The 132461-nt window shown below is 48.5% G+C and overlaps 3 protein-coding genes across 3 annotated transcripts; 1 reads left to right on the top strand and 2 right to left on the bottom strand.

The window, feature by feature from the left end:
- Positions 1–519: 519 nt before the first annotated feature.
- NMNAT2 (nicotinamide nucleotide adenylyltransferase 2) lies at positions 520–29880 on the top strand. Its single transcript, XM_054165647.1, has 11 exons — positions 520–701; positions 20666–20754; positions 21457–21524; positions 22161–22239; positions 22655–22784; positions 23455–23535; positions 23651–23695; positions 25095–25171; positions 26125–26226; positions 26466–26533; positions 26665–29880. The coding sequence occupies exons 1-11, from the start codon at positions 617–619 to the stop codon at positions 26765–26767; spliced, it is 927 nt and encodes a 308-aa protein (XP_054021622.1). The 5' UTR covers positions 520–616; the 3' UTR covers positions 26768–29880.
- Positions 29881–31444: 1564 nt separating this feature from the next.
- LAMC2 (laminin subunit gamma 2) lies at positions 31445–52316 on the bottom strand. Its single transcript, XM_009909129.2, has 23 exons — positions 52235–52316; positions 48140–48328; positions 45791–45920; positions 44222–44320; positions 43908–44044; positions 43082–43204; positions 42776–42965; positions 42323–42435; positions 41210–41428; positions 40299–40478; positions 39555–39788; positions 39217–39353; positions 38726–38879; positions 38397–38602; positions 38052–38131; positions 36652–36789; positions 34866–35010; positions 34468–34617; positions 33860–33974; positions 33574–33773; positions 32234–32392; positions 32046–32145; positions 31445–31840 (listed from the first exon to the last, which is right to left on the bottom strand). Exons 1-23 carry the CDS (start codon positions 52314–52316, stop codon positions 31590–31592), a joined length of 3531 nt encoding a protein of 1176 aa, XP_009907431.2. The 3' UTR covers positions 31445–31589.
- A 5723-nt stretch (positions 52317–58039) lies between these two features.
- Positions 58040–132032, bottom strand: LAMC1 (laminin subunit gamma 1). The gene is made up of 28 exons (XM_054165641.1): positions 131498–132032; positions 85512–85816; positions 83502–83632; positions 81950–82116; positions 80671–80859; positions 78277–78394; positions 78082–78180; positions 77841–77977; positions 76879–77001; positions 76602–76791; positions 75776–75888; positions 74409–74630; positions 74126–74314; positions 71236–71481; positions 70761–70914; positions 70163–70305; positions 69224–69402; positions 68909–69065; positions 67562–67767; positions 67059–67138; positions 66154–66291; positions 65822–65966; positions 65087–65236; positions 63743–63857; positions 62740–62939; positions 62353–62511; positions 61204–61303; positions 58040–60643 (listed from the first exon to the last, which is right to left on the bottom strand). The coding sequence occupies exons 1-28, from the start codon at positions 131892–131894 to the stop codon at positions 60387–60389; spliced, it is 4809 nt and encodes a 1602-aa protein (XP_054021616.1). The 5' UTR covers positions 131895–132032; the 3' UTR covers positions 58040–60386.
- Positions 132033–132461: the final 429 nt, after the last annotated feature.

The following is a 132461-nucleotide window of genomic DNA, read 5'->3' as shown; positions in this document are numbered from 1 at the left end:
CACTATAGTTCCGTGAAAGGAGGTTGGAGCAAGGTGAGGGTTGGCCTCCTCTCCCTGCTAACAAGTAATAGGACAAGAAGAAATGGCTTCAAGTTTAGGTTGGACATGAGAAACAATTTCTTCCCAAAAGGGTTGTCAAGCCATGGAAGAGGCTGCCCAGGGCAGTGGTGGAGTCCCCATCCCTGGAGGGGTTTTAAAAGCCGTGTAGACGTGGTGCTGAGGGGCATGGTTTAGTGGTGACTTGGCAGTGATGGTTAATGGCTGGACTCGGACTTGATGCCTTTAAATGTCTCTCCCAACCGAAACAGCCCTGTGACTCCGGGACTGTGTCACGTTCACAGGGATCTGCAGTGTTCCGGCACTACCGGCTGCCAGTGCCATCCTGCCTGGCCATCCTCTTGTGCCCGTGGGCCGAGCCTGGCAGGGGGAGGCGGCCCCAGCCCCGCTCCCGCTCCCGCAGCCGCGGCGCCGCCTCCGCTCCCGCCCCGGCCCCGCTCCCTCCTCCCTGCTCCCTCCCTCCCTCCCGCCGCCGCCGCCGCCGCAGCCGCACCGAGACACAAAAAGCGGCTGGGGCCGGGCTGGGCTGGGCAGGGCCGGGCAGGGCCGTGCCGGCACCATGACGGAGACCACCAAGACTCACGTTATCCTGCTGGCCTGCGGCAGCTTCAATCCTATCACCAGGGGCCACATCCAGATGTTCGGTCAGTCCTGGCGGTGGGGCGGGGCTGCACTCCGCGGGGAGAAGGGGAATGTTTAGGGTGCATTTGGAGCGAGGCGGGGGGGGGGGGGTGGTGGTGGTGGATGTCGAGGCAGCTCCTGGGGGGATGTTTGGTGTACTGGAAGGGGATGGTCGGCGCTGAGTCCTAGGGGGTGTGTGTGGCCTTGGGGTGTATTGAGGAGTGGGGTGTCAGCCCCGCTCCCGAGGGTGGGGGTGTGAATCATCTCCGCTCCTCGGGGATAGTGGATGGCGGGAGTCAGCCCTGTTCCCGGGAGATACTGGGGAGGTGCCATCCCTGCTTCTGGGAGGTACTGATGGGGGGAAGGGGTCAGAGCCTCTCCCTGGGGGTACTGGGGGGGCGTCAGCCCCGCTCCCGTGGCTCCGGGGCCGCCCCGGCCGGGCGCTGTCCGCGGCGGCGGTGCTGAAGGCGCGGCGGGCGGAGGCCAATCCGGGCCTCGGTCCCCGGGCACAGCGGCAGGGCTGGCGTCCAGCTTTGGGTTATGCTTCCCTTGAGATAGCGGGGACTCCGCCGGCCATACATACTCTCTGCACTCACCTCCTCACCATCCCACAGCCCACACACACCCCCAGGGTTGGTCCTGGCACAGGTTCCTGGCAAGTGTTTGTACACTGCCTCCTGCCCGTGGGGTCTGGGAGGCTGCAGTTGCTGCAGCACTTTCGTATCCTCTCTAACTGGGGAGGGAGGGACTGAGCTAAGCTGCTGAAGCCAGGTATGGCCGAACTGAGCAAAAACATTCTGTAAGTCAAAATATTAGAATGCCCAACCTTTAGATTGATAATGGGTCAAAGGAATTGGCACTGTTTGTGTGAGATGATTGATATTGTTGAGCATCCCTAAGCTGTTTCAAATGATGGGGATGCTGGAATCACTGCTAGAGCCTGCTCAGGCAAGAGAAGAGGGAGGGAGAGATGGGTGGAGGAAGGGCAGTCTCTGTCAAAGGCAGTCTGACATGCCATAAATACTGGCAGGTTGGGTAAAGCTTGAAATGCCTGGAGATCCTTGCACAAACAGCCACTTACCTGGAGCATGGGAGTCCTTGGAGGGTTGAAGCATCTACTGCAGACCACCAAATAAAATGGGAGTAGGAAGATCAGCTCCTCTAACATCCCTTCTTGAAGTGCAGCGAGCGGAACTATCCTCGTTGTCTGATCGGAGATTTCAGACAGGGGAGCAGATGCTAAGGGTCTCATGCTACAGCTGGAGATGCACCCCTGGGGATTCTGAAAGCTGTACATGAGTTTCTAAGCACAAAAATAATTTAAATCAGCTTGGGGTATTTATGCATCAGGCCTTGTTTTCATGGACCATAATGAGTCGGGCAGCAGGCTAGAAAATGATGATTTTCTAAATGCAAATGATCATGTTATTCCATTTCATAAATGCCAATAAAATGTAGTCCTAGGCACCAACAGACCTGAAACTTGGAAAAATCCTATTCCTTAAGCAACAGAAATTGTGAACAACAAGAAACAAAACGAAAAATGGAGCTGGGGCTGTTCAGCCTGGAAAAAAGAAGGCTCCAGGGACACCTTATAGCAGCTTTCCAGTGCATAAAAGGGGCCTGCGAGAAAGCTGGGAAGGGACTTTTTGCAAGGGCTTGCTGTGACAGGGCAAGAGGGAATGGATTGAAGCATGATCAGGGTAGATTTAGACTGGACTTTACAAATAAATTCTACATGAGGGTAGTGAGATGCTGGAACAGGTTGCACAGGGAGGTTGTGGATGACCCCTTAGTGGAGGTGTTCAAGGCCAGGTTGGATAAGGCCTTGAACAAACTGGTCCTGTGGAGAATGACGCTGCCCATGGCAGTGGGGTTGATCTTTAAGGTCCCTTCTAACCCAAAGCATTCAATGAATCTATGAGTCTATTTAAAAATCAAACCAATCTGCCAATGAAATTACGGGGACTCGTTTGATAGAAGCAGCTACTGAGAAAGCGGATTTTTGGAATCCACATTATTTAGTCCTAGGTGAGATCTTGATCAAGAAAAGTAGTACTAAAAATGTCAAGGTGGCCCATATTCGGTGGACTAAAAACCAGTAACAGGATTTATTATGGAGAATGAGGATTACTGAGATATGGGTATGAGGTGGGTGTGTTTAGTAGACTCCTGATGAGATATTTTTTTCTCCTCAGTACTGCTCAGTGTCTTTATCAATGACCTGGAGGAAAATATATAATCCCTGCTGGTAAAAAGTGCCAAATAACCCCAAAGTGGACAGAATAGCAATTAATGCTGGTAATGAGTCTGTTGTGGTTGTTTGATAAAAAGAGCTTGTTCAAACAGCGATGGCAAATGCAAAGTCATATGTCCAGCAAGGAGGAACACACGTCGAGTATAAACAACCGGGAAATGTCTTCTGCCAAGCAGCGACTGTGTCAAGGACTGAGGAGTGATTGTATGCAGCCCACTGAATACAAACCCTCTGTGCTGCTGTAAATAAAGCAGCAAGTGCAGTCCTGATAGATAGAAGCAGGGGGGATGTCAAGCAGCAGAAGAAAGGTTCTACTATGTTCATACACAGCGTTAACACAGCCCTTCTTGGAGGAACAGTAACAAGAGTTGCATTAGCTCCAGAAGCCAGACTTTGTGGCAAGACTCTAGACAGGCTCACTCTAGATCCATCCTTACAGAAACGACTTGAGCATTACATATCTGCCTGAGGGAATGATGTGTGGTATTTGATGGAAAGGGGCTCCTTTATTCAGCAGAGGAAGGAATAGTGAGATGCCAGAAGCAGGCTTAGATACCACACAGCTTCAGACTAGAAATACGGTGTGTGGGTCTGAGAGAAGGTAAGCAATGAGCCCCTCATTACAAAGACATTGAGGTGCTGGAGCAGGTCCAAAGAAGGGGTTGTTTAGTCTAGAGAAAAGGCTGAGGGGAGACCTAGAGGTTGCAGCCAGGTGGGGGTAGGTCTCTTTTCCTAAGTAACAAGTTGATAGGAAAAGAGGAAATGGCCTCAGGTTGTGCCAGGGAGATTTAGGTTGGACATTAATAATAATATGTTCCCATAAAGGGTTGTCAAGCCCTGGAAGAGGTGGAGAGTCCATCCCTGGAGGGATTGAAAAAGCCATGTAAATGTGGTGCTAAGGGATGTGGGTTAGTGGTGACCTGGCAGTACAGGGTTAATGGTTGGACACAGTGATCTTCAAAATATCTCTTCCAATCAAAACGATTCTGTGATTCTTTAAGTAGTAGGGAAAAGTACTTGAGTATTTGATGGATTCTCCATTCCCTGAAGGCTATAAATCAAGACTCAGACATAGTTCAGGAAGCTCAAATTGGATGTCTGGAAGTGGACATTTTCCATGCACATGTCCTGTGGAGATCCGGGAATACAGGTCCTGAGATACCCGATAGGGGCGAATGAGACTTCCACAAAGAAAGGACACAGAATTTACCTTCTAAATCCCTGCTCATTTTTGCTTGAGGAACTCTCCCTCCCAACTCTAAAAGAATAATCATCTAAAGCCATAGGAATCTCAACCAAAATCTGTGTTACTCGTTTAGCTCTGTGCTATACAAGTCCAACCAAAACAGTACTCCAGCCTGTAAATGTTGCCTTTCAAACAGCTGAATTTGTGCAAAAATATTGTCTTTCTCTTCCAGACAAATATTTGGGCTTCGTGAGCCTGATAGGAGGATTTTTTTTGCTGAACACAGAGAGATACAATTTATCTATTTAACACATGGCACTAATTAAGCCAACAGAAAGTATAAGATCTGCACTGGTATATGCCAACCATCATCTTTCTAAGTATGGATCTTACCATGTTTTATTCAGGCCAAAAGCCAACCTTTTCCCATAGGATTTTTTTCCTGAATATGAGATGGATTAATTATTTGGAAGTCTCTTCTAGTGGGGAGAAAGGTTCCCACCCTGTTTGTTTTTTCCAACAGTCATGTAAGATTAAGAGTCAGTGTCATTGTTATCCTTGGCTTCCCAGAAAGCTAGGATCCTTGCTACAACCCTAGAACTGCAACTGCAACACACCACTGACACTGACATCAGTGAGGAACTGGACTTACTGCAGCAGGGTTTCCTCCATCCTCTGCCAGATGCAAGGGTGGGTCACTGGGCCTCAGCAAATGAAGCTGTTCCATGTCTGCATACAAAAAAAAAGAATTAATATACAGAATAAGTTAATTATTAACAAAAGACATATAATAAAAACATAGGTGAGATACAGTTGCTGTACAGCCATCTAAACCAAGGAGTTGAGGCAAACACCCACATAGTCCTGAAAACACTCTGAGTTATTTGTGGTATCAGATGTGCTTTGAGCTGTATGTATGTTCTGAGTCACAATTTTGAGTTGTATTTTCTAGCTGTGTGTGGCTATGAGAGACAGTTTAGGATGCCAGTGTCAGGGGGAGGACAGAAGGGAAGAGGACAGAGGTTGTTTCTGAAGCTTGACATAAACATTGGTAAGCTCCAGACTGAAATAAAGGTTCATTTGTACCCTAAAGAGGGACAGGAACAGCAGATGCCAAGCAAAAAGTCTTAATAACTGTAGAAAACTGAGATGACACAAAACCCTACCACTCTTCAGGGCCAGGGAGCCCAGCTGATTACCATGGCTGGCACACACCCAAAATCAAACCACTTGAGGTTCTTGCTGACACATGGAGAAACACTGAGATGTTTAGAGGCTTAACACTTCTTCACTGCAGCCAGCTCAGGTGGGGAACCACTGAGATGTCCCCACGCTGGCTTCAGCATCTCAGTGCAAACTGCTAGGGTCACACGGAAAGACACATTACTGTTGGCAGAGAGATTTGCTGCCTAAAGGACATCTCCCTCCATCTTGGCTTCACCACAGTTCAGCTACAGCTTCCTGCCTGTGTAAAAAATGCCACCCAAAGGACAAAAGCCAAGCAACTAATGTCAAAAGCAAAACCTAATCCACACAGCCCTGCTAATGCACCAAAGCCTGTGCTGCTGCTCCTCCAGCTGAAGAACTTCTGCTTGCTTTGACAATTACCTCCTCTCTCCACCTTGCCCCAGCTCAGGAAACTCCAGCACAACCATGTCCTCCTGCTGCCTGAGGTTCCAAGCATGAAAACCAAAGGGCAGCCCTGCAGTACAAGGTAGAAACTATTTTTAAGTAAAACAAACAAACAAACAAAACAACCATGCAGTTAATTTTAAAGGTGGTGTTGGGAGAAATAGCAGGGTTAAAGACATCACTGTGCAAGGTCAGAGGCTCCAGGGTTTGTGTGGTTCTCCCTCTTGGTGTTTCAAGATATGAGAAGGGGCCAACAAAGAGGCCAACAAACTGCCAGAGCTGGAAGCAAGATGCTGAGTGACCTTCTTTGTAGTTCTGCAGGGGAAAAGGCTTGTGCTGTCCCGTGGGTATGTGACAATAGGAGTGTTGTTCTGATGACTTCTGCAAACTGAAACATGAGGAATTTGGTGGGGGAAGATGTTATCAGGTCTGTCAAGATACATTGTTTCAATATTGATTTCTTTTTCTACTTTAGCCATTTTTCTTAAATTGTAGAAGAAGAGGTCTCTCTGTAAATGCCCACGTTCTCCACTTTGGCACCTAAGACATTTTTTTCTTGGCTTTCTAAAGCTGTGAAATTCCTCAGCCCATCTTTGCATGTGCAAATATCTGGCACCAGGAAATGGCCTTGCTCACCCAACACATATTTTTTTCTGCCCAGCTCTGAGAGCAGCCTAACACAGCTTCATCTCCTATCAAACCCAACCCCTTTTGACACATTTCCACCCTCCTTTCCAGCTCTGGAATTAGCAGATTAGAGATTAGGGATCTCCATGCCTTTGCAGAAAATATCCTCAACTCACCTTCACCTCTCCGAGCTGCATGATGCCCATGAGGTCTAGCAATATGGAGGCTGGGGGCTGTGGGGATGCTGGGCTCAGAGGCAGCAGTTTGGTTGCCTCCTAAGGAAAGGGTAGGGACTCTGCCAGAGGCACTTGGACTTTTTTGCAGCTATTTTTGGGGCACTTTCAAGCAAATAGGTGATTTTAATCAAATCTGTCATGTCTGTCTGTATCCAGGGTGTCATCTTCTGAGTGCTGGTTTATGGAATGATGGGCTGCTCCAGGTCTGCTTGTGTGGGAGAAATGGGTTTCATGATGTCATTCAGTTGTGGCCACCTTCTAGGGAGTCTCGGTACCTTAGATGTTTTAAACCTGTTTGGCCATAGGATTTTCCACCTACTGTATTTCAAACAGTGCTAGGATCGTGGAATTGTGCAGGACAACAGCTTGTAGAATTCTGAAAGCCAGGAAATCTCTACCATCTTCCCTTTCCTCAGCCTTTTTGTCTAACTAGAATTAAACTGTCCCTATATCCTACATGCATCTGTTATTGAAGGGAATTTATATCCTAACCAATAGCCGGGTAAAAAACATTTCTGATGGACAACAGGACTCTGCCATCAAAAATAAAACTCTCTATTACATGGCTTCCTAAGAAAATATGAGCAACTAAAGCTCCCAGCAGGCTGATCTTTGATTACTCCACGTAACCCTTGTAAAGGAGCAGCACTGGGGTCTGCTGCATCACCTAAACAGGGTCTTGGGATGAAGCAACAGAGTGCTACCTGGTCTAGTGGAAGGTGTCCCTGCCCATGGCAGGGTTGTTGGAACTAGGTGATCTGTAAGGTCCCTTCCAACCCAAGCCACTCTATGATTCTGCAGGTAAAGAGGAAAGAAGAGGCAGGAGCTGAGGCTTTTGCTACTGGTGGGTTGTTTTAATGTCCTGAATTCCAAGACTCACTTTTTCTTATATTGTTTTTTCTGTTGAGATGACTGAACTGCAGGGCAGTTTAACAAGAGCATCATTGCTTGGGATGGAGCTGGGAGAAATGTTGTAAGCAGAGTGGCAGTTCACCCTTTCCCCCTTTGCTTAAATGTGACTGTATCTGCAAATGACTAGAAGCAAAATTCACCCCCACCTCACCCCATCCAGCAAAAGCTCGTCAGGAGCTCAAGAAAGGCTTTGCTGCCTGCAACATGAGTAAGAAGTCAAAGCCTCTTCAGGGCTGCCTTGCATTTCCATTCCATCTCTGGGCTGAAATCTGAATGCATAATTAGTGAGAGCGATCGATGGAGCAAGAGGTGGGTAATCGGACTCCGGGAGGGCAGCATGGATTCAGCCTTGGCTTAGCTCCCCTTGAGATGCACAGGCAGAGCAGCAGCAGGAGGGATCCAATCTGGGGCAAAACCAGGAGAGATACCCTGGGTGGCTGATTGGACATGGGGAGTTATAGCATCTGTGCTCACCTCTCAGCAGCTTTTTAAGTCAGTGCTGGTTGGGCTCTGCAACACCACAGAGGGGGTTCCACTGACATTCAGGCTGCTGAAATTACAGCAAACAGCCCAAATCTTTCATGAGTAGGAAGGGTCTTAAAGGGCAAGACATGCCCAGCCTGGCCAGGTGCTCCTGGCTTATAGCAGTGGCAGATGGCAAAACCAGTCAGCCCAGCCTTGTGCAGTGGTGGGTGAGTCACCCGCACGCCTCCACTCCCAGCATTTCCCCAAAACATGCTGAAACTGCAGTTTCTTGGCTGCTGTGCTGTGAGGACAGAGCAGTACCAGCAGGACTGCAGCACCCATGGGTGCCAGTATATCAGTTAATGTCGTGTTCCCATCACTGCACACCAAACATTCTTTCTCAGGGCTGTTATCACCAGCTTCCTGCATCTCAAGCATCTTATCTCCACTTTATGACCCTCAGAGAGGAGGAGTTTTCCCAAGCACCGGATTAAACTCCATCAATAACTACTCAGGGAGTCTTTTAAAATATTTATAAAGCTCTTAAATATTTAGCAGTATTTATTACGGTTTGTGAGACATTGCATTGTCTCTACGACAATGCCACCCTTCAAAATATGCCACGTACCTGCTCTTACTCCCAGTGACTATAAACAAACCTGGCAGTGAGAAATCCAGCCCTACAACCTCATTCAAGAAAGAAACAGGGGCCCTGCTGCTATTTCAAAACTCTGCTCTCGCTAAGATGCTCACACCTGCCACATTGTCTTCACCAATGCTTTCTAACAGCAGCCCATGCAAATCTGAGGGTATCAACTAGCTGAATGCCAAAGCCCAGCAGCAGCAGCTCACATCCCTCCTGTGACCTTGGGCGAGTCATTTAATCTCTCCCAATTGGCGCAATGTAGGGGGACTCACATCTCAGCTTTCCCTGCCAGGCTGCTGTAGGTTTGTGTCAGGTACTGCAGCAATGGGGAATATAGGTAGGCTGAGCTTTGTGAATTCCAGCAGCAAACAGAATCACAGAATTGTTTAGGTTGGAAGGGACCATAAAGATCATCTCATACCAATCACTCGCCACAGACAGGGATAGCTCTTACCAGGCCAGGTTGCTCAGAACCCTGTCCAACCTGGTGTTGAATACATCCAGGAATGGGACATCCACAATGTCTCTGGGTAACCCGTGCCACTGTCTCACCACCCTCACAGACAACCTATGATACCTAGTATCTAAGCTAAATCTACCCTCTTTCAGCTTAAAGCCATTACCTCTTGTTTTATCACTACATGCCCTTGTAAAAAGTCCTTCCCCAGTTGTCTTGTAGACCTTACTTTTGCATGCTTTTGCCCTCAAAACCCCTTCTGTCAGCAAAGCAAGGAGGCTGGGAGGAGATCAGGAAGAAGGCACAGAGATGTGTTGGAGATGAGGCTGAGACTACACACCACCACTTGTGGCCAGGGCACAAGGGGCAAGCAGAAACAGTCCAGCTGTGTTGAATATGCAGCACAAGTAACCCTAACCTTAACCCTAACCTTAGCCTTAGCACGAACCCTAAGCCCCACCTGGGACCAGGGAGCCCAAAGCAGATACAGAAACTCCTGACAACCTCCAAGCCAGAAAAGATGGAGATAAAGCCAGAGCACCTCTGGCTTTTGAGATGAACCTGTCCTCTCTGGCATTTATAACCCCTGAATCCAAGTGCTCCTGTGATGCCACCTGTGCACAGCCAAGTAGGGCTGGATTTTGGGTGTGCCTTTCTTGGAGAAAGCCAGACAAAGTCTGCAGCGTCCATCACAACCCTGAAACCCAACCAGGTTCAGAGCACAGCTCTTGTTCCCTGAAGCAGCATTGCTTGCACATGTTGATGATGTGCAGTCATCCCTGGAGAGGACAACCTATGTTAGGAGCATGATTTTTTCCTCTGCCTTTCCAACATCTCCTAGTTTCCTTCAGTAAGCCTGAGTTTCAGGACATAGCTTGGTCATACCAGCAGAAATCTGTCACATCTGTATTCTGGAAACGGAAAAAACTACAGTCTTTAGAAATATGTATTTTCAAGAGCTGCTATGGGCCTTGCCCCAGGAAATGAACTGAGATAAGTCTGGTTTGAAGCTGGAGTAGGAGGCAAACACAGAGGAGCTCCCCATGGGATTGGTGAAGAGCCTGTCTGTGAGCCAGGCAAGGAAGAACTTGCCCAGCCTTCGCTCTACAAATATTTCTATTTTCATTGAAAATCCAGCAGCCCCTAACTGAGCTTAAGCCTTCCCTGAGGACATCATGTTCTGTGAGGGCTTATTGTCAAGGGAAGTAGGAAAATCCAGTTTTCCCAGTAAGATCTCGTGAGCTGGGCTGCGGGTGCTGGCAGGCATGGCTTTGCTTTCTAGTCCCTTTGTGCAAGGACATAACTGATGTTTCTCTGGTGAGGAAAATGGGGTCTGGGAATAGATCTGCAAAGACAGAGGGTTTCACTGAGCCGTGGAGCTGGGTGAGACACCGCTGCACTAATGGGAACATGACATCCTTTTGCTGTCACTGCCGTGGCTGCCTCTGCTACCCCATGCCATCACCAGCATCCCTCTGCCCTTCCTGCATCTCTGTAGACAGGATGCTTTCTGCCTGGACAGTCTTGGTTCAGCCAATGCAGATCTCTGCCAGTGTCAGCATCTTCAGATGCTTTGCCAACAAAACCAAGTCATGGGGCAGACTCACAATGTGGAGGTCAGCCCCATGCAGAGGCAGCCCAAGACCAGCAAGGAGCCACCAGGCAAATGTTCCCCATCTCTGCTCCATGGGAAATCAGGGATTGTAAAGCCTCCTCTCCTGGTAGGGTTGTGATCCTACTGTGCGTCAGCCCAGAGGAGCAGCACTGTGTGTACGGAGCTCTGCCTTTGATGTGCTACAACGGCTTGGGAGTGAAAACAAACACAGCACTTGGTGGAGAAAGTAGGGCAGTGGAAAAGAAGCCTGGAAATCCCCTGGGTGGCTTTTTCCCTCTCCACATTCAAAGAAAAAGGCACTGGATGACACTGATTTCCCAGCCTTTGGCTGACTGAGATGGGGACCAAGACCTCCCCAGGCATGAACACTGAGGTGCCTGTCCTATTTTGAACATGCCACTTGCATCCTAATAGAAGCAAAATAATAGACCATAGAATCACAGAATGTATTGGGTTGGAAGGGATCCTCGAAGGTCATCTTGTCCAACCCCCCTGCAGTGATCAGGGACACATGCTACTAGATCAGATTACTCAGAGCCCCATCACATTTGACCTTGAATGTCTTCAGGGGTGGGGCTTCTGCCATATCTCTGAGAAACCTGTTCCAGTATTTGACTGCCCTCGTCATGAAGAGCCTCTTCTTTGTGAAGAGCTTCCTTTATCCTGAAAAACTTCCTACTGCAGCAGGATAATGAAAATGCCAGTCTCTGCTGCTACCTATGTCCTGTCTGATTCTATCCATGGGCCCAGGGTGATAAAAATCAAAACAGTGCAGTTGGGACTGTGTGAACACCCTCCTCTTTTCTTGCCAGATAGTTTGGTTTTGTTGCTGATATTGAGACTCTTGTCAAAGCTCAGATACAGCTGCAGAATACCAGCTCGGGGTCAGATGCACCCCACAAACGTATGTCTCTTTACACTGAAAGGGAAAACCTCATTGCCATGAGTTTGCTGCAGCATGCAAAGCCCTTTCTGACTCTCGTAGCAGCAGCTAATGCACCAGCCAGGGAAAGGTGTACAACATCTCAGTTTTCACTTCTCAATACCATGCATACAAACAGTCCTCTTACCTAGAGATGTTTAATCCTTCTCTGAGGGTTTCTAAGCAGGGTGTTTTGGTGCTGAGATCCAAACACATTCTTCTTCATGTGAAGCCATGTTCTGAATCCATTTTTGTCTGCTAAGAGTTGCTCTTACCAGGTTAGATGTTACCCTCACCTCATCAGCCTCAAGACCTTTAAGAAGCCCAGGCAGTAGCTCTGAATGTCAAATACCACATGAAGAGTGGTTCGCCCTGGCAGGACTTAGCTGCCTGTACTTCAGCTGAGACCCAGCAAGGTGCTGAGCATGTTCCTTCTCTCCTTGTGATACCAGGATGGAGACCTCTGGACAATAAATTATATTGCTTCTCCTTAGAAGTAGTGAGTGACAACACTGTGCTCACCCCCTGCCTAACACAAAAGCAGATCCAGTTCCTGCCTGCAGGAACTTTTGCTGCCTTCAACTCAAGAAGCATCTCTCACCTGATATGCATTGCCTGCTGTATACCACATGCTGTAATGGGGAAAAGTGCTTCAGCCTGGGTTGCTTTGCCAGACACTTCCTCAGATGTTTGTTCTCAATATCTGGGAGCTGGAAGGTTTCTTCCAGGGCTCCTATGTGCCTTCTTACATTCACCACCTCTTGCAATATTCCAGTACTGAAAAGAGAGAGGAAAACAGAATGTCTTCAGTTTAAATTCCAATGATATCAAATAGGCTATTCCTCCATGACTTCACCTAAGAGACCCAGCTCACCTGAGACCAGCCAGGTCCTCTGCCAAGGCCCCATCTTGCTGAGTCTCCACGCTCTGCTGCTTCTAGGTCAGCCTACTGTAACTCAGAATTCAACCTTTTGTTTGTTTGGTTGGGTTTTTTTTATTGCTTTAAATGTCTAATTTCACTTTTCTGCCATGAAGACACGAGTGGTCAACAGATGGTGATAGCAGGAATCTCATTAATCATCACTCAGGCAGCTCTCAAATTTGGATACTGGTGGAGGAGGCCTTGGTGGGCTGGGAAGTGGAAGGTCAAGTGGTGCAGCATCTCTTCTCTGGGGCTTTTCACAGCTTTCCACCATGAGCCTTAAGATATTTGGTGGCTAAGTGCTTTGTTGTGCACATGAAAAGCCATCAAAACAAACATGCAGCAAGGACTGAAGCCATTGAGAGTAGAAGTCCCTTCCAACTTTGTTACTTCTACAATGCTCAGGTGCTGTATGGACTGATGAGCAATTTACTCAGAGATGAAAATCATTAAGCATTTAAGGGGGCTTAATGGAATTTTTTGTACCAATCAAAAGCCTGCTGGCAATCTGACTGAGATCATCTAAGAGGCATTGAGCCTGAGGTGGGACAGGCTGTGGGATACATGGGGATCACAGAATCATAGAATTGTTTGAGTTGGGAAAGACCTCTAATATCATCAAGTCCAACCATCAACCCAGCACCACCATGGCCATTAAACCATGTCCAAGTGCCATGTCCATGTATTTCTTGAGCATCTCCAGGGATGGTGACTCCACCACTTTCTGGACAGCCTGTTCCAATGCCTGACCACTCTTTCAGGAAAGAAATTTTTCCTATCTCCAACCTGGTACAATTTCAGGTAATTTCTTCTCATTCTGTCACCTGATACTAGGAAGAAGAGACCAACCCCCTCCTCACTGCACTCTCCTTTCACATAGTTGTAGAGACCAATGTGATCTCCTTAGAAACAGTCAATCTCATGATGAAGAACCACTTTCTGCCCTCCCTCCTGCTTCTTTCCAGAAGAGAAACCTCCCTTGAAGAGCAACCAGGACTTCCAGTAGAAATATCCTCTTGTCCCTCCAGGAAGATCAGAGAATGGAGATGCCAGTGGCTTCCCCAGCTCAAGGTGTGGCTGTAGGTGATGACGCTGGTGAAGTGGGTGAAAACACTGACTGGGGCAAAGAAAGTGGCTCTGGGGCAGGCCTGGGGAAACTGGGCTCTGAGATGAGGACATCTCCAATGAATACATCCATTGTTTGGCTCTCAGAGTTATATATATACTAAATCTTTATATATACACATGGACACCACTCAATTAGACTGAGAATATCTTCTGGCTCCTTGCCTGGGTTGGACTCAAGGTAGGAAGCAACATTTTAGTCCTTCAAGTGCTGCTAGCTCCAGAATAAAACAAAGAGTGCTGGCATATCTGAGCCATAGTCCTCTGCAGGAGAAGGTACTTTAGACAGTGGGAAGTGCCTCACTTGCCCTCAGCACTGCATGGCTGTGTCTCACCTCCTATCCAAGAGTATCAGATGCCAAATTGCTCAAATGGAGATCAGACACCCAGGAAAATGTTCCACCTTCTCCACAGAAAAAGGTAGAAAGGAGGACTGTGGGAACTACCAACCTGGCAGCCTCCCCTCTACCTGGGAAGATGATGGAATGGATACCCCTAGCAGCTCTGCTAAGGCTCATGGAGGTGATTCAAGACAGTCAGCATGGATTTATCAAGGGCAAAACCTGCCTGACCAACGTAGTAGCCTTCTGTAATGTAGTGACTACATCAATGAACAAGGGAAGAGCTATGGATGTCATCTGTCTGGAGTTCTGTAATGCCTTTGACTCAGTTCCCTACAACATCCTTCTCTCTAAACTGGAGCGCAATGGATTGAATGGGTGGACTGTCAGGTGGTTAATTAATTGTTTGGATGGTTGCATCCAGAGTAGTAGTCATTGGCTTGCTATCCAGATAGAGGCTGGTGAAAAGGGGTGTCCCTCAGGGGTCCATACTGGGACCAGTGCTGTTTAATATCTTCATCAATGACTGAGGAATCAAGTGCACCCTCAGAAAGTTTGCAGATGATACCAAGCTGAATGAACAAAAAGAAGGAGATTTAGATTAGATATGAGGAAGAAATTCTTTGTTATGAGAGTGTTGAGACACTGGCCCAGGTTGCCCAGAGGGTTGGTAGGTGCTCCATCTCTGGAACCGTTCCGGATCAGGTTGTTTGGGGCTCTAAGAAACCTGCTCTAGTTGAAGATGTTCCTGCTCACTGTAGGGTAGTTGGACTTAGAAGATTCCTTCTCACCCAAACCCTTCTGTGATTCTATGATCACTCATGGCTGAGCACTCTCCTCTAGCTCAGATCACAAGGAAGAGCAATTGCAGAACTTTCTTGCCCCCTTGCTACCTCCTGTGTGTTTGGGGGGGGGCTGCCACAGAGGGTGAATAGCCTGCAGCTGCAATCCCCCATGGGGAGAAGAGCACAAATCAGAGCTGGCCACCAGCATTCCTCTGTTAAAAAAACATATGTAGGAGGAGAGAGGAAGTCTTAGGGGTGCAGATGAAGCAGGTACCAAGGCAAAGGAAATAGAATTTGAAATTACACCTTGAAAAATTGAGCCCGAGGAAGATTTGATTTCATTAACGTCAATTTGGGTGGTGGAGCAGAGCCAGCGGAGCTGAAACGCTGCGATTCAATATACTCTGTGAGACTTGCCAAAAAGAAATGTCTCTCAAATAAGCACTGATTTCCTGCTGGGGAAGCAGGGGGGCGCTTCTTCATTCCTTCTGGGCAAAATCATCACTTACACATTTGTGGCCCTGGGCTGTATCGTCTAATTGGTCTTTCCTCACCAGCCTCTCACAGGAATTATATAATGGTTGAAGGGACCTCTGGAGATCATCGAGTCCAACCCCCTGCCAAAGCAGGGTCACCTAGGGCAGGGTCACACAGGAATGCATCCAGGTAGGTTTTAAAAGTCTCCAGAGAAAGGAGCCTCCACAACCTCTCTGGGCAGCCTGGACCAGTGATACATCACCCTTACCACCAAGAAATTTCTCATCATGTTTAGGTGGATCCTCCTGTGTTCCAGCCGGGGAGGTGGTGGAGTCACCATCATTGGCGGTGTTCAGGAGGGGACTTGATAGGGTGCTCGGTGCCATGGTTTAGTTGATTAGGTGGTGTTGGATTGGTTGATAGGTTGGATGCAATGATCTTGAAGGTCTCTTCCAACCTGGTCTATTCTATTCTATTCTATTCTATTCATTGCTCCTTGCCCTATTACTGGACACCACCAAAAAAGGACTGGCACCTTCATCTTCACACCCACCCCTCAGATATTTATAGACATTGATAAGATCCCCACTCAGCCTTCCCTTCTCCAGACTAAACAGCCCCAGGTCTCTCAGTCTTTCTTCATAGTAGAAGTCCCTTAACTATCCTCATAGCTCTCCATTAGACTCTCCAGTAGATCCCTGGCTCTCCTGAACTGGAAAGCCCCAAACTGGATACAGTATTCCAGGCGTGGTCTCACCAGGGTAGAGTAGAGATGGAGGAGAACAACCCTTGACCTGCTAGACAGGCAAAAATATTTGAAGTTCATTTATAGAGGTGAGCAAAGCTGGGCTGAGGCAGCAAGAAGGTGTCACCAGTGCTTGGAAGGAAGGATCTGTGTGTCACCCTTGTCCCTTCCTTCCAAGCACAAGGCTAAGGTCAACCACCAGCCCCTGCAGAGGTGCTGTGCCAGGAGGCATAGAGCTGGGGAACCATACATGAAAGCTCTCTACCACATAAGCATGCTGCCAGTGGACTAGTGCATGTCTTGTCAGGGTCCATCACTGGTAGGTTATTTGTGTCATGAACCTGGTCCCAACAAGCAATGTATTTTGCATGGAAAACAAGACACATTTTGTAAAAATAGGTCTTTCCTGACAGCATGGACCTGGGGGTTTGGAGGAAGCACTGTGTTATCAAAGCAGCTGCAGCAGTTCAAAGTGATGACCCAACAAACCCAGCACCCTGTTTCCAGAAACTCAGAGTGATCAGGGCCATGTTTGGACATGGAACTTGTCAGCTTAGCTTCATGCTGTGCACAGCTCTGCTTCTTCAGCTTGGAAGACCAAGGACAGCAGAAGACCTAAAGGTAGAAGGAGGTGCAAGGACAGAAAGAAACGCAAGGACAGGAGGAGTCTCACCTTCTTTGCCCCTTTGGTGCCAGCCATTACCTCCACCCCATCTCCCTGCCCTTGCTGCCCAGCTCCTAGTTGCTCCTGACATGGAGCCCCATTGCTGACCACCCATCATTTCAAGATGCTGAGACCCACACCTCTTCCTGCACATGCCAGGAGCACATGCCTTGGCAGGAAGCACTGCAGCCTCAGCCCAAGGCAGGAACTGAACTACCAAGATCCCCAGGACATCTTAAAAGAGCTAAAGGGGTTTTGCCTTGCCTTGTGCAGAGGATGGGGCTGAAGGCTGCCTGAGCTAACTCATTTTGACAGGCTTGACTACAGCTGCCTGTTACCTTCCCCATGTAGCCACTGCAGAATGCACCATGCTAAGAAGATTCTATCTGAAAAAGACAAACAATGAAGCTTTAAATGGAGTATCATGATTACAGTATGGACACAAACTAATGCCACAATCTCGTGCCATGCTGCAGCCACAGTGCCACCTGCCTCAAGTGTTCTGCCACCATCCTGGCAATGAGGGTGGCTGCTTCCACCATGGTTCTGGCACAGTTCCTTTCCAAATGGGATTTGAGATGCTCCTGAGGACCAGGGAAGTGATCTTACCCCTGTGCTGGGCACTGGTGAGGCCACACCTTGAATACTGGGTTCAGGTTTGGGCCCCTCACACCAAGAAGAGCATTGAGGTGCTGGATGTGTTTGTTTGATATTCAGTGGCATTTTTTTTGCTTGGAAATTTCCTTCTTGTTTTAACTTGCATTTTAAATTGCATGATGATATAAAGGTACTCACTGGTCCACTGATCTTGGCTCCTTTGCACACCCAAAGCCGCAGCTTTCATGCAACAGGGAGGCTCTGCTTTGGCTTTTCCAAACATTAAGCCTGGATTATGTCCCTGCATGGAGGCAACTGCTCTCTGTGTTTCAGTGCACTTCCAAGGCAGGCAGGATAGCCTTCCTGTCATAGAATCATAGAGTCATTTTGGTTGGAAAAGACCTTCAAGATCATCAAGTCCAACCATTGACTTAACACTACCATGACCATTTAACCATATCCCTAGGTGCCATATCTACATGCTTCTTGAGCACCTCCAGGGATAAGTGACTCTACCTCTGCCTCCCTGGGCAGCCTGTCCTAATATCTGACCACTCCTGCAGGAAAGAAATTGTTCCTAACATCCAACCTAAACCTTCCCTGGGGCAACTTGAGGCCATTTCTTCTTGTCCTATGAACCTCCTTGGTTTCTAGGCTGAGCCAGATATATTTCCTCACTCCTTTTAATTCCTCTTTTGACATCATGGCTCAGTGTTTACTTTTTTTGCTATAAAAGTCTCTTGATGCCATTTTCTGTAACATATCCTATGCAGTCTTTTTGTTTCTCAATCTAGAAGAGTCTCAGGATACAATTTCTGTGAAAGATGCCTGAAAGAGCAGAATCAGGAGGAAAAAAAATTACTCTTTTTTTCCCCCCTCTCCTTGATAGATTAACCTTGAAGTCATCTATGAGAAAACCAGTAGTGTCAATAAAAATAAGAGCACTGGAAAGAAAGAAGTGCTGCTGGTACCCCCCAGTTCCTCTTTATAAAATGCAGAATGGAGAAGAAAGGATTTTTTTGAACACTTGGCTTCCTGGACAAGTGGTTACAAAGGGTTGTTGTGGTGGGCTGTATTGAGAACCCCACCACCCATGGAGTTTTTTTGCTTTAATTTATGATGCTGATTCAACCTCAGATGTCTTTCTTCATGTGAAAAAAAAAAATCCCAAGAACCCTGGCTTTTTCTACATGATGATCCCCCACAGAGTGCTTCACTGAGTACCTCTTGCAGCACAGATAAACACAATCAGGGCTATATTTGCTCCCCTTGCCATTCCAGTGAGACCCACTGATGGATGGAGATGTTATCACATGATTTCCAGAAAATACAAAAAAAATACAAAAAATGTAGCAAATACAAAAAATGTAGTTCAAAGCAGACTGTTGGTGTTAACCCCTTTGGGCTCAGTATGTAGTCAACAGCATCCTGGCCTGCAGCGTGGCCTGATGTGATTGTAGTGATTGTCCCGATGTACTCAGCACTGCTGAGGCTGCAACTCGAATACTGCTTTCAGTTTTGGGACCCTCACTTCCAAAAGGACATGGAAGTGCAGGAGTGTTTCTAGAGAAGGGCAATGAAGCTGGTGAGTGGTCTATAGAACAAGTCCTATGAGGAGCAGCTGAGGGAACTGGGGTTATTTAGCCTGGAGAAAAGAAGGTTGAGGGGAGACCTTCTGGCTCTCTACAACTCCCTGAAAGAAGGTTGGAGCAAAGTGAGGGTTGGTCTCCCTAGTTACAAGTCGTAGGGCAAAAAGAAACGGCCTCAAGTTGCACCAGGGGAGGTTTAGGTTAGACATTGAGAAACTATTTCTTCCCCCAAAAAGTTTGTCAAGCCCTGGAAGAGGCTGCCCAGGGCAGTGATGGAGTCCCATTCCTGGAAGGGTTTCACAGTCCTGTAGGTGTGGTGCTGAGGGATATGGTTTAGTAGTGACCTGGCAGTGCTGGGTTAATGGTTGGACTTGATGATCTCCAAGGTCTCTTCCAACCAAAACTATTCTACAGTCCTCTGATTCTGTTTGAGCTAAGGGAAGGAAGCTTAAGCTTACATACATCTAATCCAGGCAATTGAATTTTACTTCAAGCACTGATCAAATGATTTAAGCCCATTTCTCTCTCTCTTGGGGCTGGCACGCCCAAGGCATAAAGCTGGGAAGGAAGCCAGGGAAGGATTTCAGGTGAGATCTGAGGAATAGGTTTTATTGAGGCTGGCAAACCTCCCCCAGGCTCTCATGGCAACCTGGGGCTGCTCAGTGCCCTTGGGGGTTAAAAATGATCTTGGCAATTATAGTTCCATAATTGACTTTTAACTGACCCAATAGCTGAATATTCCCTAGCAGAAATTTCTACGTTTGGAGGAAAAGAAGAGCTGGCCTCATCACTCTCGTTGTAAAGAATTTCTTCCTTCTCTACAGTCTGCATCTCCCTCTTTTAGTTCAAACCATCACCCCCTGTCCTGTCACAACAGACCCTGCTAAAAATTCCATCCCCAGCTTTCTTAGGGGTCCCTTTAAATGCTGAAAGACCACAAGAAGATCTTCCCAGAGCCTTCAAGAGAAGCATCATGGCACAAAAGTGTGTGCTCTGGGGCAGGAGAGGTTGGTCAAACATGGTGTGGGAGTCCACCAGAGTTTAGCAGCTCTTTGCCAGCATTTTGATCCTTGAACATCACCCTTTGGGAATACCAGCTGGAGAGTGCATATCAGGCTGGAGGGACTCTGGCAAGTTTCTTGGCTTGGTGGGACAAAGGTATCTTATGGTGGGAGGGAGAGGTGTTAAGAGTGATGCAGCTGCTGAGGGACTAGCTGGGGCATGGGTGGTGAGTGCCACAGGAAAAGGACCTGGGGAAAGCACCACAGACAACATCACTGCCGTATATATAATAGGATGTGTTGCGGGGAGCAGTGAGAACTTGAGGGAGAAAGTGTTGAAGGTGAGGGAGCTGTGGCAGGCACCATGCCATGACTGACCTTGCCATTGCTGGAGGTTCTTCCAGGGCTGCCAGAAGAGCCCATCTCTGCCAAGCAACTCTCATCGGTGGTGCAGGCTCTTGGATGCCCCTCTGATGCCCTGGAGAGGGAGTTGAAGGTGATTTGGGGTCTGAATGTGATTTAGCTTTTGCTACAGAACTGCCTTCTTCACCAACCCTCATTCCCACAAGAGGTCTCTGGGAAGGTCCATGCTCAACATCGCCAAGGATGGTGCCAAAAGAGAAGGGCATTAAAGACAAAGCCAGCCTGGGTAACCAGGACTGCTCAAGTCAGGATGAGCTTCTCTATAGGTGTTGGGCAAATCTGGGGGGGCAGCAGCAGAGTATTATGGGGCTTAGTGTGTCCAACTGAACCCTTCTATGCTCTTTTGCTTGTGCTCTCCTCCAGAGCGAGCCCGGGATTACCTGCACAAGACCGGACGCTTCATCGTCATCGGCGGCATTGTCTCGCCTGTGCATGACTCCTATGGGAAGACGGTAGGCTTGTCCCTATCTTCCCTGCCTGCCACCTCTGTGCAATGGTACCTCTGAAGCCAGTGGGAAGCACTGGGCACTGCTGCTGCACCCGTGGTCCTTTCATGGATCTCCTCCACTCAAGGCAGCCTTAAACCATGAGAAAGCCTTCTAGAGAACAGAGAGGATGAAATCATTTAGTCTTTAGATAAAAACTGCAGCAACACCCTGCAAACACCCAAAGTCCTGAACTGCAAAGAGAAAGAGTCTCACCCAAAATGGTGGTGGTCATCTCCTCGTGCTGGGTTTTGGGGTGGGATTTTTTAATGATTTCAAAGACAATTTTAGTGTGGGAATGGTGACTATGCAAACAGGGACCTTTAAAAGCACTTCCTGGGGCAAAGGGAAAATCCAAATTAGGAGAGGAAAGAGTTTCCTCCTCTCCTGAAAGCTGGAGAAGTTTCATCAAGACATCACCATCCCCAGTTCTGGCCCCACTGTAGCACAGGGCTGAGCATGGTGGTGCTGGGCAAATCTCACTGAACAGAGTGTGATGGGGGCTGAAGCAAGTGCCCCAGCAAACTGGAGCTTAAACGCATTTTTGTGGCCAGTCCTTCTGATCTGTCCCATCTGAGAACTCTGCCCCAGGAAGGTTTGCAAGCCCTGACTGGCCAGGACACGATGCTTGCCTCTCATAACCATTCCTCCATTACCCTTCTCTTGCAGGGTCTAGTCTCCAGCCGGCACCGCCTGACCATGTGCCAACTGGCCGTCCAGTCCTCTGACTGGATCAGGTGAGTGGCAGAGCTTACACTCACCACAGCACCAGCAGCCCCCAGCAGCTTCCCCTTCCCCAGCACAGTTGTGGCAGTCTTGCATACAAATTGGATATGCTGCCAGCTGCTAGAGCTCCAGCCAAGGAAAACCAAAGGCTTTCCTCTCTTTGTCCAGCTGGGGGCCTGTAAGGAGGGTTCCACTTCAAGGCTTCATGGGGGCTTGCAAACCCCTGCTGCATCTGTGGCGTCTGGACAAAGCCCCAAGTCGCCCAGCCCACCCCAGCCTTGTGCTGTGGCACTTTCCCTTTCTACACCTGCAGCATCACCCCATGGCCATGTGGCAGCTGAGGTGGGACCAGAAGCATTTCTGGGCTGCCCTCAGGAAAGAGAGTTGTAACACATGTAGTGACATTCAAGTCAAAGGAAAGCTGGTTAGCTGGGTACCAGGAATGGAAAGGTGCCCAGACATATGTTCAGGTCCCCAAAGCTATTAGGAAGAGCAGGATGGAAGGACATGGTCCATGACAGAGCTATGGGAGAGGCAGTGTCTGCTCAGGGCACTGCACTCAGGGTCAGTTTGGAGGAGGTAGCATGGCCAGAAGGTCCAGCTGCTGACCATCAGCCTACACTGTTACCTTGCTGTGCTCCTTGCAGGGTGGATCCCTGGGAGTGCTACCAGGACACCTGGCAGACCACCTGCAGCGTGCTGGAGCACCACCGTGACCTGATGAAGGTGAGGCAGCCCCTGTGCCTGTTCCTGTGTCTTTCTTTGCTGTATATTTCTGTGTATATATATAGTGAATACTGTATATATTGTGTATACATACCCTGCATTTTCCCATTGCTTATAAAATACAGCATTTCCTTTGCTTTTCCGGCTGAGTTAGCTGTGGTTTTTTTATTCCTTCTTAGTGGGGGAGGGAAAGCTGGGCCTTCTCTCTCAACCCACAACAGTGCCCTCACTCTCCTAGCCCCAGGTCCACCCAAAGAGGCTGGATGGGATTGGGGATCCTCTAGTGAGCTTGGACTTACCTGTCACTAAAGATGACCTTCAGCCTGGAGGCTCAATGTGATGGTCATAACAGCTGTGGGAGTTTAGGCAGCTGGGGTGAAGGCACTGTCCCTGTTACAGCTCTCCCTCCTTGCAGAGAGTGACTGGCTGCATCCTCTCCAACGTCAACACGCCCTCCATCACCCCCGTGATCGGCCAGCCCCAGAACGAGTCCTCGCAGACCATCTACCAGAACAACAACAATGTCTCCAACAAGCCCACTGCGGGTAGGTGGCAGTGGGGTAGGGAAGAGGGGGATGATCATCCTCACCTCTCAGCCAGGGCTGCCGAGAGTTAGGCACAGCGTTTCGTCAGCTTATTTTGGGGTCAGGTCACTCATCAGGCTCCACGCACCAAGTCCAGGGTGGGGTGGAGATGTGATGGAGAAGTTAGAGTCCAGCACAGCAAGGGCAGCCAAGAACAGCTTAAAATGGCTGTCTAGTCCCACTGGACTTTGGCTGGATGATATCCAGGTAGCAAGATCAGCCAAGAAAAAGGGTACCTGGTATCCACCGGGCGTCTGCAAGGGATGGACTTGCTGGGTCCTCCACAAGCTGGTGGGATATAGGACATTGAGCTATTAGCTGGAAAGAAGAGGGATCATTGCTTAAATCCCATAAAACAAAACGTCTTGTGATGTTTCTAGTGATTTTAGCTGTCCAGCTGGTCCCTTCAAGACACAGTGTAGCACTCGTGGGAGTTAAGCCCTCAAATGGATGTGGTGGGGAGATGCTGCGAGCACTTCCTGCACATGGGTGTAGAAGTATCTCATGGGACCAGGCTGGCTGAAGCATCCATGTGGGTCAGTCTGACAGGCATTGTCATCTCTCTGCTTAGTTTTCATTTTTAATGGTTGGACTTGATGATCTTAATTCTCTGATTCTTCTTCACCTTTAGCAAAGATCCTGGGGAAGGTGGGAGAAAGCCTGAGCCGGATCTGCTGTGTTCGCCCACCCATGGAGCGCTTCACCTTCGTGGGTATGTAGAAGAAAGATCCAGCATCACCTTTGCTTTAGCTCCAGCTCCTAGATTTCTTCACAGCCCACTATCCTAGGCTGGGGACAAGCATCTCTCTTTTGCTTCCCTTCTCCAGATGAAAATGCCAACTTGGGGACAGTGATGAGATACGAGGAGATTGGTGAGTACCCAGCTCTGCTCCATGTCACTCCATCTCCTCTGGATCAGCACTGTGCAGCTCAGGAGTAGCTTCACAAGAAGTCCAGTGGCAAGTGAAGGATGCTGGATCATCTCACCCTGGTGCCAGCTGTTGGGAATCAGGGGTGAAACAGGAGCAGTGTTCAACTAGCCTGAGCCCCTTTCCATTGGCAGACAAGCAGCCTGAAGTAAGGGAGCAAGCAGCAGGGACCCAGCTCCCAGTGCTGGCGTGGACCTGCCATGGCATTATGCTTTGAAAGTCACCCCAAGTGCCATCAAACATGACCTCCCGTGGTGGTGTTACCTGCATCCTCTCATCACCTGCAGACCCATCAGGCTGAGCTCAGCATTACCATACATCACCCAGAGCTCTGCATGGGGAGCTTGTCAGTTGTTTTGAAACCCATCTCATGGACTGGCTCACATGTAGCCTGGAAAACACCCATCTTGGCACCGGTAGCATGCGGAGCCCAATGGCTCTGGCCAACTTAGAAATGCCAACCAGAGAGGCACCTTCCTGTGCAGTTGCATCTTCCCACTCATGTGGGTGAGTTTATGGCTTTCTTCTGGTGGTTGTGGAAATAAATTAATCTTTATGGTCCTGTCAGAGCAGAAAGTTTCTCCCTGTAGCATGACTATGGAGCAGCAAAGCCAGCTCTCACAGCAAGCTGTCAGCAAGCAGCAGTCCCGGCTTGGGGAGAGAAGGATGAGCAAGGAAAACTTCTGGTGCTTCACCGTTAGCTTTGCTAAAGCAAACCCAGCCATGCCCAGAGCTCTGAGCAGTCCCCTGGAATCTCCTGGTGCCCCACAGCTGGAGTCCCTACAGCAGATCACAAAGCAATTTGTGGGTGCTCGCAGCATGGAGAAGTGACTCCTGCCCCGAGGGATGCCCCATCTCCAGGGCTGGAGCACAGCCCCACTTTGACTGTGTGCAGCAATACTAACAACAACCCAGTAGTACAGGAGAGGAGCTGACACAGAGTAGGCTGGGAGGTATTTGATGTTTGGAACCAGTAGGAATGCAAGAAGGACCACAGGAACTTAGAATCATAGAATTGTTTTAGCTGGAAAAGACCTCCAAGCCCATTGAGTCCAACCTTCAACCTAAGACCAACATGGCCATTAAACCATGTCCAAGTGCCTTGTCCACACATTTCTTGTTCACCTCCAGGGATGGTGACGCCACCACCTCCCTGGGCAGCCTGTTCCAATGCCTGATCACTCTTGCAGGAAAGAAATTCTAGCGTGCCTTGTTTTGGCAAAGTCTGATGAAGATCTCCCTGAGCAGGAGAGTGGAATGGGGAGTGGGAGGGGAGGGGGCCAGTGGTGCCTGCTCAGCCTGTTTGCTCCCACCTTTGACCTTCTCTACTTCTTTCCTTCAGAGCTTCGCATCTTACTGCTCTGTGGCAGTGACCTACTGGAGTCCTTCTGCATCCCTGGTCTCTGGAATGAGGCAGATGTGAGTCACCACTGCTGTGCAACCCTCCATGCCCCTCTTCCCCACGCTCCCTTCCTCCTTCTCTTCTTCCCATACCCATCTCTTTTGAGAGCCACTCAGGTCCTGTGAGATGGCAGGTGCCCTCCACCCCCACCTTCTCTTCCATCCCAACTCTGACCCATACGTCTTCTACACATGGTCAGCCTGCAGGACAGTGTCTTCTGCTCGAGAGTCACCAACTGTGTCTCCTGTAAACCCAAACCCTGCTCCCACCCACCACTCATGCAGAGGACAGCACCCAGGATTCAGGCAAGCTTTCCAAAAGCTATACTCTCACTACTCACCGCTTTGAAGGAGTATCAAGCAGCTGCCAGTCCCAGCAGCTCGAGGCATGGAGACAGGAAATAGGAGGTTTGCAGAAGTTGGCCTGATATTAGAAATGAGACACTTCACAGCCCAATGGACAGCTTTCACCACAGAAAATTCTAGCTCTAGCTCTTGTGGATGAGTCAGTTTTGGCCTGAGATGGGTGAGACCATGGGAGCCATTCCCATGTGGTGGCAAATTTGGCCACCAGCCTCGGCACAAACTCAGGTAGGACAACTCTGGTCTTCTAAGATGATACTTCTGTCAGGAGAAACACATCCATCTTGCTCATAAAGTCTTCCAGCAAGGCAGAGGTCATGTATTCTTTGGGCAACTTCTGCTGCTGCTACCCTCTTTCTATTATCACAAGCCCTTCCTAAACCTTAACTTCAACATCTACTAGTAGGATTTATTTCATCCACCACAGACCACTCACTACACCTTGATAAATCCAAGTTTCTGCCAAAGACCATCCAGATTACCTCTGATTCACTTTCTAACTCCAATCCTGACCCTGGCCTAGGTTTCAATGGGCAGGGGGTTGACAGACAGAGGCAGGTTTTGCATGGCATGGTCATAAAGGTCTCTCCCTTTTGGGTTGCTCCTAGATGGAGGTGATCGTTGGGGAATTTGGGATTGTGGTGGTTCCCCGAGATGGAGCAGACCCTGAGCGGATCATGAACCACTCCTCCATACTTCGCAAGTACAAAGTAAGTGGCTGCATGCCTGGCCAGGGAAGGCTGAAGAGGGACCCACAGCCTCTCTTGACCCAGAGGTGCACTTCGACCCAGGCACAAAATGTCTTGAGGCCAGATGCTCTCAGCTGCTAGGTGGAATGGGGCCACCATGCAGCAGCTCCCTCAGGCCACTAGGGCAGGCAGTGCTGGCAGAGCAGATGTCTACCTCTGGGCCAGCCCTTCAGTCCTCTCTCCCTCTTTCCTCTCTGCAGAACAACATCCTGGTGGTGAAGGACGACTCGAACCACCCCATGTCGGTTGTCAGCTCCACCAAAAGCAGGTGAGTCATGCAGGAGGATTCCTGCTATATGATGGGGAGAGGGGTGCCCCTGGGCAGCTCCTCCATTTGTGGGGACAACAAGGTGCCACCCAAGCAGGCTCTGAACCCTTTTTCTTCCCCTGCACCCTCAGACTGGCTCTGCAGCATGGGGATGGACATGTTGTGGATTACCTCTGCCAGCCCGTCATTGACTACATCCTCAAGAGCCAGCTCTACATCAACGCCTCTGGCTAAGTGCTGGAGGTCCTGCAGCAAGACAGCCCTCGTGTCCCACCTGCCTACAGCTCTCCATCACTCTTTTCTCTCTCTCAGTCCATGTCTCCATCTCTCTCTCCACCCCATGGCCTCCTGCCCGTGTTTTCCTCTTACCCCCAGCGCCAACGCTCCATCATGCAGCAATGTCCAGGGAACCACGGCACGGCCCCGAGGGGAATGGTTTGGTCTCTTCTTTGGGAGGAACCACTCTCCCCATCGTATGCTGGGAGGGTGGTGGGACCAGCAGAAAAGTGATGTGCTCAGTGCACTTGACGGGAGGCAGCTCCAGCACTCCCCTCCCAGCATGTCACTGGGCTATAGCCCACCCTGATCTGTCCTCCCAGCATGCTCAGTGCAGGGCCCTCCTCTTCTGCATCATCTTGTGGTACTTAAGCTCAATAAGTCTAGGTGGACTTTTTTTTTTTTCCTGGAATAGGTTTAGTGTGAGCCCTTTGGACCTCTCAACTTGATGACCAAACAAGTCCTGGTTGGCAGCAGGCAGTTGTTACCCAGCTGACTTGGTGCCCCATGTCAGGTGAACCTCCTCAAGCCATCAGTAGGACAACCTAGAGAGCAAAATCCCCTCCTGGCCCTGAAAAATGATAGAGAAGGCATTTCTGAAGGGGAGCAGAGGCCTTGGCAGGCATTGCTGCCAACACATTACTACAGGGGGTGTTATGTCTAACCTTTCCTTGGCTGAAAGTGAACCCAACTCACCCCAAGCACCCTCTAGGCAAGCAGAGTTGGGGTGGTGCTCTACTCTGACCCAGCATTGGAGGGAGAAACCCATAGCACCTAGAAAGGGACCTGACACTCATGAAGCCAAGAAAAGAAGGAGGAAGAAGCAGGTGGTAACCCAAAGCCTCTGGGTGAGAATTTACCCCAAGCCTGGCTGTGCTTTATGGGGGCTGGGTCCCTCCCTTTCCTCTAGCCTCCAGACCTCCATCTCTATCTGTAAACTTCCCATTTCTCCCTCAACTCCTTGAAGAGTCCATCTGATGCATGATACTTCCCCCCTCCAAAACCAGATGTGGCTGCATTGTACATCCCTGGGAACATGCCAGGCTCCTGCTCTCCTGCCTGTGACGTGCCCCAGATGCTGGTGATGAAGTCTAGTGGAGATGCTCACTTTATAAAAGCAGGGCAGCTACCATGGAGCTGAAAAGAAAAAAAAAGTATTCAGGTCTTGTGAAGAGGAGGGGTGCTGAAGCTCCTGCTGAGCTTCCCCAGATGGCAAGGACCCTGCACAGCCCCTGGAAAGGTCACCACCATGAGAAGGAAGGTACAGTCCTGCTTTACTCCTTGCCTTCTCCTCTCCTTAACCTCGTAGTGCTTTGGCTAGAGCCCTGCTGGCTGTAGCTCCTGGGCATGTGCTCACTTCTCACAAGTTTGGATAACTAGACTCAGACTAGCTCACACCATCATCCCCACTCCCATTGCCCATGCTGGCTTTGTTGCTTTCCTAGCGTGGTGCTGATCCCCAGAAAGGGACAGTGTTGAGCTGAGACACCTGAAGGCTGGGAGTCCTCCTTGGGTGTTTCAAGGAAAGATTTGAAATTACCTTTTTTTTCCCCCTTAAACACCTCTGAAGGGTCACAAGCTGCTCTCATGGAAGCTCCAAAGATAAGACATTGTGCTAAATCTGGTGACCAGCTGGATGCTGGCATCTCTGTAGCAGCAGGCAGCTTTGGACAAAATAAGGTGGCCTGCAGTCACAGGTAGCAGGCAGGGTTCAGTCACGGGTAGCAGGCAGGGTTTTATGAGCAGTTAGCTAACAACTTCACAATAAGGGCACAGCCTTTCCCAGAACACAAAACAAGAGACAGAATCGATGTGACTTGCCCAAAGGCCAGAAGAGGTCTTTCCTTGCCAAGGATTGTTTGGGAACTCCAGCTGAATCCCTCAGTGCCAGCTCTGGTAGCTCCAGGTGGTTGGTATCCCATGGGATGAAGAGATACAGAGACAGGAAAGCAGAGAGTGGTGAGAGCATGTGGGGCTCAGAGTGCAGGAATGCCTCTTCTCCAGGGAGGTCTTAAGCTAGTTTGAGCTGTTTGCCAATACCCTACTGAGTTCCCTTAGCTAATGCACTGGGCAGGTGCCTGTGGTGGGACATCTCATCTGTAAGATACCCAAGGTACATAAGCCAGTAGCTAGACTCCTCTCCACCCATTATTTTCATGCATTCATTTTTTCAGCCTCTCCTTCCTCTCCACCTGAACACAGAAGTTGTTTCAGACAGCAGCCTCCTCTCCTTGCTGGCCATCACCCATGTTTCTTAGCTCCATGCTGGAGGAGAAAAAGCAATGTTAGGAACCAGTCTCCAAAACACACAGAAACACAGAGAGGGAGTTTAAACTGCTGGGGGAGTGATGCCTCTGTGAAGGAGGAGGAAGGGCAGTGGCCTTAGCTGAGGAAAAGACACAGGGAAATAAAACAAAGGAGATGGAGAAGGCAGACAAGTGGTGCGTCCAAAAGCCACCTCAGACCCTCACTCCTTCAGGTAACATGAGATGGGACACAGGGGAAGCCAGCTGGCTTCCTATTCCACCCTCATCATGGCTAGGACAGCATGCCTTAGAGACGTTATTGTGGTACAGATGATGAGTACGTTCTGCCTTGCCTGCACCTTGGTGTATCTGCTGAGTAACACTCCCAGTGTTGAGGGGTAAGATAGGGAGGTGTAGGAGGTTGTTCCACTCTGGGACTGCTTTGGAAAATGTCTTTGGGTGGACATGGCTAAAAAACCCAATAAATCATCCCTGAAGATCCACGTGACCGCCGGGGAAGGTGAGGACTGGGGTTTGCAGGGTGCAGGGGAGGGCGGGGAAGAAGCTCATGGGTTTTGATCTTTGAACCTCCACTTTTAAATGGTGCAGTTTGCTGAAAAAGACATGAACTTCCAACACCTTTGGGGAGAAAAATAAAATAAAAGGGGGGGTGGTGGGGAGGGAAAGGGGTTGAAGATACCATGCCACCAGTTTCACCTTTGTCAGAAGTTTTGGAGCCTAACTTTGTTTGTTGGGGTTTTTATTTTGTTTTGTTTTCTTCTGCTGCTATATGAAGAAAAATGGTCATTGACAAGAAAGAAAAAAAAAAACAACAAACCTTTATCAGCAAAATGTTTAAATTATGTAATAAACAAACCAAAACAAAACCATGTTACTGGTGTCATTTCAAAACAGCCCCGAGCCTGAGTCATAGAATCATTATGGTTGGAAAAGACCTTTAGGATCATTGAGTCCAACCATAACCCAACAACCATGACCACTAAACTCTATCCTGAAGCAAGTCAGTCCAAAGAGCACAAGTGGCTGCGTGGCTGGGACAACCCATGGCCAAAGCTATCTCAAGCAGGGAGCCAGAGATTATAAACCAGTAGGCAAGATCCAGCCATAGAAACATCCATTATTTATTGACCTTCTCCTTTTCCAAAAGCCCAACTCATAAAAAACCAAGTCCATAGTACCTGTCCCTGTGCTGTACAAAGGGAGAAGGAAGAGGTGCCAGAGGCCAAGATGCATCTCACTTAAATAAAAGATAGGGCAGACATATTAACCCATATGTCCTTATCAAGCCAAAGCATGGGTGCTGCTTTATCACAAAATCACAGCTAACAAGGAGTGACTGTGTCCCCCACAATGTCCTTCTCCATCCAGACCTCTTCTTTCACCACCACCCAGGTCAGGGGCCTTCAGCCTAGCTGACATCCAGCATCTCCTGGCTTGTTTTAACCTGAAATGGCACCTAAGGGAAGTTTGGAACAGTGTCAGAAGGGAACTGGACCCACAGGAAAGCCACAAGTGGATGATGGGAACACTGTGATCTTCAGCTCCTTCAAGCTCTGCTCAAACGTATGGTGAGAAACCCTGTGGACAATTACTTGAGCCTCTGAGAAACATCCAGCACCACATAGGAAGGAATGAGGGGAAAATGGACAGCACCAAATGAGATCATCAATATCTTCACATGGACCAAAACAGGACACTGGCATTCTGTCAGGATGGGACATGAGAGCTTGTGGCTCTTGGACAATCTCATGGACATGAGAGTTGTGGCTGCAGATCCCTGGAGAAATGCCTTGTTCCTGTGACAAGTGCTGGAGGGTCCTGGGTGCTTGCGTAGAAGGGATACCACCTTGATTTCCCCAGCTCTGGAACATCCAAGAAGCTGCCCAGTACCTAACCAAGTGGCCTTGGAAGGAAAGGTTGTATAAGGAGATGGGGTAGGGAGGCTTGTGCTTCTCTCAGGAGGATCTTTGAGAAGAAAGCCATCTCTCAGGGGCTCTGGGACTCAAAAAGAAGGGTGGGAGAAAGAAAGAGAATGCTCTTCTCCTTGCTGAGGGGAACAGGTAGAAGAAAGAATTTCCACTTGAGGAGTCCCAGCAGTTCTCTCCTCCTCTGCTAATCTGCATGCCAGACCAGGAGGGGAGATTCACAGGAGATGGAGAAACTCTCAGTCATGAACTTTGCCTTTGAACCATGCAAACCCCTAAGGTCAACACGAGGCAACCCCCACCTGCCCCTCAGAAATGCTGTAGGAGTGGGAAGTTCTGTAGTCAACATCACCTTCACACAACTAGGCATCTTCCTCCTGTGACCAAGGGACAGACCACTTGGATAAATGAGGCAGTCTCCAGGGCCAGCATAAGGATGTGGCCTTCAGCCACCACACCAAGCTTGAGGGTAAGGATCACTTCAACACAATCAGACACAGCTGGTCCTGCCAGGTTTAGAGAGAGCAGCTGGGCCAGCTTCTCCTGCCTTCAGAGCCTGGCAGGTGCTGCAGCCATTCCACAGCTCTCTCATGGCAACTCAATGGCTTTCGTGTTGTAACAGCCTGGAGGAAGACTCTTCTGGATCTCCTCCAGGTTCTTAATATCTGCCAGGATCTCGTCAATGCTGCTCTCCAGCGTCCGCACCCGGGCCTTCTGCAGCGCAGCTGTCTGTTCCAGCTCCAACATCTCATCCTTCAGCTGGTTGGTTCTGGTTTTGGCTTTGCTGAAATTCATCTCAAGCTGCTTCAGGCCATCCTCATCCACAGCACCAGGCTGGTCTGTTGCACAGGAGGAAAGCAAGGAAGAGGGAATGATTCATGGAGTCTGAGCACCAGATTTTTCTAGATACTTCTCTGTCCTGCTGCCCAGGCCTCTTACAGGCACCACCTGAGGCAGCTTCTCACACAACTCCCAGCATCCCTGTCTAGACCCAAGTGAGGACCTGTGTCCATCAATGCCCTACAATAGTGGTGCAAAACCTACTCATAAGACGCAGCAGCTCTTCCAGGGCACTCAATGTCTCCTGCACGACCAACCCTGCCTGGGCAGCCTTGGTGTGGACCACCTGAGCTTCCTGAGCTGTCTGAAGAAGGCAAGATGGCAGCTGTAAGGTCAAGTCTGGCCCAAAAGTCAACAGGGAAGGGGTCAATGCAAGGGAGATGGGGACCCACCTCCTGTATCCCAGCAGCATCTGCCTCAACCTCTGAGAGCTTCCTCTCAAATTCGCCATCCACTTCCTTGGCTTCACGCTGCAGAGTGGCCACTGCCTTCTCCAGGGCAAGGACACCATCAGCTGTCTTGTTGGCTTCCACCCTCAGCCGTGTAATCTCCTGGGGAAGGCAAAGGCACTTTCAGATGGGCAGAGCACAGCCAAAATCATTCTGGGTGCACCAAGGTGTGGAGCTGGTGGAAACTGGTTCTTTCTACAGGGACTACAGGGACAGGCTCTCCTGAGTCCTTCATGTTCCCCTGCCAGTTGCTCCACAGTTGTTTCTAGGACCATGGCTCAACCCCACCTGCACACATCAGCAAGTCCCTGGGAATTTACAACACACATTTAGGAGTCAAACCTACCAACACCAACCCTGGGAGCTTACAAGCCTGCCAGTGACTCCAGATGTAGAAGTAGAAAACACCACCTTGATCTCCAAAAGCTGGCTATAGTGAGATGCCACAGATACCTCATGGGACAGATGTGCAGAGATCCACACACCCCCCTCTCATCTACAGCCAACTCTGGTATCTGCAGGGTCCACTGTAGACAAATACCAGCTTAAAAGTCAACACATCAGATCTGAAAGTCATAGAACTATAGAACTGTTTTGAATGGAAGAGACCTTTAAAATGATGAAGTCTGACCGTTAACCCAGCACTGCCAGGTCACCACTAAACCATGTCCCTCAGCACCACATCTACACAGCTTTTCAGTCCCTCCGGGGACAGGGACTCTACCACTGCCCTGGGCAGCCTGTTCCAGGGCTTGACAACCCCCTCATGAAAGAAATTGTTCCTCAGTGTCTAACCTAACCCTCCCCTGGCAACTTGAGGCCATTTTGTCTTGTCCTATCTCTTATTACTTGGGAGAAGAAACAACCCCCAGCTGGTTCCAACCTTTTGGGGAGTTGCAGAAAGCAATGAGGTCTCCCCTCTTTTCCAGACTAAACAACCCCAGGTTCTTCAGCTGCTCTGCACAAGACCTGTTCTCCAGACTTTCACCAGCTTTGTTGCCCTTCTCTGGACAAGCTCCAGCACTTCAATGTCCTTCCTGGAGTGAGGGGCCCAAAACTGAACCCAGTATTCGAGGTGTGGCCTGACCAGTGCTGAGCACATGAAGACCATTCTAGTCCTGCAGGTCACACTATTGTTGGTGCAAGCCAGGATGCTGTTGGCTTTGTTGGTCAAGTCAATGCATCGTGCCCACCATGAAGCTATCAACCATCTCCTCTCCTTCCATAGCTTTCTCTTTCAAACCCCTTTCTGCAACAGCACCAGCACCAGAGTCTGTCCTCACCTGCTGGATCCCCATGGTGATCGACTTTGCTTCCTCTGCTGTGCTGCTGGCTGCCTTGGATTGAGAAGCAGCACTGCCCAGAATCCCTTCAGCTCGGTCTGTCTTCTCCCTGGCACTTGCCACCATACTGCTGATAATCTGTAGCCTCATCATAGCATCTTCTGCCTCTCTTCTTTTATCATCTGCCTGCAGGTTAAACTCTGGAAGAAGCACAAGTGGAAATGAAGCCACACCAGCTTTATGAGATCCCACGAGGGAGGGGAAGGAAGGGTTTCTAGAACATTACCCCTGAGGCTCTTCAAGATCTGTTCCACCTCATAGAAGGTGGCATTGCCAGCACTCACAGCTTGCAGGGCTGTGCTCCTGGCAAGGTTGGCTCGGGACAGCAGCTGTGTCAACATCTGTAACAAGCCAAAGGCACACAACAGGCAGATGAAGGGCACAGTATAAGAGCATCAGACAGTCCCAGAGCTGCCCACAAGGAACTGTGCTGGGAGAGAAGACCCAGAAGCCCAAATGCCTGTTGCAGCCCCTGAATCAAAGACACCCCATCCTGGTCTGTCAGCATTGGTTTGTGCTGGTGCTCCTCAACCAGCTCCAGCCATCTTGAGTCATCTAAGCTCTGATCTTTCCAGGAACCTCATATGGAGGAGACATGCAGGTAAGACCCTTCAGCAGCAGCTATGCACAACATGGTGAGGTCTGCCAGCAGCTCTAGATGATCAGCCCCAAGCAGAGGAAAGGGACTATCCTGTATCAGGTTGAGCAGAGCTACATCCCCTTTGGTGAAGAAGTTAGGACAGCACATTGTGGTGCTGGTGCCATGGGCATCCCACCAAGGCTCCAGCTCATGCTGAAGGTGACTCAAGTCATAGTCCCCAGCCAACCACTTACCGCTCTCTCGCCCTCTCCCCTCTGCAGCAGCTGCTTGATGTCCTCCTCCCAGCGCCCCGTGCGGCTCTTCAGTTGCCTGTACTGTGCCATGTAGGTGTCCACCGTGCTCAGGAGAGTACTGACATCCTGCTTCAGCTGGGTGGCCTCCCCCTGAAACACAGAGATGAGATGATTGCCTGGGAGTCCCAGCATCTCCCCAGTGTTTACTGGGAACAACCATGGCAAGCAGCAGTATGGTGGCACAGGCAGCTACAGGGGCAAAAGGGTGGGAAGATGCATATCCAATGGCTCTCCAGTGGGGATGGACACCTGGGAAGGGCTGAGCTGCTAGCAAAGTAGCAGGGAGGGCACAGGGGAGAACAGGAGATCTCCTGGTCCAGTAGTCATGAAGTCCTCACCTCAAAGGATCCAATGCTGGTCTTCATCAGGTGGGACAGGGAGCTGAGGAGTTCCCGGCTGCCCTGATAAGCCTTGTCTGCTTCAGGGGCCATCCCATCAGCTTCAGCCTTCAGGCCTCCAGCCAGTGACTTCAGCTCCTCATACCTGCACAGACAGGAGGATGAAAAGCGTCACCCAGCCAAGCTGCCAACCCCCTACCACAGCACATGTCCAACACTAACTTGTTCACTCTCTCCAAGGCCTCATGCAAGCTGATCAGGCAGGGAAAGCTAACCACCAACATCCTCACATCTCACCCCCAGGGACAACCCTGGGGTGTCCCCTGGCTCTTTGCTCCTGGTCCAGAAACCAAAGGTATTTCACACCAGCTGAACCCTCCCAGGCTCCATGGTAGCTCTGTTAATTCCTATCCTACCATTGGATGTTTCCTCTTGCACATCCCTGTTTAGCTTCTCCATTTTGTCCAGGCTTGCTGCTCACACCTCACCAAGTAGTGTGCAAAGGCCCAGCACCATCGTGGGGCCTGAGGTGACACCAGTCCAACCAAGAAAGCCATCCAGGCAACAAGGGGTTAAATCCTGCTTTGGGCTAAATCCAACTCAGGTGTGCAACCACACCTAGAAGTTGGTCCCAGCAGCCTGTTAACACACATGGTGTTAAACCCCTTCCCTGTCTGCAGGCAGGTCCCCAGGAGCATCAGTGGGAAGCAGATGCTCCACAGAGCTGGCAATCATAGAATCATAGAATTGTTTCATTTGGAAAACACCCCTAAGGTCATTGAGTCCAGTCATCAATGCTCCATCTCCATTGCTCAGATCTGCTAGTGACCAAAATCCAGACAAGCCCCTGCTTGCTCTGTCACCAGCTGCTTATCTCTGTGTCCTGAAGGGTCAAACCCCAAAATATGCCCTAGCCCAGACAATGAGCTAAGCACCTGTGAATGTGCTAAGCTGGGACCATTCCTGGGGTCCAGATGGTCAAAGCAAATGTGTAGCATGTGTGATTAACTTTGTAACACAGCTGTGGACTCTGTGTGTCCCTGGCCATGTTTGGATATGACCCATCCCATAGGTCCAATGAACAGGGTTCTGTGTTACCAAAAGGCATTAATTGTCTGGGGACAGTATTTCAGCCAGATGAGAAGTTAGGCAACTTGCCTTGTTCTCACCCAGCAAGCAACAAGAGCCAAATGCTGCCCGAGTAGCAGCTGAAGAACTTGTCCTAACAGGCAGCAGCTACACCCAGGCCTTGCATCTGGAACGAGGCAGAAAGGAGAAAAGCTCCAAGAGAACTGAATCCCAGAGGAGGCTACAATCTGGCAACAGAGCACACAAGAGAGGCCCCCTAGCCCTCTCCGAGCCAAGGACTGCTCGAGTTGTAGCCACAGCATCTGGGAAGACACCAGACAGACGAGCAAGTTGTGAGTCCCTGGCTCCTCTGCCACAGAATCCCATTTGCTGGGAAACCACAATCACAGAACCTTTATTTCCAACTTGAATCGCTGTATTGGAAATGTTAGGTCTGTGCTTAAATCATTTAACTGTCTTTATATGTGGAATGCAACACCCACAACCGAGCAACTGCAGCTGAGAACACGCTGTGTGAAGGAGCTCCGGCGCTGTTTGAAGGTAACACTGCCCAAGGCATCAAATTATTAAAATAGGTTCAAATACACATTTTGTTATGCTCTGTCACCCAACCTGGGAGGCAGGGAAGGGGGCATGGACACTTGGCCACACCCTGCCGCCCTCCCAAACGCCCCCGCGACAGGCAGCCTGCACTCACGTCTGGAGCAGCCCTCGCAGGGAGCCGGCAGCAGCCTCCTCTCGGCCAGCCGCTGCACGCACCAGCTCCAGCGCCTGCTGCGTGTCCTCCCACGCCCTCGTCGCAGCTTGGTCAATGGTGCCGGCAGCTTGTGAGTGGCTGCAAAACACAGAGAGGGGTTGTGAGAAAAGTTTCCCACCTGAGCTGTCTGCTTTACTTTCGGATTTAGTGATTCTGGATCACAGAATCAGAATCATAGAACTGTTTAGGCTAGGAAAAGCCTGTAAGATTGAGTCCAACCTTTAACCCGGTGCTACCAGGACAACACTAAACCACATCCCTCAGCGTCATATTTATACAGCTTTTAAACCCCTCCAGGGATGGGGACTCCATCACCACCCTGTTTCAAGGCTTGACAACACTTTTGAGAGAAGAAATTGTTTCTCATGTCCAACCTAAACCTCTCCTGGTGCAACCTGTGGTAGTTTCTTGTCCTGTCACTTGCTACTAGGGAGAAGGGAGCTGCACTCACCTGGCTCCAATCTCTCTTTAGGGAACTGTAGAGGGCTAGAAGGTCTCTCCTCAGCCTCCTTTTCTCTGAGCTAAACAACCCTGGTTCCCTCAGCTGCTCCTCACAAGATTTGTGCTCTAGATACCTCACCAGCTTTCTTCCCATTCTTGGATGCTCTCCAGCACCTCAATGTCCTTCTTAGAATGAATAGCCTAAAAATGAACCCACTGTCAAAGGGTGAGCAAGGTGCACTGGTACTGGTGCATTGGTGAGCTCCAGTACTCAAGGTGCAGCCCCACAGGTGCTGACTATAGGGAGACTATTGCTGGCCTGGTCCTGCAGGTCACGCTATTGCTGATACACACCAGGATGCTGGTGGCCTTCTTGTCTACCTGGGCACATGCTGGGTCATATTCAGCTAGGTGTTGATCAACACCCCTAGGTCATTTTCCATTGTGAAGCTTTCCAGTCAATCTGTCCTACGCCTTAAGCATTCCTGGGGTTGTTGTAACCCAAATGCAAGACTCAGACTGAACTCTCTCAGAGCATGCAGCATGTTGGAGAAGGGGACACATATTTGGCTTGTCCTTCCTGCACGTGCAATAGGAAGAGGAGCACCAGAGGGGAGGCAGATACAGCAGTTCCAACTGGACATCCACGAGAAATTCTGACCCCAAGGATACTTCTACAACACATCCAACACCACCTTCAAAGGTAACCAAGGACAGCTCTCTAGGGCAGTGAAGCCAGCCCAGCAGCTACATCTTGCTCTGCTTCAGGGCTGGCACAGGGGTTCTGGCAGCTTCAGCCTGGTGACTGGGGCAAACACCCACAGAAAGGACCTTCTAGGTATCTAGCCGGATCTCAGTCTCCCTCCCATCTCTCTCAGGTGACAATGGGAGCGACTCACCTGTTGGCCAGTCTCAGAGCCTCCTGGGCCAGCGTCAAGAACTGATTGGGGCCTCCAGGAAGGTTTGAAACAGGAACGGACTAAGGAGGAAGGAGGCAAGGGGGTGAGTGTTCTTCCCTGCTCTCCATCCAATTCATCAGCAAAAGATGCAATCATAGCACAACCTAGCCCCTCAAAGACCCCTGCCAGCACCTCTCCATGTCCCAGTCCTGCAGAAAGGACCACCAGAACATCTTGGCACTCACAAAATGCAGCAACAGGGGTACATTAAATTCTTGCTTTCTCCATGGAAGTTTCTTCAGCCCTGGGCCAGACTAGGGGCACGTTGCATGAAGATGCTCTTACCACCCGATGCAGGGCAGCTCCGCTGCGGTCCAGGTCCAGCTTGGCTCTCTCCAGCAGCCGCCGGGTCTCCTGCACCTGCCTCTCATACTGGCTTCCCAGAGACCGCAGCCTGCCCACTGTTGCCTTGACCTCGTCCAAGCGGCTCTGAGAGCTGGACCCTTGTCCCTTCATCCTGGCCACACGGCTTTCCAGAGACCTGTCAGAGGCTGGTGAGAAGGAAGGAGGAATGCTAGAGAGAAATTCATCACTGAGCAGAAAGGCACAAGCAGCAAAGCCTTTCCCTGATACAGCACAGATAGCCCCATCTAAAGGCAGCAAATGAGTGGTACCTTGTAGGCTCAGGGCTTCCCCAAGGATCGTCCTCAGCATCTCCTCAGCCAGCTGCATCCTCCGCTCCAGCTCCTGACTCTCAGTCCCACCGCCAGCTTGCACCTCTGAGAACAGTAGCTCCAGCTCTGACAGCTGCTGCTGGTACAGGTCCACCTGCAATCACAGTAGACCAGGCCATCAGTCTCTGCTCAAGCTCCTCTTCTCCAAGCTGAACAAGCCCAGTTTGCTCAGCTGCTCCTCACCAGACCTGTTCTCCAGACCCTTCACTAGCTTTGTTACCCTTCTCTGGACACACTCCAGCACCTCAGTGTCCTGTAGTAAGATGCCTAAAACTAAACACAATACTCAAGGTGTGGATTTGCCAGTGTGCAGTCCAGGGGGGCAATCCCTGCCCTGCTGCTTCTGGCCACCCTATTGTTGATGCTTGAGGGTAAGTGTTTCTCTGCAACCCTTGCCTTTCAGTGGTCCCAGGGCTGCCACAGATACTCACCTGGGCTTTCACCTGGTCATAGCAAGCAGGGCACTCGCTCTCTTCACAGTTGGGGCCCTCAAAACCAGGCTTGCAGATGCAGCTCCCATCACTCCTGCATTTCAGGGGCTCAGCACCCAGCGAGTTGCATTCACAGGCTGCGGGTTGGAGTGCCACAGGGTCAGACGAGCCTGTTCCCACTTCAGGTCTCAGCACATCCATCCATGCTCTCCTGCTTTTCTCCCACTGTTTAAGCCCTGTGCACCCACTTTCCAGTCTCAGTTTTCGCAGCTTCCCCCTTCCCATCAAGCCACTCTGCACTGCCCCTCCCCAGCTCAGAGAGAGTGCCCAGCTCTCACCTCGGCACTTGTGGGCAGGGTCAGGGGCCAGGGGGTTCCCGAAGAAGCCATCCTTGCAGCGATCGCAGTGGAAGCCGGCGGTGTTGTAGATGCACTTGAGGCACTCTCCCGTCCGCCGGTCGCAGTTGCCCACGGCGTTGGGCTCCACGTTGCCGTTGCAGCGGCACGGCTGGCAGGGCTGGGAAGCCACCGGGTCTCCAAAATAGCCATCAGCACAGTACTCACAGCTGGCTCCTGGGATGAGGGAGGAGGAGCAGCAGCTCACGTTCTTGCCCCGCAGAAACAAGAACATCAGCTCCATCAAGGTTAGCACAGCAACAGCTGCACTCTGCTCACCACCACAGCCAAGGCAGCACCCACCAGGCAGGTTCTCAGAAGCTTGGTGCAACAACTGACTTTGGGCAAGTTCTTTCCTACCTTTTTTTTTTTTTTGGGGGGGGGGGAGTGTTTTGGGTTTTTTTTACCCCTGTTTTTCTGTTCCCTCCCCTCTGTACCTATCCTTTTCCCCTCCATAGTATCTGGTGAGATAAGAACCTTCCCTGGGACAGGGTCATGTGTGCTCAGCACAGCCCTTGAGGCCAAAACACCGTGTTACAGGTGGGAGCAGTGGTGCTGTAGGCTGAGAACACAGGATGATCCCCTCAGCCTCAAGCATCCTGACCCACTGGTGCCTTTATCTCCCCATACAGTGGGCAGAAGCTCTGGAGATAAGCAGAGCAGAAGCAATGTGTAGAAGGGCATTACCAGTAGCTCCAGGAGGACAGTGGTCACAGATGACCTCCTCACCACCAGGCATCACCAAGCAGCCCTGGCCATTGCTGCAGGGACATGGTCTGCAGCTGTAGGGCTGCTGGGGGTCTCGGTAGGAGCCAAAGGGGCAGCTGACAATGTTGCCCACGTTTTCATCTCCTGAGTAGCATTCACCTGAAGAAGAAAGGAAAGGGCTTAGTTTGCTCTCACCCCTGGTAGGACATGCTCCACCAGTCCACCTCCTGGACATCCTTTGCTGGTGGCTGTGCTACCCACTGCAGCACAAGCACCTATGGTCCAGCATCCTCCACTGGAGCCTTTGAGATGCCCACACCTGTCCATACATACTCTGCTTATCTGCCTGTTGGTCCTTCCCACATGGTGAAGGACTAAGTAACAAGTGATGGGACAAGAGGAAACAGCCTCAAGTTGCACCAGGGGAAGTTTAAGTTGGACATTAGGAATAATTTCTTCTCCAAAAAGGTTGTCAAGGCCTGGAAATGGCTACTCCAGGCAGTGGTGGAGTCCCCACCCCTGCAGGGTTTTCAAAGCCATGTAGATGTGGTGCTGAGGGATATGGTTTAGTGGTGACCTGGCAGTGCCGCATGAAGGGTTGGACTTGATGATCTTAAAGGACTCTTCCAACTAAAACGATTCCATGAATCCATGATTCTGTCCATGCAGACAGAACCTGACTGGGTCCAAATCATCTTCCCTCTGCTTCTGACCACAGTGCTCTGGGCGGTTCTGTCCATGATGTTCCTCCACCCTCCAGTCCCCCAGGTCAGTGATATTGCCCCATTCAGTGCCCCCCACAGCTGCCTGTAGCTCATTTCTTGGGACACAGCCAGCCACCCTGCAATCCCACACCCCTTCAAACACAGCATGGTGGTGGCTTCTCTTACCAGTGTCAGGATCACAAATTCCTCCCCCTTGGCACCTGCACAGCACACAGGTGCTGAAGGGCCCCATGCTGGGGACATCTCTGTGGTAGCCAGGGGCACACCTCTCACAGAACTGGCCCCTGTAGCCCGCCGGGCACTCGCAGTGTTCCACCCAGGGAGCAGGGACTCCAGCCACAGGCTGCGCTGACACCAGGGTGACATTGTCGATGTAGCCAGTGCCTGCAGAGAGATACAGCCAGTCACCTGTGGGGACCAGCAGCTCCATCCCCAACACCCCTGTACCCAGGACTTCCAGTGCCTGCATGTTTCACCACAACACCCGGGGCAGACAGACTGGAGCTGAAGCTTTCCTGTCCCCACTTTTGCCATTCTGTTCAATTTGTTCATTATTTAATTTTGCCCATTTTAGAGCACTTTAGAAAAATCAAATGTATCCTGGGCTGCATCAAAAGAGTGACTAGCAGGTCACAGGAGAGGATTCTTCCCCTCTACTCTGCTCTTGTGAGACCCCATCTGGAGTAGAGCATCCAACTCTGGAGTCCCCAGCACAAGAAGGACATGGATCTGTTGGAGAGGGTCCAGAGGAAGGCTGCAAAGATGATTAGAAAGCTGCAGCACCTCCCCTATGGGGACAGGCTGTGAGAGTTGGGGCTATTCAGCTTCAAGAAGAAAAGGCTCTGAGGAGACCTTAATGTGTCCTTCCATTACCTGAAGGCAGCTACACTGGGGAGGGACTTTTTATAAGGGCTTGTAGTGACAGGATGGGGCAATGGTTTGAAACTAGAGAAGGGTGCATTTAGATTAGACATTAGGAAGAAGTTCTTTGCTGTGAGGGTGATGAGACACTGGAATGAGTTGCCCAGAGAAGTTGTGGATGCCTCATCCCTGAAAGAGTTTAAGCCCTGGCTGGATGTGTCTTTGAGTGATCTGGTCTAGTAGGAGGTGTCCCTGCCCACAGCAGGGGGGATAGAACTAGATGATCTTTAAGGTCCCTTCCAACTCAAACTATTCTAAGACTTGTTAATACCTTCCAGCAAAGGTGTCTCCATCTGAAGACTTGGCTAGCAATGAGGAGAAGCCAACCTTGGGCTTGCAGGCTCTCCCTCCACTTACTGTACTCCCCAAAGGTGGCTCTGACCCAGAGAGCTGTCAGATTTCCCAGCAGCCTGCGATATTCAAAGCGATTCAGCCTTGGGATCCACTTGCTGCTCGGGTGCTCATCCAACCTGGGGGAGAAGTGGAACCAGTTTCAAGAAGATGAGGTGTCTCACCCAGAAAATGCAGCAGCTCTCACCCATCTTCCTCCTGAGCTCAAGGCTCTGGGAAACAGCTTCCACCCATGTGTCTGACCCCCAGCAAAGTACCCAGCTCAACCTCATGCCAGCTCTTCTACTGCCCCTCTCACAAAGCAAACTCCTCATCCGGGAGGGAAGGACCTGAGATGCATCCAACCCAAGCCAGGCAACCCTTTGGGATCCTGAGGGATCAGAGCTGAATCCAGGAGCTCCTTGAAGTCACAGTCTTTCATACTCACCCTTCCCCAAATGCACTAACACCCCTCTTTACCTGAATGTGTAGGTATGGCTGACACCACAGGGCAGGATCTTCCCCTGGGGCAGGAAGGGAGCTGTGACTCTCAGGCCATCTCCTTCCAGGACCACATCATGTGGAGATGGCTCGCGTCCCCCTCGGTCCAGACGGTAATCGAAGGAGAGTGTCTGGCCGTAACTCAGCTGCTGGTTCCCAAGGAATTTTGCTGCAAAGGGAAGGAAGGGAGAAAATTCAAGGCTTAAAATGATGCTTTCCTCCTAAAGGTTGGGTTTATGGTATCAGGTCATGTAAAGGAGACATGATTGCCAATCCCACACCTACCAGGTGCGACGAAATATATGGGCTCCGATCTCCTTGCCACTATGAAGGCATCCTGATGGCGTGGGGACCACTGGAGGTGGGCTGGGGAGCCACTTTCATGGACACCTCGCCATCCTTCAGCACCTGGAGCACAAACCAGGAGCAGTCAGGGGGACAGTGAAGGTGTTTCCAGGACTAAAGCAACTTCCTCAAGTTGTCTGTTATCAAATTCCTTCAGCTTCCTACCCCTTGACCTCCAAGGGGGCAGCACAGATGGCCCTGTGCTGAAACAAGCCAGCCTGGGCATAAAGGTTTTCTCCCAACTGGGAGAAATACATGATGAAGCTTCCCTCAACCTTTATACCCTACTTCTACCTATGATGAAGCCCTCCCACTCATCAAAAGGATTCCCAGCAGAGCTTCAAAACAGGAGATTCCTCCAGTATGTCAAAGAGAAGGGAGGGCAAACTCTGCCCTACTGAAGCCACATCTGGAGTACTGGGTCCAGTTCTGGGCTCTCAAGGTCAAGAGACACAGGGAAGTACTGAAGAGAGACCAGCAGAGGCTATAAAGATGCTGAGGGGCCTGGAGCATCTCTGTGAGGAGGAAAGGCTGAGAGACCTGGGGCTCTTTAGCCTGGAGAAGAGCAGCCTGAGAGGGGAGCTGATCAATGTTGATCAATAGCTACAGGCTGGGGGGCAAGAGAATGGGACCAAACGCTTCAGTGGTGCCCAGTGACAAGACAAGGGGCAATGGGCACAAACTGGAACCCAGGAGGTTCCACTTAAACACCTGCAGGAGCCACAGGGAATGTCCTGCTGTAAGAGATGTCTTGCGTGGGCTTCACCTTGCTGGAAGGTGGAGGTGATGTTGTAGACACTGTAGTTGTCTGCACTGACACACACAGTGGAGTGCCCGTAGCAGAAGCACGGGGAGCATCCCGCAGGGTTTCCGACGTCCAAGTTGTAGAAGTTTCGCTTGCACCTGGAAACACAAGGAGGTGACAACAGCCAAGTCCATTTTCTCCTCTTCCTGATCAACACAACCAGCTCTCTAGTGACAGCCATGCAACATAGTCATGGTCCAAGGTCACTCAAAGGCTGGGATGTGCAAGTCAGGGAGATGGAGCACAATGATTTGGACAGTCCTCCTCACACCCACCTCTCACAGCGCTCTCCGGTGGTGCTCTCCTTGCAGACACAGAGGCCGGAGAAGCAGCCCCCGATGCTGCCAGCTGGGTCACACTCACACTGCTGGCTCCTGCAAGGGCACAGTGAGAAGCTCTATCTGGATTTCCAGCTCAGCTTTGGAGTCCCCAGGAGTCATACAAGACCTTGAGAACCTCCCAGCTACCAATCCCATACCAGAAGAAGAAAAATAATCGGCAGAGCCATGTCTCCAAGCGATCCAGCTGCAGCAGAATGGATGCCAGGTTCAGACAGCATCCAATGCTAGCCCCCCAGGATACCCCAGAGCACCAGACCCAGAAGCAAAGTGAACCTCTGCTCAGATTAATAAACCTTGACTGAGTTTAACAGACCTTGGCTGAGCTCCAACAGGCAGCAGTAGTACTGGAAGGCTCAGGCAGGTTTGGCAGTATGGCTGCAGGCAGCCACCCGTTGCCTCCACCCCCTGTCTCCCAGGGGCCCCAACAGGGAGCAGCAGCAGGGTGAAGGCCACCAGGATCCTGGCTTGTATCAGCAATAGTGCAGCCAGCAGTAGTAGTGAAGTGATTGTCCCCATGGTTTGGGCCCTCACTTAAGAAGGTGCTAGACCATGTCCAGAAAAGGGTAATGAAGCTGGCAAAGGGTCTGGAGAACAGGTCAGGTGAGGAGCAGCTGAGGGAACCAGGGTTATTTAATCTAGAGAAGAGAAGGTGGAGGGGAGACTTCTATCTCTACAAGTCCCTTGAAAGAGGTTGCAGTGTGGTGTCAGTCAACCTCTTCTCCCAGGTAACAAATAATAAGACAAGAGGAAATGGCCTCAGGTTGCACCAGGGGAAGATTAAGTTGAACATGAACAGAACAGAATAGAATAGAGCAGAGCAGAGCAGGTTGGAAAAGACCTTTAGTAAGAAGTTCTTCCCCTAAAAGGTTGTCTAAGTCTGGAACAGACTGCCCAGGGAGTCCCCACCCTGAAGAGATTTCAAAGCCATGTAGATGTGGTGCTGAGGGACATGGTTTAGGGGTGACTTGGCAGTGCTGGGTTAACAGTTTGGTCATGATGATCCAAGAGGTCTCTTCCAACCCTGATAATTCTATGAGTCTATGAAGCAAAGAAGAGGAGGACACAACACTGAGGAAGCCAAACCAGCAGCATTCAGAAGATGTTCAAACAGGGCTTCCTGCAAGGAAAGGAGTTGCTCTTTGTGTGCACATCCTTGCATGGGGGCAGTCCTTGGGAGGGGCACCGACACCAGACAGGCCCACCATGGTTATTCTACATCCCACAGCCTGTCTGTTGCTTGTTTGACTTCATATGGATAATAAAGCCCCAGAGAGATGCTGAGCTCCGATTTTGGCACTGTTGAGTGACAGCAAGTTCTGCAGGCTGGAAGAGAGGGCCAGCCCCTCTCAAGCCCACTCCCGGTAAGGTTAGCTTAAGGCTGCTGGTATGCTGCCATGAGATAATCTGCTTCTGCCCTTGCATGGGCTCTTTACAGCAGCTGAGAGAGCTCTGGAGGCTGGCCCTGTAGCTGTCACTATGCCACTGATAGTCACTAGCACTTACTGCCCGATCCTCTGGCACCCAGCATTGGAGAGGGACTCAAAGCCTGGCTGGCACTGGTCACACTTCTTGCCCATCACTCCAGGTTTGCAGCTGCACCAACCATCTCTGTCACACTGTGGGCTGAGGGAACCTGTGGAAAGAGGGGAAGGAACAGTTGGGATAGGCACCTCCCTGCAATGGTGCCAGCAGGCAACCCAGACTCAGCAACAGGTCCCCCTTGAGATCCTGTCATGGGGCTGAGACACCGAGTCTGGCTGTTAAAGCTGCTCCAGCCTCCTTGTCTGATGCAGGAGACCTGGAAGATGTAAATCCTATCAGGCATTTATCAGATACCCAGGACAAGGTTCCTCTTTTCTACCATAAAGGTCATTGTAAAGGACAAGATGAACTCCAAGACATGCAAATCAAGCAGAGAATTTTTTTCTTCTTTGCCAGACCCTTTCTAGTAGGCATCTGTAGACCTTGATTTTGGTGCCTCTAAGGACCCTATGGGGCTGAAGGCCATGGCAGGAACTTTGATTTCTGACCCCCTGTACAGGCACTAAGGAGAGAAGATGCCAGAGCCACCAGCAGCCATCCTGCTACTGGGTCCTCCTTGTACACCAGTATGGAGGGCGTTCCAGGGGATATTCACCCTCTCACCCCATCAAAGCTATTGCTCTGTCCTGTTGCACCTGCTTATCATGTTCAGTTGGTGATCTTCCTGCATTGGCAGAGACCAACATGCATTTTGGTATCTACAGCACCTCAGTGCAAGATGCATGAGCTACCTGCTTGTGGAGCAACACAAAAATCAAAGGTGAGGCAGCCATCCCATGTACTGTGTACCCACCTCAAGGCCCACAGAAAACACCTCAGAGCTAGACATCCCGTCTCATAGTCCTGCAGCCTGCAGGAAGCTGCCAGAGGAGGTGGAAAGGGTGAAGCCTCCTCCAGTGCTGTAGTACTTTGCTCCACCTCCCTTTCCAAGGCACACCACCATAAACTTGGGAATTACCCTGTTGCTTTTACAAGCCTTTGTGGAGCCTGCCAAGCACTGTGACACCCAGGAAGCATCAGCCTGACTCAAAGCCTGTGAAAGCCACCATTGCCTGCACTGGGGTTTGGCTGTTGTCCTCAAGAAAAGGGTGACAGCTAGGAGAGGCAAGCGTCTCCCCACAGAGCAGGTCCTTGAGGGCATCAGCAGGTTCATGGACACTCATTGAATCCAGGGCAAAGCAGAGCAGGGTCCCTCTCAGCAAGACAGGGACTGTTGACAGAGAAGCTGGAAGGGATGCCATCCGGAGGCAGGCTGGAGGAATAGGCCTATGTGAACTTCAGGAAGTTCAGTAAGATCAAACACAAGGTCCTGCACTTGGGTCATGGCAATCCTGAGTATCAATACAGGACGGGGGGATGGATGGATGGATGGATGGATGGATGGCAGCCCTGTGGAGAAGGACTTGGATATGAACTGGTAGATGTTTTAAATTAAAAGAGGGCAGATTTAAATTGGACATAAGGAAGAAATGCTTATGGTGAGGGTGGTGGGACACTGAAACAGGTCACCCAAAGCACTTATGGATGCTCCTCATCATTGAAAGTGTTCAAGGACACATTGGATGGGGCTTTGATCAACCGTATCCAGCGAAAAATGTCCATGCCCATGGCAGGGGAGTTGGATTCAGTGATCTTTGAAGGTCCTTTCCAGTGCAAACTGTTCTGTGAGCCTGTGATTATTTTAAGGTGCAGGTGGGTCTAGAAGTCTGGATGCAGCCTGGAGCTGCTGCAGAATTAAGAATTCCCAGCCTCAAGCAATGAAGAACCCAGGAGGAGCTCCTGTGACTTACAGTGCAGTAACAAAGTGATAAGCTCTGGCAGCTCCCCAGATAATCCCACCTGGAGCCAAGCTGGCCCCACTCACTCCTCTTGTGATGCTCTGGTCTGGTGTGTAGGGACCTGGAGCCTAGGGTTGTTTTTCCTGCAGAAAAGGAGGCTGAGGGGAGACCTTCTCACTCTCTACAATTCCCTGAGAGATCGGAGTGAGGTGGGGATCAAATGTTAGGAAATGGCCTCAGGCTGCACCAGGGGAGGTTTAGGTTGAACATTAGCAATTTCTTCCCACAAAAGGTTGCCTAGGCCTGGTTGCTTGCCCAGGGCAGTGGTGGAGTCCTCATTCCTGGAGGAATTTCAAAGTCATGTAGATGTGGTGCTGGGGGACCTGGGTCAGTGGTGACCTGGCAATGCTAGGTTAACAGTTTGGCCATGATGTTCTTAAAGGCCTCTTCCAACCAAAACAAATCTGTGATTCTTTAAGCCCCCCTATCCCCCTGACCCAGACCTCTCTCCTCCTGGTTAGCAGCCACCTACCCTGTGGGTGGCAGCGGCAGGGCAGGCAGCAGTCCTGGTCCCGCTGTCGGAAGAAGCCTTCCTTGCAGCGCTCGCAGTGGACACCCTCCGTATTGCCCAGGCAGCCGAGGCAGCGGTACCCGTTCCCCGTCTCCCGCAGCAGGTACCAGTCGAAGATGCACTGCCTGGACATCCCGTTGCAGTCACAGACTAGGGGGAGCAGAGACATGTCAGGTGATGCTTCCAGGTGAGGGCACCAGCTATGAAGCTGTAATCCCACCCTGATGAGCAAGGAGTGAGCACATGCAATGCAAACCTCCCATTCCTGCTCTGCTAACACAAGCCCTGTCTCCATCAGCCACCCCTGTGCCACCAGTGCCCACACCACGCTCCTCATCCTCACACTTTGGAGCAATGACTGCTTTCACTGCTGGCACAGCTCAGGATGGGCAAACCACCCCAAGCCAAGCAAGGTTTTGGCAGGATGACACAGGTCATCTCACCCCACCATCCCCATGAGGAAAAGCTGCAGCTGCCCCTATTGCTATGTGGTGGATGCCAGGAAGGACAGGTGTGAGGTTTTGCATCCCACCACAGCCAGGACAGATGAAACCTTTGGAGAGCAGACTGGCAGGTATCTCACCAGACATGCCTGCTCTAGTACTGTTCTTCATAGACTTACCTAGATCTTCTCTTGAAGCTTCCTCTCATCTATTTGCCAAGCCCCTGGCAGACAGTTCTAGAGTGTTTAAGCCTGAGGACCTTTATTTATGATGAGTTCCTTAGCACCACCGAGGAAAGCAGACATGGTTCAAAGAATGGAGAAATAAACACTCTGAGGGAAAAGCAGGGTCCACAGGGGTGCAGAGCCTGCTGATGAGCTGTTCTAAACCACCCTGATGCTACCATGGGATCCTCAACCTCCCTCCAAGAAACTCTGCTCACTGCTGACCTCCTTGGCACATGAAATACTGTCTCCGACTTCCCACTCCCAGCTTAGGTCACCTCTGACAGCACAGGGACGTGGAGGAAATCCAAAAGCAAGCAGAAACCTGCAGCATGGTTGTTCTTGACACACACAGGGGCTCCTCCTTCCCACTGCTCTTCTGGCACAGCTTAGCCTGAGGATACAAGGTCCCTGTTTCTCTGCATCTGTGCCTCCGGGGAGCAGAAGCCGCCTCTTGTGCTCACCACCCAAGCACGCTTGCAACTGGGCACTGCCCACCTCCCTCACACACCCATCAACACCCACATACCAGACAGAGGCACTCAGAGAGCGCCAGCTGGGCCTGCTGCCAGGAGCAGAGGTGACCTCATGCTCCAACAAACAGGGAGAGACATTTCTCCAGCTCTGGCAGATGCACTTCTCGCCTTGCAGCCTGGCTGCCAAGAGACCAAGGCCCATCTGTAGAAGATCTACTGCCACTCCAGCCTGCTGGGAGAGGACCTATGGGTGCAGAAGTCCTGCCTCTTAGGGTGTCTAGAGCCTCAGTGGATGTCACCAGCATGAAAGGGCAGAGAAAATACAAACAGCCCACCAAGAGCAGCTCTGTGGGACTTTCCCCAGGTATTTGGGCTCAGGACTACTTGGGGTCAGTCCCACCCCTCATTCCCCTACACTAAAGCTGAAATGCCTCAAGCTGGAAGGGATCCATAAGGATCATCAAGTTCTCCATGAGGATCATCTTCAGCTCCACCCACGCATCACCAGTCTACGTAATCTGGAAGCTTTACTGTGCTGCTAAATTACAGGTGTGAGCAGCACTCCCTCAGGGAACAAAAACCTTTCTTCAGGTCTGGCTCTAAAGCTGCAGCATGTTAAGAGCCAACTCTCCACCCTTCCAACCCCAGCATGGATACAGATCCAAAGCCATTTAAGAAGTTGGTGCAGGTTAGTTCCACCACCTCACTGGTGTAGCTGTTCCTGTTGCTGGTCTTCTCCTGGATGCCTGAGAATTCAGGCAGGTTATTTTTTCCCAAGAGTGAGGCACTGCAGTTGCTAACAAGATGGAGCACACAGGAGCTGCTGGAAAATGAGGACCAAGGAAGGACAGGATCATCTTTGTATCTAGGTACACTGAGACTGCCCTGACATCATGGAGTTCTCAGACAGCTGTGGAGGAAAACAAGCTTTGCAAAGGAGAAGCCTTGCAGCTGGATTTCTGCAGTGCTATGTCAGGATGAAGGAGGTCTATGGCATACATCCAGCAGGATATCACTCCTCCAGCTCCTGCCCAGCAGCATAAGGCATGAAAAATCCTTATTTGCTGTACTGAAAAAGTCCCACATCAGAAAGGCTCGGAGAAGAATATAGGCAGCTTCAGACCCACTAGGTTATCTACTGAAATCCACAGAACTGGGAAATGAGGTTGGCCCTGAGTCTGTGAGGAGCAGGAAAACCTGCCTGGAGCTCCAGGGGCTCTGTAAGCATGGGCAGGGAGAAACTACCCACCAGGAGCCAAACCGTCTTCACCTTTTCACCCACACCCGCATTGGCCACATGGTATCCTGGGTGCATTAAGAGTGTGACCAACAGGTTGAGGGAGGTTCTTCTCCCCCTCTGCCCTAGTGAGACCACATCTAGAGAACTGGGTCCAGTTCTGGGCTACCCAGTTCAAGAGACACAGGGAACTAAAATGGAGAGAGTCCAGTGGAGGCTACAAAGATGCTGAAGGGCCTGGAGCATCTCCGTGAGGAGGAAAGGCTGAGAGAACCTGGGCCTGTTGAGCCTGGAGAAGAGCAGCCTGAGAGGGTAATCTGATCAATGCTCAGCAAGAGCTAAAGGGCAGGGTTCAAGAGGATGGGTCCAGACTCTGTTCGGTGACAGGAAAAAGGGCACTGGGCACAAACTGGAATGCAGGAGGTTCCACCTGAACACAAAGGAAAAGTTTCTTGCTGTGAGGGTGGTGGAGCCCTGGAGCAGGCTGCCCAGAGAGGTTGCAGAGTCTCATTCTCTGGAGAGAATCCAAACCCACCTGGACATTGTGATCCTAGGTGCCCCTGCTTTAGCAGGAGGGTTGGACTAGGTGATCTCCAGAGGCCCTTTCCAACCCCCACCGTGGTGGAACTCTGTGCCTCAGAAGGTCTGCTGCAGCGTTGAAGCCTGGCCAGTTACCAACTGTGACTTTTAGGTAGGTGCAGAAATAGGTTTGAGAGTCCAGGGAAAAGCAGCAATTCCCAACATTCTGCCAGGAAGGGGGTGGGAAGAATACACAGCAGTAGTTTCAAATGTGCATGTAATTAAGCCCGCTGTGATAATTATCCAAGCAGCACATCAAGCAAATCAGGTCTTTTTAACAAGAAAACAAACACAAAACACTTAGTCAGCATTTCTTTCCCCTATCACGTTGCACTGCACTTGAAAGAAAACTGAGAAGAGACCAACTCCAAGCCCCAGGGGTGTGTTTCTGACCAAAAAAATACCCTGAAATCACTCAGCATTTACAAAATACTTGTGAAAACCCAGTCTTGGCCAAGCACCCCCATCCCCAGACTATCAGCCAATGCATCCAAAACCTTAATGTCCCTGCACTGCGTCTTCTGCTACAGCTGCAGATCCAAGAGGATCCTCCATGGGTTTTAAGTTTGTGAACCGTGGGAGAGTCTCCGCCTGCAACGGGGTGTGATGGGGCCATGGGCAGCTTGTAAGCCCCACGGACTGGCACAAAACACAAACACAGCACGTGTTACTACAGCAAACCGGATCTGAGATGCTTCCAGTTCTTCCTGAGGCTTTGTGAAAGTTCTGGGTTCAGCCACCTGCTCCCTGGGTAACACTTATCCTCATGCCCAAATCCCACCCAGGTAGAATCATGGAATCATCTAGGCCAGAAAAGACCTTTCAGATGATCAAAGAGCAATAAAGAATCACACAGAAATGAGACATCTAAAGGGGATACCAGAAAAAAACCCAAAGACCTTATGGGATATTTAATCCCAGGGGAAGCATAAGGAGAAGCACCTAAAACCCCAATTTTAATCCCAAAGGCGGGAGGGGAGAGCATCCCAGAAGCACCCAGCTGGCTCCCAGTTACTCTCAGGCACTGGGGCAGGGCTGCAGGTCAGGATCGCACACCAGCATGCAAGAAGGAGCAGCCAACCTTCCCAAAGCCTCACCTTCTCCTCCGTTGGAGCTCAGGGCTGCAGGCAGGAGCAACATCACGAGGGAGCAGAGGGGCAGGAGCCAGCACCCAGCCATTTCTGGAGCCAGGGAGCACACGGAGCTCCCGAGCCGCTGCCTACTGCTTTCTTTCCGGGTGGTTTTTATCTGCTGCTCCACCTGAGTCACTCCCAACAGGAAGAGCGCCTGTGCCGTGGGCTGACTCACCCCAAGCAAGGAGAGCCCAGCCCAGGGAGCACAGACAGAATCATGGAATCATTTAGGTTGGAGAAACCCTCAAGACCATCAAGTCCAACCGTTAACCAGCACTGCCAGGTCACTACTAAACTACGTCCCTCAGCACCACATCTACGCAGCTTTGAAATCTCTCCAGGCATTATGGCCCACCTGCACCACTGACAAAGCACAACACCCCAAAGACCTTCTGCCTGCATCCTTCCAGGGGTTCTAGCTCACAGGAAAGAAGAAAATATAGCTGCAGCCCCTGCAGACACTCCTCCTGCCCATCCTGCTCACCCAGCTCCATCCCAGCTGCTGTCTCTGGGAAGAGCCGGGCTGCCCGGGCATGCAGGCGGCTTCCAGGGAGATAAATGAAACATGATGAGCTCACGGGAAGCATGGGGAGGGTGGGTGGGGGCTGTTTGCTCGCAAGCCAGGGCCAGCCAACCAACCTGCAAGAGCAGGGCTCAAAACCAGCTGGAAGAGGTGACTAGAGGGCCTCACAACCAAAGGCTGCTGGAGATGCAAAAAGACCCCGAGCACAGTTCTGGCATGTGCTTAGGAAAACAAATCTGTTGGGATTTCGTAGCCACAGACTGGTTTGCATGGGAAGGGACCTTTAAAGCACATTTAGTTCAATGCCCCTGCAGTCAGCAGGGACATCTGCAACTAGAGCAGATTTCTCAGAGTCCAAGACAAACTGACCTGAAATGGTTCCTGCAGTGGGGTTTCTACCACCTCTCTGGGCAACCTAGGCCAAAGTCTCCTCAACCTCAGTGTAAAAAATGTCTTCTTTCTCTCTAGTGTCAATCTCCCTCTTTCAGTTTAAGCTGTCACCCCTTATCCTGTCACAACAAAAGTCTGTCCCCAGCTTTCTGACTATCCCCTTTAAGCACTGGAAGACTGCAAGGTCCCATGGAACCTTCTCTTCTCCAAGCTGAACAACCCAAACTTTCTCAGCCTGGCCTCACAGCAAAGAGGCTCCAGCCCTCAGATCACTTCTGTGGTCTCCTCTGGACCCACTCCAACACATAGATGTCCTCAGGAGGGGATTGGACATGGCACTTGGTGCCATGGTTTAGTCATGAGGTCTGTGGTGACAGGTTGGACTTGATGATCTTTGAGGTCTCTTCCAATCTTGGTGATTCTGTGATTCCTTGTGCTGAGGACTGCAGAGCTGGACACAGAATTGCAGAGCAGAGATTTACCAGACGACAATCAGTTTCAATAAATCTCCAGACCTAGAAATAGGGTTGAGGCCAGGGGTCATCACACACATTTGTCCACTTTGGGTCCTGAGACAGAACATGGAGTTGGATGGATCCTTGGCCCTGCCTGGAATGACCACTTCTATGCTAGAAAGATGAGAAGTGAAACAGAAAGTAAAAAGGCTTGTACAGGGGCACTGATGGAGCTGGGCTGCACAGCTCCAGGTCCATTTACATTTCAGTCTCAAGGGCAGCCAACAAACCACACAAGACATAAAGGCAAATCCTATCATGCCCCTCACCTTTGCCTTGGAGGAGAATACAATGCTTCTACAGGGAAAAAGAGAATATGCAGGCAGAAGACCCCCTAGTCCTGAATGTATCAGGATAAGTGAGATTCTGCAGCTCGTTCACCTGACCTTCAAGAGCAGCCCACCAGAGAGGATCACAAGGAAGGACGGGCCCTTGCGCAGCGTCACAGCATCTGCCCTGCTTACTGTCACGGGACACTGCCGCAAGTGGCCTGAGTGCTTCATAAGCACTTTTAGATGGAGTGAAGACATCTAACAAATTTGTCCCCAGCCTAAGACCTTTCAGGTCACCTTCTGCATTCAGGACTGAAACTCAGCCCAGTGATGCTGATTTGCTGCTCATTTCAGAGGTAACAAACTCACAGTGATTAACACTCGAGTCCTCATCTAAGCCTCTTATGCTGCCCAAGAGCCTCCAGACAGTTGTGCACCTGGAGCTGACTCAGAGGGCTTTCCTCCACAGTTCCTGGTGATCTCATGGGTGCAACCAGCCTGAATTCACCACATCTTTGCACCTCCCTTTGCCAGGCTGACCTGCCTCCTCTGAGTCAACTCTCTTATCGACAGGCTGCTTCCTTTTAATCTCACATGATGGAGCTTAATATAGATCTCAGCAAGGAACCCAGCTTCACATACACACTGGTGGCATGTTGGGGTTTGGCACCCAAGGTTGTCTTTCCTAGTTTAAGGGTTTTTTAAGAAGCAAGACAAAACTATTTAAGGTGTTCCCACCGATTTGGCAGGTTTTAGGGTCTACTCATTCCTCTAATGAAACACAATCTCTTCTGGGGTTTCAGGGGTTGGCCTGTTGGAAAGCTGCTCCAGTGAACAGTAAGTTATCCACGGGACAGCAATGTACCCTTGTGGCTAAAAAGGCAAATGGAATCCTAGAGTGCATCAAGAAGAGCGTGTCCAGCAGCTTAAGGGAGGTTCTCCTCCCCTGCTATGCTGACCTGATGAGACCACATCTGGAGTACTGTGTCCAGTTCTGGGCTCCCCAGTTCAGGAGGAACAGAGACAGCCTCTGTTTGACACTGTCTAGTATATGAGGATGACTACAATGAGGAATGGCTGAGAGACCTGGGGCTTTCTGAAGACAATGAGAAGATACATATAAATATCTGAAGGGTGGGTGTCAAGAAGCAGGGGTCAGTCTCTTTTCAGTGGTGCCCTGGATTAGGACAAGGGGCAATGGACACAAACTGGAACACAGGAGGCACCACCTGAGCGTGAGGCAAAAGTTCTTTGCTGTGAGGGCGCGGGAGCACTGGACCAGGCTGCCCAGTCTGGAGTCTCCTTCTCTGGAGATTTTCAAGACCCATCTGGATGTGTTCCTGTGTGACCTGCCCTAGGTGATCCTGCTTTGGCAGGGGGTTGGACTGGATGATGTCCAGAAGTCCCTTCCAACTCCTACTGTTCTATAACTTTGCTCTAAAGGACATCACTTGCTTCAAACACCTCTGCTGCACCCTTCCTACCCACCAACACTGCCCAGCCCAGGAAGCTCATCTCCTCTAGCAGTGCTGTCAGTACAGCAATTCACTTGGACCATGGTCCTTGGATGATTTCTCTCTTGGCAGACCAGCTCTTACCACCAGGAAACTTTCCCCTTGTCTGGCTCCTCTGCACTATCCTTTCTGTCTCAGAGTTACCACCCCGCCTCTTCCTTCCCTTCTGCAAACAAGACACTGACACAGCTCTCTCTCCAGTCACTTCTGCATATTTACTCATGTTACTCTTACCTCGTCATCCTCCACCATCCTTCAAGTTCACCACTGAACACCAACACATATGTGCCACACCAAAATATCTGTTTTCTGGGGCCTTGATATTCTAAACACACCAGATCTGGAACAAACAGATGCCTACCACCCTCCACAGAGAAAATGTTGCCTGTCACTGCAGCAGGACCGTTTAGAAAAGGTCTCATATAAACATGGTTAGCAAAAGTATTACCTTCCAGAGCGAACACAGGTGGAAGAGACGGGAGACATGAAGAGTAATGGTGCTCATCAGCCACTGCAATGAATCAAATTTCTCCACTGGAGAACCCAAATCATAAACCTCCAATGAAAGAGAAGTCCTTCTGAAGATGCCCTGTGCTCATTCTTCAGCTGCTCCACAAGGAAATCATTGCAGTGGTTGGCAAATGTATCAGTCCTTGAGGATGTGGCCATGGCAGAATGAACCACTCCGAAGAGCCTGAATCCACAGAACAATCTGAAGTATGCTGATGGCTGCTGGTGGGAAGTGATAGATGAGTGAAAGCCCTGAAGATATTGACTTAAACAAGGAAGAAAACTCTTTTTGGTGCCTCGTTACAGAAAAGTGACTCTAGACTGTTGCCCATGTTCTCACAGCTCAGCTCATCCCTGGTACCCTCAAACCTCCCTCCACAAGAGACCTTCTGAGCTGCAAGATTCTCCTTTACTCCAGTCCTGAGCTGCTTCTGGGGACAGGGGTTGTTGAGAAGTGGCTTGTCTCAAGCTTTTTTCTGTTTGCTTGTTCACTGGCCTTGCTGCCACCTACCTGCACACACCTGCTCAGCACCAGCCTCTTTGAACCCAAGGAGTTTCTCCTGAGTCTGGCAGCAGACCTTTATCCTGCCACCCGGGACTTCCTCAACGTGGAAAATCAGGAATCCTGCCCTGCCAGTATCACCAAACACACTGTGCAGCCATAAAACCTGGACTTCACTCTCTCCTCAGCCAGATGGGTGCCCTGGGCTCCTCAAAGCAGGCTGAGGGGCAGCACACCAAGATGCCTTCCTTGTGGTGGTTCCCTGGTGCAGCTATTTCAAGATAGAGAACCTGTTCTATCACCCAGGACTGAAAGCACCATGACAGTATTTGTTGATCCTTAACACACACACACAAAAGCACATACAAATACATGTCTCTTCCTTACTCAGCAACATGTGGCATTCCTTCTGGAGATGACTTCTGGGATGTTTTAAGTTTAGAGCTGGCTTTGGTTTCACAGCTGCTTTTGGTGGGTCCAGAGGTGCAGCTGGGATCAGCCCTTGTTCAGGAGCAAACTCACGCCAGCCAAGGCCACTCAGAGCAGGGGAGATTGTTCCATCAGGACATGCAGGAGAGCAGAACACCAGGGTTCACAGGAGAGTTATGCCCTGCCTGGGACATGGTAGGAGAGGTAGTGAGCAAGAAGGGCAGGGCTGGGTAGCAGCAGCACAGCAAGGAAGCGCTGTCATGTCTGGCCTTGCTTTGCCTGTACCAGTAAAAGGGCGAGACAGCCAGCCAGCCATGAGCAAAGGCAGTGCCATCCCTCTGTGTTCCACTGCTTCTACGCCCTGCAGAAGCAAACCTTACAGATGAGATGTCCAATGACAGGAAAAGGGGCACCAGGTGCAAGCGGAAGCAGAAGAGGTTCCACGTGAACATAAGGAAAAACTTTTTCCCTGTGAGGGTGCTGGAACCCTGGAGCAGGCTGCAGAGTCTCCTCCTCTGGAGAGATTCCAAAATCCACCCCCAGGGATGTGTTCCTCTGCGTCCTGTCCTAGGCAATCCTGCTTTGGCAGGAGGATTGGACTGGATGATTTCTAAAGGTCCCTTCCAAACCCTAACATTCTGTGAGGCACATCTCCATCAACACGCACCCCACACCTCCACACCCCCCTCCCCAAGAAGCAACACACCAGAGGCGGCTGAGGTGTGAGGGGTTACAAATATTCAGACTTTATTATAAATAAGAAATACTGTTTTATACATAAAAACTGCAAGTGTTGCATTTTGTTCACCGCCCCAGACAGCAAGACCACAGAATTAAGGCAAAAAAAAAAAAGAAAAGCTGGAGTGAAGGCACATACTGAGGGGGCCACAGTCAGGAATAAGGTGATGAAGGGACTGTCACGTGTCACCCGTGACACCCAGCACTCCACCAGCAGCTGTTGCAGCATCACATTACGTAAAGAAATAACTGGACTTATACACTGAGTAATGGCTGTAATGCAGTAGTGATTAAGAGATTGCTTATAAAGATTTTTTTTCTTTTTCATTTAAAAATAAAATTCTGTTAAAAACAGCTTAAGGAGAGGGGGAAAAAAAAAAGGCAGAGAGGGGAAAGCAGGAAACCTTAAGGCCTGAGGTCAGCCAGGGCATGCACGCATCTTGGCGTCTGCTCTTCTCACAGCCTTGGCAGAGAGGTGACGCGGTTACAGGCAGCCATCTGACCAGAGCAGCCAGCCAAGGCACCCAGCTCAGCAGCCCACAAGTGTGGCTGTGCACAGGTAAGCTCTTCTCCAAGCACTGGACACGTTTGCAGGTGGGGGAAAGCCCAAGCTGGTCAATCACCTCCAAGATAAAGGTACAAGAGTGAGGCAGGGTTTGCTGGGAACACCCCTTGCCCAGCAGTGCCCTTCCCAAGGGCGCACCAAGCCTCCTGCCTCGTGCAGTGGTATCGAGATGTCCCCCAAATCCAGCTCTCTAACCACCTCAACGCTGGTGTCCCAGCAGTGCTACAAGTTCCTCACAGTTCAGCTGCAAAGCCACAGCTCCCACTCTCCACCTACTACAACTTCCCTGGGGGACACAAAACGGGAATGCTACGACCACCATGCATCAGGGCTGGCTTTGGAGGGAGGGCTAGGAAGCAGCCACTCAAGGGGCAAAGTGGTTATTGCTGGTGCCCATAAGAGTGCTGAGGGCATGGGAGAGGGAGAAAGCAGGAGCCCAGGTAGGAGGAACAGCAAGCTCCAAGGGAGTAAGGGGGAGAGAAGGGATGTGCAGTGCCCACGCCCTGATGGCTGCTGGGGAGAGGCAGAGAGAGGAGGGAGGCCAGGCTGTGCCACTCTGGAAATGTGGCTGAGGATATTTACACACACACACGTACACACGAGAGACTTCCTCACACTGTAATCATGATTTAGAAAAAAAAAAAAAGAAAAAAATCACATTCACACAAAAAATATAAATTTGAAATAATTAATAGCACCAGTGTGTGTCAGGTAATAAATTTCTTCCCCGCTACGCAAACGTACAAAGTTGCATAGTGTTTAAGGAGAGATATATATGGGGGGCTGAAGGAAGGGGGGAGGGATGCCAGGCTGGAGGCAAGGAGGAAGCTGCAGAAGATGTCAAGGAGGAAAAGTGAGGGGGCTCCCTCCTGCTCCCACCCAGCACCAGTAAGGAGCCAGGGGCACTAGCTGGGGAGGGAGCCTGCAGGGAGGTGCGGCAGCGGTGAGAGATGCAGACCTGCCACCCCAGGAAGTCCCCGTGCTGCGGTGGCATTATGGTGACTGGGAGAGTGGTAGGCAAGAAGAAAGGAGAGCACTGGCAAACTCCAGCTCTTTCTGCCAGGCAAAAGCTGAGAGCAACACCAAGAGATGTAAAAACACCACTGTCATCCTTCAGAAAAAAAGATGGGGCAAAAGACTCTGCATTCCCCCTTCCTTCCCCATCCAAAGACAGTCAACATGAAGGCCAGTGCATCTGTCAGAGCTCTCTGGATGGCAGATCCCCTCTCCAGCAAGACTTCTGCTCAAACAAATTAACCTGCCCATCAGACATTCACAGCCTAAAAACCAGAGCCTCTGGCAATTCAGTAGCAATACCTACAGATGGGCATGCAGCTCGCAGCTTTCTAACTCCTCGGTCTGGAAGCTGCCTACACACCAGACCCAAAACTTCTCCACAGAGCAGGAGTGGGGAAGATCTATTGCTCTACCAGAAAAGACCGACCACTCTACCAGCATCCCATCCTCCCAAAAAGCTTCTCTCAGAGGCTGTGGGTTTGTTGTTTATTTTTTTCCCCTCAGAGCACTGCATCACAGAAAGCATTTCAGAAAGAGGCTTCACCCATTTTGTCAAAGGCTACCAACTCTGTTGGAGTGGCCACTAGTTAACCATTAAAACAGTAACAATAAGTTCACAGGGTTAGAAGTTGGGAAGAAGGATCTGAATGAGTGCAGCTATACTGGCCATTACAGTAATACTTTGGTAGCCATCCCCTTCCTTCAAAGGGACAGAGAGCTCTGGGACTGAGGATTTTGGAGTGGAGGGGAGAAGAGAGGAGTGAAAGGAGGGTTAGTTTTGCCTTGCCATACCCAGCTCACATGGGTAATTCTGAACCACAGCACAGAGAGTCCAGAGCACCTCTCGTTCCTGTGCTAATCCAAGGGAAACTGTGTCTGAGAGGGGGGCAAAGGTGGAGTGCTCAGGAAGACAATTTATATAAAAAACCCCTTTGATGCCCAGAGACGGAGATTTAATTTGTTTCTCTTAAAAAAAAAAATAAAATAGAACTTTCAACTTATCCTGATTGGAAAAGAAAACAGTGGCTGTGAGCAGCAAGGAGTCAGGGGTCTGAAGAAGGCAACTGTGTGGTAAGGCACTCCATAGTCAAACCACTGCTCCACTGCTCACCAGGGGAGCCTTCCCCACCCCAGAGCACCCTCAAGGTTTCTCAATGGACGGGGTATTAAAACAGCCAGAAGGCAAGGTCTTCTTGATGTCTTCCAGGTTGCTAATGTCCTTCAGGATCTCTTCAATATCCCTGTTGTAGGCCTGTATCGCATCATCCTGTTTCCTGGCTTCTCTCTCGAGGAAAGACACTTTCTGGTCCAGGTCGCTATCTTTCATCTGGTCTTTGGCACTGTTCAGGGTACCCTCAATTTCATTCAGTTTGTTCAAGTCCACTGTCTCCAGTTGTCCTGAAAAGCCAGAAGCAAATAGCAAAGGTCATTAAAAAGCCTTTGATGTTCTAGGTGTGAGTGCTTGCACAGCTAAGCCCACACAAAGACCTCCATCAGGCCATCTCTGCATTAGAAACAAGACCAACCAAACGGGTTATACCTCCTGTGCCTCAAACATGGTCCGCAGCTGGCAGGAAAGTGATTCTGAACATTGCACCAAATGTTTTGAGGCTACCCCAGGAAAGAAAAAGCTCCAAAGTCCTTGCTCAGCAGATACAAATGCCGTTTCTAGAAGCCCAAAGACCCATTTCACAGAATCCCAGCATGTTGAGGGTTGGAGATCTGGAAATAACCTAGAGAGTCACCTAGAGCAGGTTGCCCAGGATCACATCCATGCAGGTTTGGAATCACTAGAGGAGACTCTACACCCACTCTGGGCAGCCTGTTGCAGTGTTCCAGAACCCTCAGAAGAAAGGTTCGCTCCCTTGCACAGCACCAGCAGGGAAGCCATGGCAGCTGCTGGCACCACCACATCAGAGACCACTCAAAGCTGCACAGCACATGAAGGAAGGCCTTACCTAACTGATCCAGCAGGTCATTAATGACAGTGAGCAAGCTGTTCACAGAGTTCTTCGCTTTTCTTGCATTGTCTTCTGCCTCCTGGGCAGCCTGTGAGGCCTGCAGGGTATAAAAAAGGACAGCACACAAAGGTTGTAGGGATTATGAAAACCTTGCCTCTCCTTTTCACCTTCCCTGGCTCACCTCTCCAGGATCACACCCCAGCACTGAGCTCATCATTGATACCCTTCAAATCACCAGGATGGGGAAGCCCTGATAGCTGAACAGGATTTTGCAGGATGAGTCAGAACATGGTCTAAAGGGCTACGTTCAAGAAGCCTACACTAATGCCACCAGAGGAGCTCTTTGGCTTGTCTCATGTTTTCAGTCCCACTTAAAACTTGAAAGATATCGAATCACAGAATTGTTTTGGTTGGAGAAGACCTTTAACATCATGGAGTCCAAACATTTTCTAATTCCACCAAGGCTGGCATTAAACCATGTCCCTCAGCACCACATCTCTGCATCTTTTCAAAACCTCCAGGGATGGGGATTCAACCACCTCCCTGGGGAGCCTGTTCCAGTGTTTGAGAACCCTTTCAGTGAAGATGTTTCTTCTAATGTCCAATTTAAACCCCCCCTGGTGCAACTTGAGCCCATTTCTCCTTGTCCTACCACTTTTAACTAGTGAGAAGAGTTCAACCCCCACCTGGCTCCAACCTCCTTTCAGGGAGTCGTAGAGAACAATGAGATCTCCCCGCAACCTCCTTTTCTCCAGACTGAACAATTTCACTTCCCTCAGCTGCTCCTCACCAGACCTGTTCTCCAGACCCTTCTCCAGCACCTCTATGTTACTCTACAAGCAAGGGGCCCAAAAGTGAACCCAGTATTCAAGGTGCAGCTTCACCAGTGCTAAGTACAGGAGGACAATCACTGCCTTAAGTCCTGCTTGTCACGCTACTGCTGATCCAGGCCAGGATGCTGGTGGGCTTCTTGGCCACCCAGGCACATGCTGGCTCATTTTCAGCCAGCTGCTAATCAACACCCCCAGGTAAACTGAACGCTGGCTGGACCCAGTGCTATCTTTGCAGGAGAAGGAGAACACATTGCCAGCACAGCAGAGAGAAGGCAGCTTCTTGTCACTGCTGCCGCCTGCCAGCGTCACTTACCATGCTTGCCATCATCATATCCTGCTCAGCATCCTCCTGCTTCTGCTTCAGCTCCTTCTCCGCATCCTGCAGTTGCTTCATCATGTCATCCACCTCCTTGGCCAGCCCCGTCACATCAGCAAAAGTCTTGTCAGCCTCAGCTCTGGTAGCAGCAGCACTCTGCAGCAACAAGGGGAACAGGATGGTAAAAGGTGTGAAGCTGCAGAACTTCCTTGGATCTTTTCCATCAAAATGCACCCACTTCCTAGCACGCCACATTCTGCATTCCCTGGTGAGGAACGAGGCAGAAAGCACGCCGGGCTCGGCAGTAAGTACTGGAACAGAGCGGGCTGTGCAGTTACACACCACTGTGTCAGGAGAGGTGGCTTCACAGGGTGCAGGCCTCACCTTCTGAACAGAAGCAGCGATTTTTTCAGCATCATCTGCTTTAGCCTTGGCTTCGCGAGCATCGGCAGCAGCATTGCCCAGAGCCTGCTCCGCCTGGCGTGTCTTACTGTTGGCTTCAGCAATGGTCTGGGTGATGGCAGGAATCTTCTTCAGGGCCTCTTCAGCTGCTGTCTTGTTATCATTCACCCGCTTATCGAAATCTAAGGAAGGGCAAAGCAGAGTCTCATCGCTTACAAGTACAGAATCATTAAGGTTGGAAGAGACCTCCAAGATCATCAAGTCCAACCTTCTACCCAACACCTCCATGACCAATAGACCATGTCCAAAAGTGTCAGATTTACTCATTTTCTGAACACCTCCAGGGATGGTGACCCCACCACCTCCCTGGGCAGCCTGTTCCAATGCTTCCCAATAGCTAATCTAAACCTCCCCTGGTGCAGCTTGAGGCCATTTCCTCTTGTCCTGTCATTAGTTACTTAGGAGAAAAGGCCAACACTGGTCTCACTACAACCTCCTTTCAACCAGCTGTAGAGAACACTTGATCCAAAAAGGTCTTGGGATGCTTCTTTGGCCAAGATACCCAAGACTTCATCACCTTGAGCAACCTGATCTGGTTGCAGATGTCCCTGCTCACTGCAGGGGGTGTGGACAAGGTGGCCTTTAAAGGTCCCTTCTAACCCAAACCATTCTATGATTTATTCTATGACACCAGAGGGACCAAGAGCACACTGGGGTGATGAGGAAAGGTACATGCTTACATCTCTCCCTATTACCTATCTTCTGACACTAATTAAGGAACTTAAACAAAAGGTGATTTCTAGTCACTGAAAACATTTCTATTTTTTAATTTAAAGTTTTAAAAAGAAAAGAAAAAGAGAGCCAAAAGAACCCACTCAGCATTTAGGAACTGGCAATAGCACAGCCCATTTAACCAAGATGCCCTACTGCCAAGTGACTTGTCACACAGGAACTGAAAGATTCACTGCAAGTGCTTTCTCTTTACCTTTCAGGTTGCTGAGAATGGTGTTGGCCTCCTGGAGTGTGCCATTGCCCTTCCGAGCAGCTTCTTCAGCCATAGCTTTCGCTGCATCTGCTCGAGCCAAGAGCTGGTCTGCAGTCTAAGGACACATGGCATGGATCAATGTATTACACAGAATCCCAGCATGGTGGAGATCAGAACGGACCTCTGGAGACCAGCAAATCCAACCCCCCTGCTAAACCAGGAAAACCCACAGAAGGTTGCTGACAATCACAATGTCCAGGTGGGCTTGGAATCTCTTCAGAGAAGGAGACTGCACACCCTCTCTGAGCAGCCTGCACCAAGGCTCCAGCACCCTCACAGGAAATAAGTTGTTCCTCCTGTTCAGGTGGAACCTCCTGGGTTGCAGTTTGTACCCATTGGCCCTTTCCCTGTCGCCGAGCACCACTGAAAAGACTAGTCCCATCTCTTGCCCACCACCTTTTAGCTACTGATCCCCTCTCAGGCTGCTGTTCCCCAGGCTAAACAGCCCCAAGTCTTTCAGCCTTTCCTCCGCACAGAGACGCTGCAGGCTCCTTGACATCTCCATAGCCTCTGCTGGACTCTCACCAGTAGCTGCCTGCCTCTTTTGAACTGGGGAGCCCAGAACTGGAAACAATTACTCCAGATGTGGCTCCCCTAAGGCAGACTAGAAAGAACTGCTGCTGGTCCCACACTTTTTAATGTAGCCCAGGAGACCAATGGCATTCTTGGCCACAAAAGCAGATTGCTAGCTCGTGGTGAACTTAATGTTCACCAGCACTCCCAGGTCCTTCTCCATGGAGCTGCTTTCCAGCAGGTCAATCCTTCATGTGCAGCAGAACAGGGAGTTATTCCTCCTTAAGTGGGAGGAATCATATTCTCACCTTTTGAAGGATGACCATCTGGGGTACCAAAACCCACTGCTCAGTCTGAGGCACCAACATCATACAGAAGAACATTTACCCCTGAGTTGCAATGATGTTAACTACTTTTGGAACACTGTTCTGAACAGAAATAACAGACCTGGGAAACATCACCTGTTCTCCCAGACAACTTTGATGCCTTTGCTTTTACCAGTTTTTGGGATCTCTTTTCCAAGACCACTCTTCAGTATTCTCCTAAGTAACAAAGTAGTGCTAACATAAGACTGAGTCAGACTGAATCTATCTAATCTATCCAGGTACATGTTTTCCTCTGGGTTTGTTTATTGTGTGTGTTAAGAGTGTTTTGGGGTTTTTTTGTGGTTGGTTGGTTTTGTTCTGGGGATTTTTGCTTGGTTGTTTTCCAACACACACACACCCCCCCCCGCCCCCAGGAACGAAAGCCTGAACACAAACCAGAACTGACCTGCTGCTCTGTTTTCCCTTTCTCCAAGAGGTTCTTCACTTCTAGCTCCTTTCCTTTCATGTCTTCTCTCAAGTCCTCATAATCTTTCAACTTCCTGGCAATTAGCTGATCTAACTCCTCTGCTTCTTTCTTGATCTTATTTGCTTCATTCTGCAGGTGGAATACAGAAACAGACATGGATTCCTGAAATTTAAAGGACTTCTGAAGAGGTGACAAAATGCAGTATAGTTTCTAATGCAGACAGGAGCTCTGATGGGCTCCCATCTCTTACAACTATAATTGTAACTTGGTCTTCAAAGCTCTGAATGCCAGGAAGGTCAGCACAACGAGAAACAGAAACTGCAAAGTTCCATATGCCAGAAAATCTACTGCAGTACAGTGAGCACAGGAGAGGGAGCAGTCCTGCAGGCTTCAGAGGGCACTAGGATTTTGCACTCCTCTGTTCAAGCCAAGGTGTTTGACAAACAATACTTCACTTGGCTTTCAGTCCTTCAGATAGTCAGAGGTGTGGCTTTAGGGAGCTTGCATGCAAGTTTGCATGCAAGTCTCCTGCATAAGAGCTGAAATGCACCAGTCAGGATTAAGCCTGGATGGACAAAAATTCTACAGACTGCTTTTATGCAGAGAAACATTATCAGAGCACAGGCAAGGCATGTCAGCAGCCCAGCACTCCACTGGAATGATTGTCCTTACTGATCTTCAGCAAACGCTGTGCACGATGCTTCCCTTGCCTACCTCTAGCCCCGTGGAGTCGACAGTAGGCAGACTGGTGAGGTTAGCATAGATCTGCAAGGCTTTGTTTCCAGCTTCCTCTGCCTCTGCAAGCACCTTGTTAGCCTGCTTCTCTAGGTCTCGAGAGATGTTCCTGGCTTGATTATACCTAGAAGGCCCCAAGGATGCAGTTACACAATTTTCTTTGCCAAACTGAACTTAGAGAGTAGAGAGGTTAAGAAATCAAAAGACAACTCCATAAAGGCCAAAGCAGACAACATTATAGAATGCCTCTTAGTTTTCAGCACTGCTCTGAAAGCCAGGATAAACCCCCAATATTCAGGTGACTGACTCACTTCAGGTTGAGCTCCTCAATGTCATTTGCAGTTTGGTTTTCTCCAGCCAGGGTCTTCAGCAGCAGCTGATACGCTTCTGTGGAAGTATCATTTGCTGCCTTGGCTATGCGAACAATCTCATCAGCTTCTTTTTTGTGTCTGGACAAGATTACAGAAGAGAAAGAATATCACAGACTGGTTTGGGTTGGAAAGGACCTTTAAAGGTCATCTAGTCCAATGCCTCTGCAGTCCAGTGCTCAAAGCCTTACCTAACCTCACCTGAAATGTTTCTACCACCTCTCTGGGCAAGCTGGGCCAATGTTTCACCATCCTCAGTGTCATAAATTTCTTCCTTCTGTTTAGTCTGAATCTCCAGCTTTTCGTTTAAACCCATCACCCCTTGTCCTGTCACAACAAGCCCTGCTGAGATGTCTAGCCCCATCTCTTTCTGACTGGCCCCCTTAAGTCCTGAAGGGCCACCAGAAGGTCTCCCTGAAGCTTTCTGTTCTCAAGGCTGAACAACCACAAATCTCTCAGCCTGGCCTCACAGCAGAGGGGCTCCAACCCTTAGATCATTTTTGTGGCCTCCTAGAGATAATGCCATTAGAATAGTCAGCCAGTGGTTTCAGTTCCAGATATTACTCTCTCTTTTCCCTCCTTCACCCAGGTTTGCGGTTTGAAACCAGCTCTGCAACCAGGGCACCACTCCAGCAGCGCTCACGAGATCAGCTAAAAGGCACTGCTATGGTTGTAGGTGTCCCTACCGGTCTTTGCTCTCAGTGATACATGGCCATGCACCCACAGTGCCAGTTTATTCAGCAAGTGGCCTGTCTTTTGGATCAAGCAAAGTCAGTTTTGCTTGCCCCTTGCAGAGAAGGGCAGGGCCCTCACTTGGGCTGTGAGGAGCACTTCTTGCCACAGCCTACCTTTCAGCCAGCTTACGGGCCTCTTCTGCCAATAGAGTCATGTTGTTAGGGTCCCCAGTTGACTCTGGAGGTGTAATGGACTGGAAAAAACAAAAGAAAAAAAAACCTTAAAGCTGGTTTTTCATCTTTTATTCATCTCTGCTTGAAATATTTATTGTCATGATCTAAATGCTTAGAGACATGTCTAACCTACTTCTGACTTCCATGGATTTTTTTTCCTTAGGCCCATGCAGTTTCCACTGCTGCTTATCCCTTAAAAACAAAGGTGCTGATGTTTATTTAGGAGTTCTTAGGATAGGTTCTTCAGCCAGGAGCTCTGATACAATCTACGGCAGACACTAGTGACCTTCCATTATTTATTTCCCATGACTTTGGGTAAAGATATTTCCATAGGAAATTTTTTATAGGAGAGAGAGAGAACAAGGGGAGAAGCACACCAGAGGGCACAGCAAGGAAAGGCCCTCTCCTCTCCTAACCAGGTGGAACCTCAGCAGCATACTCACCACGTTGTCAGCTGCCATCTTTGCCTTCTCAAGCATATTAGAAGCTAAGCTGATTAGGTCTTCGGTATCCTCCACCCGCACCCGGGCTTGCTCTGCCAGGTTCTCCGTCTCCCGCACTGTGCCCTGAATGTTCCTCAGCCTGTTGAGCTGACTCACTAGTGTGCTATTGATGTCCTTGAGGCGATCCATGAGGTCCTGATCTACATCTGAAACACAAAGTATAAAAGAGAACAAGCAAAATTAATTACAGTGGGAAAAGAAGCTGGAGAAACAGCTTATCACTGCAGGCAACACGGAATGACAGAATGGTCTGGGTTGGAAGTGACCTCCAAATGTGTTGAGGCCATTGGAGGTTGTGACCTCCTAGTCCAACTCCCCCTGCAGTACGCAGGGGCATCCTCAACTAGATCAAGCTGCCCACCGTGGCACAGGGCCACAACTACCTCCCTGGGCAACCCATTCCAGTGTTACACTACCCTCACGGTGCAGAACTTGTTCCTAACATCCAACCTAAATCTTCTCTAGTTTGAAGCCATCATCCCTCGTCCTATCACTGCAGGCCTTTGTAAACAGTCTTTCTCCATCCTTCTTTTAGGTCCCCTTCAGGTACCAGAAGGTTGTTATTAGGTCCCCCTGAAGCCTTCTTTTCTCCAGGCTGAACAAACCCAGCTCCATCAGCCTGTCTTTGTAGCAGAGGTGTTCCAACCCTGTGATTATTTTCATGGCCCTCCTCTGGACCTGCTCCATCAGATCTGTGTCCTTCCTGTACTGAGAGCTCCAGACCTGGATGCATGCTGGTACATGTTGGTAGGTTAATCCCCTCTTGAAAGGGGACCAAAGAAAGCTGTTTCATAAGTCAGTCAGGTGGGCATCAAAGTCATCATCAGAATGTGCACCAAATATGAGGAATGAAAAGCCATTTAACTACTGACAAACCTGCTAGGTGTTGGAACCAACTCTGATGGGAGATTGTGTTCAGAATCATGTTACACCTCTGTCATTGACTTAAAGGCAACAGAGTTCTCAAGAGCACTTTGCGAATTCTCTTTAACTCCTAGAAGGTAGGGAGGGATGAAGGAATAGTGGGGCTGTGTTTTACTCCTAGCCTTGGTTGATGGTGGCAAATCTTTGTTTTGCACATCTAGAGAGCAGTGGGGGAATACAGGCATAAGAGCACAGTCATTGCTGTTTAGATGATCCCATACACATCTCAGCACCATCTAAAGTAGTTGTCTGTTCTGATGCACAGCACAGGCTTGAAACAAAACACCTTGTGCTCAAAGGGAACAAGAACATCAAGCAAAGAGCTCATTTCCCTTCAGCCCACATCTGATCAGGTCAACTCACCTTTGCTCTTTTGTGCTTCATGGAGCAGCTCTGTAACATCTCTTTCTGCTTGCTTCAACCTCTCTTCAAAGGCTTGATCAGTTACGGCATCCTCTCCTGTACCCAGATTTGCTATAAGATTTTCCAGCTCCTGCAGCCTCTCTCGCTGCTCTGCCACCTAAGCAAGAGGGACAGAACACAGCTGTGAGAACACAAAGCACCTTGATGCTTGCTGAAAGCAGAGAGGTTCAGCCAGCCAAGGGTGCTACAGTGGCTGCACAGGTGGGCACATGCTACCATCTCCAGTGGCACCAAGAGAGGAATCTGTGGCCTCACCTTGTCCTTCACTAATCTGTAGCAGGCTGGGCACTCCTGGCAGCCTGGCCACGAGCGGTTGTAGAAATAGTTCTCTTCGCACTGGTCACAGCGGCTGCCCACGAAGCCTTCCTTGCACTCACAGCGACCGTTGTCCCGGCACTGCAGGGAGCGGGACCCCTCGGGATCACAGTCGCAGGCTGCAGGAAGTCACATCTCAGTCAGAAATACCTCACAGACACAAAGGTCCCAAAATCCACACAGCGAGAACACCCTCAATACCCTCAGATGTCTGCCAGATCAATAGGGCACAAACCCATAGCTGAAGCCTCGCTCCTCATAGGGATGCTCCTAGGCACACCAGAGCACTCAGGAGATAATATTGCTGTGTTCACGGTGATGCTACAAAGCATCACTGTCCACAAAGCATTATCATCTTCTACCCCATTTCACTGGAACCAACTGCAGGTAATTCTTCTTGCTCTTTACAAATAGGGTTATCAAGGAGGAATGTTTGGATCATCCTATTTTTCAACCATGTTTAGAAGATCTGTTGCTCCTCAACACACAGTCTGGATATTCAGGCCATTTTCAGAGTAGGTGTGCAGAGATTTAACATTAGGAAACAAGACTGGTGCAAGATTCATAGCAAGTATTTGAGAGTTGGGCTACTGAACCTTTAAAGGTCCCTTCCAACCCAATGCATTCTATGATTCTATTTACACCAAAGCAGGTATGTCATATGTTGGAGGTCTTCCTACCCCCAGTTAAACAGGAGGAAAAGGGGCTAAGCTGTTGTATAGAGATGGAAATTCCACCACACAGCGTGCAGACACAAGTGCCAGCTTCTGCTGTGATGAAAAGCAAGGTGTCAATGTGCCTTCCCAGAGACAGAAGCAAGGGCAAGGCAGGCTGGGCAACATGCTTCCCACCTGCCTTCCTCCAGCCTCCCAGACTTACGTTTACAACCTTCAGAGCCAAAGCCAAAGTGGTTGACCTCACATCTGTCGCAATGCTGGCCAGCCACGCCAGGCTGGCACTCGCACTGCCCAGTTTGTATGTCGCACTGGCCATTGGTGGAGCCCAGAGCATGGCAGTTGCACCTGGAGAAGACAGCCACACATCAAATGTTAACACAGAAGGGAGGAGACACTGCAAGTGCCTCCCTGAAGAAGCCCTAACAAACACAGCTCAATGTTTCCCTCCATTCATCGAAAGTGACTTTTCTCTCTGCACAGCAAGAGGAGGGGAGCCACTGAGACTTTGAACTGTGCAAGGTCACTTGGTGCCTGTACTAAAAAAGGAACACACAAGCTCCTGCTACCAATAATCACACAGTCATGTGGCACTTTTCTATTTAAAACCCTAATATAAAACTATTTATAAGTCAGGCTTTTTGCACAGCCTTCAAAGCCCCCCCCCTTGACTGCTGTTCTTCCCCACCCCCAGCAACATGGAGGCACACAATTATTTTTGACAAACATCACAGTTCTGCACAAAGTGAACACAGACCCCCCTGAGAATCAGGCTTTTTGCCACAAGCCAAGGCAAACGTCACCTCTCACAGCCACGTCCACTCTGGAGGTTGAAGTAGCCGGGCTCACAGGCACTGCAGTCCCTCCCAGTGACATGAGACAGGCACTCACACTGCCCAGTCACTTGATTGCAACTCGTCTGCTGATTCACCGTGCCGTAGGGACTGCAGTGACAAGCTGCAAAGATAAAAAGGATGGGGAAAAAAATCAGAAAGTTAGAAAGTCCCTTGTGTTGGCACTCTGCTAGCCAGTCCCTGAACAGGGCTGGATCCAGAACAGGAGGCAGCACAGCATCACACAATGCTTTTGCTTCAATGGCAGTAAGCACCCACAAACACAAGCACTTTAGCAAGCTACGGCCACCAAACCAGGACAAAGCCATGCATTGCTGCTGATGGGGACAAACAACAGCCTCACATCATGTCCTGACAACGCATCAGGAAGCAGCAGCTCACAGGGACACCACCAGCTTTAAATGCAAGAGGAACTGGCTCTCACCTCGGCACTTGTGGGCAGGGTCGGGGGCCAGGGGGTTCCCGAAGAAGCCTTCCTTGCAGCGGTCACAGTAGAAGCCGGCAGTGTTGTAGATGCACTTGAGGCACTCTCCTGTCTGGCGGTCACAGTTGCCCACAGCGTTGGGATCAATGTTGTCATTGCACTGGCAGAGGCGGCAAGGCCTGACAGCTCCGTTGGCACCCAGCGGGTCTCCGAAATAGGCATCATCACACAGCTCGCATCTCTTGCCTGGGACACGACAAACACACGTGCTGCAGCTAAAAGCCCTCTGCTGCTGTCTCACCCAGACCCCACTGCAGCCCCTTCTGCAAAGGACACTCTCCAGCGTCCTCCTCTTTCATCTTTCTCTTGGGGCCAGAAAGGTGCAAGAAACCAGAAAACCACAGAACTGAGGTTGGAAGAGACATTTGAGACCATCAAGTCCAACCGCTCACCTAGAGCTCACACTTCCACTGTTACTGCTAAGCCACTACTACTAAATCATGTCCCTCAGCACCACATCCATACACCTTCTAAATCCCTCCAGAGAAGGGAAATCCACCACTGCCTTGGGCAGCCTGTGCCAATACTTGAGAACCCTTTCTGTGAAGAAATGTTTCTAATATCCAACCTGAACCTACCCTTGCACAGCTTGAAGACATTTCCTCTTGTCCCATCTGCTGTTGCACACAAGAAGAGACCAACCCTCATCTCGCTGCAACCTCTTTTCAGGCAGTTGTAGAGGGTTAGGAGGTTTCCCTCAGCCTCCTCTTCTGAGTGCAGGACTCAACACATGACTTCATTGAATCTCATAATGTTGGCCTCAGCCCATCAATCCAGCCTGTCCAGATCTCTCTGCAGAGCTCCCCTGCCTTCCAGCAGATTGACATGTCCACCCAACTTGCTGTCATCTGCAAACTTACTGAGGGTGCACTTGAACCCCCTCATCCAGATCATTGATAAAGCTGTTAAAACCACATGCAAACCCCTTCCCTTAAACTTAAGCTGCTTTTTTCACTCAAGCTTTGCATGATGAATTTCAGCTCCTCATTTCCCTCCTATCCCTTTAAGCCAAACCTACTTGCTGCAGTTTGTTGCTAATTTAAAAGTCCAAGCAGGTAGAGCTCTGTGGGGTGTCACTGCTCCACAAAACCTCACTGCCAACAAGATCTGTCAAACCTCCATGGGCAGCCAGTGAAGCATCCAACTCAGTAGCTCCCTATGCTTACTGCAGGTTTCACCTCCCCAGCCAACTACTAGCTCCATTTCTTAAACAATTCTTGCACACATGAACTGTCTTTCCCCTCATTTTCCCTGTCACACACCAAGAAGGCAGCAGGAGACAGGAGGAACTCTTGTGCAATCATAGAGATAGAAGCAAAATGAGCTTGTACGGACACCTGAGGTACAGGGAAACTGGAGCTCTGGACTGAGCAATGACACCCATGGGAACCTCCATGAGGTGCCTCTGTGCATGGTCAAGAGCTTTTCTAAGCATTTCAAGCATTTCTGGGTATTCTGTACTTCGGACTCTGCCATGCCAGGCTGAAAATCAGAAGAGAAGCAAAGGAAGCTGCCTAGCTGTTCACTGGCAGAACAAAAGGCTCTTAATGGCTCAGGTAGAAGCTCAGCCTTCACGGTTTATTGCTAAGAAAATGATCTGAACCTGTTCACATATTTCTCTTTAAAACCACTGAGCATAAATTCAGTTTTTGAGTCACTGCAGTCTTCCTGCTTTTCCTAGGGAGGGCACTGGCCCTCCTCTGCAAGCATCCTGCAGTGCCTCTTTGGCTGGCAAATTGCTTCTTCTAATTTTATTTCAGCCTGACCCACCTTCCTGGCTTTTTTCATTCTGTTCTGTTTTCTGCCCAACACCATGCAACTGACAGAACTCTGTTAGAAGCTATCACAACTCACCTACACAGCACACAGAGCAGGCTGCTTAGATGAAGCCTTTGTTCCCCTTTTGTTCTTAAGGGACAGACACAAAGAACAGCAGCAGCCCTGGAGAGCAGTCAGGCTGAGAGGGACCTGGGGGTGCTGGTCGACGGTAGACTGAACATGAGCCTGCAGTGTGCCCAGGCAGCTAAGAGGGCCAATGGCATCCTGGCCTGCATCAGGAACAGTGTGGCCAGCAGGAGCAGGGAGGTCATTCTGCCCCTGTACACTGCACTGGTTAGGCCGCACCTCGAGTACTGTGTCCAGTTCTGGGCCCCTCAGTTTAGGAAGGATGTTGACTTGCTGGAACGAGTCCAGAGAAGAGCAACAAAGTTGGTGAGGGGTTTGGAACATAAGCCCTACGAGGAGAGGCTGAGGGAGCTGGGGTTGCTTAGCCTGGAGAAGAGGAGACTCAGGGGTGACCTTATTGCTCTCTACAACTATCTGAAGGGAGGTTGTAGACAGACAGATGTTGGTCTCTTCTCCCAGGCAAGCAGTACCAGAACAAGAGGACACAGTCTCAGGCTGCGCCAGGGGAGGTTCAGGCTGGATGTTAGAAAAAAGTTCTATACAGAAAGAGTGATTGCACATTGGAATGGGCTGCCTGGGGAGGTGGTGGAGTCGCCATCACTGGAGGTTTTTAGGAGAAGACTTGACAGGGTGCTTGGTGCTGTGGGTTAGTTGCTTGGGCGGAGTTGGATTGGTGATGGGTTGGACGCGATGATCTTGAAGGTCTCTTCCAACCTGGTTTATTCTATGTATTCTATGTATTCTATGTGATCCCCACACAGGAGAGAAGCTAGGGCTCAGGAAGGCAGAAGGATTTGAACCAGAAGACACAACAGCTTTCAGTGCTGTTTACAGCAGGTCAGAGCCCCAAAACTGGTTTGAGAGAGGTTTCCACAGGCATGTGGGGTATAGAGGCAGGGGGGAAAAGGGTGGTGTAGGAACACACCTGTAGTGCCAGTCTGGCAGCTAGTGCACACAACCTCCCTTGTGCGGGGCACGATGGCACAGCTCGAGCTGCCGGGGCACGGGCAGGGCTGGCAGTCTGAGGCTGTGCCTGCTGTCGCATCTCCGTAGTAGCCATCACTGCACTTCTCACAGTGAGCCCCCGCCGTGTTATCCCTGCAATGGCACACGCCTGCAACAGACAGGAAGATGGGTTTTGCTTCACTGTCCAGCTCCAAAAGAAGAGCAGCCCTCTTGCTGCTCCCTGTTTTATGGTCCCATCTTACCTGTCTCGGGCTCGCAGGTCTCACTGTGCCCATTGCAAGCACAAGGCACACAGGGGCTGTAGGGCCCGAGGCCCGGTGTCTCTCGACGGTACCCAGAGGAGCAGCGCTCACAGAACTGCCCCTCGTATCCTGCTGGACAGGAGCAGCTCTCAACCCAGGGCACAGGCACGCCAGGTCCAGGACGAGCACTTGTGATGGTAACATCATCCAGGTGACCAGCACCTAGAAAGCATCAAGAGAGGGGAAACGCTTTGTAACCACAAAGGCTCTCAGCACCACTCCACCAACCACACATCTGAATGGTCCCAGGGACAGACAAGTGGATGCTTGCAGCTGGTAAAGTGAACCAAGAAGCAAAATCCTTCAGGAAGGTTTAGACAGATGAGAAAAGATGCAACACAGATCAAGAAGGGGATGCACAGGGCAGGGAAGTTGAGAATAACAAGACAGAGAAGGATGCTGGGAACTGCATGTGAGCAAGCGCAGTTAGTTAAGTACGTTACATCTTGCACGTGTGTGGTTTGCATTTCCAATGCAAACACCAAACCCAATTCCTGTCTTTCCAAGGTGGACAAACCATTTTCCCAGCAATTTTAATGCACCATCTCTGACACAGCGTCCGCACATCATGCCTGCGGGTAAACTCCTCAGAGCAAAGCACTGAGCAGAGCCTCAGCTCCCACGTAAGAGCAGTGGCTACAGCACTTAGGGGATGGCTTGTTCCACAGCTTTCCTCCCCTCCATTTCACAGCCCCACATTCCTCTTTGTGAGTCACCTCTGCTGAAAAACACTTGCAGCTTTCCCACCTTTCCCAAATGCAAATTCTACCTTTGCAGTTTTCTGAAAAACTACTTCCTCACACAACAGCACCCAAGGACAAAAGCTGGTTTTGCTCCAAATTTATGTGTGAGTTCTTAAATAACTTCTCATTACAAGGAACTTTAACTCCAGTTCAGCACAGGCAGTGCTTTTGAGACCTTTTCCTTCCCATTTGTCAAGCCAAGGCAGGACCAGGCAACAGGGAGGATGTAACCATTCCAGGTGTGGCAGAAACCGAGGCCGAAATGTACACTCCATGCAATTCTCCTACATGTCATTCTTCAGAACCCTCTGCTACACATTTCTACTGATCTGGAAGACACTGGCTGTCTAATGCAGCAAAACCCCATGTTTAGACGTAAACAATCAGCAGGGGATGGGTGCTCAGCTTCTAAACTTTCAAAAGGCAACACATTTTACCCCATGTCTTCTTCAGGAGGCCTGGGAGAAGCTGTTACACAGAAAGGCTAGGTAAAAAGCGGTCTGCAGAAGCTTTACCAAAGAAGCTGCCACAACTATTTCTGCAACATTCAGCTGAGCGACTTACTTCTCTCACTGTACGTCCCACGGATCTTGATAGAAGTCAAGTTGTGCAGAAGCTTCTGGAACTCAAATGCTGTAAGAACAGGCCTCCACGGGTAGTCTGCAGCCTCATGGAGCCTAGGGAGAAGAGCCATATATTATCAGCAAAGCCTTCAGATGCTAACAGCTGCACCCTTTTAACACACCCTTTCCAGCAGCAACATAGTTCACACACAGTTACACAACGCTGCTGGACAGCGAGCTTCAAATTAACCTGATAAGACCACTCTTCTGAGCTAAAATTCATGCTGCTTGTTTCCTCAAGAGCTCAGAGGCCAGGTGAACCTCGGGGTAGGTCTCAGCTGCTCCCATCACATTGGAACTGTGAGTTCCCAACACAAGAACAACATGAAACTGCTGGAGCAGGTCCAGAGCAGGGCCACAAAGACGATCAGAGTGCTGAGGCACCACCTCTTAAGGCATGGGCTGAGTTGGGTTTGTTCAGCCTGGGGAAATAAAGGCTCTGGCGAAAGCCTTCCATAACCTGACGGGGTCTACAGGAAAGCTGGGGAGGCACTTTTAATAAGGACTTGTAGCGATAGGGTGAGGAAGAATGGATTGAAGCTGGAAGGGCGATTTAAACTGGAAAAGAAATTCTTCACAATGAAGGTGGTGAAACATGGGAACAGGTTGCCCAGGGAGGTCACAAATGCCCCCTCCCTGAAGGTGTTCAAGGCCAAGTTGAACAAGGTCTTGAGCAATCTGTTCTGATGGAAGATATCCCTGCCCATGACATGAGGGCTGGAAGCAGACGATCTTTAAAGTCCTTCCAACCCAAACCATCCTCTCACCTGAAAGTGTAGGTCACCACGTTCTCACTGGGGTAAGGGTTGCCCTGGGCAATGAGCGGCACTGACACTCTCAGCCCAGCCCCTTCCAGCACCAGGTCCTCTGCAGAGAGGCGCGTGTCACGCCTGTCCACGCGGAAGGAAAACGTCAAGTTTTGCCCATAGCTCAAAACCTGGTTGCCCAAGAACTTGCCTGAAAGGGGCAGAAATGGTTGCAGTTAGGCAACAGAACAGACAGGGCACAAGCAGCACAGAAAGCCTCACTTCTCAAATGACCTACGTGGGGCAACAAAATAGATGGGGAAGTAGCTGTCAGAGATCACAGAGATATCCTGGCTCTCCGCACTCCACTGCAGCGAGACTTCAGAGCCATCGCGCTGCTCGGCACGCCACTCGTCCTCTCCTGCAAAAACCAAACGTGCAAGGATTAACACCCTTGGAAGATGCAGCTCCGCACACACCTCTCATGCCAAGCTCTGTGAGCCTGTACACCGGCACTAACACATTTCTGAAAGCAGCTGTGCAAGAAGACATAGACAGTCATCATCACCTTTCCATGTTAAGCCCCTAACTCAAGTGCTGACTTGAACCCTCTGAACTTTGAGCCCTATCACAACTATTTGTTCAAAATCTTCTCTTCTAAAGAGCTTAAGCAGGGATGGGGAAACCTGCAGTTCCCTGCAACTTGATAAGCATTTTGGCCTTTGTACAAACTGTTCTGCAGTGGAATTTTAATTAAAGATATGTTCTTTTCAGACTAGGCAGCATGAGAACATGCAAACAGAGGGAACTATGAAAAAAGACTTTTGCTGAGCTTACAGACTTACATCAGAAACACAACTGCATTTTATTCAGAGGTATATAAACACCAAATCTAAAGTGATTATAATCCTGTCAGAAACTCTCAATTTGGTTTTATAGCTGAGGAAACGCTTCCTTTGCCAGCACTTCTCTCAAGCCCTTTATATTTGCAATTCCCAGTTGCACCTGCATGGCGTACATTAGTGCTGGGTGCCTGAGGCTAGGGCTGTGAATTCATTCCTCCCTAACTGAACAAGTGAGCTGTAGACATGGAAGCTCCCAGGAACTTCAGAATTAACTCAGCACTCCCCAAAGAGAGATCCCAGCTTTGCCTGCTCAAGGTTTGTGGCCTTGCACAGAGAGGAAGGGGAAGATTTTTTTAATGGCTTCTGACTTGTGTCTACAGCTCAATCTGCCATAAAAAGGAAGGTTCCACTTTACCAAACTGGAAGTTGGAGGTGATGCTGTAGATACTGTAGCCAATGGCATTGGTGCAGACTGAAGAGTGTCCAAAACAGAAGCAGGGGGTACAGCCTCTTGGATTGGAAGAATCCAGATGGAAAAACCCAGGTTTGCATCTGAAGATGTGAAGGAAAGAGAACTCATTTCCTTGATGCTCACCCCAGGCCATCGCTTGGATGTTTCTCATTCTTGAAACAAAGCCCTGGGAATTGAAACTCACCTCTCACAGTGGAAGCCTTCAACATTGTCCTTGCATGCACACCGTCCCGTATCAACATTGCATTCCCCTGTGCTGCCAGCCAGATCACAAGAACAGGGCCTGAGAGAGTCAGGGGAGAGGATAAACCATTAAGAGCCACACAGAGAAGTGAAAAAGCACCTAGTTTTAATTCTAGAGAGTAGCAGTCCTCCTTACCTGCACCCAGCTTCAGAGAGAGAGTGGAAGCCTGGCTGGCAGCGGTCACACTTCTCACCCATCACACCGGGCTTGCAGCTGCACTGGCCATAGCTGTCACACTGCGTGCTGAGGGAGCCTATGGGGAGAGCAGGGACAGGCACCTCAGCAGACCCACATGGCTCTCTATCAGCCTGCTTTACACAATGGGCAAGAAACATGGGGAAAGAAAGGTGGAAACACAGCTTACCTAGGGACTGCCTGCCTGTAGCTCACAGGGATTTTTTCCCTTAGGAAAGGGAATCTAGAGATGCTGAATCATTACCTAACCTTCCAAACGACAGACAGCTTTCCAGTCTTTTTGTCAACCTTTTTACATATAAACTTCAAATTGCAATCTCATTATTATTCCTGGTTTGTCCTCAGTGCTACCTTTGCATGGCCCTAAGACCATGCCTGTTTTACCCTGCAGCACACCATGTCTGAGATTTTATTCCCTGGATCCTCTGTGTTCTCCATAATCACCATGTCCTCTTTATCAGGGAATATCCCTGTCTCTCCCTTTCAAGCTTTTATTTACTCCTTGATTCCCAAGTTGAAGCCTAAACCACTTCCTTGGAGCAAGGCTATATGTGCCACTATTATGCCTAACAAACACTTGAGCAAACCCCACATTTTTGGAAGGGTATTTCCCTCAGTACTGCTCTGATCAAGAGGACTTGCACAGAAAGCAACAGGTCTTTAATGTGTGGCAGACAAAATGCTTTCTCCCAAGCACTGACGCAGCCTACAGCCTAGGAATTGCCAGCACTGCAACGGTTAACTACCAGAAGAAAAAGTATTTTAATATACAGAAATAGTTGCTTCTTTCCACTTCAGTCCACAGCAGAAGATTATAACAAAGTGAAGAGTTACAAAATAATTAAGCTGGACAGGACAGAACAACTCAAAAACCTTTACTATATAAAAGCCAAAGTTCAGATCCCCTTTGCAGTTCCAGGAAAAAGCAGTACTTGGTCAAAAAAGAAAAGGCAATTTAAACCTATCCAGGGGTTTCAAATGCACCCAGGGTGCCAGTGTGCCATGGGATACAAGCTGATGGCTAAGTTAAGGCCAAATTTCAGAGTGCTTTATAAAGACCTGAGAAGTCACCTCCCTGTTTCTCAACCGTCTCAGCTGACACCAGCCCTCATCCCTCTTAAAATAAGATGTGACACGAGGATCTGAGAGAGCAAGCACAGAAAGAAAGAGGCCTTTCTTGGTCAAAAAGTCACAACTGTGCAACTCTCTGACCAAATTAGATAGGAGATGTACCCTGGCAGACCTCTTGCTGTCTGCTTATAGGGCATGCTGCAAGCAATTACTTATTCCAGCTACTCTATTTTGGAACCTCACATCTTACTATCTGTTACCCTTTTGTCTCCTTTCCCCCTTCTTTGCTGTGGGCTTGTGTAGTTACAGGATTACTCTATACAGGTCAAGTGGTTCCCTTGACTACAAAAGATTTGTCCTCCTAACAGAATTTTGTCCTTCTAGGGTTTTTTAAATTTATTTTTAATGGGTTTAACTACATATTTTGAGTTTACTTCGATTTTTCTCACCCCCACCCCTTTCTGTGTTTAAGGTTTCACTGGTTTGTATTTATAGTGCTTGGATACTCAGTAGGAGAAACTGATTCAGCTGAAGTTCACTACAATTCTTCAGTATGACCAACCTCCAGAAATATCCCCTCACATCATCTTGTTTAAGAATTTAAATGAGCTCTTCAGTGCTGGGAGCACACAATGGGAAACAAAACAAAACCCAACACACACACACAGATAAAACCTCCCCAAAATCCCCAAACCTACCAAACAAAAAATAACAACAACAACATCTGTTTCAGAAGACATTTTTGAAGGAGCAAATGCTGCAGAGGTGAACCATCTGCCCCTGCCATCCTGACTCCAGTTGTTAGATCCAAGGGTAATTTAAACCAAAGCACAACCCAATAAACATTTCCTACATGGGAGGGGGAAAAGGAAAGAAAAGGTAAACAAAATTATCTGAAAGGAGGTTGAAGCCAGGTGAGGGTTGGTCTCTTCTCATTAGTAACAAGAGACAGGACGAGAGGAAGTGGCCTCAAGTTGCACCAAGGGAGGTTTAGATTAGACATTAGAAGAAACTTCTTCACTGAGAGGTTTCTCAAACACTGGAACAGGCTCCCCAGGGAGGTGGTTGAATCACCACCAGCCTTGGTGGAGTTAGATAATGGTTGGACTGGATGATCTTAGAGGTCCCCTCCAACCAAAAGGATTCTGTGATGATCCTATGTATTTTTCACCCTGTACTTTGCACTTAGCTGTGTAACCAAGAGAAAAGCAAGCTTCTGTGCACAGGAGATTGCAAGCAGAAACAGTTGCTGCTGGTCCTTACCAACAGGGTTGCAGCTGCAGGGCAGACATCCCTCCTCACTGCCCAGACGATAGAAGCTGTCCCTGCACCTCTCGCAGTGGGCACCATCAGTGTTATCCGAGCAGCCTGTGCAGTGCCCCCCATGGCCCGTGGAGCGGTACAGCTCGGGGTCAAAGTAGCACTCCTGTGACCTCCCATTGCAGTCACAAGCTGTGAAGACAAGGGTACCATCATTAGAGAGCATAAGTGGTCACACAAGCCCTGCAGTCACAAGACTCACTACACAGATATAAAACTGTAGAGGAGCTGGAGCAGGAGCCTATAACCATCCTGAGATGTACGCACAGATCACCTGAAGCTTTTGTGCATCAATGAGACAAAAAAGGGGGAAGCAAGGTTTTGTGATAGTTGAACATGGGCAGGTGGAAGTAAAGATACAGCAGTGAAACAGGCTCCTCAAAACCGCTCTCATCCACATCCAGAAGAGAACCAGCATTTTCTAACCTACTTTTTTCCTCTTTAGGCTGCCATTTGCAGCTGAAATGCTGCCCTGCTGATCTCAGTTGTGCAAACAAGCAAGACAAGATAACAGCAAGGCTGATTTCATGCTGTGAGGAGAGTTTCTCCCCTAGATTACAGATCCTCTCTGTCCAAAAAGTAGGAGACATGGGTTTCACTGGCCTGTTGAGGAAAGCCACAAGTCTTGACCAGACAGCTGGGACTGATCAAAACACCCAGGGGTCAGACAGGAAGAAAGCTTTGCTGTCTAAAAAGCTTCCCCATAAAGTAAACTACCAGAAGCTGTGGTCCACGACAGAAACCCAAACAAAATAAACTGGCATTCAGTCACAGAGATGCACGTTTGTGAATCACAGCTATTGCAACAGCCTCTAAATTGGACAAAATATTCAACAAGCAACTATAAAAACCAATAATCCAAATACAAGAGGAAGTCAGTGGATGCTAAATGAACTTTTGGAAGGTCGGTGGTAGTCCAGTATACTAAATGCAGGAAAGCCTGTACATTTTTTGTGGCACATCTCTTTCACAAGGGTCACTCCTATCTTGCTTCAGAAAAGAGATGATCCCCTCTAGGGATCTACCAGAAAGCTCCTACAGGACAGGAGTGAAATGATCAGCAGTCCTGCAAAATCTCTGCTGAAAACCACCAGAACTGTGCTTAACGCTGACTAAGTGCAATCAAGACAAGTTAAAGCCATGGAGGGCCAGCTCCTGGATGCCAGCAGAGGCAGAAGATTCAACCTCTGAGAGGTTTCCCCTCAAGCATGGCCACACATACGCAAGCATTCGTTGGCACTCTCTGCTGTGGCTCTCCTCCAGGGACGGTCATTGAAGAAGGGAAGACACTTTTCACAGTCGACCCCAAAGGTGTTGTGTTTGCAGTTGCAGACCAACTTCCCAACCTCATTCTTCATGCACTCGCTTGCATGCCCGTTACATTTGCATCTGGTTGAGGAGACAGAGAACATGTATTTAAACTTCAGGGATCCAGGTGATTCACAGAGCAAACCCAAAACCTAAGCCCAGATCTGAAAATATGAGGTGAGACAACAGCAATGGTAAATGGTCATAAAACTGAGAAGATATCTGCTGCTGTTCAGCCTGAAGAAGAGGAGGCTCCAGGGAGGCCTTACTGAGATCTTTCAGTATCTAAGGAGGGCCTTACAAGAAACAGAGACACTTTTTACCACGGCCTGTAGTGACAGGACATAGGGCAATGATTTTAAACTGAAAGGACACAGGTTTAGATCAGACATAATGACGGGAAGTTCAATAATGAGAGTGAGGAGACGCTGGAACAGGTTGACCAGAGAAGTGGGATGCCCCACCACTGGAAGTGCTCATGGTCAGGCTGGGTGAAGTTCTGAGTAACCTGCTCTAGTTGCAGATGTCCCTGATGTCTGCGGTGGGTTGGACTTGATGACCTTTAAATGTCCTTTCCAAACAAATAGGTGTAGTATGTTTGCGTTAGGCATTTACAAATGTGAGAACATCAACCAACTCTTTCAGAGTCTGTCACTGAAATAGAGTAAGCTGAGTAGAAGTAGAGAGGTTTATTTGCTTTACGTTAACATACTCTCCACAGTTTCTCTCTCATGAGAGTCTAGAAGGCATGCATGCTGGCGGTGTGTTTGTACCAGTAAGAAATCACATAGCACAAAGGTGACTAATACAGGTGCCCAGGGATCTCCACAGCGTGGTGGTGCAGCCAAGGCAAATCCCCACGCTGTCAAATCCCAGTCTCAGGACAGCTCTCTGTAAACAGTCCAAAAACTGTTCTGGCCTCAGCTCTTGTTTAGGCAAACAGCTTATAATCAACAACTTGAGATTTAAGCTTTCTGCAACGTGTGTTGGCAAAAGACAACCAAGAACAACCATGACATTGTCCAAAGCTTCAGATCTTCCTAGGGGATACTTCCCAAAAATAGATGTGAAGCAGAGATGCTGAGATTTTCTACTGACTAATTCTACAGATATAGAAAAGAAAATTATTAACATGGTAAAAACCACACACAGTGAGGGATAAAAAAAAGTTGACTTTTTTGTCACTCTTTTCACCTTTCACCCTCCCAAACAGCTTCACATTTGGGCTAATGGAGGGGGGGAATATACATATATAATCAAACTCTGTCTGCCCTGCAATTATAACTACAATAGGTTATCCACAGGATTTGCAAGCTTGCTAAGATTCACTCTACTGCATTTTGGGTTTAAGACAGTCAATAACAACTGGAGCTTAGTAGTACCACAAGAGCATAATCAAAATCTTTAAAGCACTCTAGTCACCCTGACCAAAAGCTTTGAATGAGTACAAAGGTTTGTCTACTCACCTACCACCCACAGCAAAATCAGAAATTGCATAGTAGTAAGACTTGAGAACTTTGGGGTCATTGAAGACTTCATCTCCAAATGTGTTCAAACGATTGAGAGTCACCCTAATATCTGTAGCTGTCACCCATTCCTAGAGAAGACAGAAATCCCATCAGATGAGTTCTGTCATTAGAAGTTGGACTCTCAAAGCCATTCATTAATCAGCACATTTCTTCCTCATTGTTTTCCCCTCTGCACCTCAGAAGCTCACATGTCCTGCTCAAGAGGCCTTATACCATATCCTCCTGGTTTTGGTTTGTTTTCTAGACCCTGATCTTCTCTGGATACACTTTCCAGTGCCTCTGCACATCTGGACTGCTCTCAGCTGCGAAGCAGTTGGTAATGTCTCCAGCAAGAAGCTCAGTGGAAGCAATTAAGCAAACACACTAGTTGTACACATCCATCCAACCACAGCTTTCCTGCAAAGCTACATGGCACGAACAGGAAGAGCTTTAGGGCACATTTGTCCACAGACATACACCACACCAGGTGAAGAGACACAGACAGGGGAATAAGACTGCGGAAGCAAAACAGACAGATCTGGCTTGCAGCACAAGAGCTCTTCATAATATTTACACAGCATCTTCACCACAGTACCCTGCCCTCCTTGTCCCCAGATTCCACACCACCTTCAGCCAACAACTGTCATCAGTAACTCCTTGGTTTTGTTACAGTTTTGCAATGTCACTTTCCTTTGCTCATCCCTATGTGCGTATGACTGTGCTGAGCTGCATCACTGCTTACCTAGTACAGTAAGAATCACAGAACCACAGAATTGTTTCAGGTGGAAAACACCTCTAAGATTGAGTCTAGTTATCAACCTAAGACCACCAAGGCCATTAAACCACATCCTAAACTGCCATGTCCCCACATTCCTTGAACTGCTCCTGAGACAGTGACTCCACTACCTCTCTGGGCAGCCTGTTCCAATGACTTACCACTCTAATATCCAACCTAAACCTCCTTTGGCACAATTTCAGGTCATTTCCTCTCATTCTATGACTTCTTACTAAGAAGAGGAGACCAATCCCCACCTCACTCCAACCTCCTTTCAGGTAGCTGTAAATGGCAATGAGGTCTTCCCTCCATGTCAAGTGGCATTGTGAATGCTAACAACAAAAAACCCCAAGATAACACACACTGTGGGTAAAACCAAGCTCCCTGCAGCACATGTGGAGGAGAACAGCTCAGGGTTTCCAATAACCTTTTGTTTGTTTAGAAGAACCTCACATTTCTTGAATTTTTGTGTTCAAAACACCCATGGATGCCTCAAATATTTAACTGAGGTTTTACCTTCCTTATTTCTAAAGCAACAGCAAAATGCCCACAGCTGCTTTCTAAGTAGGCAGAGATTTGCATCCATTCGCTGAAGATCTCATATTTGAAGCATTTTTATAATCACTTTCTCAGTACAGTTTGTAGCCAGGTGGGGGTTGGTCTCTTCTCCCAGGCAACCACCAACAGAACAAGAGGACACAGTCTCAAGCTGCACCAGGGGAGGTTTAGGCTGGATATTAGGAAGAAGTTCTTAATGGAAAGAGTGATTGGCCATTGGAATGTGCTGTCCACGGAGGTGGTGGAGTCCCCACCCCTGGAGGTGTTTAGGAAGAGACTGGATGGGTTGCTCGTTGCCATGGTTTAGCTGATGAGATGGCGTTGGGTGATAGGTTGGACTTGATGACCTCAAAGGTCTCTTCCAACCTGGTCTATTCTATTCTATCTCCATGATATCCAAGGACAAATCATCCCTAATGGAATAATTTTGCTTTTTGTACCATAAACCTAGTCAAGAGTTCACCTCTTCCTTCAAAAGCATCTCTTTGGGTTGTCCATCCCAACTTCCCTGTGCAAGGGCTTTTCAATACGAGTATGGGTCATAGCGCAGCCCACTGTCAGCACAAAGCCAGCATTCACAAGGACTGAACTGACTCAACTCAGACCACCCAGCTGATGTGCTCCTGCTCACGTACCTGTAGCACGGGGCTGTTGTCAAAGTTATAGGCACTGGGACGACCCTCCAGCGTTGAGAAGGCCACGTTGCCCCCGGTGAGGGGGGAGATGTCACTGAACTCATCCGTGCAGAGGGCCTGCTGCTCGTCCTCCCCAGTCCGAATAAAGCCCCGATTGACTTTGCGATAGGTGCTCTCGCAGGAGCCGCTGTAATACTGGTAGGGCACCCAGGGGCCATCTTCCCTGGTGCGTTTGTAGATGGCAAAACTCTCCGGCCGACTGGTGTGGAACTTCAGACGCACATAGGTGATGTCAAAGGCCTTTCCTGTGGATGAGAGAAGAAAGATGTGAGACAGACTCAACTCAGAGAGCTGCACTGCAATTCTCTTTGGAAGAAAGATCTCTTCTCGTGCTCGCCAGCAGGATGAACAGCTCCCAGTAGCACCAGACTTCTCTCTTTCAATCCTGTGAACTATGTCTCCCAGCAAAGACAAAGGAACAGAAGGCAGAAGTTGAGGGCAGGCTAAGTAGACAAATAGACCTACAGACTTCTGTACAACCAAACATCTCACATGCTGCAATTCTCTTCTGCAGACATCACCACAGGTGTCCTTACCCCAACAGATTACATGAGAGCTATGAACAGTTTGCATCTAAGGCTATCTCCAAGTTATCCATACCATTTGATAATATTTTTTTCCCAAATACATATATGGGAGGAATGGGATTACCAGAGAGGCTGTAGAGCCTGGATTGTACCTCTAAATGCTCCCTAAACAGACAATATCCCAAGCTTTCTACTTCTCAGGAAGCCTCTCCTCCAGCACTGAAGTACAGAGCACGCCCTCTTCTACTCATCCCCTGGGAAAGATTAAAAAAAAGTTTAAGTTTCCCAGATCATATGATTAAAGTCACCATGACACTTCTGAGATCCAAGTGTAATAATTTACACATTAATCATATTCTCCCTCCCCTAGGAAAAATGTAAACCCACTTCCCTGCCTAACATCTCCTAACAGGTTTGGGGCAATCAGTGGCTCATTCTTCACACATTCTTCTCCGGGGACTGGAGCATTTAACCCCTAACAGGTAAAACAGCTGCCTGGGGGATTCAAACTCCTGAGGGCAAGAGGGCCATAGCACATTTCCTCTGCCATCCCTGCCAGCAGAGGGACATGTTCCCAGGAGAAGACATACAGCTGTGTGCCAGCTGCTCTTGCTCCACCTCAGCGAGCAGACTCTCTACAACCAGGACACCCTGGAGCACGTACAGAACTTGCTAAAACATGAGGTTTGCATGGCACAAAACCTTGGGTGTTTAGTCCTTGCCAAGCTCTTTCATGCTCCCACCACCTCCAAAAAAAAGGGAAAAAAAAAAATCACTGCTTTCCTCAGAGCCTGCAGCCATCATTGGTCCCTTGCTTGACTGAAAGAAAAGCTGCTAGAAGAGTTTCAGCCATCTGAGAAACAGGTTTTTTCTGCTTATAGAAGTCACATGGATTTAACCTCAACTTGTACAATCTATTAACTCCAGCATGTTAATTTTTAACACGAGGCTTTGCACCTGCTGCAGAGTGGCTCTCTTCTCAAGTTAGAGCAGACCAGATGGCACCAGGTAACAAGAACAGCGTGGCTCTCAAAGTGCACACAAAACCCGACGGCAATGAATCAGGTCATGAACCACAGCTCTCACTCTTGGGCTGCCCACTGGTTAAACTGGGACCAGCATGCATGAGACATCACATCCAGAGCCCAGCCAGAGCAGGGGAGCAACCTCTGTCCTTCCAGGCTGCTAGAAACACCAGAAGTAGCAGGAAAAGCATGGCAAAGGGGCTAGAAATCAGCATATCAGAAAAATAATGAAGTAAAAATCAAGACATAAAGCACCCAAAAAACCTAAAGCAATTTCCATGTCCTAAATAAAGAACAATCTTGTGTTGAAAGCCAACAGCCCAACCTGCCAAGGAGTATTATCTGTGCATGACATGCAAGGCCACTGAAGTATCATGCAGATACACCCCTCCCAATGCTTCCCACAAAATACCCTTTCCTATTTATATCGTGTGAGATGTTACAGATGACCTAAGTGCAAGACTGGAAGCCAGATGTTTAGTCTTTACTGAAGTAGTGGTCAGGATTTGGACTAGGCAACCCAGGGAGGTGGTGGAGTCACCATCCCTGGAGGTGTTCAAGAAATATATGGGGATGGCACTTAAGGATGTGGTTTAATGGCCATGATGGTGTTGGATTGATGGTTGGACTCAATGATCTTAGAGGCAGTTTCCAAATGAAGTGATTCTCTAACAATTCTATGATAACCTGTCTCTTGCTCAGTAGTAACATGCCATTGGCTTGGAGCCAAGATCTTCTTACATGCAGAAGACAAGTGGAAGCAATCACACCATTAATGCCAAACTGTTTCCTTAAGAGCTAGAATATCTAAAGGACCAACACCTAACAGTATAATGCAGCTTCAGTACACCCTCCCCCTTGCCATCAACACAAGAAAAGAATCCTGCTTCCATTTGTTTGTTAGTATTTTTCTTTTGAATCTCAATGTAAGGCAAGAAGAAACATCACATGTACAAATCAGAACCTCCCAGGTTTCCCATTTCTCCTGCCACACAGTCTCCTCTCAAGGACAGAGCTCCTCACTGAAGGCAAAGTATGCTTCAAAGGCGAAAAGTTCCTTCAGGAACTCAAGGTGAGCACACCAGACACAAACCAATAGACCAGGTGTGCACAAGTATCTTTTTCAGGCCCGTGGTAAACAAACCCAAGGGCCTCGAGCAGTCTGGTCTATTAGGAGGTGTCCCTGCCCATGGCAGGGAGTTGGAACTAGATGACCTTTAAGGACCCTTACAATCCATACCATTCTATGATATCCTCCCCATCCGTCTTTTCCAGATAAAGGCAAGGAGCCCTGGAAGCAAATGACTCATTTTTTGGTAAGAAAAACCCTAACAACCATATTGACTTGCAACTTGCCTGCCTGAGAACTTCACCAACTTCACCCTTGGATAGGCAGCAACTGAAAAACCTGCTAAAATTGTTTTGTCACTAATAAAACTGTCATCAGCATAATGAGACAGTTTTCTTTGAGCTGTGTGCTGAAACAAAGCAAAATGTGAGGCTGAAAGTCTGCCCTGGTGGGATTTCTTTAGGCAATTTTCATGACAAATGAGAACAGTGAAGGCATCAGGCAAGAGCACCCACTCCATGAGTCAAGAGGGGTGAGGAACTAAGCCAGAGCCAACAGCATGAAGAACATTCAATTAAACGGCGGCAAATGAACTGTCAAGAGTACCCTGCTACTTTGATTGGGAGCAGTTAGCGTTCTACTAGCAATGCATTCCTCTGGCATTGAGGAAAAATCCATTCAAGCTTCACCAAGATGATTTTGGGGAGGAAACACTTTGAAAGAATCCTGGGAATGAAGAGGGGGCCGGGCATGCACTCTCGCTCCACACAAAACCTTCTGCTCTAGCAGAAAGGCCAGGTCACAGCCTGCACGTCCTGAAAAGGAGCTATTCTTCTCCTCTCTACTACAACTGGCTTATGGTCCCTGCTCCCCAGCAGTCTCTTACAGTTTCCTGAAAAAATTCCAGCTCAGCTAAAGGCACAACACGTGCAAACAGCGCTCTGGGCAGCCAAAACATTTTCCACAGAAATCCCTTGTGCTAAATGGCCAGGGCCCTCCCTTTTTCAGCTTGGGTTTTACACAGCAGGCAAGAGGAAATGCATTCAAAACCCACCAGACCCAACAACCTGGGTGAAAAAGACATTTATTTCAGCTGGCAGAGTAAGTACTTGAGAAATCCTGATAATAGCATTAAAGAGGAATGCAGTTAATGCACAGAGAGGCTGTGTGCTCCCCACGTATCAGCTTGTCCTGGGTAAATACTGCTAGGACAATGGAGTTTACCCAAGACCAGCTGACACAGGGTTGAAATGTGTTTCCCCACTGTTCATACCCAACCTAAAAGCTGTGCTTAGCAGCCTAGCAGCTCACAGGGCTCTTCAAGATTGCAAAGCCTTTTTCTTAACAAAGATAATCTGCCCAGGTTGCTTTCAAGTTTTGCAGGGCCAAATAAACATCTCCTGCTACACTGTGAGAAACGGCAGCAGCAATAACCAGGTGAAAGGCAGCTGGGAACATTTCACTGGGAAGACAAAAAGGCATTGTTCCCCTGTTCCTAGAAACTGCTAATTATTTTGATCTCAGTTTGGCTTAGAAGTGTCTGATAGTGTCAAGTATCAGATAACATTTCCCTCTGTGTACTGAGCAGTGGCAGGTCTGCTCTGCAGGAAGAACTGCAGAGGTCTACTATAAAAGTTCTGTAGTACAAAGACAGTGTGCAGCAATTAGCAACCATGAGCTCAGCACTTGGGCAGTGCAACCTGACACATCTTAGAATCATAGATTTGTTTCAGTTGGAAAAGACCTCCAAGATCAGAGTCCAACCATCATCCCATCACCACCATGACCATTAAGCCATGTCACAAAGGACCATGTCCAGACATTTCTTGAACACCTCCAGGGAGGATGACTCTATCACCTTCCTGGGCAGCCTGGTCAAATGCCTGACCACTCTTTACTGAAAAAGAAATTTTTCCTAATGTCCAAACTAAACCTCCCCTGGCACAGTAAGAGGTCATTTCCTCTCTTCTGTCACCTGATACAAGGGAGAGGAGACCAACCCCCCACCCTCGCTCCAACCTCCTTTCAAGGAAGCTGTAGAGAGCAATGCAGTCTCCCCTCAAGCCTCCTTTTCTCTAGATTAAACAACCCCAGGTCCCTCAGCTGCTCCTCACAAGACCTGTTCTCCAGACCCTTAACCAGCTTTGTTGCCCTTATCTCTCTGTTGCCTCCATAGGTAACTTATTCAGAGATCGAGGGAAGCCACTACTACACAATCTCAACTGTTATTCTCCACAGATCGCTGTTACTAAAACATCAAGGTGCTTTTCCTGAGGCACGAAGCTGTCCAGCAGCAAGTGAGGAAGTGACAGAATACCCAGCTTGTTTTGGTAAGTCAGGGATGTAGGAAACCCCACATGGTACCTTTCTTTAAAGTAGGCAAACACATGTCTGAGCCTTCCAGACAGCACTGCAATTACAGATTGAACCAAGGGGCAAATCTGGGTGCCTGCAGAGGCAGCAGCCTGGAAACATTCAGCATTGTTGTACAGGGGATGCTCCCCCCAACAACCCTCTCACAATATTGGGCTGACCACAGCTACCAGATGTCACCAGCAATTAAAGCCCTTCCTTAGCAGGCTGATCACTCACTCCAGGATCTCAGGGTCCCCCAGGAAATGCCACACACTCAAAACCATAAAGATATGCTGGAAAAATGTAAGCAAATGCTATTTAGATCTTCAGAAACTCCTCCCTTTCCCTCCAAGTAAGGAATATTTCCCCTACACACAAAAGCCCTCCTTGTATTCAGACCCCTGAGAAGGAATGGCTAATTTACATCAGGAAAAGGTCCCGCCAGCTGGCACGCCAACCAGAAGCACTGGATTGTGAGCAGATGCCTGGAAGAGATAAGCCCAGAGACACTTGCTGCTTCCATTATGTGAAGCAAATATGTCCTTGTGGCCAACAGGGCCAATGGTGTCCTGGGGTCCATCAAGGGAAGTGTGTCCAGCAGGTCTAGGGAGGGTCTCCTCCTCCTCTGCTCTGCCCTGGTGAGACCACACCTGCAATACTGTGTCCAGTTTGGGGCTCCCCAGTTCAAGAGAGAGAGATCTGCTGGAGAGAGTCCAATGGACAGTTACAAGGATGATTACGGGACTTGAACATATCTCCTAAGAAAGACTGAGAGACCTGGAGCTGTTAGTCTTGAGAAGGCTGAGAGGGGATCTTATCAACATCTATAAATATCTGAGGTGTATGTGTCAAGATGAAGGTGTCAGGCTCTTTTCAGTAGTAGTAATAGGACAAGGAACAAGAAGTATAAACTAGAGGTTCCACCTCAACATGAGGAGAAACTTCTTTACTGTGAGGGAACAGTACTGGAACAGACTGCCCAGAGAGGCTGTGGAATCTCCTTTGGAGACTTTCAAGATGTATCTGGATGTGTTCCTGTGTGGCCCACCCTAAGTGAACCTGCTTTGGCACAGGGATTGGACTCACTCTCCAGAAGTCCCTTTCCAACTCCTAACATTCTGTGATTCTGTGATTACTGGTCCACTCACATTCCCTGCAAGAAGATGATATTGGGCAAAGAACCAAACCTTTGCAAGTCATGAAATGGTTAAACTTTGTTCTTACTTGACAGGTTTCCCCACCATTCCCACGAAGAAAGGCCAGCTTTCCCAGTTCACTAGGCTAGAATGTGCCCCATGCCATTCCTCTATCTTGTCCTTAACTCACACCTCAACTCTGGCCCTTCTTGAACCATCAACTCTCCCCACCACCTAGCACAATAATGCTGGACCAGCTACAAGCAGACAGACCAACTTTGCTGCTTCAAGACACTCATCTGCTACTCTCTGACAAATTAAAGAGCTGCTGGTGACAGCATGAGGCAGCTTCTCCCACTCTTACATTACCACCACGTGCAAATGGTAGCACAGATACTAGAATCTCACAAGAGCAGTGAATTGCAAAGGATGGAAACACTGATATCAACGGACAGCAGCAAGTTCACAGGATCTTGCTTAAGACTGATCAGCTTCTTCAGCCAGCCAAGCACTCCAAGTCTTCAGCTACTCTCATATTTAGTTCAGCCTCCTATGTTAGAACCCCTCCTAAAGGCTTCCCTCTTGGAGCACAGACACTGCAGGTAAGAGAGGAATATTTAAGGATAATTGAGTTATCCCATCCTGAGGAGCTGGACAAGATTGTACAGCATGCAGATGGGCAACAAAGCAGGACAGTGCTTCTAAGGAGAGAAAGAGAGAAACATCCTGAGCAACTTGCTCTTTTGGAATGAAAATTCCTGTTAAACAACAACAGCCCAACACCTGCAAGACACATAAGCAGCAAGTTATGTCGCTTGCATCACACACGCGTGAAAAAGCCAAACTTGTGACAGAAAGCAAGAAATCATTGTAGTTCCAGAGCAAAATGTCCTTACAGCTACACCCTAGCCTTTCTGGGAAAAATTGTGGAGGAGGAGGAAGTTGAAAGCATGAGTATTGCACAAGCAAATGGAATATCCAGCATCTGAAGAATGAAAATGAAGGATTTCCACTGTCTGATGATCTTCACTGGGGAAATAGCTCCACAGAGGAGCATGGATGACAGCTCTTAAATGCTGAGTAGTGGCCAATAGGGGAACACAACCTAGCAATAAGAAAGCTTAGGTTTATTTTCTTGTCTTCACCTAAAGAGCTTGGAGATTTACACACGTACCTCATGAATGAGAAATGCCTGAATGACCCCATCACAATCCACGTTTCACCAAGCCACAGTTTTTGGCACACAGAGCTCCACCACAGAGGGGCACCTGGGTTTTAAGAAAGCCCAGAGATATAAACATGGGTTGCTTTTTCTGGGCTCCTGTACTAAGACAGGGAAGGAGGAAGGAAACGAGTTTGGGACACGGGGGGAAATGAGCACGGCCTTGAGTGAGCTGGAATGAAGGCGAACTCCCACCACCCCATTAGATCATACATTCTTCCAGCACTCCCAAACAAAGGCACCATTGACTCGCGCGCGTGGGCGGCTCTGGACAGCAAAAGGCTGCCCAGTAAATTACAGCATGATAACCCAACATTGATAAGTCATCGAGGCTGCTTGTTCTACTCATGTTTCCGAAGAGGGGGGAGGAGGAGGAGAAACTCATTTTCCCCCTTCATGGGCTGAAGGCAGCCTGCTAAGAGATGCTGTTTTTTCATTTGCTTGCCCCTAAATCGGTGTAAAAGTCAGAAAACACCACCCAATAATTCAGTCCAGCTTGATGCCTTATTTGTACAGCTTGGATGCAAAGATGTTAAATCCCTTTCCCAAAACAGCCAGCTGTGTTTACTCACCAGGGACTGGAAAGATCCCATATACAACACAGAAGTCCTATCTGCACAGGAAGCCTCAAAGTCCTTTTTCAGCACAAATGAGAAAAGCACGCTTTAAAAAGGCACTTCACACTTGGCGAGTGCCGCCAGATCATGGATGATCAAGGACACTACAGGCCCTTTTGAGGAGGGCTCCATTGCATTTCTGGATTGCAGAGCTCCCTCCTGCCACCAGTGTCGGCACCAAGGTGAATGGGATCCGGGTTACGACAGATCAGGATCCTTGGAAAGTTCATCTGCTTGTACTGAATGCCCAGATGTTCCATGGCCTGTACACAATAGGTACAGGTGAAACTAAGATACTCCTCCAACTGAAGGACTACAGAAAGGTGGGAGTTTACTCTCCCAAAAGTGGGGGTCTACCCAGGAAATAAAAGAATTTAAGAGTATTGATCTGAAGAGTCTAGTTTTTCCAGAAAAAGCAAAAGAAGCTATCTTTGCCTTTTATTACCAGCAGAAGAATGCAGAGCAATTACCAAGAAATCACTGTTTCACAAAACCTCTGCAGGTAGGGGTTGGAAGGGACCTCTGAAGATATCTAGCCCAACCCCCCTGCTAAAGCAGGGTCACCCACAGAAGGTTGCCAGTGATCACAATATCCAGGTGGGTTTGGAATCTCTCCAGAGAAGGAGACTCCTCAACCTCTCTCTGCAACTTGCTCCAGGGCTCCAAAACCCCCACAGCAAAGAAGTTCTTCCTGTTCAGAAGGAACCTCCTGGGTTTCAGTTTGTGCCCACTGTCCTTGTCCTGTCAGTGAGAATCACTGAAAATTGCCTAGCTCCATCCTCTTGTCCCCCACCCCTTAGTTGTTGATCAGATCCCCTCTTAGGCAGCTCTTCTCCAGGCTAAACAGTCGCAGCTCTCTCAACCTTTCCTCCTCATGTAGATGCTCCAGGCCCTTCAGCATCTTTGTAGCCTCTGCTGGACTCTCTCCAGTAGTGCTCTATCTCTCCTGAACTGGAATCACAACAAAGCAGCCTTCACCATTTTCAAATCATTCTTAGAGCATTCAACCGAAAGTGACAACACAATGAGCAAGTTGAGTTACATTTTAATTTCCCCTCAGATATTTTGAGAGTATCAGGTGTAGGAAGGAGTATTCCTGATGTTCAGCTCCAACTATATCTAGTCAGAGGTGAAGATTAGGAGATGGAATTATAGAATTGTTTTGATTGGAGAAGACCTTTAACATCATTGAGTCCAATCATACTCTAACTGTACCAAGGCTGGTGCTAAACCATGTTCCTCAGCACCACATCTCCTCAGCTTTTAAATACCTCCACGAGGGGGATTCAATGACCTTCCTGGGGAGTAAGTTCCAGTGTTTGAGTACCCTTTCAGTGAAGAAGTTTCTTCTAATGTCCAACCTAAACCTCCTCTGGTGCAACATCAGGCTATTTCCTCTTGTCCTATGACTTACTACTAAGAAGAGAGCCACCCCGACCTGGCTCCAGCCTCCTTTCAGGGAGTTTTAGAAAGCCAGAAGGTCTCCCCTCAGCCTCTTTTCCTCTAGGAGAATGACTAGGAAAAAAGACTAAACCTTCTTTTCAGCCTCTCAAAAAGTTTTAACAGCTAAACAACAGCAGGTTTAGATACCACATTGGGCCAAGTGGTAAACACATGACTTCTTGTGAAAGAAAGCAAGTTTGCTAGCCTGTAGCGCAGTAACCTTGCCAACAAATTTAACATCAGGTAATCTAGTGAGGATTACAAACCCATTTATGTAAAGGACAATTAGATCTTACTAACTTGTGATCAAAAGGGGGGGGGGGGGGAGGGAAGGAAAAAAGATAAACAGCATTGTGCCAACGTGGTAGTTAGAGTAGGAGTGCTAACAGGCTTTCCTTAAGTCTGTTTTCCTTCTGCATGGCCTCCCAGGAGCCTCACCCTCTAACTCAATACTCTTTCCCTTGCTCTTAGGACATGTTCTTTCAGCCAGCACATTTCAAGCATACAAAGAGCAATGAGGTGTCCCCTCAGACTCCTTTTCTCCATACTGAACAACCCCAGTTCCCTCAGCAGTCCCTCTTCAGACTTCTTTGCCAGACCCTTCACCAGCTTCATTGCTCTTCTCTGGATACTCTCCAGCAACTCAGTATCTTTGTTGCAGTGAGGGGCCCAAAACTGAACTCTGTGTTTGAGTAAACAAGATGCTTCAGTTGAAGTTCAGCAAATCCAAAGGACCAGAGTCATCCTGGCCAAACGCAGCCTGAAAGCAATTTTGGATGGTGTCTGTGTGCATGGGTGAGAAGCTAAGACACCCTTCACTCCAGCCCCAGCACTCCTGGAGGGGAGTCTCAAGAGCTCACACCAGAGCATTGCCTCTCCTCATAGTTCAATGGCTCCATCCCTCATGATCACCCACGAGTTTCTGTGAAATGCTATTTTGACACCTTTCCCCTGCCTGTTGAAAGGCAGCACTTGTCCTACTCACCCTCTTCCCTTTCCCTGCTCACCCTCCTTCTCCTCCACATATGCTCATAGCCCACAATGGCTCCAATGCCTGGCTTGGCTCCTATCTGAATATCAAAAACACACAGCCTGTGTTGTTGAGCCTAATTAAGAGCAAATTAAGTGACAGGACTCTGCACCAGCATTCTGAGCAGTGACTGCTTCAAGGAGCTCTGGGAGCAAGGCAATCTTCCAGACTGGCTCCCACACTGCTGGCTCTACAGCCACAGAGAGGCCAGAAACGTTCCTGACACAAAACACTGAATTCTCTGGAATTTTGATGGTTTAATCTCCCTCCTGCCCCTGTCCTTCCACCTCCCACTCACCAGCCACAGCTCTTTTTTCAGACACAGGCCCTAATGAACACGGCGGCTATTTGGAAGCAATCCTGTTGCTATTAGCATCCATCACCTGGCCCCGGTGCAGACAGAACAGCTTTCTTTTCTCAAGGATTTAAGGAGTTTCACATTCCTCAGTAAACATTTAAGAAAACTGACTTCCAGCACATCTGAAGCCCAGCGTTTCATGTTGCACAGCTCCTTTCCCCCCTGAGGAATCTCCTGCTCCTCCTGACTGACCGCTGCTAAGGATTTTAAGTAGCAGTCTGAGTGCCTCCATGCTATCTTTTAATGCATTTTCAGTCGATTACAGGCTTATGGAGCAACTGCCATTATTTATGAAGCACAAATTGCAACAATATCCATATGGACCATTTTCAGCCACCCACCCACACAACGGCTTTACTTTCTCAGCCTATTAAGCCAGGGAAGGAATTGGGATAAACAGACTTGACAAATCCATTGCTGGAGCGAGGCCACTTCCAAAACAAAGCTTGCCACTGAGTTATGTTTCAAATATGCTTTGGAAAGCCAGAAGCAAAGCTCTTCCAAATGCTTCTTGAGGCAGAGTGGGAATTGCACTCTGGAGTCACAAGTAACTGCTAGCATGTGCCTTCAGCTCTGCCTCTGGAGAGCAAACTGCACAAATTGCAAATGCTCATGCAAGTTACAAAGGTGTATTAAACACATGACTCAGCAAGTTCATGTTCATCTATGTGCTCTGGCTGGAGATACACAAAGGACAGTAGTGAGGCTGCTGTTGGTCCCTTCTTCCAAGTAAGTGGCAATATGACAAGAGGAAACGGGCTTAAGTTGTGCCAGGGGAGGTTTAGGCTGGAGACTAGGAAAAATTTCTTTCCTGAAAAAGTGGTCAGGCATTGGACCAGGATGGCCAGGGAGCTGCGGGAGTCACTGGCCCTGGAGGTGTTCGAGAGGTGTGCAGACGTGGAACTTCAGGACATAGTTTAGTGGTCGTGTTAGGTGGTTGGACTTGATCTTAAAGGCCTTTTCCAACCCTAATCATGCCATGAACTACTAAACCCTGTGACTATTCCTCCTTAGAAGAAAATACACATACTCAAGAAGTTACCATGGCTCAGCATGACCAGTTTCTTACAGAAGCAACTCTGTAAGATTACTTTGGAACACCACAGAGTATGAAGCATGAAAGTGGATGCTCTCTGCTGACCTTTCAAAGACAATATTCACTCCAGGCTTCTCAAAACTTCCAGCTGCAAAATCTGTAGTACGTGGCTTAATTCACAGACTAAAACTGAGCCAAATCTGCTTTTCATCAGGCTCCAAAACACCTCAATGTATCCATGCCAAACCTAGATTTGGAAAGTTTTCTGTAGATCTAAACTCCTTCCACTTAGGTGGCCTTTGGCTGCCCATCCAGGAGCAGAGAAATTCTGAGAAAGCCAAAAAAAAGAAAAGGAAGAACTGTAAAGGAAGAACTGAAAAGAAGGTACCAACATATAGCTACATAGCTCCTGAAATGGGACAGAACAGCAACTGGGATACCACTGAGACAGTGTGAACAAGTCTCTCACCAAAGCACGTTCTCTTCCAGCAGCTCCAGCACAAATAACAACAAAAAATACTAACATGTTTAGAAGATGTTCCACAGAGACTTTAATTTGTGGAGATTATCTGCTGGTCTTGAAATATGGGCCACAGAGTATGACAAAGTCAGTGCCTGGTTCCCAGTAGCAGGAATGCAACTGAACCCTGGGTGTGTAATTCATGCACCTTCAGGCAGCAGAGAAGCCAGGCAGTTGTGCTGTGAGAAACAGACTGGGTCTGATGGAAAAGGGAACAAAAAAAAGGCAAAGCAATACATTTTATTCCCAGATGGTCAGAGATCATGGTGCTCAAAAACTCAGCTATGCATTTAAGTAACAAACATGTGGATTAGGAACAGCTGCAGAAACACAGAGCACAGACGAGACAAAGCAATGGGAAACCCACATGCTCTTCCAGAAGTAGGTTCAGCCGCCTCTGGACTGCTGCAGAGGACATTTCCAGTGAGGTAATTACAGAAGAGCACCCTTGTGAGCAACCTTCTAGCAACCATCTAAGAAACATCTTGCACATCAGAAGACAAATCTACCCCCAAGCTCCACGTCTAGAGGCATGTGCTATGATGACCCCTGTCACACACAGGTTCTCTGACAGGATGTGAACAGCTCAAGATTCCCTTAGGTAGCAGCACTGCCTAAAAAAGGGTGATTGCACAGAAAATTGGCACTGAATGCCAAACAACGAGTCTTCCTTTGGGCATGCTACACTGCTGTGAAGCCTACATGAATTCTACCAGAAGGGGCTTTTCTCAGGAGATAAGTTAGTAGAAATTCTGAGTAGTGCTGCTAAGGCAGTGGCACTCCTTCAAAAATCTTAAATACCTATCTGACAAAAGGGCCTTTTGTGAAGTTAAAAGACAACTCTCCCAACTCAATTAGTAGCATAAACTACCACACATTAAAACTTCAAGTAATTTGTTCACCATCAGTGTAGCAGCCTATGAAGCAGAAGTCAAAATACTTCTTCCTCCCTCTGCCTTCAGGGTCCCCAGCTTTCTGATCAGCCCCTTAAAATACTGAAAAGTGAGCAGAAGGTCTCCCTGCAGCCTTGTCCAGGCTGAATGACTCTAGTCTAGCCTCACAGCAGAGGGTTTTCCGCCCTTCCATCATTGCTGTGACCTCTTCTGGCCCCACTCCAGCAGTCCTTCTTGTGCTGAAGTCAAACCTAGCATCTGTCCACAGTAAGGAAACACTGTAAACGTGCAGAAGCATTGAGGAAGACCTTCATTCATCAGAAACACAGGTAAAGCAACAGTACCTTCTAACTTCAAACCCACACACCCCTCACACAAAATTTAGTGAAAAACCTTGTTTTACTTGGTTTTAGTTTGAAAATAAGAGTTGCTGAAGAACAAAAGCTCACCAAGGATTTCAATGTTAGCCTGAAACACAAGGTGTTTCCTTACCACATAGCAGCAGATAAGCACAAGACAGGCAGAAAGACAACATCTGTTGATATCTGCTTGGGTGAACGGAGACATTTAAAGCCACTTCACTCAGAATCCTATACAATACTTGATACTGCTAAGACAGGCATGGTGGCACAGAGGAAGCCCTGCGAGTAGAGAAATTAACAATGTATGTCTTCCTATATGCAAGCCTCTTGGAGGAATTTTGGAAGGGAAGTCTTGCATCTTCTGAACTCCTTGACAGGGATGCCTTCAGAGATGCATGTTTGAAACTTGCTTCCCACTTTGGTCAACCTTTTTCGTGATGCTAACAACAACTGTCATGAATGTGGAGAGTTTCCTCCTTCTACCCACTCAAGCATAAGAGCAGTAAAGGGTTCGGAACTATGTGGGACATGACAGGGCACAGGCTACATTCTTAGGCAAGTTCTGCTTCCATAGGACAATGCATTCCAGTAAGAGAAACACAACTGCCTCTTGTTTGCAAAAAGGGAATGAACAGCCAGGCCTTCCTGAGTCACAGTGAAGAATTCCATGAGCCTCTCATGACACTGCCAGAAAAAGAAGCTTTAACATACAAAGTTAGTGGAGCAGTACCAGACAGAACAGCCTCCCTCTGGATGACCAAATGGATGGGTATGACTTTCTTGGATGTCTCACTCCTCCACAGGCCTGGAGAGCAGATTGAGTAAATGGTTACATCGCCAGATCAAGAAGGAATACCTGAAGTACTTCAAACACAAGGACAAGTTGCACTCACCCAGGTTTCCTTTCTCCAAGGTGTGATCATCTTATATTTTACTCTACATTATTTGGACTATAAACATCTTATTTTATCTGAACAAGTAATTCTAGGAAATACACATTCTCTTTGCTTTGAAGTCAGAAAAAAAAAAAAAAAAGTAATTTTTAAGCTCTGGTATTTGAAGAGGGCTACAGAAGAGCTGGAGAGGGACTTTTTACAAAGGCATGGAGTGACAGGACCAGGGGTGAGAGTGTTTCACCACCTCATTGTAAGCTCTACAGTGTAGAGCTTAATTTCACATCTGCAAAGTGATGCAAAAAAATAGCACTGCTATAGAAAATAAGGCTCAGGCCATGATTAGAGACACCAGATTTTACACAGATGACAAGAACATTAAATCAATACCAACATTAATGCAATCGTTTCCAGATCACACTGAACTGCTTTTTCAAGCAGTTATTTGAGCTTGTGATCTAATTGACTCTTTGCAAAGCTAAGGACAGCAGTAAAAAGTTAATTTTCAGTTGATTGAAACCTAGAAACACAGACAACTTTTAAGAGGTGCATTAAAAAGTCCAGCTCTGTGCTGCTGATTTCTGAAATACTGTGATGATGGTGGGAAAGACACCGAGACAAGAAGCTGATTGTACTGACAACTTGATAAGGGGGGGGGATCCTGGAATGGCTGATGTTGCTGAGGAGAAGGAAGCAGTTTTCCCTGTACCTGCAGTTTTCCCTGTATTACTGCAGAGCTTACTTTGGATGAGAACTGGGAAAAGGTCCTTCAGCAGTTAAGACGCATTCACGCTTCACCTCCTACATCTCACTTCAGCTGAAAGAGGGCAATTACCTTCCTTCTCTCTGTCCTCCTTTATCTAGACCACTGAGTCCTGAAGATAAGTAAAATGTGAGCAGAAAAAAACCCACTACAGTTTGAGAGATGGTAGCTAAATGTGGACATACCAAAGGAGATTTTACCAAAGGGCACTGCTACAGAAACAGTAGCTTCACTGACCAGTCACTGCTTCATTTACCTCAGGTGGTAGAGTCAACCACCTAACCAGGTCTGGTTACTGGTTAATTTATGTTGTAGAAAGAGAAGGCAGCTAGGCACAGGGGCTTTTTAAGGCCATTCCCATCTCCTAGGAACATGAAGTACATAAACTATTCACCGCTTCATTTACCAAGTGATCAGATAGTAACAGCCTTCAAATTTAAACCACATTGCCTAACATGAGCATATCCTCCCTCAGAGTCACTGGTTGAAGAGTAATCTATTTCCCTGCAGTTCATGGGAAAACAAAGCCAGGCTGTTCCCAGCCTTTTCATGCACATACCAACAAGCTTTGGAAAGAAGAGGAACTTCAGAGGGTAAAGCTGTGAACATGAACATGTAGAAGAAAATCATTGTGCTGGCTAATTGCAGCCCTATAGTACATTGCAATTCAGAAAACACCTTTTTGATAATCAATTCTTCTCGGGACTCAACTCCTCCTCTCCAAATACAGACCTCACAAACATCTCAAAGTCCCTCTGAGACAAACAATTTAACTGCTAAAAACAAACAAACAAACAAAAATGTACTCACTTATTTGCCAAGCAAAGTTTCCCTAAATGCTAGTATCTCAACAGCAAATAAGCATGAAGTTGCACCAAGTATATCTGCATAGGAAAGCCTCCACATAGTGTTTAAATGAGAACAAAACAAAAAGGCAAAAGCAACAAAACAACCAAAACACCAAAGCTCTGGTTATGAAGCCTTCGAGCTTCTAAGGCCTTGACTGGATGCTCAGCACCAGCATGCAGAAAGCATACAGCTCTGCCTTTTCCCACACTGCTTTTAAAACCCCTTAAAAGCAACTAATTCACCCAGTTCCTACTTCTAAGCTTAACAATGAAGAGCTGCAACAGCTTCCTGGATAATCTCTCTATCCTAATGTCCACTGTGAATCTTGAAACATACTCAAACAAAACATCATTCAGGAGAAAAAGAACCACCTTCAGACTTATGTAAAATAGTCACAGCAAAAGCTTGGAATACAAAGCTGTAGACAAAGGGTTGGGTTAATCCTTGGTCTAATCTATTTTTCTGTCTAAATGCAGGGAAAGGTAAAGCCAGGGTATAAAAGATTCTTCAAAGAATCCCTCTTTCTTCGGTGATTCTGTATGTGTGTCATTGTCAACAGCACAGCTACTACTTCATGCTCAATTCCAAACAAAAATTAAACTCCAGGTTTGTTCCCCAAGACATCCCCACACTCTCTACATCACAGAATGGTAGGGGTTGGAAGGAACCTCTCCAAGCCCCGCCGCCAAGGTAGGTTTGCCTGGAGAAAGTCACACAGAAACACATCCAGACGAGTTTTGAATGCCTGCAGAGATAGAAACTCCACCACCTCTGTGGGCATTCTGTTCCAGTGCTCCATTACCCTTTAAAGAAGTTCCTCCTTATGTTTAGCTGGAACTTCTTAACTTCAGGTTTGTGCCCATTACCCCTTGTCCTGTCACTGGGCACCACTGAAAAGAGACTGGCCCCATCCTCCTGACACCCATGCATTTATGAGATCCACCCTCAGTCTTTTCCAGACAAAAAATCCTCAAGTCCCTCAGCCTTTCCTCATAAGAGAGATGTTCCAGTCCCCTCATCATCTTTGTAGCCCTTTGCTGTACCCTCTCCACCAATTCCCTAAGAATTCTTTCCTTCCTCAAGCTGCATAACATCTTCAGTATCACCATTATTCCAAGTAACTTCCCCAATGCTCAGAAGTGAGGGAAAAACATTAACTCTGGCACTATATTTGAAGTCCTCTGGCACTACAACAGACTGGAAGAGAGGTGATCCACTCACACTGGTACCTGCACAGCTTCAGGGATGCTGGGTTAGATTTTTCTTATTACACATTAAGTGTTTATTGTTGTGGAAACTGATCAGATAAACCACTACAGCTGCTCAGTCCTAGAATCACAGAATGATTTGGGTTGGAAGGGGACCTTAAAGATCATCTAGTCCCAACTCCCCCTGTCATGAACAGGGATATCTTTCATTAGACCAGGGTGCTCAAAGCCCTGTTCAACCTGGTCTTGAACACTTCCAGAGATGGAGCATCCACAAGTTCTCTGGACAACCTGTACAGTGTCTCACTACCCTCAAAGTGAAGAGTTTGTTCCTTGCATCTAATCTCTATCTTCCCTCTTTCAGTTTGAAAAGACAGTCACCATTCTCTCTCACACAAAGGAAAAACACTAAAAAAAAAGAACAAACACATTAATAAAATTCAGGTCTACAGCACATCTAAAGGCAGAAGCACAGAGTGTCCTGCATCCAGCTGAGCGTGCAGGCCTGGGGAAGGGCCGTGCTCCATGAGCAGGACTGCCAAAACCACACAAACCAGATACACCACATCTGCTCCACTGGATCGCTGAGCGCCTGGACAGCACCACCGAGCACAAACTGTCCTAACAGTGTTGTTTTGCCTCCTGTTTACCCCTTAAAACTCACAGCTGCACTGGGAAGCCTCTTCTCCTCATCACAGAAGCCCCACTGGGCCACAAGTTGCAGAACAGCACGTAGAGCAAGTCCAGCTCCTCCACCCCCAGGCATTTGATGCCCACGCAGAGGAGTTCCAAATCAATGGCTGACTCCACCCCACTGAGCTCCGAGGTCCAAAGCTTCCCACGCCAGGGTCCAGGATCCATCCTGGCAGCAAGGGACTACATTTCACAGGCCAACCGTCAAGTGCAATGAATAAAAGCACACCTGTGCTTCAAAAGAGGTCTCTGGGGATTAAATGAAACAGATGTCAGCAGGAAGGACATGCCCCATCCCTCTTCTGCCCACGAGAAGCACCTGCTGTTTCTCTCTGCCTCTTGCTCTAGTTTGCAGGTTTTTGCCAAATATGCAGAGAGCTGCAGCCCTCTCAAGCTGCAGAGGAGGGACGAGGAAACAGCCAGCACTTTAGAAAAAGTAGGCTTCAGGCTTGCACATTCCTGAGATGAGTAGCAGAATGATCAAGAGAAATTTCTATCCCTGCCCACAATATTAATGGGCAACTTCTTTGATGGAGAAGAATTTCCATGGGGTAATGAAGCTGACCTTCTCCCTCCTCGAAAAAAGAATTCATAAATGGAAGATTTTTGTATTTGTTTCAATGCTTAAAATTTATTACAGCATTATCCAACTCAGAAATCAACCCAAAGTGCTTTAACTGTTGAAGCTCTGCTGACTTTACGCTAACAATCTACAGCAGTGGTCCATGTCGAATGAGAAGATTTTTGCACCAGGTGCTCTTGCTGAATAGAATAGACTAGACCAGGTTGGAATGCTACTAGAACCAAATAATGCTACTAGAGCCAAATAATCTCAGCAGTGGTGCCACAGCAATACCAAATTTCATTACAATATTCCCCAAACCATCCTGCAGCAACAGTGTCTACACTACAGCAAAGGATGCTGTTTACTACACCAGCTTTTCCATCTCAAACCTTTTATCTCCAAATGTTTCCCTCCTGTCCTCCAAGTTCTTGAAGTTTAACCCGTGCTGTCAAGCCCTCCTCATTACTCCAGTAACTGCTTAAACTTCATTGTCAATTCCAACCAGCAGAGAGGTCTTGAGAATCACTGAATTCATACAAGGTCTGTCATTGGGGATTAACTAGAAATAGGATTCCTAAGGAAGAGAGACCATTTGACATACCTGTTCTCACTCAATTGTATCTTCCATTACTAAAAGGTACTAAGATGGAATTAGTCCCACCAGTCAGTGGAGATGCTCCCAGTAATACATGGCTGTTAACCACACAGTTAATTCAGACCTCACTGTAAGTGAACAGTTCAAGTGTTTCCCTTCCAGCATGACTGCATACTAAATGCATCCCTGGGGTTTTTATCTGCTAAAGGTCCTGCTGGATAACCTCATCTTCTGCAGCCTTTTGAAATTCCTCACTAACCACATAACCAATTTCATTACTTTAATTTCAGTGGCTGTGTCATCTGAAAACATTACCTCTTCACTTTTTAAAGAGATTAAAAACCACAGGTGCCAACAGAGGCTCTTCAGAAATCCTGTTTCCAAGCTCTGATGAAAACTGACTGCACTTGTTCCCCTCTCTCCCCGCTAAGCAAATCCTGGAGTGTAACAGCTTTCCAAGCCTACACCATATTCTAGCAGGTGCTCTCATAATTTTATGTTTTTTAATACTAGGCATGCACCTCAGATGACAACTTTCTTGCTTCTTTCACTGCAAAGAGGCAAGTTGAGTTTAGAAGCATCACTGCATCAATGTGCCCTATAATCTACTCCTAGTTCAAGATGGCCATGAGCCTCTTACCTCCCCCCTACCCAGAAAACCTGCAGATCACCAAAACTCCCTTGGCTGTAGATGAAGAACATGAACGGGGCTTTTCTTCTTCCATTTTGAAAGACCCTAAGAACACTGGAACAACAATTTCAGAGGCTCAAAACACCTATGAGTAGCTCAACCACCTCACAAACTAAGCTCCCGTGCTAAAACTTTGCCCTTACTTGGAGGTAATGCTGCTGCTTTCTCTGGACCACAGCTGTCCTGGGATGGGTGACTCCATCCAAACCCTGTTAAGTTTATCAGGAGAAACAGTGTCCTCCTTTGGCATCATTGGAATCCAGCAGAATTAACTACTTGAAACTCAGCAGTGAGGACCAGAAAATAGGTTTTACGTCACTTGCTCAAACTAAACAATCATCAAAGTGATCTAACATCATGCTCAGTGGGGCTCCTCTCAAAGTTTCCTGTGCAGAAGTGGTAGAAACCCACTTAACTGATAACATCAATACCAAGATTTCACTGTTCCCATCTATAACCAAAAGATCAATAAAAACAAGGATGCTGCCCTGGAAAGGCAGACTATCACATGGTGAGCCCCCCCCAGCCCCAGATGTTGGAAAGCAGATGAAAACACAAAGAGTTCATTCCCACCCCAACACAGCAGCTCAGTTTGTTCCAAGCTCCTACAAAGCATATGGAATTTTAAGATTCCCAGTCCAGCAGAAATGGTAGGAAGGGCTGCCATACCAGCTCAGGGTGATGCTCCAGAAGACCTGGACCCAAGCAAATACATGAAGCAACCCAGACCTGAGCTTCTTCCTGCACTCCTCCTCTTCTGCCTGGAGGCTAGGAGCACATTTTGTAAGACACTGTTCCCAGACACATCAAGCAGAGCAGATCAAGCACAAGTTTCTATGTATTTACACATTCTGTTTACAGAAGGCTCTGGAATTAATAAGAATGGAATCATTTCATCTGTCTGCAGGGGGTGGAAACAGAGGAGGAAACACTGCAAATTCAGAAATAAGCACCATCTGTTCCTCCTGGCAGCCCCTGCACCCTTCCAGCTCAGATGAGCTCTTTGAAACAGGCTTCAGTGGTGGAGAGGAAAGTTGCCTTCTGCAGCCCCCTCACCTTCACACATGCACAAGCCAGCAGCTTCCACCCAAGAAGCCCTGGCCATGAAAGTGCCATACAAACCCTGTCTGCAAAGGACAAGGGACAGAATCATAGAACTGGTTTGGTTGCAAATGACCTTTAAGATGATTTGAGTTCAACTATTACCTAATTCTACTAAGACTGGTGCTAAACCACATCCCACATCTACACAGCTTTTAAATCTCTCCAGGAATTCTACCACTGCTCTGGGCAGCCTGTTCCAGGGCTTGACAACACTTTTGGGGAACACATTTGCTCCTTATGTCCAACCCAAATCTCACATGATGCAACCTGAGGCTGTTTTCTCTTGTCCTGTCACTAAGAGCCTTGAACAGGCTGCCCAGGGCAGTGGCGGAGTCCCCATCCCCAGAGGGACTTCAAAGCCGGGTAGATGTGGTTCTGAGGGACATGTTTTAAATGCTGGGTTAACATTAGACTCACTCTTAAAGGTCTCTTTCAAACTATTCTATGATTCTGTCGAATCTATCAGTCTTCAGGTTATTGATGTAGAGTAGAATACAAATAACCAGGTTGGAAAAGACCTTCGAGATCACCGAGTCCAACCTATCACCCAACACTATCTAATCAACAAAACCATTTCACCTCATCCAGTCTCTTTTTAAACACCTCCAGGGATGGTGACTCCACCACCTCCCTGGGCAGCACATTCCAATGGCCAATCACTCTTTCTGTGAAGAACAACTTCCTCACATCCAGCCTAAACCTCCCCTGGCACAGTTTGAGACTGTGTCCTATTGTTCTGGTGCTGGTTGCCTGGGGGAAGAGACCAACCCCAACCTGGCTACAACCTCCCTTCAGGTAGCTGTAGACAGCAATAAGGTCACCCCTGAGTCTCCTCTTCTCCAGGCTAAGCAACCCCAGCTCCCTCAGCCTCTCCTCGTAGGGCTTGTGAAGCTGCATCTACCCAGTGGTGCAGTAGGGAATAAGACTACAAAAGGACATGCCAATTTCTATACACACACACACCCCCAGGTGCCTGGCACATGTGGGTAACCTCTCCAGCCTACTTTTCTTGAGGGTTAATTCTACTACAATTTCTGCTGTACAACATTGTGGCAAAACCCAAAAATCAGAGATCAACCTGCTACTAGCAATAGTAAAACAAACACACACACCCCCAAAAAAACAGCCCAGGGAAGATATGGCAGGGAAAGGGCTTTACAATGGTCTGAAGGGGCAATCTCATTTGAGAGTTTGTTCCTACCTACCTTCTTTTACATTCAACCCTTTTAAAATGTCAAAGCTCTACAGACCAACTTGGACTTAAGGCTTTTTTGGTACCACTGTACAACTCAGGGCCTTTCCAAGCCCTGGGGCAGGATGCAATAGCTGTTGCATCACACTAACCCACAAGACAGGTCAACTCTACACATTCTTAATACTGAGTGATGTGAAACTCATCTTGCATGTCAGTTCCCACCAGGAATCAGAAGCATTTCCTTGCTCTAGGGTCCAAACAGCAGTGGCATCTTTCTCTCAGATGTTGGTTTTGGTAACCAAAAGAAAGGTGCAGTGAGTAACTGCATCACTGCAGGCAGAAACAGTATGAGCTGGACTTTGAAGTTTTCAAAACCAGACTGGGCAAGGCCCAGACTAAACTGATCTGAATTCCACACCAATCATGCTCCAAGCAGGATTTTGGACTACAGGACCTTCTGAGGTCCCTTTCATCCTACTGAATGGGATGAAGGTCCAGACTGCAGACAAACTTAGACGTGCCTGACCTCCCGTAACAGTCAATGGTGCCCCAGTCAAAGCAGTCAAGAGACTTTGGAGAGCAATCAATCACAGTACTGCAGACACCATGACAGTCAAGAAAAGAGCTCTGAAGATTCACTGGCCAAAAGCTGCTCCTAAGCTCCACATGGGCACCCACTACTGGGTGGGCACCCAGCCCACGTCAAACAACCAGAGGGTAATATTACACCTGCAGTTCCACGTTTTCCTGCTGCAGCCTTCAATACAGAAGAGACTTCTCAGTACACAAAGGGGTCCAAAAGGAATTAGAAGCACACAGAGAGGTTTCCTCCTTTAGGCTTTCTTTAACAGCATAGATTTGTTCTAGGCTGATTTTTACCCAAATTATCTGAAATGAACAGGACTGCTGCTGAGCACCACAAATGGGAACAGATGCTGCTGTTCTCTGTGCTGGCTCCATGTCATTCAGCTAATCTTTACTGTACAAATTCAAAGCCTCCCCTGCAGAAGGTCTGTGTGTAGCAGGCACAGCAGAAGCAACTGCAGTGCCACTAACCTCAGGCTGGACAGGGAATGGACAAGGTGATGTCTCTGTTTGCATGGAGCTCTCTGCAAGCTTTCTGTAAGGAAGTTATTAAGAAATCAGAAAGCAAAAAGGCTTTCTGTGCGTGAGTTGTATTTCAATAGACTTATTTTAGTGAAGGAATAAAAAAAAATGAAATTCTGTTCCTCCACCTGACTAAAACAGGAGCAGAAGACAATTCAGCTCTGTACCAGTGCCACAGGACAAGAAGCACACAGCGCCCTAATTCTGCCTGAAACCATTCAGAGTCCACAGCCAAGGAAACATTTGGTTACAAGAGACGTACCTATGCCAAAGAAACAGCTGGTTATAAGAGGTGTACCTACCAGAGTCCCACTAGCAGTAGGAAGAGAACTCAGCAATGAGCAGTATTTAAAGCCTTTATTAACAGAGCCAAGGGGAAGAGAGCTCTGTTCCATAGCAACCTCCAAGGTTTTGAAGTTTGTTTCTGTTCTTTTTTTGGGACAGAAACAAACTGTCCCTGACATTTTTTCAGGAACAAAACTGTAATGAATTATCAGAGCTGGAGATCACCACCTTGTCCCTTCCAGAGGCATCATCCTGTGAGGAGGTTGGGCAGAGAGGTGCAAAACATTCCATGCTCACAAACAGAAATTCGGCATCTTCGCTATCAGCTCCTTTTGGATCAAGAACTTAAACCCCTGTCTCTGCAATCCAGGCCTATGCTTTGGAAAAGTAAATACATTAAAATGTTATCAGCCTACAGCATCCAGAGCAACTTCTCTTCCTAAAGCTTTAAAGCCACAAGTGCTCCTGCTGATACACTACTCTAAACAAGAATGCTTATTTTGGCAAGACTTCATTTAGCTGAGAGTACGCTGCTCTTCTCAAGAGGTTAGGAAGGAAGCATCTAGCTGAGAGCCCCCAGAGCTCTCTGTTCTCTTAAGAAAAAAAACCCAACTGGTTTCAGAGCAAGGAGTGCTGCAAATAAGCCACACACATCACCTTCAGAGGAATAAAGAGATCTTCCCTCAAAGCCCACACCACTGCAGTAGGCACAAACATCAAAAGCCCCCTGAGGCTGCTCCTCCTGGCACAAGCCCACGTGGAGCAGCATGAGCACAGCACTCTACAACAGCTTCACAGTGCTGTAGAATGGAGAAGGATATAGGATTTTCTTTCCCAAGACGGAGCAGCCATCCAACTGCAGCTCTGTGACATCACCAACCTCTCCCACACAGCTCAAGAGTATCAGAGGGTCAAAGGCCATTTTGATGTTGAGTTACTAGACAGTCATGGAATCGTTTTGGTCAGAAGAAACCTCTAAGATCACATTCACACAGCTTTGAAATCCTTCCAGGGATGAGGCTTCCACCACTTCCCTGGGCAGCCCCTTCCAAGGACTAACAACCCTTTTAGGGGAAGAAATTGCTCCCATTGCCAAACCTAAGCCTCCCCTGGAACAACTTGAGACATTTTCCTCTCGTCCCAGTGCTTGTTATTTGGAAGAAGAGACAGACCCCCAAGCTGGCTCCAACCTCTTTCCAGGGAGTGGTAGAGAATGTGAAGGTGTCTTCTCAGCCTCCTTTTCTCCAGACCTAAAGGCATCCCGTGCCCCAGCTTCTGCTATGAGCCAAACCCAGACAACCTGCAGGTGGGGTTATGTCAATTACCAATTACTACTAATTAATATCACAGTTTTCTAATCCAGCACAGCATTTTGAAACATTTTAATACACCTCAAAAGCAGAAAGCCTCAAACAGACCCATGATCCACACCTCTGGCAAAACCTCATTTCCAGGGGCTGTGCTGCACTTTGGAGATAAACAGGGTGGGGGAAACATATGAGAAAACTAAGTACCAGTTTGGGGTTTTTGTGGGCTGTGTGTCAAGCAAAAACCTAAGCTACCTAAACACAGGAGAAACCTCTTTGCTGTGAGGGTTCCAGAGCCCTGGAGCAGGCTGCTCAGAGAGGTTGTAAAGTCTCCTTTTCTGCAGAGATTCCAAACTCACCTGGACATTGTGATCCTGGGCAACCTGCTGTGGGTGACCCTGCTTTAGCTGTGGAGCTGGACTGGATGAGCTTCACAGGTCCCTTCCCATCCCACCATGCTGGGATTGTATGAAGAAAAGGGAGGCAGAGGGGGCAATTGCCAGTGTTTTATTTTTGCATGCTCAGAGACAGGAAGGAGAGGTTTCCCTCTGACACATGCAAATTGATGGGAGTATTTTTAAAACTGGGAGACAAATCAAAAATTGCATGAATAGGACAAGCAAGAAGCCTGCAGATCAGGGCAAAAGCACTTTACTTAGAGCAGGAGAAAGACTTGAAAGCCAGGCTGAGTAAACAGGAAAGCTGTAGACCTCAGGAAACAATAGTATCAGCCAGGTTCCCTTTCTGGGTTTTACCACCAATTGTTTCCCTGTGCTTTTGGAGAGATGTTTAATGTTTTCTGCTTTGAGAAACCCTCTGGAAAAGCATATTAGCTTTCAGCAGCACCCTGGAGTACAGCAGACCAGCTGGGCTGGAGAGCAGACTCTTGGGGCACTTAACCCTGCAAGCCCCTGAATGTCACAACCTACCAACCAACATTAAGATAGACATGAGCAAGACAAACAGGGCTACTGCTGAGGTGAACTTGGGAAGGAGTGTTCCAGCCAGCACAGGACAGTACTTCTGTCATTATAAATAAAATTATTCCAGTTTGGAGGGGTTGGGTGCTTTTTGTTCAGGTGTATATCATGCAGCAGCCAAAAGATGACACCTTGGAAAAGCCCAGGAACAGAAGTACATAAGGAACTTCATGCAGCACACTTGTTTCAACACCATGTGACTTAGGCACCAAGGCACAGACAGTAGTTTTCTACTCATCATCCACTCTTAGCCTAGACTTGCCTTGAGGTCTCAGGCTGGTCTGGTACCATTTCCACCCTTACACAAATTCACTAAGTACCCTTGAAAATAGGCTTCACACTCAAGCTTCCCAGTCCACTTACAAGTGGACTATGTGCTACCTCTGACATGCAGCAGCTGGGAGCACTAAGCCAGCTGACTGATGGCCCTTGCCTGAAGGGCAGATAATCCACAGACCCAGTGGGTCACATAGTTGTGCTGAGCATTTTTCTAGTCAGCAGCATTTGATTTTGGAGAAAACATCAGTAAACAAGAGAGAAAAGCATGAAAAACAGCTTGCCTTTCCCTACTGCTTTTGCAAGAGAGGTCACATCCTTTGACATGATTGTTAAATTCCAGGCACGAGCAGCCAGGTGAAGACCAGAGTTGGATCCAGCTCTGCAGCTGAGGTCTCAGCAGTGCAGGTAGAGGGGCAGAAGCCGTTCAACACCTCCCTCCTCAGCAATTGTGCCTCTGTTGCACACCAAAAGCAAAGAATAACTGGGGGTGTATGTGTGTGAGGGGGGGTGGGTTCCCAGGCTGGTACAGAGCCACAGGCAGGAAGCAGGTCCAAAATACAGGGGTTTGGCAGAAGACAATGAGAAACCACAGGAAGGAAAGGGAGCCTCACACACGAGAGGCAAGACAAGCACGATACTGAAAACCAAGCAGCTGCAACAGCTCAATCACTTTGAGTATTGACTTCTTCCACCATCCCTGCAGGTGTTCAAGAGGGGATTGGATGTGGCACTTGGTGCCATGGTTTAGTCATGGGGTCTGTGGTGACAGATTGGACTTGATGGTCTTTGAGGTCTCTTCCAACCTTGGTTGATTCTGTGATTCTTCCAGGACAGTGGAAAAGGCAGTGAAGAATATAAGGGAAGCAAAAGAGAAGACTAGAAAATGAGAAGAATCAAATTAAGAACCTTTCCCCCCACCCCCCAACAGCTAAGCAGCTAAGGCTGTACCAACCTGACAAGAAAGTTCCCAGGGAAAAAGCAAGCTGCCAGCTCTATTCCCAAATTTAGCACAGAAATACTGTGACCTATGACAGGGAATATTTTGTAAGTTACAACCACGAGGATAAATAGAAACTTTTAAAAACAAAGAGGCTTATAGAAGCATGCTACTCATTTGAACTCCAAAAGAGCCTTTGAGCATAACAGCATTTTCTCACAAAATAAAAAATAATAATCTATAGTATTAAAAAAAAACCAAACCCAGATCACAGACTGATGAGTTGGAAGGGACTTTCAGAGATCATCTCGCCGAAATCTCCCTGCCACAGCAAGATCACCTAGAGCAGGCTGCACAGGAAGGTGAAAACTACTACTCCTCTTCAATTAAAAGCCTCCAGAAATGTTAAAATTGCTTGGCAGCATGTACAATTAACTTCTGAAGATGGAAAGGAACTGTAAGCACTCTGACACAGAGTTTAGCTGGGCACCAAAGTCATGGAGGGAAGCTCCCCATCTGGAACAAGTCCAGAGAAGGGCAACAAAGTTGGTGAGGGGTTTGGAGCACAAGCCCTATGAGGAGAGGCTGAGGGAGCTGGGGCTGCTTAGCCTGGAGAAGAGGAGACTCAGGGGTGACCTTATTATTCTCTACAACTACCTGAAGGGAGGTTGTAGACAGGCAGATGTTGGTCTCTTCTCCCAGGCAGCCAGCACCAGAACAAGAGGACACAGTCTCAAGCTGCACCAGGGGAGGTTTAGGCTGGATGTTAGGAAGAAGTTCTACACAGAGAGAGTGATTGCCCATTGGAATGGGCTGCCTGGGGAGCTGGTGGAGTCACCATACTGGAGGTGTTCAGGAGACTTGATGGGGTGCTTGGTGCCATGGTTTAGTTGATTAGGTAGGTTGGATTGGTTGATGGGTTGGACACGATGATCTTGAAGGTCTCTTCCAACCTGGTTTATTCTATTCTATTCTGCCCATCACGCTCCAGCACTGCCCCATCCAATAAAACAACAAGCTTGTGCACATTTGGAACACAGGCACCACCAGAAAGTGACATGGAGTAACCTAGAAGTTATTTTTATATGTACTTTTTAGGATCCCTTTGTATTACCACAAGCATCTGTTGCCCATGCTGCAGATGAGCGTCCTCCCAATGACGAGGATGTATGATCTGCTTTGGGGAGCATTCTGAGCCTAGTAAGGCAGCACTGTTAATTGCTCCTTATCAACATACACATGCCCTTGTTGGGCTGGGTCTTGGTGATTAGAGGATCCTATTAATCAGGGGGAATCCTAGCCATGTGAGGAGGAGAGGAGGAAAGAAAAAACAAAACCGTCTTTGCAGTGCAAAGGGAGAAAGAAAGGAGCAATTGCTGTGTTTGAACACGAGCAAAACCCTCCCTTCTTCCTTCCACTTCAGGAAAACAAAACCAAGCCCACAGCTTTGTACCTTGCCCTTATGTTTGTCCTACATCCCCGTTTCCTGCAGAACTGCAGTCCCATGCAAGTTACAGATGACTTTCACAGCTGCACAAGAGACAGCTGGATACAGAATAATACCTGGCAAGTGCTGTGCAGGCTTGAGATAAGCCCGTGCATCTGCTAACACCATCACAGCAAGGGCGCAATAAAACCTGTGTGGTCACCATCAGCGTTCCGTGATGACAAAATGCAGGTACCAACAGCTGACTGCCACTAGAAAGAAGCCAACTTGAAACTCCGGAAACAGCTCTCCATCATTTCATGCACTATTTAAATTTGGAAGCTTGTCTCTGCAACCACTATGTCTAGAGATACTCATGGTTGAATTCCATATTCAGGGTGCTGAGGGATATGTTTTAGCAGCAGATTTGGTAGTGTGGGGTTAATGGTTGGACTTGATGAAGGCTGCCTTCAGTCTGGGGCAACCTCAGCCAAGTTAGGTGTCCTGAAAATTTGGGGTTTACAGTGGTCACAACTACCAGGGAAAGGGAAATTGCATAAACTTATTTGCTGCATGGTACAGATCAGTACAGTGTCATTATTTGCCCTGTATCATCCCTTGTGCTTTATGCCCTTATAGACCTGGGCTTGCCTGCACGGTGATGGGATGAGGAAACACAGATTTTTCAGTAGCTGAGCGAGTTGTATCAAAACTCAAATGGTCTGCTGGATATCATTTCAGGTTCTTTCACAAACAAGTTCTGCACTTGGTGCCTCTTCATTACAAAAGCCAACAAATCCATAGAAGTCCGAAGCTCAGCCTGTTACTGTAATAATCACCCTATCTAGTGAATGGTAGCTTACCAAGAACCTCATTCATCCAAAGGATGGTCTCCTCTTAGCTCAGAAAAGCAGCTCCTCCATGTGGGGTCAAGAGGACGTCAGAAACCAACCCCTTCCAAAACCTGGTGCTTCTTAAAATACAAGGCACAATTCAGCTTCCAGAGGACCTGTCAACACCAACACAACAGCCCTGCCTTGAACACTTCTATTTTTAACAGTTTCCACCCATCCAGAGGACAACCACGTAATAAACCTAAAGGAAGCATAACTAAGAGAGAGATGATCAACAAAACCTTTTCAGGGTCATCCTGATGAACATGAGTCCAAGCTTAATAGGCAGCTCAAATGTGTTGCAAAGATCACTGAATTACCAATGTAAACCAGTCTTGCAGACAGAAGAGATGCCAAAAACTGCTATTCCATCACCTGGGAGCATGACAGCACATGGAGCTGATTCTGATGCAAAAGGTCAATGCATGATACACTTGTGTGATGGAATAAGAATTACTTGGTATGGCTGCTACGGAGAATAGGTGCTACAAAGGATAAAGTTGACCTTAACTAGCTTGTTCTTCATTAGATGTGCCTGATCCCTTTAATTTTCTTTAGGATCTTTAAGATCACACTGCAAATCAGAGCACTCTCAGAGAGCTTTAAAACCTCCTGGACTACATACACGTGTGCACGCTATCTTTAGCCAACAAGCCTCTGCCTGCCTTGCTGGCAGGACCCAGCTTGTGCTCAGGCTGAAGACAGCTTGCTTCCAAACAGTCATAAACTTGCAGCGCTGGAAGGAAACTACACATTTAGCATCACAACCAATGTGACCCAGAGGTGTTTCAGTCCTTGTCCCAGCAGGAAGGAAGGGCTGAGCACTCCAAAACCCCCAGCAGGACTCCATGATTTACCCACCAGAATGACTTCGAGCTACTTTGGAAGCCAAGCCCATTTTGGACAGCTTTCAAGCATTATCTGGGGAAGAGGAAGTTGGTTATTCAGTGCCTTTCCCCCCAAATGGGAGCGGAGGGGGAAGGGTGAAGTTGCACTACCCAACTGTGCCTGCACTTACAAAGGAGCTTTCAGTCATCTGACAAAGGGGCTGTCCCCATGCTGTGCTTTCAGGCACCATCTATACATCCCTTCAGGAATGAAATAGACATGAGCTCAGTTTGTGCTCACCCCCACAACCTGAACTCCCCACCAATGATCCCCACACCTCTTCCCAGCACATCAGAGGCAGCTCCAGACTGGCAGATGGGCTGGATCCTTCCAGCAGGAATCCTTCCTGGGCAGGAGCTGCTGCATAGCCACGCAAAAATGCATAGCTTTAGGGCCCTTCTTGCTCATCTTGATCTCTGGGTGGGCAGGACACATACTCAAGGGAAACCTCTGTAAATAAAACCCTCAGGTATGCTAAACTCTTTTTCCATTCCCTCAGGCACCTGCAGATTAGGCAAGTAGGTGAAAGTTGCAATGAAAAAAAAAAAAAGGAAGAAAAAAAAGAAAACCACAACACAATGCTCCTTAGAACTAATGAATACACTTCATTTGCAGGATCAAAGAGTACTTTTCTGTCCCCCAAACCAGAAAGCATAACCATTTTTCTATCTCCATTCCACCGAAATTTATCAGCATTCATTGGCTGACCGACTGCTGGAGGAGCAGCTCTACAGCTCTGTACAGGCGGCAGGTGACTTGCAGGAAAACCTCCTCTTCCAAGATGCAGAAGCCAACTTCTCATCTTTTTGGAAGCTTATGAACAAAAGAACTGCTGACACAACATCCGCCTGGCCAACCTGACACAATCATTCTGCAGGGGCTCTTCTAGTTAATTAACCCAAATTGCTGAGACACTTCAGCCTCCTCCTCTCCTTCAGCCTACATTTAACTCTTTGATATGTGATGAGCATCAGCAGCACAGGAGTTCTTTATGGGTTCAACCCCCCACGCCCCCCCTTACTATGGGAACTCCAAGCCCAGAAAGAGAAAAGCAAGTTATTACGGTGTTATTAATTCCAAAATGAGTAAACCTATAAATTTAATTGCACTGGGATGCACCATCTCAATTTTCAGCATCATCTATGAAAACCACCAGATCTAGCTTTACACTGATTTTTTTTTTCTTTTCCCTCTTGAATAACTCTTTGTGATGGAAAGCTTTTTAAAAGATAAAGAGACTGTTTAGCAAGTGATTTTTCCTCTCTAGATCAATGTGTTGCCCTTCAATCTGCTTCCAGGATGGTCAAGCAGCTGCACAAGTATCAGTTTGCCCAATTACTTTAATGGGGTATTAATTTTCAAAAGCAAATTTCATTATTTGGTTTTACTGCTTATGCCAAGTCAGCTCCAACAAGCCAGGACAGCTGAATCTCCAAATAAAGAGGTTTTGCATAAAACAAAAAAAAACCTCTACAAGAACTCAGATTTTTTTTCTTAACCTAACACTTTCTTCTCTATGAAAATCCCCCCTTAGGAACAGCTCCCTAATCTCTCTCAATCTTTTTCTCTTGGGGGTTTTTTTTTGGTTGGTGGGTTTTGGTTTGGTTTTTTTTGGTTGTGGGTGTTGTGTTTGTTTTGACTTCAACGAAGGAGCTGCATCCATCTGCAAGGCAAACAGGGGGAAATTCCAAATTAATTTTATTCCTTTCTATCCAAGATTCTAAGCCTGGGTTATGAGAAACTACTGTGAACTTTGAAAACTCAAAGTCCTCGCTTTGAGTCTCATCATACAGGTCCTTAAATGTTTTAGAGAGCGCTCAAAGCTGGCTGCAACTGGTGTAAAGCTTGTCGTCCCCCCCCCCTTTTTGCCTGTGCATCCCCCAGTGCCTTCTTCCCATCAACCACATTTATGTGGCCCCAGGCACACCCCGGTATCACCAAGGCCACCAAAAGGTTATCTTTCCATCAGATTAACTGCTGGGACTTAAGCAAGCAAGCTGATACACCCAGCCAAAGGCTGCATGATTCCTCGCCCCCAGCGGCACTGAATGATGCAGGGCTGAGAGCAGACAGTGTGCCTTGAGGGACCACAAAGCCACACCTTCATTCCTTGCCTCTCCAATTTTCAGCACCCCACTGAGCTACAGGACAGCTATTCTGCAAGGACACTGTGTGATTCACGCACACAAAACGCTTCTGCCTTGTCATCTGTTGCCACAGCAACTGGGCACAAAACACTGCCGGCATGAAAGCCTTGAGGCTGGTGGAAGAGGAAAGACCGGGAAGCAATAACGCACAAGATAAAACCAATACACGCACCCACTTGAGCACCTCCTGACCACTGCCTGTTAGTCGAACCCAGAAGACAAAGTCTACAGATTCCAGCAGCTCATCCCTGCAGTTTATACTGCGTTGTGGACAATCACAGAATGGTTTGGGAGGGAGGGATCTTTAAAGGTCATCTAGTTCAGCCTCTCTGCAGCGAGCACTGACACCCGCAACCAGAGCAGGTTGCCCGGAGCCCCTGACCTCCAACATTTTCATGGCTGGGACTTCTACCACCTCTCTGTACAACTTGAGGCAGTGTTTCACCATCTTCAGTGTAAAACATGCCTCTCACTAGCATAAATCTCCCTCTTTTAGTTTAAAACCAGCACCCCTTGTCCTGTCACAACAGGCTCTGCTAGACAGTCTGTCCACAGCTTTCTTATCAATCCCTTAAAGTACTGAAAGAAAAAAGTTTAATGGCGATTTGGTTCTTTCATCTTGGTAACACTCTGCAAAGAAATGTAGTGGTGTGTGTCCTTCAGGTGCAGTAGATGGCACATGCTCCAGGAATGCCTGACCAATTACTCATTAATCCCTTTTTAATTGCTGATTCAAACGACCATAATCTTTTCCAACTTTCCTTCAAAGTCTTTAAACACACCTTTCTCAAAACCAGCAGCCCTTGTCCTAGAGGGTGTTGTCTTTCCCATCTTGTCTCACACCTCAGAAGAAAGATGCAAGAACATAAAAATCACAGTGTTTTGGGTTGGAAGGGACCTTTGAAGGGCATCTAGTCCAACCCCCCTGCAAAGAGCACAGACATTTTCAACTAGAGCAGGTTGCCCAGAGCCCAAAACAACCTGACCTGGAATGGTTCCAGGGATGGGGCATCTATCACCTCTCTGGGGATCCTGGCGCAGTGTCACACCACCCTCAACATAAAGAATCTCTCTCCTATCTAGTCCAAGTCTCCCTCTTTTGGTTTAAACCCATCACTTGTCCCATCACAAAAAGACAACCTACTGGTCTTAGCATCTACATCAAAAAGTAGCAGTTAGCCACCACAAAGTGTTTTTCTTTCTTTTTTTCCTCTTTTTTCTTAAGCACAGTGAGGTTGCCCTTACTTTAGTTCTGCCAAGACACCCTGTAGAAACACCTGAAGAAACCACCATTTCTTTACAAGCACCACAATGAATAACTGCTCTCTATAAAACCCTCTTCACAACCACCATGCCTAGTTTTCCAACTCAACCTTTTGCAGGCCTTTTCTGCTGAGTTACCTGTGCTGAAAGTTGGTCCTAAACCATCAGCAGGATAAACCCAAAAGCTGATAGATCTCAATTGTACATTAAGATGAGCTTCCCATGAGCAGCCAGCACAGCTACCTGAACAAAGAGTTTCTGCAGACCACATACTACTACAGGAGCGCGTGCGCCCTGTGTCTTTTGGACTAGTACCAGCAAATGTCTTAAGCAAGTCTGGACAGGCGTCACTCCTCAGAGGGGGGTGATCAAGAAAGTTCTCCCCTGTTAGCTAATTACACACCGAGCACAAAGGATGGAACAGAACACCCCATACTTTCACATCCTCCAGAGTCCCAGTGGCAATACCAACTCATTTTCTTGAGGTTTCTTCCAGCCAGGTATCTCGTGGGTTCCCCAAAGCCATGAGCACTGTTGGGGAGCAGGGGAAGCAGCAAGGATGCCAAGCACACAAGGATGCCCAGACCATGCAGCTGTGTGTTTGCAGGGAGGACAAAAGCCAGCAGGGCTGCCAGCACTGCTGTGAATTTCAAAGACTCACAGGACTTAGCCAGACATAGCTCAAAGTTTGTGGCGCACAGCACTAATGACGAAGATTAAGGACTCACAACTCTACTCCATTTGCTGAACCCTGCTCTACACTCTGTACCAGCACTCAACATCACTCCCATCGATGGGATCACCCTTTCAAAGCACCTTTCATTCCCTCCCACTGTTTTCAAGCTAATGGTGACTCTTTAGGGTTGGGAGCAACACAAAAAAGCAGGATTTGGGGGACAGAAAGGCTGGCAGACAGGGTCCATCCCATCTAGCAGAGCAGCATGTTAATTATCTACTAAGTATTTCACAAAAGAACATGCCAAAGCCTGGAGTTGCAAAACAGACTGTATGGATGACATGAAAAAGCCAATTAATTCTCAGACAAGTTAGCGAGGAGATACATTTTGCAGGAGGTTGTGCAATAGGAAGAACAGAGCTTTGAATAAATATTTGTAGCCTCTTCCACGCAACAGCTAGTGACACCTTCCAGGCAAAGATCAGTGTAAGCAGCCCACACGAGAGCATTGTTGGAGCTGTGCATCCAAATCCTTGGTTAATTAACCATTAATTTGGTGAATAACGATGTACAAAAGAGACCAGAGCTGCATACTTGGAGTGCACCAGAAAACCAGTTCATTCCCTGACACAAATAAGAGCTTTACCAGCACTGCAGATGAAGCTCTTGACCTCTGATGATGATCATCAGTGCCACAGCTACATCACAGCTGCTCCAGACAGTTTGTGGACACCACAGGTAGGTGCTAGGAATGAGGAGTAAAACATGATTTGTCATAAAAAAAAACACCCCAACAACCCAGGATTGCTACTGCCGTGTTTTACTTGAACTCACAGAATCCAAACACAGAAAGGCAACACACCCAACTTGGCCAAACTCCTGATGTCTTTCCCTAGTGCTACCCATCTTTCAGAACTGCAGACAAATGCATGTTCCTAGAGATTTCCAGAACAGTAGATCTCAAACTGGATGCCTCTCAAAGAGTGCCTCTTGGATAATTTTAATTGAATTCTAAGCTCCATACCCAAATAAAGACCAGTAGCTGCCTGCCAGGGAACAGACAGAACCAGCCTGAGGTGCAAAGGGTGTCCCAAGTTCAGGATTTACAGCCTTTCCAGCATCTTCCAAGCAGTTATGGGCTTCTCCTGATAAAGCTGCTACGTCTTACAAGGAATGGAAGTACACAAAAATCAGGATAGAAGGAAATACACAGCAGAGAAAATGCACCTCAAGCTGACCAAACCCTGTAACTGCTACACCTGCCTGCTTGCCAGACATAGATGAGCAGTAGGGGCTCAACCTGCAGACTTCCAGCCAGATGCTCACTCGTCATCATACTGGTGACTTCTAGCACCTTTTCTTCACACAATAGTCTTGACTCTCTGATTTGAAGAAACTTGATCCTGGAGAAGAAAAACTTAGGCATCGTTTATTCCTGTCTTCAGGGGATACTGACTGACACAGATAACTAAGGTCACTTGCAAGAGAACTGTGTATTCAGAGATAGAGTTCTGTCATCAGTTAATTGTTTCCTAGAGGTATTTATCATGATTTGAAGTATCAGTCCTTCATGGAAACCACAAGCTTCCCTTTCTAACCAGGAGTCAGGGACTCTGGCACTGCAACAACCTACTTGCAATGAGTTCAGAGAGATAGCCAAAAAGAAACAGGCAACAGTAAATACACTGGCTCTTAAGACTTGCAACAAAAGTGAAAACGGCCCTTATTTGCTGAAAGTACTATGAGGCTCTTGGAAAAGCTCATCTCTGTGCCATTACTTCCAGAATAATCCATACTTTGTTCTCCAAGGAGGGAGGGAGGGAGGAAGGGTGTGAGAAAGGGGCAACATGCACATAGGGGTGTGTGCAGAGTCACTCTGCTTAGAAAGCAGAAGAGCAGTGACTCGTGTAATGCTGGTAATTTAATCTGTTAACTCATGCCTGCAGAGCACAGATGGAGGGGACTGAAGAGCCATCAGAGTTCCGAGCACTGCTCTCAGCTCCACCAGCAACCCCAGCTGAGCGGGGACAGGAGAGGGAGGGCTGGGAGGTGAAGATTTCATTAACTAACCACCACACGATGATAGTGGGATGTCACTTTATTCAGAGCTCATGTTTCACCCTGGCAGCAGCACCAGTCCTTGCAGCAGCTGCTGTGTCCCCAGAGCCCCAAATCTCTTTACTCCACTCTTTGTGTATTTTCTTCATAACCCTGCTGGGAATCAGCAGTAAAAAACATTCCTTTTTACAACAGAAGAAATTACTTTGACTCAGGAAAACCTGTAACTGTATTTCAGTGAGGGGCTTCCTCTCCACTCCAAACGTGAATGTGTGCAAGACAGGAAACTACAGAACAATATGAAGCATTGGACAATTTTAAACTTGCATTGCACTTTGCAACTGAGCATCACCAGAGTGACTAAAATGAAAACCACCAGCCTCTTGTCTGAGGACATGTATAAAGCAGCCAGCACGGGAGCCATGCTACCCTTGCAGGCTGAGAGGCCACTGCTGGGACCAGAAATGTAGGGAGATTTCAGCTGAACAACCCCACTCAAGGAGAGAACCATCTCAACTTTGCCAGGAATAGGTCAGTACGAGGGAAACAGGAGGGAGATGAAGCCAAGGCAGGTTGCAAGGAGCTTTAGAAAGAAGGGAGAGGGGCCAGAAAAGACAAGTAAAGCAAACAGGAGGTCAGCGAGCTTAGAGCAACCATAGCCTTAAGCATCAACTTTTAAACTAGCTCATCAGGCAGATGACTTGGTGTCCAGAAACTGCGTGTCCTAGGTTACGCCAGCCAGGATAGCTGGACCCAGGAGAGCTGTGAAGGCAGATAATGAAAGCAGAGAAAGCAGCAGCTGGAGGGAAAGCATCAGCTGCTGTGACAAAATAAAAGTAGGTTGCTGGGCCAAGCCCAGCACCCCCAGCGCCACAGCCAGGAAGCAGGGCAGAGGGATCCCCACAAATAAATCACATTTGTTTCAGAAGCTGGGAGGCAAGAGCAGCAGGCACGGCAGCCTCTCCACGGCCGCTCCCCAGGGACCAACCCCGCAAGCTGCCGGGAACAAAACCCCACTGCAAAATCCCACCGGATGGGAGCATGCAAAGGGCTGGAGATGAAAGGACTATAAATAATCATCATAATTAGCAGTGCACAAGAGAGAGCCTAGGATGAGAACATTTTCTTTTGACTCAGTCAAGCAGTCTCATTTAACACTGCGATAGCAAGCAGCATCTGCTGGTGGCTTTTCCAGAAAGGACTGATTTTTCATTCCGCTAATCTCAGCAAGAGTTACTCCCGGAGCACAAGGAGCCTTCCGCAGCTTGGCGCTTGCACTCCACAACCTTATAAGTACAGCACAAGAAAGTACCAAGGAAACAGCCCACTTATCCCTCTTCAAGAGGCTCCATTTGCTTGAAGACTCTGAGACACATTATCTTTTACTTCAAAGATGAGAAAGATTTACTTTCCTGAAACCAAATATACAGGGAAGGGAAAGAAACTATTTTTTAACAGAACAAACCACCTGTCCAGGACCCTTGATACTTCTCCTCAAAAAAAAACCACCTACACCAGGCCAAGTGCAACAATCTGCACAAGCAGCAGCTCACCAAGGCAGGAACAAGGTCTTTTCTGATGCCAAGTAGGTTGAGCTATAAAGCAAACCCTGAAAAATAACTCCCGAGGTGAAAGCAGTGTGCTTAGGACTGGGCTGGTACCAATCCCAAACTCCACAGCATTCCCTTGGTCCTGGAGAGCTCAAGGGAATAAGCATTTTGGGCAGCTGCTGGCAAGACAAGGGCTTGTCCTTGTACAGCCAGCCACTACCTACTTGAACACCATCATGCTGGGGAAGACCAGCTCCTGTCATCAAGCAGGTTTATATGTTTGGCAGGTTTTAGGGAAGTTATGGGTGTTCCTTTCAAGACACTCCTCCAACGCAGCTGATATTCCTATTAGAAACAGTTGAGAGCAATGCAAGGGACATGTCTTCCTCCTTTCCATTTCAGGCCACTCTTAGGGGCCAGCTGCCAATCCTGAAGACAATTCTACACTCTGATCTTCCCAGAGGAGCACTTCAAGCCTCTGAAGATGAATTAGACACAGGACCCACTACAAAGCCAACATAGGTAAGCAGTTCTCCAAGCACACCAGTCTGCAACCAAGACTGCTACAGAAAGCTGACCCAAACACCCTGGGTGTCTTTGCAAGATCTCAATATATGAACTCCACTAAACACCTTAAAAATATTCCCCTACCCCCACAAACCAACCAACCCCCAAACCAACCAGAAAAAGAAGCCCTCTAGCTATCTGGAAATCTCCCTCCCATGTACAAGATGGTACTAGCTTACCTACAAAAGACCAAAAAAAAATTCCAGTAATAGGTTTTGGATACTGTTTCTAAAAGAGGAAATTCTGAAGTCCTCCATTCCTGCATCCAGCTGTGTTGTGTCAGAACTGCAGGCGTGATTAACCACTGGAAACAGCTCTTTGATGACTATCCCACCGGAATATCTAAAACAAGTAGAAGCATGGAAACAAGTGCTTTGCCACCCAGTTTCAAAACAAAAAAAGCTGAAGAGCACTGAATAATACATAAGGGGGTTGGTTGGGGGGTTTTGTTTTCTCTTTTGGGTTAATTTTTTGGTGAAAGATGTCTCAAATAGGGCTGGGCCGGGGGGGGGTGGGGGTGGGGGGAACAAAAAAAAAGGATTAAAGGCTGAGGTTTATTTATTTGTTTAAGTAAAATTACCTTGCTTTTTGAAAGTTGATGAATTCCTACTAATTTTCCAAGCTTGGGAAAAAGCTCTGAGGAATCAGTGTTCTAAATCAAAAGAACCTAACACACCCCCCCCCCCAAAAGGTAACAGCAGCTTCTACCTGTAGCCTGACAGTCTACAAAAGGCAGCCTCTCAGCTCAGTATTCCTGATCCTGTTGACAACTGTACATGTCTGCTAGTTACAGCTCTCTAATCTCACAGAGCAGTTGCTTTGTTAGCAGCTGTCCTGAACCTCTTGTCACTGCTGATGTGACAGCCAACACCACCATCACACTGCTAAAGCCCCAGCGTTACTCAAGGGATGCTGCAGGCCATGAGAATAGTCTCAGGTGCTTCCTTTGCAGATGGATCAGTGTTAAGAGGCTGTCCTAACATTACCTAGAGTTTTCAACACAGCCAATGATGCTACAGGTCCTCAACACAAGCATCCTCATTCAACCCAACTTAAAGCTTGTAAAGCTTAATTTGAGACACATAGGGCTACTCTGTACTCTGGGTAAAAGAAAATAAACCATAAAACCAATATGATCCTTTTTGTCTGGCAGGACAAAAGACCCAGCAAGATTTCTGCAATTTACCAGGAAACTATGAAATTCATTTTAGTTTCTGATCAGAACACACTCTGGTAGGCACCAATCAGCAAGATTTCATAGTTAAAAGACACGTTAAAGCAGGGTGAAATGGTTCTTCTAGGGTAGGAGCTCACAAGAGGGGCGGCAGCCCCAGGCTGAGCTTCCAGAAGTTGACATGAGCCAGAGACAATGAGGTTAGATGTTATTAGTTCAGTTTAACACACCAGGCCTCATACCCCAGGTAGGAACCAGAGCCAGACAGCAAGCCTGCACGAAATCACTCAGCACAGCCTCACCGGCAGCAGTCAATGATGAATTAGGGCCCCGAGGACACAAGCAGGAGGTCTTGGTCTGACAAAGGTTGTGTGATTGAGGACAATGTTCACAGTCCTGTTTTTAAGAACTATGATAAATTGAAGATCCGAGCTTCCTATCCATCTGTGCTGGAAATGATTTCCTCTACGTGCTGCTTGCAGAGCAATCCTGTTTCTCAACTCCGTGGGAAGCAGCAGCCTGGGATTTCTTTCTCGCAGGCTCAGAGAGGCCAGCAGAGCCTCCCAAAGCCTCAGGATGCAAGACAAATGGTACCTAACACTACTGAGCAAGCCAGACGTTTTTCATCCAGTTAACCATTCCTACCAGCAAACCACAGTTTCTTCCAAGGTTTGGACCTACAAAAGCAACTACCTGACTGTGCCAAAACCCTCAAGTCATCCTTCTAGCAGCCCAGGGCAAGCCCCACAAAGAGCAGCTGGTTTTGCAGCAAGATAGCATGCAATCCCGGCTCTCTCCATCCCCAAAAATAGGTGCTCTGCTGCGTATAGGAGTCACAAAGGCGTCACGCAGCGGCATCAGCAGCCCAGGACAGACGCAGGGCAGCAGAGCTGGAGAAAACCCGGGAATGTCCAGGGTATGCGGGAAGCCACGAAGAGCTTTAAAGTGACTTTATATAACTGCACTGAACAACTGCTGGCCATTAAAAGCCCTGATCTCCTAACTGCTCCTGTCGAAACCTGCAAAATGTAAATTAAGCCAACTAAAATAGAGGCCCCCAGGGCTCCTCCACAAATACCACAGCTAAGCCACCGTGGCCAGCCTGGGCTCAACACGCCTGCAAGGGCTTCCTGACACACCGGCCCAGGAGCCGGAAATGCTCTTCCCAGTGCCCTTATTACCGTTTCTTGCAGTTTTTAACTAATGCCAGGCAAAGCTTCATGTGCCTGCACCCTGCATGCTTGCAGTCAGTTTCACAGTGGTTCCTTTAGAAGGCAACCAACCAGAGCCTTGTAAAGTTTTAACAGGATAACCAGCAAATGAAAGACATCACTCTGCTAAATCACCAAATCACAGACTGTGAGGGGCTGGAAGGGACCTCAAAAGATCATCTAGTCCACCCCAACAAAGCAACTGGCTTCATCCCATACTTCATTCTAAGGTCTGTTTTATAGCCCTCCCTTCAAAAACCAAAACGCTGCTTTTCTGCAGTAAGAAAAATCTCATCTGCTAGAAACAACTGGCAAATCAAGCCAAGGCTGAACAGAAGAACTGGCATCTTGCCTGGGTTTCCTTGTAAATGCCTTCAAATGGCAGTCATGCCCCAAACTACGCTTCACAGACAAAGTATATATAACCAAGCATCATCGCTCTCCTCAAAGCCAAATAAAGGACTGAGCAGTTAGAAAAGGGGGAGGTGAAGGAGACAGGCATGCCACATCTCCTGACAACCAGCAGTTTTCACAAGGTTTTCTTTATTTTCTACATACAAGCTACCATCCTGCTTGTTGAGGTGGGTTTCTGGGCTGATCTAAAGTAGGGATTTGAGAAGAATTCAAGAGTGGGAACACTCAGCTCTAACCATGGTCCATGCCCATAAACACAGATGATGCTTTTAATGCAGGCAACCAGCAAGTTAATTTTTATTCTTGAAAGACAGGTTAGCAGAGGGTTGTGTTTCAGCACCATGCCAGGTCCTCTTCCCAAGCGGTGAGAGAAGAGGTGAGAATCAGTCAATCATGCCAACAAGATAGTCCCAAATTCACAGCTGAGGCCACCAGCATCACCAGTCAAGAACATCTCCTGGGCACTGTCCCTGCTGAGATGCAGTGGCAGTGACTAGCACTGGGAAAGCCAAACCAGAGTGCTCGTGGCTTGCAGGCTCTTGATAAAAGCACAGCTGCCCTCAGTGGAGATGGGGCCACCCCACCACCAGGAAACAGCCACCAGCATGCTGAGGACGCTACCTCTTTGTCCCAGGAACAAAACACCAGGATCACAATTGCTGAAATCAAGCAGATTCAGGCAGAGAAAAAGCAGTAGGGAAAAATGAGAGGTGGCTCTAGCAGGGCTGGTTGGGAACAGAGAGGGCACATGTAAAAGCGGTGTAGAAACAACAGAATGGACACAAATTAAGAGCTGCAGAAGGAAGTAGTGAGAATCTGCTCTGAAAAAATACAAGCTTCTGCCCAGCAATATCACCCAGCACCAGAAATACCCCATGCACCGTCACTGCTGTTCCTTTACCCCTTTTTCTAGTGTTCAGAGCAGCTTTAGCACACAACCTGAGACCTGGGAAATGGGGGGAAGCAAAGTGATAGTAGTAAAGGACAGTGCTGCTCCTCCTCCTCTCACCCACTAAGCTAATTACCCAGACACCACCCTGAAAATGGGTTCATCTCCCTCCATCTCCTGATTTACAGCTGCAAACCTCTGTCTTCAGGCCTCACAGGGGAGGACTCCTACTTAAGGGGTCTTAATATCCTCTCAAAGAAAAACAGCTTTTGTAACTCCAGATGTAACCAGCAATCACCGTAATTCCCTTCTCCCAAGGGGCAATTACCCCAATTCCCTCTCCCCCTCTCCAAACACTTTAACTCAATAATAGTGATCTGCATTTCTCTTTCAGACTCTTTGCTAGCATCCAGTCCCAAAACTAAAGGGTTTTAAGTTTGTTTCAAACTTCAAATCAAACAAAGATTCAAAGAGACCCATATTCACCTGTTGGCAACAACTCGTGGCTCTGACTGACCTGTTGCAGGTTCCCCTGAAACTTTACAGTGGCCTACAAGGGTTAAACATCATTGAATACTAATCAAGACATCCCAAATTGCCAAAAACTCAGCACTGGGCAGCATTTGCATGCTGGAAGCCCGCAGAGTTGATGCCACTGGTCCTGAATGGGTGCAAAGCACCATTCAGGATACCAGTGCTTTTAGAAGGCAACTGCAGCATCAAACAAGGACACCAGTTTGAGCACACAGCCAAATCCTCAACAAACACGCAGAACTAACTGCATAAAAGGGCTTTGTGTCCCAAAATTCATTTACATCCTACCGAGTACACCACTACTTGTCAGGCTCTTTGACCAATGTCAATAATTGTGTCCCACAGACCGTGATGTGCTGTGAGGAACAGCACACGGGCACGCAGAACGCCAGTGTGGTACCCAATAGCTCATGCCAACAAAGATGGTTTGAACACTTGACAAAAGTGGAGCAGAGCAACGCTGCAGAGGGATTTGGGGCATTTGAGACTAAAATGGTAGTTTGCAGTACTCGACACATCCTTAGCTCCCAGTGAACTCAGTGACGCATACAGAGTCACACAGGGATACTTACTGCTTGCACAGCACGTGCACAGAGAGCATAATCCTTTGCTGTGAGTCTTCTTAAAACTAACTCCTGCCACTACCATGCCCATGACAGGCTTCCAATTCTTAAAATGATTTACACTACCAAAAAAAACCCCAAAAACACAACAAACCAAAGTGGGGGTGAGTGGAACACTAGTCAAATAGCTGAAAGTCAGCCAGACGACTTCTGCTTAAAAATTATTCTCTACTCTAGAAATTTGCCTGAGCAAATTCACAAAGCTACAAGAAGCCTGCAAACCAACCTGAAACGCAAATGAGTGATCATGTTGCAGTGTTACAGCATTTTAAAGATGCAGTTGTTTTCCTCAAAGGAACATGCCCATGTTTGCTCCAGTATGCTGGAGAACCATCCCATTTCCAAGAACACCCACACACATGCAGGAGCAAAGACTCAGGGACAGCAGCAATACTGGATAATGAAGATGATGATATCTAATAAAAAAGAAATCAAAATAAAGTCTTAACTTACTGGTTTTTTCCAGGTTTTCTGAATAAAATATTGCCAATGTACAAAAAACCAAGAGGCTCTAGTAACGACTTCCCTTTCATATGAACAACTCAACAGGTTTACATGGTGTTTTTATTGTGAAGCCCCCAACACAAAGAAACACTTTGGGGTGGCGATACACTCCTGGCTGCTGAGGCAGATGGATGTGGTCAGCAAATGACCCCCTGGTACACGACTCAGTGACATCACCTCTATCCCATGAACATGGGTAGGAGCATTCATACCTATTCTCCAGTCACAAAACCCAAGATCAAGCACAACTTCTTCCTCTGAATTACACCAAAACACTCAATGCATTAGTGACAATTAAGTTCTAAGTGAGCCTTTAGATTCAACAGCAGCTCTTGAACAGACACCAGGAATAGTTACACTGTTGAAAAGAAAGCATGGATGGTTACACTGAGGCTTTTCTTCAGTTTTACTTTATTTAAGGGCAAGAGGATACAGGCTGCGGTTTTAACTTTCTGCTGGCTGGCTTGTCTTCCAGTGCTAAACAATTACCCTGCCTCCATGTCACGACAGCTTCAATTACTGAATGAACAGAGTAAAACAGCTTGTCCACAAACCAAACTGCGAGCTAATACGCTATCCCAAGGGAACTTCTGGGAATGCCAATTAATCACAAAATTCACTTTTGTTTGTTTTGTTTCTCACTTGGTGTCATGGGGTCTGCAGTAATGATGACAGTTCTCTGACAGGCCTAACCCACGCAGTACTGAAAGGACAACACTGCACCTGTATAGGAGGATACAGAGCAGACATGCCCCTGGCATGAATGTTTCCCTGCAGTGTTTGACACTTTCCGAATAACCTTTCCCATCTGAATCTAAAGCCTGCTGTGTGGAAGACTCCAGGATCAGAACTTCCCAAGGCACAAGGCAAGACACTTTCACGCACCTCACACCACTGCACGTTCTGCCTCCTGCAGCATGGGCTCGTTTATTTCACACACAGATGGCACAACCAACACAGACGGCAATGAGTGACAGGAGAAAAAAAAATCACAGACTGCTTTGGGTTAAAAGGAACCTTTAAACACCATCTAGTCCAACCTCTCTGCATTGAACAGGGACATCTGCAACTATATCAGGTTGCTCACGCCCAAACAACCTTACCTGGAATGTTTCCAGGGATGGGGCATCTACCACTTCTCTGGCCAACCTGGGACAGTGTTTCACCACCCTCACTATAACTTTTTTTCCCCTTCTGCCCAGTCTAAGGCCTTTTAATTTAAAGCCATCACCCTTTGTCCTTTCTCAACAGGCCCTGATAAAAAGTCTGTCCCAATCGTCTTACTAACTCCCATCAAGCCTACTAACTCCCTAGAGCCTTTTCTTCTCCAGGCAGAGAAACTCCAACTGTCTTAGCCTGGTCTCACAGCAAAAGGGTTCCAAGCCCTTACATCGCTGTTAGAGCAACAGGTCCCTGTCTGTCAGACAAGCAATGAAGCAACATTCATTTTGCCCTTCACTTCTGGGGAGAAGGCTGAAACTCAAGTCTATACAGCCCTACTCTGCAGCTGTCATTATTCTTAAACACCAGCAAGCCAAGGGGCAGAGAGAATCATAGAATTATTTCTGTCGGAGACGACATCCAAGATCATCAAGTCCAACCATCGACCCTATGCCACCATGGCCATTAAACCATCTTCCTAAGTACCCCGTCTACATGCAGCATCCTCCTCTGCACAATTAAACCTTTGGCTGAGGCAACCCAAGCCACAATAGGACCTTTGGAGCAAGTATTTGCTTGGGACAAAGGGAATCCATCCAGGCTCATGGAATTATTTTGATTGGAAAAGACCTCAGGGATCATCAAGTCCAACCCTTAGCCCAGCACTACCAGATCACCACTAAACCAGTGCCTCCGGTCTCTTTACACACACCGAACGAAAACCCACTTTGGCCACCAACCCCCCGCCCAGGGCGTTGGTACAGCCGCCTGTAATAACCAGAGCCCAAGCAGCGCCTGAAGGCAGCGCGGCGCGGGGCAGAGCAGGGCGGTCCCTCAGCCCCCCGCCCTTGGCGCCATCTTCCTTCCGGGCGGAGGGGTGCGGTGGGGTGCGGGGGTCCCTTACCCAGGTGGAGGGTGAGGTTGACGGCGGTGGGGTGCTGCACGCCCGCCAGCATGGTGCGGCTCTGCCACCAGGTGGCATCGGCCGGGCTGTTGTAGTCAGTGAGGAAGGCGGCGCCGTGGCTCAGGTGGGGCTGGGCGGCGTCGCAGAGGTGGCAGGACTGGGTGACGCCGGTGACGCCGGTCTGCACGCAGTACTCCTCGGCCGGCGTCCCGCACGTGTGGGTGGCCAGCACCGTGGCGTTGAAAGCCGCGTTGACGAACTCGGGCATGCAGCGCTGAGGACGGCCGCTCCGCTCCTCCGTGCATTCGTCCATGGCGCCGCCGCAGCGCCCGGGCAACCACAGCCACAGCACCGCCAGCCACAGCGCCCGCGTCCGCCGCTCGCCGCCGCACGCCATAACGCTCGGGCCGGCGGCGGAGGGAACCGGCCGAGCGGCGCGGGGCTCGGTCGGTCGCTCGCTGGCTGCCGCCGCCGCTCCGCGCCTGGCCGCGGGCTGGGAGGGGATGGGCCCGGCCCGGGCGAAGAGAGGCGAGGCAAGGCGGGGCTGCCGGCGCAGAGCAGGCCGGGAGCGGAGTCCCGCCGGCGAAGCGGGCCCGGGAACTGCTGGGAGCCTCCCCCTCGCTGCCGGAATGCAGGAACTTAAAGGGGCGATGCCGGCGGTGGGGCCCGCGCCGAGGGAAAGCGCTCCCTGCTCGCCCGCGCTGCCGATAGTCCCGTGGAAGGGCTACCAGGAGGGTATCCCCCTCACAACACCCCTGCCATTGCCTGTCGCAATGTGTCCCCTCAACCTCTGGCGCCGAGCTAGTCACCGCCTCTGCCCCTTCAGATCCCAACAGAAGCCACCCTTTTCTTTATTTTACAGGCTTTTCCGGGAGGCAGAAGGTCAAGTTTCTCAAAAAATGTGACAAAATTGATGGTGCCGTTCTCAACCCAGTTAGTTTTGTGCTGTCCAAGGGTGCAGGTA

This window comes from Dryobates pubescens, chromosome 11, assembly GCF_014839835.1.
Source record: "Dryobates pubescens isolate bDryPub1 chromosome 11, bDryPub1.pri, whole genome shotgun sequence".
NCBI classification, from domain to species: Eukaryota; Metazoa; Chordata; class Aves; order Piciformes; family Picidae; genus Dryobates; species Dryobates pubescens.
The sequence above is the reverse complement of the archived record's forward strand: the minus strand, read 5'-3'. Positions and strand labels throughout refer to the sequence as shown.

What these genes read in the sequence shown, in the direction of transcription:
- NMNAT2 (XM_054165647.1), top strand. Translation starts at nt 617, where the DNA reads ATGACGGAGACCACCAAGACTCACGTTATCCTGCTGGCCTGCGGCAGC. An exon ending in CTCCAACAAGCCCACTGCGG is followed by an intron (nt 22,785 to 23,454) that starts GTAGGTGGCAGT and finishes CTTCACCTTTAG; the next exon opens with CAAAGATCCTGGGGAAGGTG. An exon ending in GGAGCGCTTCACCTTCGTGG is followed by an intron (nt 23,536 to 23,650) that starts GTATGTAGAAGA and finishes TCCCTTCTCCAG; the next exon opens with ATGAAAATGCCAACTTGGGG.
- LAMC2 (XM_009909129.2), bottom strand. Translation starts at nt 52,316, where the DNA reads ATGGCTGGGTGCTGGCTCCTGCCCCTCTGCTCCCTCGTGATGTTGCTC. An exon ending in CTGCCGCTGCCACCCACAGG is followed by an intron (nt 45,921 to 48,139) that starts GTAGGTGGCTGC and finishes CTCTTTCCACAG; the next exon opens with GTTCCCTCAGCCCACAGTGT. An exon ending in CTGTCCTCCTGGAGCTACTG is followed by an intron (nt 39,789 to 40,298) that starts GTAATGCCCTTC and finishes CCCTCATCCCAG; the next exon opens with GAGCCAGCTGTGAGTACTGT.
- LAMC1 (XM_054165641.1), bottom strand. Translation starts at nt 131,894, where the DNA reads ATGGCGTGCGGCGGCGAGCGGCGGACGCGGGCGCTGTGGCTGGCGGTG. An exon ending in TGGCTCTGAAGGTTGTAAAC is followed by an intron (nt 69,403 to 70,162) that starts GTAAGTCTGGGA and finishes GACTTCCTGCAG; the next exon opens with CCTGCGACTGTGATCCCGAG. An exon ending in AGATGGCAGCTGACAACGTG is followed by an intron (nt 67,139 to 67,561) that starts GTGAGTATGCTG and finishes TGTTTTTTCCAG; the next exon opens with TCCATTACACCTCCAGAGTC.